The 121,896-nt window shown below is 40.2% G+C and overlaps 9 protein-coding genes across 12 annotated transcripts in view; 6 read left to right on the top strand and 3 right to left on the bottom strand.

Moving 5' to 3' along the window:
* Positions 1 to 597: 597 nt before the first annotated feature.
* hap1 (huntingtin associated protein 1) lies at positions 598 to 36,469 on the top strand. Its single transcript, XM_028018775.1, has 16 exons — positions 598 to 712; positions 14,015 to 14,305; positions 15,422 to 15,610; positions 26,107 to 26,183; positions 26,331 to 26,447; positions 26,538 to 26,632; positions 28,528 to 28,636; positions 28,752 to 28,830; positions 28,919 to 29,049; positions 29,220 to 29,294; positions 29,841 to 30,052; positions 30,599 to 30,808; positions 30,892 to 31,229; positions 32,314 to 32,502; positions 32,633 to 32,735; positions 35,158 to 36,469. The coding sequence occupies exons 1-16, from the start codon at positions 598 to 600 to the stop codon at positions 35,555 to 35,557; spliced, it is 2,730 nt and encodes a 909-aa protein (XP_027874576.1). The 3' UTR covers positions 35,558 to 36,469.
* LOC114145008 (cholecystokinin) lies at positions 35,907 to 37,490 on the bottom strand. Its single transcript, XM_028018318.1, has 3 exons — positions 37,178 to 37,490; positions 36,854 to 37,093; positions 35,907 to 36,722 (listed from the first exon to the last, which is right to left on the bottom strand). The coding sequence occupies exons 2-3, from the start codon at positions 37,089 to 37,091 to the stop codon at positions 36,643 to 36,645; spliced, it is 318 nt and encodes a 105-aa protein (XP_027874119.1). The 5' UTR covers positions 37,092 to 37,093; positions 37,178 to 37,490; the 3' UTR covers positions 35,907 to 36,642.
* A 3,548-nt stretch (positions 37,491 to 41,038) lies between these two features.
* Positions 41,039 to 46,667, top strand: LOC114145005 (keratin, type I cytoskeletal 20-like). The gene is given in 10 exon segments (XM_028018314.1): positions 41,039 to 41,305; positions 41,755 to 41,880; positions 42,955 to 43,037; positions 43,159 to 43,315; positions 43,400 to 43,418; positions 43,421 to 43,560; positions 43,653 to 43,778; positions 45,176 to 45,405; positions 45,493 to 45,530; positions 45,637 to 46,667. Coding segments are annotated over 10 exon segments (1,278 nt in total). The 5' UTR covers positions 41,039 to 41,053; the 3' UTR covers positions 45,744 to 46,667.
* A 6,986-nt stretch (positions 46,668 to 53,653) lies between these two features.
* On the top strand, positions 53,654 to 55,796 carry LOC114145004 (keratin, type I cytoskeletal 13-like). Its single transcript, XM_028018313.1, has 7 exons — positions 53,654 to 54,177; positions 54,286 to 54,368; positions 54,455 to 54,611; positions 54,715 to 54,876; positions 55,046 to 55,171; positions 55,269 to 55,486; positions 55,589 to 55,796. Exons 1-7 carry the CDS (start codon positions 53,719 to 53,721, stop codon positions 55,680 to 55,682), a joined length of 1,299 nt encoding a protein of 432 aa, XP_027874114.1. The 5' UTR covers positions 53,654 to 53,718; the 3' UTR covers positions 55,683 to 55,796.
* Positions 55,797 to 58,593: 2,797 nt separating this feature from the next.
* LOC114145007 (keratin, type I cytoskeletal 13-like) lies at positions 58,594 to 61,229 on the bottom strand. Of its 2 annotated transcripts, none has more exons than XM_028018316.1 (8): positions 60,807 to 61,229; positions 60,312 to 60,394; positions 60,014 to 60,170; positions 59,461 to 59,622; positions 59,261 to 59,386; positions 58,928 to 59,148; positions 58,824 to 58,837; positions 58,594 to 58,732 (listed from the first exon to the last, which is right to left on the bottom strand). In XM_028018316.1, exons 1-8 carry the CDS (start codon positions 61,155 to 61,157, stop codon positions 58,647 to 58,649), a joined length of 1,200 nt encoding a protein of 399 aa, XP_027874117.1. In that variant the 5' UTR covers positions 61,158 to 61,229; the 3' UTR covers positions 58,594 to 58,646. The 2 variants fall into 2 exon arrangements, with proteins under 2 accessions (XP_027874117.1, XP_027874118.1); XM_028018317.1 differs by having other exon boundaries at positions 58,824 to 58,834; positions 60,807 to 61,157.
* A 7,120-nt stretch (positions 61,230 to 68,349) lies between these two features.
* LOC114145006 (keratin, type I cytoskeletal 50 kDa-like) lies at positions 68,350 to 71,516 on the top strand. Its single transcript, XM_028018315.1, has 8 exons — positions 68,350 to 68,823; positions 68,946 to 69,028; positions 69,304 to 69,460; positions 70,013 to 70,174; positions 70,264 to 70,389; positions 70,984 to 71,204; positions 71,317 to 71,330; positions 71,425 to 71,516. Exons 1-8 carry the CDS (start codon positions 68,365 to 68,367, stop codon positions 71,472 to 71,474), a joined length of 1,272 nt encoding a protein of 423 aa, XP_027874116.1. The 5' UTR covers positions 68,350 to 68,364; the 3' UTR covers positions 71,475 to 71,516.
* Positions 71,517 to 75,877: 4,361 nt separating this feature from the next.
* On the top strand, positions 75,878 to 78,219 carry LOC114145001 (keratin, type I cytoskeletal 13-like). Of its 2 annotated transcripts, none has more exons than XM_028018309.1 (8): positions 75,878 to 76,257; positions 76,388 to 76,470; positions 76,628 to 76,784; positions 77,138 to 77,299; positions 77,374 to 77,499; positions 77,612 to 77,832; positions 77,954 to 77,970; positions 78,081 to 78,219. In XM_028018309.1, the coding sequence occupies exons 1-8, from the start codon at positions 75,907 to 75,909 to the stop codon at positions 78,143 to 78,145; spliced, it is 1,182 nt and encodes a 393-aa protein (XP_027874110.1). In that variant the 5' UTR covers positions 75,878 to 75,906; the 3' UTR covers positions 78,146 to 78,219. The 2 variants fall into 2 exon arrangements, with proteins under 2 accessions (XP_027874110.1, XP_027874109.1); XM_028018308.1 differs by having other exon boundaries at positions 77,948 to 77,970.
* Positions 78,220 to 96,943: 18,724 nt separating this feature from the next.
* Positions 96,944 to 99,919, top strand: LOC114145002 (keratin, type I cytoskeletal 13-like). Of its 2 annotated transcripts, none has more exons than XM_028018311.1 (8): positions 96,944 to 97,452; positions 97,754 to 97,836; positions 97,930 to 98,086; positions 98,170 to 98,331; positions 98,460 to 98,585; positions 99,190 to 99,420; positions 99,543 to 99,556; positions 99,635 to 99,919. In XM_028018311.1, exons 1-6 carry the CDS (start codon positions 97,039 to 97,041, stop codon positions 99,412 to 99,414), a joined length of 1,167 nt encoding a protein of 388 aa, XP_027874112.1. In that variant the 5' UTR covers positions 96,944 to 97,038; the 3' UTR covers positions 99,415 to 99,420; positions 99,543 to 99,556; positions 99,635 to 99,919. The 2 variants fall into 2 exon arrangements, with proteins under 2 accessions (XP_027874112.1, XP_027874111.1); XM_028018310.1 differs by having other exon boundaries at positions 99,190 to 99,429.
* Positions 99,920 to 114,305: 14,386 nt separating this feature from the next.
* LOC114145075 (stromal membrane-associated protein 1-like) overlaps positions 114,306 to 121,896 on the bottom strand; it is an 11,808-nt gene continuing 4,217 nt past the window's right edge. The window contains exons 5-10 of the mRNA XM_028018451.1: positions 121,804 to 121,866; positions 121,634 to 121,709; positions 118,843 to 118,973; positions 117,698 to 117,914; positions 116,581 to 116,918; positions 114,306 to 114,971 (exon numbers count right to left, since the gene is read on the bottom strand). Of these exons, the coding sequence (XP_027874252.1) occupies positions 114,834 to 114,971; positions 116,581 to 116,918; positions 117,698 to 117,914; positions 118,843 to 118,973; positions 121,634 to 121,709; positions 121,804 to 121,866 (963 nt within the window). The 3' untranslated portion in view covers positions 114,306 to 114,833. The remainder of the gene's footprint in view (positions 114,972 to 116,580; positions 116,919 to 117,697; positions 117,915 to 118,842; positions 118,974 to 121,633; positions 121,710 to 121,803; positions 121,867 to 121,896) is intronic.

The raw sequence follows: 121,896 nt of genomic DNA, 5'->3' as shown, positions 1-121,896 counted from the left end.
GAGAGATGTTTCTGATGCTTTTTATTATTTACTACTCACTATGAAACTATTCATTTTCTAATCTTGTTAGTGTGAATACGAAACTAATACAACAGGATCACAGCTCAATTTTTTTTTTCTTCTGTAAAACATTATTTTGTTTCTGTCGATGGTTTGCCACTAGAGGGAGACAGAACCTAAAGTAGAGGAGGCTATCCTGCAGCCAGTGTTTTGTGTTCATATCCTGAGTGTTGGCTTTCAAATGGGTTAAAATAGTCTTGCAGCATTTGCTACAGTCTCACATGGGAACCCTTATTAGCTTGGTGCTGGTTAAGTCAGAGAGGCAGCTAAAATTAACATCCACTCCAGATGCTTTTAAAGGCACATCCAGGGAAACGCTATTTGAAGAGATTCAGTCTGAGGTGATTGTTTTAAATTTTATTTTCATCTGAAGTCCACCACAAACAGATTTGTTTGTAAACTTAAAAACAACAGTGTTAGATTCGACATTTTAGAAAAATTACCAACAGAAAAACCTTTCATTGTGTGTCTTTTGCCGTCTTCAAAGCCTCGTAGCGTTAATTTGCGATGTTTGGGGGCCAAAAGACTACATTACCCATGACACCCCGCTTCCTAGCGGACCAGCCGTTTGTGACAGTTGAGCTCCAACAAGTTCACGGTGGAAACTTCAGAGGAGAACACGACCTTGAACTGCAGAGAACCGAGTTAACATGTGAGTTTGGAGTTTTTCTCTTTTGTTTATGCGCACCTCGGCCGCCACCGGCCGCTCTGGTTTTTGTTCTGACGCTTTGAGGTCTGTTTGTAGTTGAACCGTCCAAACTTAGCGAGAGGAGAGCGTCCACAGCGCCTCAGGAAGGAGAAGGTGGTGGGATGATGACATTACTCTGTGGGAGGATGAGTGGATGCTGTCATCTTTCTAACATCTTTCTAACTGTGTGTGCAGAAATGTGGCTTAACTTGAGTCATTCTGTCGTTGAATATTAGATTAAACACAAAATTAATAATTTTATGTTCTAGGTACATTGGGAATGATCTGGCTTGCCAACCTTTGAGGCTCAGCTTTTCTTGGTTTCCTAATCTTTTAATTTATTTAAAGCTTTATCGATTAGCTTTCTTAGCAAGACGGTGGCAGCTGCTAAAACCATTAAAGGTCGGACTCATATTGAGAATATTTACATAAACAATAAATTTATCATTATACCCAGACTTCAAATTTCAATGCAGCGTTGGCAGGGCTGATCAATTTATTGCATTTGCAATTTAATGTTTGCATGTCTAAGATATATATTTTTAAATGTCATATGTTGATTGTTGGTCAGTTTGTCCTTTCATCAATTTATAAGCCCTTCTCCAGCCCATGTGTGATGCCATTTTGTGTATTTTGTACATATGCAAAGTTTCAGCAAGGTACTGGAAAGCATAGAAATAAACAATTCAAATTGTAGGCTTTAAAAAAATGTTAAATATATCCACAAAATAGTACAAGTCATCTTTGGTCATTAAAATAAACATAAAAATATGTTGTTGTTTTTTTTTACCTGCGTCTATTAATGCTCTACTCTTTGTTTGCTCTCCAGTGCTCTTTGCTCTGCTTTGAATTTTCTTTCTCACCTTATAAATCACGACACACACTGATATGTGTAGCATCCCATCTGTAAATATACATCGTATTCTTCACATGTAAGTCAGTTCAGAGGTGTACACTGAGGTTGGATGGCATTTGCATTAAAATTTGAATGTGAATAACCAAGCAAAACAACAGGGACTTTAACCCAAGATCTCGGACTTGAGCCTTTAGTGTTCATAACTCACAGTAATGAAATGGTATATGAAGAGATCGCATGCATCTGATGAGACAGTGTAGGTTTCAGCCTTTTGAAAGTTGACATGGGAACAATTAATGATTTTTTTTCCACATCATTTTTATTTACTTATTTACTCAGGGCTTTTTCCACCAACTCAGTCAGGAGCCCATTTCGGTTCCTAAATGTGATTTTTGAGCCAGTATTGTGTGTTTCCAATTGAAGAACGAAGTTCCCGAACGTTAAATCTGGTTCCAGTCGAATACCGTGGAATACCTGGTTCTTAGAACAGACCATGATATCACCTTGTGGACCGAGGAAACAACAATCACGGTAATGAACAAGGGCTGCAGAAGCGTGCAGATGTCCACCACCTTGCCACTACACTCTTTTTCTGTGTTGTGTAGCATTCACAACACCTTTGCTGCTTGGTTTGGAAAACAAAACAACGTTCGTAGGGACACGAACTGAACCTGTTCTAGAACAAGAGTTTGTGCTATATGAGAACCAGAAATATTTAGATTTTGTACTTACAATGTTTCTGTTTGCAAAAGCTCTTGGATGCTTTATTTTTTCCATTTATACTCATGTTAACTTTGTAATTGTTTTCTTTTCTACTTCAAGATTGTGCTAAAGAAATGATTTAGTTGGGCTTTACAGAAGCCATTTTTACTTTAACTAGACATTGTGAACACATGCGAGGTTTGCTGCCTGGTCTAACCGCTGTGACTCACGAAGGGTTTCAAATGCTTCTCCGTACACAACTTGGTGGAATATGAATAGCACCTTTGTGTGTTATCCGCTTTTTAATTCCCTGTGTATTCAACAGTGTTGAATGAGCTGTCAAATGGAGGTATTATCCAGAGGCAGAATGGAATGAAATACCCGTGTCCAGGCGTGGTTTATGAAGTAACGCTCAAGGTTAAGCAGGGCAGTGTTCAGAAAGAACAGCTACTCACTTTCAGTCTCTTTCAGTTCTTTGTTTGTTTTGTTACAATCCTCCAGCACCTCTTCATGTCAATAGTTATCAGTTTAGAAAAACACAGACCAGAAGAAGAAGTGTGGCAGAATTGAAAAACATGTACTGTAACTTCATAGCTAATTTTATATAGAGTGACTTTACCCAATATGACAAACTATTCCTTGTGGAAAGTTTGGAGTAATTATGTGCAGCTAATGATTAATCAAACACATCACGTTTTTAAAAACAGGTCAAAGAGGAGGCTGACGGCACTTCCTACATGATGATGTCATTTAATTGCACTCTGTCAGCTTGAAAAAACTGCTTTCATTTTAAGACTATTCTGATGCTGAGCTTGTATTTGGTTACTATTGATTGCTTGCAAACAATGTAGGAAGGTAACTGGTAAAACTGTCAAAACAACTTAAAGCTTGACTATCAGTAATTTTTCATTGGCATTGGTTCTTTTCTTTGTGCTTTTCCTAATTAAAATAAGATCTAGTGTTGCATCCCAAGAAATCAGTCGCCAACAAGTCAACCCAAACACGGTAATGAAATGTAAGCATTTATTTCTGTCAATCTTCATGATTGGCTCACAGCAAATAGAAACAAAATTCAAGTTCTTAAAAAGATTGAAAATTGCACCAGACAAATAAAACTGTATTTAATTTAAAAATGTCAGCCTGCTGAAAAGTAAGTTCATTTACAGTACTCTATCTGCACTCAGTACTTAGTTTGGGCTCTTTTGGCATGAATTACTGCACAGATGCAGCGTGGCACAAAATAAATCAGCATGTGTTTCTGCTGAGGAAGCCCAGATTGCTTTAATAGCAACCTTCATTGTGCAGCATTGGCTCTGCTGTCTCTTGTCTTCCTTTTTAGAATACTTCATTGTTTCTCAGTGGGATTCAGATCAGGAGAAACCACGGCCATTTGAGTAGAAATGATACCTAACTCCAGATAAAAATATAATCAGCATCACCTTAAAGCTTGTCTGTAGCGGGAAGAACGATGTGGTCTAAAATTGTTCTGGTTGCAGTGACTTTGGACTTGATGAAACACTATTGATTTTCAAATGAAGTATAATGAGTGAGAATCCAGTCCTTTTTCATATTAGCCTGGAAAAAGTCGCATTCAGCTGTTTCTCTGGTTCAGGTGCTCGTAGCTCATCTCCTTCATACATCTGTCTGTAGTGATTCTTCCAGATTACAGTCATCCCCTCTAGGCCTGTCACAATAAGGAATACCGGTAAATCAATTAATCACATGATAAATTTAAACAAACCCAATAATTTCCATTAGAATGATTTATCGTTTTTCTCTCTTTCCACCAAAAACTGGATGACAGTTTGGTGTTTTGGTCTCAACTTGCCCTTTTTTGAAGGACAGTTTTGTTAATGGAGACTTCATAATTCGCTTTATTTCTTGTTTTTGTCTATTTATTTTGGATATTTTTCCATCTCCAGTGATAAAAGTTAATCAGAATGTAAAGTTTATCTTTTAGAATGCACTCTTGCATTATTATTATTATGCCTTTACAGTATATAACTTGAAAATGGTCTAAAAAAAACCTATATTATCATTTATCATCATAATTTCTGTGGACAATTTATTGTCCAGCAAAATTAGTTATTGTGACAGGCCTGATCCGCGGCGATTATGTGTTTTTGTTTTTCTACTGATCCCTTTCCTTCCACTCAACTTTCTATGAATATGCTTGCATATGGTACTTTGTGAAATGCACAGACATCTTTTGGCTTATCCACCAGGTGTTTCCTATAGTTTTTAACAATATTTCTGACTTGCTACATTTTGGGTTTTTAACATCTGTAAGCAATAATAAGGCTTGAAACAAATCACAGTTTGAATGGAATTAGTGAAAAAAATCATATTTTGATCAGTCTATTGAGCTGCACCTGCAGTTGAATCAGTAAAAGTGTATTTTATGTGTCTCATTTTTTAACAGCATATTTGTTTGTTTACTGAACAGCCTAGCTTTCTCCTGCAGCACCATGACTGTGGCCGTCCAAATGCTCTTTTGTGTTTTTTAGGAAAAATCTTTTTCGTTTTGAGAGAGAGCGATACACTGAATCAATCAGAGAAATGCGCATTTGTCTTTAAATATTTTATTTAGAAAATCAAAGTAAATATCAGCATCTGAGAAAAGAAAACCAAGAGAGAAGAAGGACGAAGAAGAAGTGCAACTTAACACATACAATTCTCCTTTTATATCTTATCAGTCACGTACACGATGCCTTCCACCTATCTCTCTCCTGTAGGGAGTTTCTCTCAGTTTCTCTCATCTCTGGTTAATTGGAATCTCTGTCCCTAAATCAAACCTGGTTGAAAGGAGTTTAAGTTGGATAAAGAAGAAAAAACATCTTCACTGAAAACTCTGTTATCAGTTCCATAAGTATAACACTTGCTCAGAAACTTTCATTATCAGTTCATTCTTTCCAGTAAATAAGCAAAAGTTTAATTTTCCAAGACGGTGTCTAAATAAAAAATAGGAAGTAAATACTGTGTACTTTTTTGTTGCTCACAACTGACTTAAAACTTCAGTCAGGCTGGAATAACCTTTAAAAATAAAAAAATTCAACTAGATTTGACAAACATTCCCCACTTTGTCCTTCAAAGATGTGTTTTTAGTGCAACGTTATGTGAAGGTCCAACATGGTAATAGTAGATTTCTATCCCCTTTTTAATATAGTCTATTACTATATTTGGGCAAATAAAACTCAACAGCAGTAGCTGCCAGAGTGATTCATCTGCAGAATACTATTGGTCTGCTTTAGGACGTCTGTAATTAATCAGAGATAGAACTCTGTAAATCAGTGACCAGCAGTGCTGGGAAACGGACTCAGGCTTTGGCTCAGTGATAAAGGTTGAACAACAGGAATATATATGATTTGAATAACAACAGCTGGGAGCAGAGCTCAGCTTTTGGATGGATGCAAATAAAACGTGCACACGAGGAAGCCGGAAGTTGTGACTTTTATCACAGTTTCTGACCATTGCAGACTTCCAGCTTCTTCTGGTCTTCAGTAGCTTCACTTTGTCCATTGTGTCTCCGCCCCACGGCGAGATAAAGCAGCACGCCTTTTCCCACCCCAGCCTCCCTTCCTCCTCCTCCTCCTCCTCTTGTCTCGTTCCCATGCCGGCCCCACCTCCACCCTGCCTCACTGTTGCTTCCTCTCTTTCTGGCAGGACACAGTCGGTGCAGGGAAGAAGCCGGCCGGTAAAGCAACACTAGCTGTAGAGAGCTTTTGTTTTGATGGGAATACGCTGAAGGAAGCCGCACCACTCCTACACAGAACAACAAATGCAAAGATAACTACTTTGGCAGCACGGTAAGTCTTTTTTATTTTATTTTTTTGTCTTTTGCATTATCAGCACAAGCTGGTGCAGTGTTCGCACTTTTCTTCTCTCGTGCTGCTGCTGTGATCATTGTGTACTTATTGCAGTTAGCTCCAAATCATTTCCTTGCTGGGTTTCTCACTCTTGGCAGTTGTCGACACAATAAAACTATTGAAACCGTTGTAGTTCTATTAAATTGTTGCTCAAGGTTAGCTGGTTGTTCAAAAGTAATTTGATTTATGCAAAAATTTGTGTTTTAACCAATATTTACAATTCTAAAAGGCACTTCATGAGTTGTATGATTGGTTCTTTGAATAAATGTTTGTCCATAACTGGAAATGTGTAAATGCATGTGAGAAAATATAAAAACCAGGCGATAAGTATCACATTTTTCCTGTTGTTCCCAAGAGTTGTTTTAAGTTGAATTTATTGCAAGCTTCTTTGAAGTCTTGTTTTGCTTTCTCAGTGTAAAAATTGTGTTCTAGAGATTAAATGTTATATACTAAATTTATATACTGTATGTTAGTGATTGTTTGGTAAACTGTCATTTAGTCACAGTTCAGAGACCTTTGTACTTTACCACTATAGTGCCCAAATTGACATTGAAACTGTAAACCCTGCTTACCTTTTGAGCCTGGACTTTGGACAGCTTAGATGAAAATTCAACTTAAGATAAAAATTAATTATTTAAGTTACATCTTTTGAGCTGGCAGTTTCATTTTGTGGTTAAAAGGTCAGTAACTTGGTTAAGAGAAGTTTTATTTTCTTTGGCCAGATCTCATGGATCAGCATGGTGAAGCTGTAGGGTTTTTTAAAACTATAAATAGGATTTACCCCCTGCAGGTTGAGTGTATTTCTCTTTAGAAGGGTGAACGTCTTGGTATTTAGGTTTTTGAGACCACTTTCCTTTCACGTGGAGTCGCTGTCCAGATTTAGCTCTGCCAGTTGTCAGGGTGACATTCCTGCTCTCAGTAAACTCTTCTGTTGTTTCCCATGCTCTTTTTTCAGTTTTATCCCTGTTTAACCTCTCTGTTAATTTTAGATAAACTAAAGAATAAACATTGACAATTGCTATATTGCATTAGAATACACAGAATTTAATCATTTCTTAATTACTTAAACCTATTGTATTTAGGCTCTTTTTTAATTGATGCTTTTTGTTTGACAAGTTTCATTTTTAAACAGATACATTATTAATAATGCATCAGATTGTTGTGGATATTATTTTACAACTCGCCTATGTTGCATGACATTGATCTATAGCCACGTGATGAGATGATTCAGCCTCTATTTCCTCTTCCTGCCAACTTGAAAACGCCACCAGACCTTTGCTCTCATTGGAGTATGGTTAGGAGGAATATCAATGTAACGACTTCCTTCTGGAAACCTTGTAGGAAGCGTAGGTAACAAATGATTAACCAAACGGTTCTTGTAATTTAAAGGTGGCTACAGAGGAGATTGGTCCCTCAGATATGATGATGTCAGCTTGAATACGCCAGTTTCATTTTGACCCATCTGACTTATACTTTTATTTATTTGTTTGTTTATTTATTTATTTATTATGTTTTTGATAAAAACATCATAAATGAATATTTAACTGAAGCCTAAAATTTTGTAGTTTGGCTTGTTCCTGTTAACTTTATTTTTTATTTGTGTCTCATTATATGGTTGAGGTGCAGTTAAATTCTGAGATGTTCTTCATAATCGGAGCAATGAAGCGTTCGGGTTTCTTGGCAACACAGATACAGCTTCAACTCTTGTCAAACAATATTCTGCACTTCAATTGCACTATAAACGTCTTGTGATCTGTGTCTAATCAGGCTGCCGTGTGGGGATTTTTTTGTGGTGCACTGCAGTCGTGAGCTTATGCACGTCTTATCTGGTCACTAAAGCATATTGCAGACGAACTGTTGGATCATTGTTACTGACTGATAAGGAACAAATATTTATTTCAGGATCATTTGAGGATATTGGTTGATTTTTAAAGGTTGGTTAAATAAGGGTAATTAAAAAAACAGCAGAAAGTTTAGAATTATTTATTAAAGATTTTGTCTGTCTTTCACACTTTAAGCTAAAAAGATCAAATAAACATAGATATATACAAGCATATATATTGTGTGTGTATATGTGTATTTATTTATCTGTGGTATTATGTATTTCATTTTATGGCACATTCAAGTAACGGTGTTACCTTCAGTTATTATACAAATTCTGTATATATCAAACACGACTTAAAAGAAATTTCACTTTGCAATTTGACACCTTGAAATTGAACCTGTCTTTAAGAAGCTCCTGCTGTTTCCATCACTCTGCCTTCACGTCATCACAACAATGTTCCTCCAGTATGCCTTTAACATAAATCTTATGAGCATTGGACTGAGAAGTAATTTGTATGATAAGCTCAGCACACTGTCAGTTTCACCAGGTATTCGCTAATTGCTGCTGCCGCTAGTCTGAAGGGACTGAGTAGAGGAAGGTGCTCTGTGAAGCAGACTGTGTGGAAATAGGTGAGGTTTTGTGGGAGCAAGCGTTTAGGCATGCCTGTATGGTTCCTAAGGGAGATTAAAGGAGTTCTCAAACATGCTTGAAATAATCAAAGCAACACTCCAAGTATAATTATGATGAGAGAATAACATTATAACATGCTATAAATCTCAAAAAGGTTGATTGTACACCAACCTGCCCCTTAAATGGGTGGGTGTAATGGGCTACCTAAGATGCACTGTTACTGTTAATAACTTCACCAACTCAAATTACTGATTTTCCAATCTAACTATGGTTAAAAGTTTCTTTTTTGTTGTTTCATGAGTATTTTCTTGTCTCACCTTTCAGACTTCAGAAGTAATGAAGCTCCTCAGTTGCACTGAACATGTTTGTTGTTGTTTCAAGGCGTACAGGTTCAGCCGCGGCTCATGCTGGAGTTTGTTTGGATTCCAAAGGATTTAAAGCAGAAAAACTGTAACTGCTGCTGTTAATCCTGTTCAGGGTTTTTCCCCATTTTGTTTTTTGAATACAGTGGAGTGAAAAACATTTGCTGCCTTGAGGCGTTACCATCAATTAGATGACTCGTATCATAAAACAAATTTTAATAGTAGAAAAACTCAAAAAGCAGTTTTCAAATAATCAATGGTTAAAACCAACATGGCCCTACAATGTAAAAGAGGAACCTAAAGAACCAAGAACATCTCAGGTGCTTCAGGCCTCACTGCTGCAGAAGTTAAGATTAAGATTTAACAATAAGAGACTAGACAAAAATCTGGTTTCTTCACCAAGGAGGAGAGTTGATCTATATCAGTTCTTTGCTGACTCAATTTCTTGTATTTTTCAGTTTGGTTTGAAGTCTTTTTATTGTGTGGAGGAAGATCACCTGTTGCCTTTACTGCATTTTAATTTTCTGATAGCATTTTACTTGTGATGACAGGTGAAGCATTGTCTCACCTGCCTCCCCCCGACTGCAAGTCACTGAGAAATTAGTATTTCACCTTTCACCTTCACCTTTCGTTGAATTCTGTTCAATGACAATAAATGCTATCTAGAAGACGGATCTGCAGATTTCAATTTTAAAAAATCAAGGAGAATTTATTAGTGAGTCAAGCCAACAGCTACTTCTTGAATATTTTTAAAGCAGGGAACCACTGGTATGAAAATCAGAGCCGATATCAAGATCAGATATCAATCTTGCTGTTATGGCTTCAGGTAAACGGCCCATAATCCTCCACTGCTGAACTATCAGCATCACATGCCCAAAAAAACACCACATGGCCAACATCCTACCGAAACACATACAGATGACAATAAGATGGAGATAAACATCGGTTATTTATATTGGGCCAGTTTTACTTGTCAGGTTGTTATGAATATGTTAAAAAGTGACCAAATTGTTAGTGTCAGTATAGCATTCATCACTGTTTAAAAGTTTGTTTGGGCTTAATCTTGCTAAATGGAGAATCACAATTTTCTCAGAGTAAAGTGAGATTCTGCATGTTAATCTAGTATCACTGGTGGAAAAAAAAGTATCCTGTTTGTTTTAGAAATCCTAAATAGCTTAAAATCTGTTCTATATGAATATACTACACTATCTATGAGATATACCATCATCAGCTGCATATTATATCTCAACACCTCTGTGTGCAATATGCATATTCTGACAAATTGCTTAGACTGCAATTAATGTTAACGAATTATTCAGGTAGCATGGATTCAGGATATCCGTCCCTGAAATACATTTTGTTTTATTCAGCATGAAAATGTTTTGAAAAGGTGAAGAGGCGGTAAAGTGGTGAATGTATTTGGAAACTACAAGTTGTTTAAATCCCACAACGTCAACCTAAAGCGACTTTTTCAATAGAACCTCGTTGTTCAGATGGAAACTGGGCTTCACCTTTAAAAACCAGCTCAAGCCTTCTTACTGCAGGAGCTGTTCGGTTTCAATCTGTTGATCAGATGCTATATCTGTCCTAAATTGTGATTTTATCATTCTTATTAAAGTGTAACAGTGCTAATTATGTGCTAAACAGACTTGTTTGATAAGTGTTAGTCTTGGTTGGAAGATGAGAATCTACAATGTGTGACAGCTTTGCCAAGTGTTTCTTGTTACTTTGTTAAACATTAAGTCAATGGTTCTCAACCTTTTTGGCTTGTGACCCTCAGCAAACAAAGCACAGGTGGCAGAATCTTTTGATGGGACATGTTCCCATTCACTCCACCCACTTGGTCTTTTTGGAAAAGTGGGAAGATTTATTAAATTAAATAAAATTAAATTAAATTCATCATTAACTTAAAGGAAGACTTGTCCAGGACACTGGGCTGTAAGGTTTGACTCACTGGAGTAACATGTCCACAGTAGTCAAGGGAAGGTCAAGAGAGTGTAAACATGTTCAAAGGTTATCAGCTACAGGGCAGATGAGATAAATGAGTTTGCTAATTTACTTATTTATATGAAGTTAAATGTTGAAATACAGTAATAAAATTAACATTTATAGTTTTTTAGTACTCTGAAGATAAACCACCTCAATTTTCCACAAACTGAAGATCATTTTGATTTAGTTTTAAGATGAATCACCTTTTGTTGTTGTCAGAGTTTGACGACCTTTCTGTCTCTAAGAGGTTGAAGTAAATTGATTTCTTAGCATGCAGACTTTGTAAATTTCCAGTAAGAACGGTGAATTAAAAAGTCCTTAATGGCACCTGACAGTCCTTGAATGCATGCGTCCTGGCCTCCCTCCCCCCCATGGTTGCGTCTCTGTCTGTGTGCCTGGGCTCACGTACACACCCTCCTAGAAGGGCATTGTTTGCTCAGAGAACCAGTGCAGAGCTCTACAGCGCCGCTGCTCCGGTTCACACTCCAAGGTCAGCGGCAGGCTTTGCTGCTTGTTTTTCACAGGTTCAGCTCTGATATGACTTCAGACCAACTCCATGAACCACTCCATCCTGCAACTGATGCATTAATTAATATTATGTAAAAAAATTAAAGCCTTATTGTGGGACATGCTTTTCTCCTTGTTGGCATTTTAAGCTTCCACATTTTGAGGTTGCTGCACTAATCTTCTCTGGAGCTCTTTTGTTTTCTGCGTCCTACATGATTACTCCACTGACTTTTTCTTCTGGTGTCCTGCCTAGAAGGGTAAAAAAACAGGATTGCAAAGAATTGCTAAATGTCTAATAACTTATATATTGCAAACACACAATTTTGTGTATTTTTTGTCTTGTTTCTAGTATAAATATCTTAGTTTTGTCTTATTTCAAGCATATTAACGTACATGTAACTTTTCAGAAAGAAATATGAGCTTAATAGTGATGATATTCATTCAAATGGTACTATTTCACTTACATCTAGTACTTTTTAAAAATCAGTATCAAGGTATTATTGACCTAAAACAAGCTCTGATGTCATGCTGAACTTGTTAGTTTTGTCATACTTCAGGTGCATTAAGATACTTGATCTAGAAACTAGACCAAAAATACTTGGTAAGATTTTGTGTTTTTTGTAGCGTATCCCTTCTTCTCACCCTTAAGGGACTGATAGTTTAACTTCTCATTTGGCTGCGTTTTTATTGAATCATCCTCAATGGTTACCAATCACTAAATCAAAGCTGACTTTGTGCTGCTGACCTGAAAGGATTAGGCATTTTCCACTTTTGGGGTTAATCGCATGATATGAATTTGGAAGTTATTTACCCAGAGTCATTTCAGACTTCCATACAGAAAGATCAGAGTGATGCAAGAGCCTAAATCTGTGTGGTGTCGGTTGTCAGACCTCGCTTGGGGGAGACAGGATTAATGGGGATGTGTTGGCCACAAGCAGGAACACTCAGCTGATTGAAAGTATTTAAGACGGAGGCCAGGAGTGACGAAGCAAAAAGAGCCTCTGCACGACTGATATTGATACGTAGAGATAGTGGGGAATTAAATACAGTTAAAATGAATCTTGACAGCTGTATTTCAATTGTCATGTGCCTATGCATGTGTATGTATGTACCCTGATAGCCTTACGGCAGCTGCTGTAATTAGGCCTTTACCCTCCGGTCAGCATGTTTTATTGACTGCAATAACTGGGTCGAGCTATCAAGTGTCCTTTTGTTACTGGCCTGGGCAGAGCTTCAAGCCTTTATGTAACTTTGGTTAATATGAGGCATCGTTTTAATAATAAAACACGGCTGAGTTCTCAGCTGTTTAAACTGGGTGAGAACAGAGGGGTCCAAAAGGTGGGCACGGCTTCTTAATGCGCCGGTGGGAGAAAGAATTTGAGTGAAAACACCACGGTTTAAAAAAAACAGCAAAAACATTTTCAAAGCCTTCATAAAAAACTAAAAAATCTAATTAACATCTTAAAATCCTTGGTTCCAAAGGCTTTAGCTTCAGTTTTGGACCCCTAGAGAAGATCTTCACTGTTGTAACAATGGCTGTAGCTCCAGGCAGCAAATGTTTTGTGTATAATTATTGTTCGCCTGTCTTTGCATTGTGTTTATAGTGGTGAAATGTTCTCCTGAAGAACCTGATCTCTGTGGCTCCAGGCTGTTGTAACTCTATCTTTGTGACCCAAAAACTTAGACCTTTAACAGTAAACGACACTGTAAGGAAACATTGGAGTAAAAACACACATTCACTCAAAGTGAAAACACTTGTTTTATTATTAAAACGATGCCTCATATTAATAAAAGTTCCATAAATATCCGGAGTGGCTTGGACCAGAATCACAGCAAGAACTTGTTTTATAATGCCTGGTGCAAGTCGAATAAGTTATAGTTGGTTACAGTTCATATCTCATGAGAAGTATAATAGAAAAAATAACAGAAATAAAGAACAAGTTATATTCAGTTATCCAGAATTGTATTTTTATAACAACTAAAATACAGTAATTTTTCTCCAGAAGAATCGGAGACTGCGCTGTTCTGTAATTAAACTTTTAGTCACTAAGAATATATTTTTTAATATAATCATTGTTAATGCTGTTTGATTATTTAAATATGAAATGTTAGAATGAGCTGTAAGAAAGGAGAAAAAAGCAATTTATCAACTCAACTGTAGTGACTGCAGGCGTGTATCATACTTTGCTTTTTCTCCTTTAGTGAGTTTATTAAACGGTTTAAATTGAAAGCAAATAAAAGACAATATATACTTATGCCAGTGGTCTATTTTCTGTAATACAGGGTCTTGGGTCTTAATGTTTAACGAGTGTTTGATTTTTTTTTATTTTTCTTCTTTTTGTTTGACGTTATGCAAAATTGAAACTAGAAAGTTATTCTCAAAAGTAGAAGAGTCCAGTATCTACATTCATGTGTTCTAATCACTCGTCTTTGTTTGGTCTCTTTCTTCTCTTGGCCTTTCCTGCTTAGGCTTCACCTGCAGGTTCACAGAGGCTCCAATGACCTTCATGTCTCTGTTTGGCCCCTAAGCCACCAACAGGACGCCCAGCTTTAAGCTCCTGTTCACCCTGAACCCTCCACCCCGAGGCAAGCTGTCCCACCCTGCGTCCTCTCCTTCCTCACCTCCTCTGGCTCGTCTTTCTCCTCCCTCCTGGCATCCACAGGCCCATCTGGACTCCCAGTCAGCCCTCTACCCCAATGAGGGGCAGAGAGAGGCACCGGTCGCCCTGGATGGTGACTCCCAGCCTCTGCAGCATTCTACACCCAGGAACGTCTGTGGCTCGGCGCAGCAGTCCCACCACGATGCGTCCACTATAACAGGTACACTGTTTTATTTTAAAAGGCAGTAATGGCCAAACATTTGTATGTTTAGGTTTTTGTACTTGTCTTTACTGGATACCTAAGAAGAAATTAATAAATTTAAAGGCTACAATTGGTGAATATATGTCAAATTTATGCCAAAGGTCAATATTTACAGTGTAATCCTTCATAGCTTCTTCAGTTCACTTTGACATTCTGGAGATAAACAAAAACATCACTGATATTGATTCATTCTTGTCTCAGTTCTTGAAGTTTATCAACACTTTCTTGACTTCATTCATTGTTGTGTTTTCCTGGTTTTACTGTAAGTCAAGTGTCTTTGATGGGAAGTAACTCGTGGATATGATCATCCTCATAATCTGAGTGAGAGTGAGGTTATTTTATACCAGAATGTTGGGCTGTGTGATGAAAAGCCATACTGTTTATAACTAGCAGGAAAATTCAACTGCTTAGGCAGCGGTCAACCTCTGGAAGCCAGCACTCTTTAGGTTGGTTTTTATGCAAAATGATGCGGGACTAAACGAACTTACACAAAAATGTCAAAATTCATACAGAAACATAAAGATCGAGCCCAAAATAACTTATTTAGATAGTTTATCAGCAAAACAAGAAATTGATTTAGGGTTTGTTACACTTTTAAAAGAAGATCCTGGAGCTTGTTGTATGTTCTGAATTTTCTCCAGTCCATCAATCCTGTTTAAATAATGTGTTAAAAAATTTTTCTCCTGTAAGGTAACCTTAACTTTACATGTAAGGCCATTTTTAATGTTGACACTGATTCATTGCTAATCTTTCACTCTTGTCTGCTGATGATACTGAAATGAAGTGACAAACAAAAACAATATGCATTTTGCACAGAAAGCTAAGAACCATGTGGACTGCAAGGACAAAAAGATGCAACATTTGCATCATTTCTCACTTCCAAACCTCAAACCATGACTCTACAAACAATAACAATGGAGTGCAATAAATCTATACGTTAACCACTAGAGGGCAGTGCAGCTGCATGGCTGACACATCAACTCTGTTGTTAATTTTAATGTCGCTTTCTTTTTCTTCTTCCCACATTCCTGAACCTGCACATTCATGAATCCCCCAAACCCTCGGCGCGCTCAGACCTTTGCTCAAACCTGCCGGAGCTGGAGATAGTGAGTCTGCTGTCAGAAGGTCAGCCCAAGTACACCCTAAGAGCAGACACCGTGTTTGGATATGACAGTGACGACTGGCTGCACACCCCTCTGGTGCCACCAGTGGTCGTACTGGGACTCACTTATGAACAGATTGAAGAGACCTTCAAATATTTCTGTGAGTACTGCTGGTTTTCTACATGTTGTGTGATGTGAGGCAGATGAGGTCTCGGGATTAAGAAAATAATATCCTTTTAAGATCTAATGTCAAACATTCATATATTTTTATTTTCAGATCATATTTTCTTTCAAAGCATTTTACTGCAGAGCTGGGTAAATCACTCCTATTTAATTCACTAAAAACTTTTGCACAAGGTCTGGTTCAATCTTCAGCTGGCTTGCTTTATGCAGCAGGACAATGAGCTGATTAGTGAAAGATTTTGGAATGACCTAGTCAAAGTCTGACCTTAAATGAAACTGAGATCCAACTTAATGAACTTAAACACACAATTTTTGCTTAAAAACTCTTCTATGTGACTTAATTAATTGAAACTAATAATTAACTGTTTAACTACAGAATGAAGCTTGGCATCAACACACAGATCACAAATATCTGATCGGCATCTTCAGATGGCATCTTCACACTAAATAATGATTTAATTTAAATTGATCATGTTGCATCATTGAATAACATACATGAATGAACATCTCACATGACGAAATAGAATTTAATGATTGTTTTTTTTTTTTTTTTTTTAGAAAGATTTGCTCTAAAACAAGCGTCCCTCCCATTTCTTAATTAAGTCTTAGGTGATTTAGTTTGAAATAAAAAACAAACTTCCATGTTTTGTTTTGAGCTCTTTTCCGATCTCACACCTCCAGGATAAGTGCTTCATTTTGAAGTCATTGATGTCAAATGCCATCAAGCCAATTACCCTACTGTTCCTTGCCGCTCTAAGCAGTTTATGCTGAAGGCGAGCAGACTGCGGATCCCGATGGCCGCTCTGACATCATGATGACAGGGTTGGCATGACGACTGCTGCAGCCACCCTGAGATGGTTTATTTTTAGATTCATTGGTTGTCTAGACTTTGTAGGGTGATGAACGGATGTGTGGCAAAAGGTCAGGTGCTCTTTATGTACATTTTAGCAATCCGATGTCCATTATGTAAAAAATGCTTTAGTAAAAGACTCTTTTCTTTAAAATAAAGGGGCTTGATTTATACAGAGTGAAATGTACAAATACAGCAACTCATATTTGTTGTTTTTACCTGCAGATTGTAGTTAATCCATAACTTTTAAGACCATTTTCAGTGACCTGACCCTTCTTTGTTGGGCTTTTCACAGTTTGTTAAATCAGATTTTATCAAGACCTTTAGGAAATCTGAATAGATTTACTAAAGGCCTGAATCACTTGTTTTTGTGGAAAATAGTCCACTAAGGAAATGGGCTTATAGTGAGGATTTAGTGAGATTGTAGGGGTATGTCCTTTTAACACCCAATAGATTGTCCCAACCACATGTTGCTATCAGAACCAGGACAGACTAATCTGATTGATGCACATTGCACCACACTGTGCTTCTGTTTGAATTATTTAGCCAAGGGACATATGGTGGTGTTTGTCAGTGCGACTGAATCCTCTGGTATCCTGTTTCCCTGTTGTTGTTTGTGCTTTGCATTTTATTTTTACCACTAGGCACTGAAATGAGTCTTGTCACACTTGTTTTGTGTAACTGATGGTTTACTGAGAACCTGAGGCATCAGGCTCATGTATGACAAAATTTCCACAATTTTTAATATTTTGCATGAGAACAAACTTCTAGGTTAGTAACTAAAAGTACGATAGAGTAAGTAAGTCCTTAAAAAAGTTGACAGGAAAAGATTTTACAAATGTTTTAAAAGTAGAAGAGACTAATGCATTCTGAAATGCATGCCTAAATTTAACATCTTTTATTTAAAAAAAGTGTTTTCTGTAAAAACTAAAAGCACATGTCTTAAATTTTACAACCTAAATTAAAGCACTTTCTCTCTAAACTTTCTTCAATGCAGAAAATTCAGCATATTAAAATTAGAAAAGGCCTTTTTGAGATTTATCTTCATAATAGTAGCTGTCGCACAACAGTGGACAGTCAGCTTGTTGTTCAAGAGGACAATGTGTTATCCATTTATGGTAGTGGATTTCCTTTTTAGAGTGACATGGCCTTTAAGTGTTTTTTCTTATTGTGTGTCCTTGAGGTTGTTTGACAGCGCTAAGACCCTCCTCCTGGCTCTGATTGGTTGTGTGTGACTGGGGGCGGTGAATTGCTGCAGATGGCAGCAGGTCTACAAGGAGAAACAGAGGCACTAGATTGTTTTTCCACACATTATCTGTCTTATATTATGCTGACAGGACATATGGCAGATTTAGCAAATATGTAAAAAAAAATAAAAAATGTTATACTTTACCTACAGCAGCTTTAGTAAATGAACTTGTGCATTAGTTTTGCTAGAGCAAATTTAGTTGGCAACTGGAATTCAGCAACATCTTAGGGCTAGAATAATTGGAATAATTTTACTGTTTAAAGTAAAATTGCATCTATCACAATTAATTTGCAAATTTTTAAAGTGTAGTATTATATTTAGAGCTTACCTCTGCTGGTGAATTAGGTTGTTTTAGTTCATCATGTGGACCATTGTAATCCAAAGCCATTTAATTAATGTCTGCATATTTTACACCTGCAGTAGACAACTTGAAACTTTTGATTGCAGCAACACAACTTTGTTATAAACCTTACTGAGAAATGAGCTAAAGCCAGTCATTTGTGGTCAAATTTAACATTTTAGATAATTTAATTAGATTTTTTGAAATTTAAGACCTACTGTATTGTCACACAAGAGCACTGAGTGAATCTGAATACAATATGTTGTATGTAAAGGAAGAAGGCATTAGACAAGATTTTTTTCAGTGACATAAAATCAACAGCTATCTCTTTAATTGTGGGAGTATGCAGTGCAGCTAAAGGAGCTCTGTCTTTATCATGCTGCATGTTTTGATTGTTCACTTGGGAGTTGACTGTAAATGAAGCGTCTGATCTTTACCACGTAATCCCTGGTTATGTATTAAGTTTATTAAAGGCACGTACAGGGTGTTTTTATTCGGATGCTGTGAATAAAAGCACCTTCCTGGTTTTCATCTCACAAAGAATCTTATTGATTTCAGCGTTGTTGCTTGGACTTGCAGCAGTGAAGCAGATTAAAGTAAATATTAATAAATCACTAAGTGATTTGTAAGAATGTGTTGAGTGAATGTTTAATGGTAACATCATTAAACATGAGGATATAGCTCCACTTCTTAATGATTTGATTTCTGAAGAAAGTTCAACAGAAAGCAGAGCAATAAACCATGCTAAAGTATTTCACTTCTCTCTTTACAACCATACACCAACATAAAACGTATCAGACAACTGAAGTAGAAGGAAATTGTCACATGGGTTTCGAAATGTTTTGTAGATAAATATCTAAAAGGGTTTTGCATTTGTTTGTGAATCATTTTAACTCAAGTCATACTTCTGTATAAATGGATCTATTGTGGCTCTGGTCAGACTTCAGGGTTGTTGTCCTCCAGTCCTTCTCACAGGTTTTCACTGGTTATATATTAAGTTTATTAAAGGCACGTAAGCCACTCACGGTGGTTGTATATGGATGCCTTGAACAAGGAAGTAAAGCTCATTCCTACTTTCCCTCTTACAAAGAAACCTTGTTGATATCAGTGTTGATGTTTGAAGAGTGAAACAGATGAAATTTATTGATAAATTGCCAAATGATTTGTAAAAGTTTGGCTTAATTGCTGCAACAAACAGATGGGGGACAACACAAGGTGACAATATTTTAAGGAAATAATTTACTTATATAAACCCAAACTGAAAAACGCAAAATCTTATCAATTATGTTTGGTTTGTAGGGCAAATATCTTTTGTCTTATTTCAAGTATACTGACTTACAGCACAACATGGGAGCTTAGTTAAAAGTTAAATAACATTTAAGGCATTTTTCCCATATTTAAGGTTGTAAGGTCTTGTTCCAAGTTAATTTTGTCTTATTTGAAGTGTACTAAGATATTTACACTAGAAACTAAACCAAAAACTGAGTGAGATTTTGTTTTGCAGTACAAAAGTAACATGTGTCACTTTTCAGTAATGTTTGAAAGCCTGGAGATGCAAAAATAACTAAAACCAAATATTAGAGGTGGCCAGAGACAACTCCACTCTGAGCAGAGGAGCACCACTGAAGAGTAGGCAGGAGGACAACAGGTCCATGAGTATCTCTTACTACTAATGGCAGGTTCCCCTAAAAAGCAAAAAAGAAAGAGACCCCCTAGTGGTGGGTTTACACAGACACCCTCCACCCTCTTAGAGAAATTGGTTCCACTAATAATCCAGTTAACTCTACAAACTTGTTACATTTTAAAACAGACATGCTGGCAATCCCCAGTACCTAGAGAAATCACTTAGAGATTAACATTTAGGGAAGGTGAGGTTTGATCAAAGGGCTTAATGTGATGACACACCCGAAGATCAAGGGACAAAGCATCTGCCACATGGTTGTCAGAGTCATTATGTGGCAAGTATGTAAATGAAAAGACTGTAAAAACAAAATCTGTCGCATTAAGCTGTGATTTGGACAATGGAAGGAGTTCAAGATAGTGGTGGGATTATGGGCCACATGAGGAGCAGCGAACTCTTCATCACAGCAAAATGTTGAAGTGCCCAGACAAGAGCCATTGTTTCTTCATTGATGACAGAAAAGCTTAAGAATAAAAAAGAGTTTCTTCCTGTCTTGACTTCCCAAGACTGTTCCTTCATAGCTGGGTTCATATTGAGAATAAGTTACTCACAGGTGGATTCTTAAGTGTCTATTAGAGACAATTTACTGCACTGGCTTTTATTTAAGGGTATTTGAGCAAAGACTGAATGCAAATGCATTCTTCCAATTTTCATTTTTCATCTTTTTCTCAAGTGTTTGTGTTGGCCTCTCATAACTTTCCAAAGAAATACATTAAAGTTTGCGGTTGTAACATAAAAAATATGAAAAAGCTTAAGAGGAATGAATACTTTTGGAAGGAACTGTAGTTTTTAGTTTTTTATGAAGCATCTGACTCCTGTTGTTTTGATATTGAGATCAGAGTCCTCAGTCCATTACTTCCTTATAACCATTTGTTTCTCTGGAACTTCAGTTATCTTGCTTTAGTAATCAGTTTCACAGCCCCAAGGTATCAGGAACGTATAACCTGGAATAAACAATCGTATTCTGGCAAAGACGCGGCACGGCGTCCCACCAGTGACGGTGAAAGTGGTGTCTGTGACCGTGCAGGCTGCAGGTTGATACCCTGCATGGTCACTGAAATGTTTATGAGGAGGTTAATATTTGATCGTTAGACACTCCTGTGTCTGGTCTAGGTTTTTTTCTTCTTTTTTCTTTTTTTTTTGACAGACTGGCAAATGTGTTTGCAATTCTGTGGAAGCAATTCTGAGATTCACCAAAAATACTTGTAAATCCTGACTAGAAAAGAAACTCAGGACGGAAAATGTGAAAATCTCTGCAAATGTATATAAAAAACAACAACCCTCCATTCTCTTGAGGCTCTCACTCACCTAAGAACCATTTTTATTAATAACTTGGCACATTTATTGAGACATATTCTTAGTAAAATTCTTATTTTCTTCCATATAGGATTTCTAATACCTCTGCTCCATTGGGTGTTTCTGAGCTGCTTTATCTTTATTCGTGAACTCTCATTGAAGTCAGCAGATCAGATACTTAAATTGTATAGAAAATGTTAAATTAGGATTGGTAGGTTAATATCAGTAAAATTTCTGTGCAGGCTGCTGCCTCCACCAGAACGCTGTGGGTGTGTCTCTGTCTGCAGCAGAGTTACGCAGAGCCTCTCCTCTGTTACATATGAAAGGAGAGAAGAGCAGCTGCAGGAATTCTGGGAGCATACCATCTTCCTCAAATCATGGGGTAGAGCAGGATTTGTGCAGCATCCTTTTTCAAATGCACCATCTTCCAAAGTATTCCTTCACCTGCATATGCATCTTCCTCATCTTCCTGTGACTGCTCCAGGTCAGAACGATTAAAATCCTCCTTTGTGTCTAAAGGTCCAGAGCTCGATTGGTCCTTCGCTCCCTCCTCAGCTTCTCCCTCTCCTTTCCTACCCGGTAGTCCAACGTGGCCAGGTGAATGGAGGCAGGCATGACGACAGATGGCACGCACTCTCTGAGGGATTATATATTAACTCCCAGCAGCTCAGATTCTCTCACACAAAACGCCTCGCACAGACTCACACAGAACCCAGCAGAATCATGCAGCAGACACAGCCAGCGCGTCGCAGCACCGCCAGCGTGCAGTAAAACGGGAAAACCAGAGGATTTAACTCATGGACAAAGTGACAGAGGGGAGTTTTTCTGCAGTCACCATGGAGGTGTGGAGCTCCTCGGCATCCGAGGAGGAGGAAGACGACAAGAGCACGTCCAGCTGTGTGGAGGAAATACTTGAAGAGGATAAAATCAGCCACAACAGCAATAATAGCAATAACAACAACAACAATAACAACAACGAGAGCCTTTGCAAGGAGGTAACACAAGGTGAGCTGTCGCAGTGGGCGACGTGACAGCGGCTTGCAGAGAAGTGATGTGCAGAGATCATATCACTGCAGGACAGGAGGCTCAGAACATGCAGGATTATAAAAAGCAGTTCAATGTATTTAAACAGCACTGGGGTAAATAATGTACCTTGAGGTTCACAGTGAGCTGCAGTTTTGAGGTCTGTTATCTAAGGGCTTTAATGCTTAATAGTGCATGTAGTTCAGCGTGCAGAGATCTCATTGGGAGCGCATCATTCATAGTGATTAAAAAGCTCAAAATAAGCTGGTAGTGCTGATCTTTGTAGCTTTAAATATATGAGTACTAAAACTTATTGGTAGCTTTGAAAATAAATTCAGCTTTAAAATGCTTCCATGTAGTCTGATGAAGGTCACTGAGATAAATACGTGTGTGTGGGGGTGTGTGTGTGTGTACAGTCTGCTGCTGCACAGAGAAGTCCGAAGCTGTGTGTGTCAGCAGTTATTATCATTACTGTAAAGCTGTTCTCAACAAATGCTGTTTGTAAATTTGGCACATCATCTTTTGATTGCTGCAGCTTTCATTCAAAAATCCCAACGTAGTTCAGAATGAAAAAAAAAGTAAAACAACCTACTCAGTGTTTTAATAGTTGTGCTTCAGTAATTACAGTTTTGATAATCGAGGAGCGAAGGTTATTTTATATAGCTTTCTTTTTAATACCAAGGTAGGTCTTTGCTTTATTTAAATTTTATATCTAAATATATTTATTGAACTTCTTTTGTGATCTTCAATAGTTGGTGTTGACCGCCTCTCTGAGGGAGTTAATGCACATGTTTTTGGTTTAAAATGGGCTCTCATCATTATTTAGGTGTAATACAGCCGAGTCTCCTCTGTCCTTCTCTCTGTGGTGTCCTTTGTCTGAATAGACATGTGGAGGGTAAAAATACTGCAACCTGCTGGCAGCTCTCCAAAAACCAAGACATGATGAACATCCTTCTGTCTTTATTTGTAAAGCACATTTCAGCAACCAGGCAGCTCAAAGTGATTTAAAAACATCATATAGTCACCAATTATGAAACAAGCAATAGACATTATATTTTGTCAAATGCCATCATCAGAATAAAGCAAATACACATGATCAATGTCCCATTAACTACTAACCAAAGGCAGCTCTAAACAAATGGGCATTTAGCCCAGATATAGAGGTTTTTTGAAAGTTTGTTCCAGATTAGAGGAGCGCAAATAATTTCAGAATTTGTCTTGGTGCTCATATTTATATAAGAGAGTTTTAAAAAAAAAATCATTATTAACGTTTTATTTTTAAGGAAATGGATCAGTTTCGCCATAGTGATACTCTTCTTTTTGCAACGGCTCTCATCCTCGCCTGTCTGATCCCCTCAATATAACAGACGTCATAAGCACACCTAAGTCAACGAGGTTTATCTGCAGGGACAGTATTAGGGTAACAGTTTTGATAACCACCTGCTTGGATTTAGCTTCACCCACACTGTAAAACCTGTAGCTTTATCTCTGCTGCGTGGCAGCCTGGTCAGCAGGTCAGAGGTCAGGGATTTCACCTGGTGGAACCTGAAGGGGTGTTTAGTCTGCATCAAACCTAATGGGATCCCGAACTAAACAAATTTTACTTGTAAAAATGCAACCCAGTGTGTAATAATATAAATGTGATGAATATAAACATTTATTTATTTGTTTGGTGGCTTTGGAAGATAATTTGAATGGATTTTCTGTAACTTAATGGATTTTATTTTGGGTGTGTGTGAATAGATGTGTATGCCAGCCAAGTGTCCCACTGCAGGCTGCCTTGTTAGCACAGGAAATGCTGGAATCCACTTTGAGAACAATAGGATTAGTGGAACAGTTATCTCATTAGGCTTTTCTTAATTTATAGACTCTGTCTCGGTTCAGAGTTTGGACCTCAGGAAGACTTGTGTTTGTGATCTTAATCCTGCATAATTTAGGATCTACCTTTATAATACATTAGAGTTGTTTTTGTTAGTGCACCCCTGAAAAGGACAAACATGTCTACCCTCTGTCTTTTTTAGTGGGATAATAGAGATACTTTAATCAGTAGGATTTTGAATATTTTTCATGAAATTTTCAATGTTTCATTTTTAGGGGTTTTCTTCTTGTGATATTTAAGTGTTTAGTGTATAAGTCAAAAAGCAAGTGTAAACAGACTTTAAATGAAAGATGAATCCAGTTAAATCTATTGTTTTGGATATTGAGCGTCTTTGTACGTTTTTTTCTTGCTGCAGCATAAGAGGGAACCGTCTCGTCCGATCAGCAGAACAATTTTAAGGGTGTAAAGAAGGCTTACAGTATTGTTTGTCCAACTGTCCTACAACGTTTTATTGTTGCTGACTGAAAATGATAATCTAAAATTGACACTGAATCATCTTGACTATTGATGTATTTTAATCATTGACGGTGTACTTAGTGCAGCTGTAGCCGGGACGCTCTCCATTAGGCTGATTGAATATGGCTGCAGTATCAAATCACTATTTCCAGGCCAAATCAAACCTCAATCTAATCACTTTACCTTGTAGAAAGCCTGTTAGTTCATCTGAGCTTTGTAAATGAAGGAAAATGTTTCTGATTTAAGTAAAGGAACCATCAGAGATACATTCAGGTCTGTTCTATACTAAACACAAAGTCATAAACTCGATGTTTAAATGTTGCTCAAGTTCTGTCTGCTTTCAAAGGATTGTTGTTGATGCGACTTCATGGTTTTGCTTTGTTTTTTTTGTTTTTTTACAACAATGTGTTTTTTATTTTTTACAAACCAGTTACAGCAAGATGTTTCACACGTCCAGTTGTTTTAAAAAATAATGTGCTTTTTTTTTTACATGCTTAGGTTCAATAGTCTCATTATAGTGGGAAAATATATTTTGAGTACTTCATAAACTATCGCAAACAGCAAAACAGCACCTGAGAAGAGTAAGCTTCCTGCTCTCACTTAAAGTCCAGTTTTACATTTAAATTGATGAAAATTTGGACGCTTTTTGCCCAGTTTTTGACAAATGTTGTTCAGCTTGATGTCATGTTCAGACCTTATGTTTAAGGCAAACATTTAAACAAACCTGAGCTTGATTTCCATGCAAGCTGCATAAAAGTGGAAAAGTTTAAGGGGAAAGAGACTCATTTTCTGTAGAGATGACAGGAAAAACATCAAGCAAACAAAAAGGAGAACAATAATCAAACATCCAAACTGTACATTTAAATCACTTCTCAATCAAAAATAACTAGATCCTTTACTCAAAAACATATATTTCTGCCTCATAAGGTTTATTAAGTTATTATTGTAATGAACTCCTTTGCTCAATACTTTAGTTTTAAAGTAAGATAATGTCCCTCTTTGTAAAAATAGATGTGACTTTAAAAACTTTCAGTGGGTTTAATTCTTTCTTGTTTCATAACCAGAAATATTGAAGAAATACCTTAAATTTTTAATTGGAAAATGAGCTACACTTTCGTGGAATTAAGTGGGTTGCAGGACGTTCAGCACCAATAAAATTTAATCAATATTTAAATTAACTGTGAATACTTACGAATAATAGGGACCTGAATGGCTTTACTCCAAACCCTGTCCACGTCAATGCTAAATCCCTACCAACTAATTGATTAATCCTTTTGTTCTTGTTCCGCTGTAATGCCTTTAAAGTGAATAAAGACAAACCATTGTTCAGGATGTAAACAGATTTTCACGTCAGTAGCCAGTTATCGTCTTTCCCTGCGTCTCCGGGTGAAATGGACACCATCAGGTTTTCCCTGTGGTCGGCTGAATGAAGCTATTTTGGTGTCCAGGGGAGCGATGTCTTTACTGGCATCTTAACTGGGCTCAGAGGGATCAGGCTAAGAGGATCAGTTGATGGTGGGCCACATGGAGATGTTTTGGTATAGCTCCTAAAACATCAGTGGGACAGGACATATTAAATACCCTTTAGCTATAAAATGTTCATTCTGTTAATTTTTTAGTTTCTGCTATTTCCTCAGTCAGAAATGCGTCATTTTCTACCACCATTCATTAAATTCCCCTCCTCTCCTTCATTCCTCAGTGCTGTGCTCAGACAGAGTGGGCCAGGTCACCAAGACGTATCATGACATCAAGGCGGTGACCCACCTGCTGGAGGAGGTAAGAGAGACACACAGCAGATGAACTGGATTAACAGAGGATTAGACATATGGTCCTCTCTGCCCAGCCTCTGTTTTGCACAATTTTTGGCTCACATGTCCCAATCAACCTCATTCAAAATATACGCGTTTGTGAATCCCTGTGCAGAAAGAGCGGGATCTGGAGTTAGCGGCTCGAATCGGACAGTCCCTCCTGAAGCAGAACCAAGAGCTAACATCTCGCAATGAGACGCTGGACGAACAGCTGGAAATCGCAACGGAAGAGGTAGTGAGCCTCATCATGCACAAATGTAGACAAAAAACTCCCATCCTGCTGAGCTTCAGCGATCAACAACACTTTTTAAAATTTCTTTAGATCGCTCAACTTCGCCATGAGCTGTCGATGCGAGACGACCTGCTGCAGTTCTACGCCAGCACAGAGGAGACGGAGAACGCTCAGGGCCTGTCACCGTGAGTACAGAAACACACAAGAACACACACATCCACTCATGCTCTACACACACGCTGACGATTAGTCTACAATACCTGTTGGTCAATTAAAGGCACCCATGAGCAGCCAAAATGTTTTCTTTTTGTTTTTTTAATCCAAAAATAATTTTATTGGGATTTTCATTTTAACAGATCAGCAATAATCCAAACATGCAATATTTTACTTAAGAGAATAAAGTATTTTCCAGGCATATAGTGTCGTTTCATTTCACAAACAAGTAACTGTTAACCTAAGTTATGAAGTGCTGTAAATTTTAAACATAAAAAGAAACGTAATAGATTAAGTGATTTCTCGGTGTACGTTTTGGATGAGAGACTAACGTAATATGATGTAAAACTATAAAAAAAAATTGTTTTGTTTAGAAATATTTTTATCTGGCAACAAAACAGCAAAACACGACGTGCGAAGTTTAAAGAATGGATGTGCTTTGAAGTAATTGTAGCTGAAAGTTTGTGGCTCCATGTAACCAAAGAGCATGACTGATACAAGACAAACTTTGTGTTATACCAACATTTTTTTACTTTTTATTAAAAGGTTGTATGGCCTGCAGCAAAGGTGACATTGTTGGTGAGCCAAATTAGCATCATTCTTGAATCAAGCAAAAACAGGCCAAAGACTTCAAAAAGTTGCCTTTCGAAACAGCAACTTTTGCAGCAACAACATCTTAGTCATGTTGTTGCTGCAGTTTTAATGAGATGCCAAAGTGTTGCTGTAACCAGTGTTTTCTCTGGTTATTTAAAGCATTGAGTAGCAAAGCGTCGCCCCTCCCTGACTTGTTGCTGCTCATCAGCTGGCTCAAAGGAGGCTGCTACACGTTTCCCTCATTTAGAAAAAAAAATAGGGAAAGAAATAGAAAGACAGAGTGTCAAGTGTGGAAACTAAAGGTGTACCACCAATCCGTCTTATTAAGGTGACACAGTTTAAAAACTACAGTTAATGAGGTACAAGTGACATGTAGGTTAAGTAGTCGGCTCCAGGCTGGCTACCGGTGCAGACAGCAGGACTAATTAGCTCACAGTTGTGATTAGAGCTGTAAACTAATAAGATTTGAAGTTCTGCACAAAAATCCCTTGAAACATACAACTAATTTTAATATTTGTTGTGTTAAAATCGACATTGCAAATGTCAGTAGTGCCACTATAAGATGTCATATATTTTAATATCTTTATTTTAAAAACATACTCTAAGAGTCTCAAGCTGGCTCAGACCTAGCTGCAGAACAAGAACAAAACATGCATCTAATATTTCATTTCTAGAACATTTTGAGATAATTTTTCTTACTAAACCTGTAGTTTAGTGCAAGTTTAGATTTATGCAGGTTTATGTTTGAGTGTTTCACACAAGACATGACATAGAACGTAGCACAACTCTCCTGCTTTATTAAAATTAATTGAATTGCTCCATATATCAAGCTTGATTGTGAGTAAACACACGTCAGAGCAGCACTTCTGATCCTCTTAATGATTCCAGCTTAGCTTTCTAGAAACTTACTTCCTATCTGGAGTTAATCCAAGTTGATTTTTTTCTCTGAGAAATGCGTATGTGTAATAGCAAGTGATGTTTTATTGATTATCAGAGTTACTACAGCGGGTTTCATAATCTGAGCATGTCGACTTCTAATATCATTTTGCTTTCTGGAGCCCATAGGAGGCAGTAAATGAACTTTTGGCTGTAAGAACTTAAAGCTGGTTCTTTACCATCAAACCAAATCGACACATCTTTATTTTTCACACATCAGCATCTGTTTCTCAGTTAAATGTCTTCTTTCATGCTATGTAAAGCAACACATTAATTTGCCATGGTGTAAAGTGATGTTCTTGAAAGTTAAAATATTTTTTCTTTTTGTTTTCTGCAGAATTAAAAGAAATGAATCCAGCAGTTCTCTCAGCAACTTTGTCCATTATGACTTTCTGAATCAGAAACTGAAGGGTTTGGAGGAAGAGAACCGCAAACTGAGATTGGAGGTATGCACAATGAAATTCCAACTCAATATAAGATAAAAAAAGGAAAATCTAGGTTTTCTGTTTTTCATAGTGACCATTGTGTTGTTTTATTGATATGAGAATGTTGTTTTCTCAGGCCACTGAGCTCTCCACAGAAACGACCAACTATGAGGAGCAGGAGCAGGAGCTGATGATGGTGTGTGTGGAGGAGCTCTGTAAGTTTTTCTCCCTGGTTTACTTGTAAACGATGGAGCAATCATTCTCTCACTCTCCAGTTGTATTTATGAAGCCGGTGTGTTTCAGCGTCTGCAAATAAACAGGTGGTGGACCTGTCGGAAGAGCTGGCCAGAAAAGTGGAGGACACCGTCAGACAGCAGGAGGAGATCAGCTCACTGCTCGCTCAGCTCGTCGACCTGCAGGCCCGCTGCAAAGGGGTGAGGCGCAAAAACACAAACTCACAGTCCACCTCTGTGAAATTATTGTTTCCTGGCAGCTCCAAAGCTTTCCTATTCTTTTATTTTCTTATTTTGGTTCCAAAAAGTGAAGTAAATTAACTTTCTGTTCTGTGATGTTAAACTTTTTAAAACCTGCTTCTGTTCCTTAGCTTGGCCATGAGAACGAAGCGCTGAACCACCAGCTGAGTGCCTCCAGAGAGAAGGAGGCAAAATTTACGTCTGAGGTAATTAATCACAGCAGTCTTTTTCAAAGTGTTTGGCCACCAGGGGGCACTAGAGGAACCTCAGACAGCTGGAGGGAAGATAATACATTTTTTAATTATAGCTTTTAATGTAATCTGTTTTTCAGTCATTATTATAAAATATAGGCTAAAATAATTATTTAATGTTATTTGCCATGCAGTCAAATTTATCACATAAAATCAGAAAGTACAAGGCAGAATTCATGCTAAATGAATGTAATAATTATTGAATAGCAAATAAATGTGAGAGAACATTCAAATAGTTGATGTTTTACATTTTTGTAGCATTGTCTGTCGTTTTGCAAAGGGGGTCCCTGTCCAGAAGCTAATGCTGTTTGGGGGACATGGCATGGAGACGTTTGGGAAACTCGGGACTATAACATCACATTCAGAGTTGTGAATGTGATAAAATGAGATAAAATGCAAATTTTAGCTTTTTATTTCTCACTAGTTTTGTAGTCATTGCAATGTCAGCTTAACAACTCATCTTAGTTATTTAATGTGTGTCTTTATTTTTGTATTTTGCAGCTCAAGGACTTGCAAGACAAGTACTCTGAGTGTGAGGACATGCTGCACGAGGCACAGAAGGACATAAAGAACCTGCGAAACAAGAGTCTGCCCAACAGCACGGTGCAGCGGTACACCGCGCTGGCCTCGGTCCTCCCCATGGACTCTCTGGCTGCAGAGATAGAAGGCACCTTCCGGAAAGGTCTGGACTCTCCTGCTCCGTCAGAGTACAAGTGAGTCTGTCATCAGAAACAACAACCACTCTCACCGCTTGTGATTGTCCAAGAGTACAAAATATGATCGGGGTTAATATTGGTAAAGATGATAGATCCGAATTTGATTATTTTTGATGGATTCATTTGGGTAATCAAATTTTTTACAACATTTTGTTGGGCAAATAAAAGTGCAAAAGTCACAAAATGACACAAATTATTTTGTTAAGTGTGTTTTAATGGCAAGGGATTTGTCATTTGACCTTGAAAGAAGAAAGTTCTGCAAATAAGTGACGTGACTTAGTGACGATTGTAGAGAATAAGGAGGAAGAAGGCAATTTCTGATAGAAAACCAGAAGAAGTTGCATTTAGCAGCAGTGGCGCCTCCAAGTGTGGGATGAAGGGCGGCCCAGAGAATTATGTAAATAAAGTATCTTTTTTTGTGTTGTAATAACGATTGTATTATTTAGTTTTACTCCTAATTTTCCAGGAAATGGTTTGTATAGTTCAGTGATAAGTATTAGTTGGCTGCAGGTTATGCGTGACGATGTTGGTCTCTCCTGGCAGGAACCACCCATATCGCGTGTTTGAAACAGTGAAGGTGGCGAACAAAGCAGGGAGGATGCGGTCCCAGTGTCACTCACCAGGACTACCGGGCTCCAGCCCCGTGTCCAGTTGCACCAGCACCCCTCGGACCAGCTTCTACGGTTCCGACAATGCCAGCTTAATCCTGGAGGACAAGCCCGGCTCCAGCTCCACTCAGAGAGAGGACAGCAAGTGAGCTTCCAGAGTGGCAGGAAGTGGCTGAAACTCACTTTGTTTTACTTCATGTAAGTCATCGTTGTTTTTCTCCCCCACAGTGTTAGTGGGCCAAAACGCCTGGGTCAGCCAGGCACACCCGGAGGTCAGGACCTAGAAACCGCTTTGCGCAACTTGTCGGCTCGCCAGCAGAGCCACGCCTCTGACCGGCCTTTCTTCGACGTGGAGAGAGAACGGAAACTCCGCGCTTTGGCGGCAAACTGCGAGGAGGGCGACGGCTCCAGCGGCTTCCTGACACCAAACGACAGCCTGGCCTCCAGCTCAGCTGCATCGACCGGCACCAATTACTCCAACGGGAGCTCACGGCACTCCTGCGGCTCCTCAGGAGGGTCTAGGTCCTACCTGCCAGACCGCCTGCAGATCGTTAAACCTCTAGAAGGTAAAAAAGGTTAAACTTTCAAGCATGGTTTACAGGTGTTTTCACACCTGATAGTCTGTTAGACTCAGTTTGATTGGCAACTAAAGTTGCAACATTTGGTCCGGTTCGGTGCTGTCAAAAGATCCAAATTTATTGAAAAGCCTGCTGTACCTCCTCGCCTGTGGTGGCGCTGCACCAAGAACTACTCAAGGAAATGACTTGAAAATCTCAGATGAAGACATGAGCTCAATTTCTTTCTTCACAAAATGTAAACAAAAGTGAAGTGGCATCAGATTTTAGGATTTGTAGGATTTCTCTTTTGTTTTTGATCTAAGACCACAAGCCATTTTTCTCGCTACCACTAGAGACGTATGTTTGTTTAGGCTGTATTTACTCAGAATGCTCCGCGCTGTAGTTCGCTTCCCACTTTTAGAGAAGTCTTCAATCCGCTTGGCATCCACATACGCATTCAAACCACACAAGAGTTCACTTTAAACGCGAGGGGAAGTCAATTAACATTTTAATCTTTAGACAAATAAAATAAACTGTTTGGAAGTCTGCCTTTAAAATATTTGGACTGAAAGTTTAAAATTATTCATTTACCTTCTTAACCTCAGTCAGGAACGTATACTGAAAAAAGGAAGCAAAAAACAAACTGAATGCAGACTTATGTGTAATTAGCTCACGGCCCGCATGTTTTAAATACTTACAGACAGTTTTGTCTAAGAATGCAAACTATGCTACGGTGTTGTCATTGAAAAGAAACGTTGCCCAAAACCTGCCACTGTTGCAAACATGGCTGTTAGTTTCCACTAAGTTTGGATTTAATCCTAAGGTCGTCCAAAAAAAGAAAAAATCAAAGAAACGCTACATATTTTGTGTCATCAGAAAAAGTCAACAACTAGCCTGTGCTTCTCAACATGAACTTCAATTGGAGAGGTACTATTGTGGTGCTTTATTACTACAAACCATCCAGAAAGTGACAAATCCAGAAAACAAAACCATAGAAAAATGTTTGAGCCAAGCGAGGATCTGCTCAGTAATCTGTGTTTTTGTTTAAGACGGTTTGGAGACAGTCCTGTCTGTCTGTCTGTCTCTCCATCAGGCTCAGTGACTCTGCACCACTGGCAGCAGCTGGCTAAACCAAACCTGGGGGGCATCCTCCACCCTCGTCCTGGAGTCCTGACCAAGGACTTCAAGGAGCTGGAGGTGGACGTGCAGCACGTCTACAGCCTGAACGACCTGGAGGAGGATGAGCCTGACCTCTCGCAGTTTTCTGCAGCTCATGGTTTGGGTAAGACGTATGATTATTTAAAATATCTTCCAATTTCTCAATCCTCTTCAGCTTATTAAAAGCCTAAAAGATGTGTGGGTTTTCCTCCATGTGAGGTTTAATATTTGTGTCTCCTCCCTTAACCGGTCAGCGTCCTCATCGGGTCCCAACCTCCCTCAGACCTTCCCCACACATCCCAAAACCACCTGCAAAGTCCTCCAACCCTCCCCTCTCGTCCCCTCTTTCTCCAATCGGTAAGAGCCCTGCAGGTTACGCTGCTGATGTCTGTTGATTTTCACACCTCTGACCGAATTCACTCTCATATTCGATAAAGTTGAACAATTTCAAGCCAGCTGATCAAATGTTTCTTTTTTTTTCTCTTTATATCAAATCAAAATTTCCAGATTTCCTGTCTTGTTTCCTGCCGTTTTCCCCCTCCTGACTTTGTCCTCTTTGCCCCTCCCCTGGTAGAAAACGTCTATCGAGGGTCATTCTGAAACTTTAGAAGCAGCCTGCAGGGAAAAGTAAGAGCCCAGCGGATGCCTGCATATTAACTGATTCATATACTAAATGTTTGCTGGCATCCTAACTATTAACCACGGAGGCAGAGTCACATGTTTATGTGGCTAAACTACAGCTTAATGTGAAGTTACAGCTGCAGAAACACTAACAGTTAACTGCATTTGAGGATAAATTGTTCATATATGTTTGTTTGACAGACACCCAAGTCTCAAATGCAAAGAAAAACTGATGAGACGGAGATATAATGAATAATATCTTTTGAAGGGAAATTTAGCTGGGAGACTCCATTATTTATTTTATACACAGTTTCTGTTGTGTGTTGTTTTTATTTCCCTTTTATTCATTGTTTTTTTTTTGTTGTGTTTTATTTTGGAAAATATCTTCCAGTTCCATGGGTTCATTATACAATTAAAGTTTAAAAGTGTTTGAGAGGGCTGAGTTTTTACCATATTATGCCGTTATTAATATATTACCTGTAGATTATCTCAAAACAACAATATTATTGCTTATCAAAATAATTTCTGGGACAATTTATTGTTCAGCAAAATGTGTTATTGTGAAAGGTTTGATAATGTTAAGGACTGAAGATTAAATCTAACCCCATAACTCGAAGTAATTGTTTAAAACCCCTGATCAGATGTTTACTCCATTATGTAATTACAATGAATGTGCACAGATTTAGTGGATAAATCAGTGAGTTATTAATCAGCCCTCTGTAATTCCTGAAGCAGCATCTGAACCCATTTGCAGTTCAGACGCTTTTCTTCATTTCAAGCCACTTCAGATCGATTCTCCTTGCTGTCTTGAAGCTTCATCTCATGTTTGGCATCAGTTCTGCAGTTTCTCCTGTTAAATTTCATCAGACAAACTTGTTTAATTTATACAAGTTAAATCATACATCAGACTTTGATATAAAAACTCCCCCACTAGAGACTTTCTCAACCTGATTGTGCTAATGTACACAAGCTGCGTTTTTTTGTGAGCTCCTTGTTCTCAGGTTTCTCTCTTCAATAAATAACATAATAACAATAGATCACATTTTACCCATTAAAAAAAACAACTTTTAACTGTAGTTCAGTATTTTTCCTCTGCCTCTGTGTTAAACACAGTGTACTAATGTTTTTTATTTACTGCTGATGTTAAAGTCGTCTAAGCTGACTGAAGTCTCGGCTGTCATTTTGCATTAATCGGCTTTTTCTTTCTTTAAGTTTTCATTAAACAAACAGATGCTGCCTTATTATTTTTAACAAACTAACACGCTTCTCCATTTTTTAGAGATGAATCACCAAAATAACCAAAACTTGTTTTGTCACCAGTTTTGCAGAAGTTTGTTTTGTGACTCATGTTTTCCTTTGAAGGAGCCAGGCTTTGATTTTAGCCCTCAAATTTATTTCTTCTTTTTATCTGGACTTTGTTTACATTTTTTAACGCTGTTATTATTATTATGAATAATTTATATGTTTGTTATTGTTATATTGCTATTTTTCATAATATGCAACATATCTTTGATATAATCACATCAATATTCTTACAGATATTTTTAAGATTTGTTTTTATTATCTTAACATTGTTTTTAAGAAAGGCAATGTTTTCTAATATAAAATAGAACATAACAAAATAAAAAATGTTTCTGTTATATGTCATCAACAAGTATTACTTAATAATTTGTTATTAATGTTTTGGATTTGTATACAAATATTTTATATTTTTAATAAATCATTGTTTTTGGCTATTTCAATTTTATATTTTTCATATATATTTTTTTGTTATTTTATTACAAGTTTACTATAGATTTATGTATGAAATGAAATTACTATTTTTTCTATCTTAATTTAATAATATGTCCAGCTGTAATAATATGTAGGACGATCAGTTTTAAATTTGATCTTTCAGCACATTAATACTAGCAACCATGAACAAAACACATTTGGTTGTAATTACTTTAATGTATTTTCTGATTACAAACAGCTAAATTATAGTTAGCTGTACATTAAAATTTAAGAATGTTAAAGGTGTGGCTCCTTGGAAGTAAGATATTGAGAATATGAATAAAACTTTTGCACGCTGCTGTTTGTGAATGGATACATGCACGTACATAAAGCTTATATTTAATGTTGCATTCATGTTTTCTTTTTTTAATGTTTTGGTTTGCAGCCTTCGCTCTTTCAGCCTGCCACCTCATCGGGACGGTGAGGACGTGAGCGCCTCGTCTTCCTCCGTCCTCCAGCACTTTCACCAGAGTAGCCTCGCCTCCACCGCCGGCGCCACCGCATCCCTGGGACTGCTGGAGCTGCTGCAGCAACACGGCATCTCCGCCTCCACCGACCCCTACAGCAACCTGCACTACGCGCCTCCGCCGCCGCCGCCTCCTCCGACCTCCGCCGTGACACAGACGGGAGGACTCAGCTCGTCCTCGGACCAAAGCCCCGGGTCGAGCCTCTTCAGCCTGAACCTGGTGGAGAAGCTCCAGAGCCTCGGGCTGCACCGGGTGGCGGCCTGGGGAATGATGGGCCGGCGTGGGACCGATGGACACAATCATCCCACCAAACTGTGACACGCTCACCCCGACTCCCCCTCTTCACCAGCGTGACTTCACATTAAGCCATGAGATTCCCCCACCGTGCAATTCACAGCCCACCACAGCACCCCGTGTCTTAAAAAACAGAACGCCATCGAATGTGTAGGAGCCACGCTTGAGACGTTAACCGGGTAGAGCGATGAACTCAGCCAGTGTTCATGTCAGGAGCCGATTACCGCTTCTCATCACACACACAAAACAGCAAACAGAATCTTTTTATATTGTGTTGGTGAATGTCATTTTACTGTTGTCTCCATCGCTGGTTTTAAATAATGTAATCACTTGTTGTTTTTTTAGTTTCCAAAGTGTAAATAGTAGTATTCTTGTTTGCTATTTAAGGAAAAAAAAAGACTACATGCAGTATAAACTGACGTTGTGGCACTGAAGAACATTCAGATGCACCAAAGCACTGGTTTTCCTGTAACTTAGAGCTGCTACACTGAGAGAAACTGATACAGGAGCGCTGCGATGACATCCTTCATCCTCCCACATATCTTTTCATCTCCGATTTGTTTTGTGTGTCGATCTGAGCCACGCCCGAGCGAACGGGTTGGACTTCCAGCGTACAAAGGAACAGATCATGTCGATTCTGCTGTATTTCACACCGTCAGGAGTCTGTTAAACCGCTGGGATTTCTGTCTGATCAGGATCATTTTTCTGGGCATTAAGAGTGATTTCTCAATCTTTTAATGTTTGAACATTCAGAGCAATCAAATGTAGCAAAAAATGGCATAGGATACTGTGGCTTTAAAAGGGAAGAAATCATGAACACAACATTGTAATTAGTTTTTGACCTAAATATGCCAAATTCCTGTTTCTCTGCACTGCTTTCCACTGTAGTCTGCCAGCTCTCTGTCGGTGAGTCTTTTACCACTTGAGAATAAAAAACCCCCCCAAAAAACGTACATTTTCATCCATTTCGGCTTTGAATGTCTTTCAGTGAAGATGAAATCAGTCCGGACTGCAGAGATCATTCTGCAAAGATCTTTATTTATACATTTTCAAGCCTCAACTTTTCTGTACATGGTGAAGAAAAACCAGGACAGAGTCGCTGTCCTTCCTCACTCCGCTGCGTCCCTGCGTCCGAAGTCCACCCAGCCCTGGTAGTCGCGGCCCAACATGCAGTCAGAGTTCATCACCTCTGTGAACAAACCATTCCTACGTTGAACCACACACACACAACACCTCAGTGCACAGATCTGATCACTTTCCGCACATTCACCCATCTGATCAGATAATCAGAAGGGAACATTCTCAGCCGCCCCGGCGTACCTGCGATGGCCTGCATGACCTGCTTGGTCATTATCTCCCGCTCGTCTTCAGACAGGTGCGCCCGTCTCTCCGCCCGGGGCGCCGACGCCTCCCTCGCTTTCTCCCTCTTGGCCAGGAGCCGCTGCAGGACGTCCGCCCCCTTCGCCTGTCCGGCCGCGGCGCTCTGAGGCGCGGCCGCAGAGTCAGAGGCGATCAACGCCACCAACAGCGCAAAGACCAAAATAACTTTTCTGGACATTTCTGCACCAAGAAGATATATAAAAAAAAGAGAAAAAATCAGTTAGAAATGCACACGAGATATTGCATACCAAAAATAAAAAGTACCTGTGAGGATGGGATGGGACGTTCACTCCGAAGAAAGATGCTGCCTCGGCTGCAGACCTGAGAGTCGGTCAGCTCTTTTATACCACCTAAAATCAAAGACTGATAAGAACCTTCATCGGGGGCATTTGATGGATTGGGAGACAGATGCTCGGGAAGGAAGTGCGTAAAGGAAACAACGCGCCTTAAAACCCGTAATTATGCTTTTCGCACTGCAATAACAATAAAACAAGTCGATGAGTTTAAAGAAGAAATTCAATAAAGTTTTAGAGCTGCTTGTAGCCAATACAAGTATAATGGTTCAGCCTCAAGGGAGCTGCAGAAGCCCTGCAGATCATAAACACAGAAATGTCAACCAAAGCAATAAAAAAAAAAAGCTAAAAAAACCCCGAAAAGCTTTCAATGTTTGAAATTTAAATTTGTATAGAGGAAGACCCTGATAAAAAACACATTTATTAGTTTGTTTTTTATAATTGCAGTATAAATGCAATATTTCTTTACTGAAATGTTGCATTTCTCTTTATTGGCTAAGCTTAAAATAAAGTGATTTTTGACTTCTACCAGTTGTTTCCTCTGACCAGAGGTAATGCATTAGGGTGATGGCAATGAGCCCCTTCGCCGTCTTAAGATCTGCAGCTCAGCACCAAAGACAAACCATCAAATTTCCACCTGAATCGTGCAAAAAGCTGCTCAGGAGCTATAACAAGGGTTTGACTACTGTGACAAAAACAAATATATATTTTAAGATGATCATTAACAGGGGCATGAATTATTTTCAAGTTCTGTTAAAATGTTGATCATTTGAGTTGAGTGGATTTAAAAAAAAAGTTCCTTTTTTTACTAATGTTATTGTCCTTTTTCTCGTTTCTGTAAATCTGGTTCCACTATGAATCTTTTTGGGCTTCACAGTCCTTTTGCAGTTTGGTTTGTTTTCACCCGAGATTTTGTGGTCGTATTAAAAAAGCTCCTGTCGATGGACGTTTCTTACCAACCATGTTCTTTGGAATAGTTTCTCTAAATTGGCAATTTAAAGTGATTCCTATAGCCGACTCTCACTCTACAGGAAGGTAGTTATGTGACTCTAATATTTACCCTCAGGAGGAAAGTGATTTTGGTTTCATCAGGGCTTCTGGTTCATGTGGATCAACTGGTCCAAACGGGGATCGGAAATGGAGATATTGCGATGCAAGACATATGGAAGATATTATTTGTGGGATTTTGAGCTTTGTCTATGAGTATTTATCCAACTAATTGATCAAAATGGTAATGACTACAAATTAGCGATGGGTCAAATTGACCCGGAGACGTCCCACTTTGCGATTTTGAACTTCTGTGACATTGAGGCGAAAACTTGTTTCCGTTTGTGTGGAAAATGACCAGCAGGCCTCCGCTGCTCCCTCTAAATACTCACAGTGGAAGTTTAAAAACTCGGATGTGTTTTTCCTTTCTCTCTGTGGGGAAAGTTTTTTCGTTATCTTTACCCCGGGTCCAGCAGGATGGCGACGAGCCTCAGCAGGAAGTGAGCTGCTGCTGGACTTCCTGGGTGACGAATTGCTATCCTGTTAGTGACGCCACCTCAGAGATTAGAAGGCGTTAATGGTGTTTACACTCAGTATAGATTTTCTTTCACGAGTGGCTCGTTTCCGCCGTGGGTCAGTGTGATTTAGATCCTCGTAAAGCAGCAGGAACTCAGGACCTTCAGACGTGAACGGTCTCCAGCCTGTCACCTGTCTGACGGTGAAGTTGCACAACTGCTCCGTGCGTTTGGCCCCCCTCTGCAAGTCAGATTCCTTTAGTTCATTTACCTGCAGAAGCTACACCAAGACCAAACAAAACTTTCCATTTTTAAATTCTGCGTTGCTGAAATAATCATTGCATCTATTCGTGCAGCATCACACGCATCAAGGCCCACAGTCAGTCAGCTTTCTCGCAGGACCAGATTCCCAGATCAGACTCGTACATTCAGAAAATGCACACACGCCCTCTTTATCAGTGAAGACGGCAGGAAGTTTTCTCTGTTGCTTTTAGATTGTTTTCACGGATAAAATATCCAGATGGTCGTCTCAGAAATGTGTCAGCCAGGCGTATGTCTGGCCAAAAGCGGATCTGTGACCTCGACCGTACGGATGAGCAGGTGCTGCCTCGCTCTCACGTCCACCTGCTCACTTTTCAGTTCTCACCAGGAACAAAACCAAAAAAGAAACTTAAGAAGACAAGATGTCTGACTGGCCTTGTTTTGGTGCGAGCTGGACTTACTGCAGAGATGAATGAAACATTACATTTTTTTGTCTTGGTTGCTAAGAGGATTACATGAAAAAACAATGAAAAAGGTGTCAAACAAATAACTACTCTTGTTGTTTTGTTTTTCCCCCCCCCCAATTAATTTAATTATATTCACCAATAAATTAATAATTTTATTTCTATTTTAGCTACAATCCTACTAATACTAACCGGTTCTGGACCCTGTGACGATGCTTTTTGCACACTTGCTGAATGTCAGCCTAGCAGCCCTTCAGTTTGCGGCTGGATTTTTCCCTAAAGGAGAGCTGTCCAAACATTCAGCCTTTCACTAACAGGTTATTTGAGAACTCTCTAATGAGATCTCAGGTGAAAGACAGCACAAGTTTGAGTTAATAGCACTTTGTCATATGGCAACTATAGATTATATGATGGACCAACACAAGGTTGTTTATAACTACGAGTCAAAATCTGATTAGTGTGGTGCGCATTTGTATTCAGTAATTTGTAGAACCATCTATTGCTGCAATTAAAGACGCAGCTCTTTTGGAGTGAATAGCTCTACATCAGATTTGCACGCTTAGAGACAGAAATGTTTATCTGGCATTAGCATTAGCCAATCATGCCTCATGATTTCATTTTAATGTCTGTTAAATATGCAACTCTTCCCTGGCTGTTGACAGACTGAGTATGAGATGCTTTATATTTAGAAGTCTTCACTTTTTTGTTTTTATTTATTTATTTGGGGGTTTTTTTCACAGCCGTTAATGTGAAAAATGCCTGTTTTTTAGAAAGCTAATAGCAAATTGCTGGTGTAACTGTGAAGCCATTTGGTCAACCTTTGTGAACATTGAACATGTTCAAAGATCAGGATTTTGTTTTATATCCGGACTTAAAACTTTTCTCCAGTTTTCTCCCTGACCGGCTTGCTGTGTTTCTGGATCTTCATGATGCTCTTCGTTCTCTAATGTTCACTGACAAACATCTGAGTCGTCCACACAACACTTGAATTTATACTGAGGTGAAGTCACACACATGAGGAGTCTACTGAGGTGAGCTGTTTGCACTGGATTTTATTGAATAATCATGTCAAAGTGAAGGGGTCTCAGTGCAATTAGTCCTTCCACTTTCACAGTCTTTCACCTAAAATTGATTTTCACATAAAATTGCATTGAAATGCACAGGGGTTTGTTCCTATATTCAGAAGTAAGTCGTATTGATATGCAGAGAAAAATGATCCACAATGATAGTACTGGGTGTTTTGCTTAAAACGCCCTGGGTATCAGCTTTCTTCATCTGATATGATCTCCTACTACATTTCAGGAATTACAGGATTTAAACCACCCAGAGCCCTGCATGTTTGCCCCATGCACCAGCAAACAGCCGGATATCAGTGTAATTGTCAGTTTTGAGTTGCAGAACAAGATGATTGAACCTTTTTGACACAAATGCGCCCCCCCACCCCTCACGCCCATTTACTTGTAAATCTCTATTATGCTATGTGCATACCTCAGGTTGTCATGCTGTGGGCCCTGACGCTGTCTCGTCTCTATAAAGGGCCCAGCTGTCCACAGCAGAGTCAGTCCAGTCCTTCCTGCAGGCCTGCACCTCCTCCACCGCCTCCTCCAGCTCAGCAGCATAATGTCTATGCCTGTCAACCAGCAGGGCTTCAGCTCCAGCTCCCTGGGAGGCTGGATGCTGGAGTCCTCCTGCATCGGCCCCCAGAGATACTCACACAGCGTGTATGGAGGAGCCGGCTGCTTCGGGACGCGCATCTCCCAGGGGTCGCACCTCAACTCCTCGTGCTCTGCAGGCGGCAACTGGCCTGTGTTTAACGGAGGCAAGCTCACCATGCAGAACCTCAACGACCGTCTGGCCCGCTACCTGGAGAAGGTGAGACCCATTCGCTCCGAAGCGTGGGATGCAACATTTCTCAAGATTTAACAGCGTAGCCGAAGCTCATTCATACATTTGAGATGGTTGTTTAAACAGCATAAGTCGACTTTCAAAGGGAAAAAAAAAAACAAAATCTCAATCATTAAAGAAAAGCTTGAAATTCATCATTTTATGTTGACATTTCAGAAGAAAATTGCTGTTTTTTTGTAAGATTTGAAAGTTGCTCTGTTGCCTAATCTTTCCTCACAACAGAAATCAGAGTAGATCTTCACTAAGGAACAGACCAAATTGTGTTAATTATTGTCATTGATTGAACAGTCTAATTAAATGATGGCACTCTGTATTTCGTGATAAACTGACTGACCCGGTTTGTGTGTGTGTGTGTGTGTGTGTGTGTGTGTGTGTGTGTGTGTGTGTGTGTGTGTGCGTGTGGGTGTGTGTTATAGGTGCGCTCTCTGGAGAACAAGAACAGGGAGCTGCAGATTAACATTGACGAGTTTCGTGTGAAGACCTCATACATCACTAAGGACTATGCAAACTACTTTTCCATCATCCGTGACCTGAAAGCAGAGGTGCCGCTCACACTTCGCTTTGCTGCACACAAGAATGAAGAAGAGAAAGCATCATGGTTTTAAATGTAGAAGACACACAGCACATAATGTTAGTTTGTGTAAAGTATTAAAAATAAATAGGAAAACAGCCCAGCATGTCATATAAACACCACATTTAGTTTAGTAACCAGATTAAAAATATAACTTTGTTTACAACAATCTGTAGTAGAAAGGCTCAAGTCTGGTAATGCTGAAGTTTTCATGTTTATCTTCATCTAAAACTTTGCTAATGGCTAAACAAGCCCTGAAAACGCACCTTTTATGTTTTCTCAAATAAAAAATTAATCAGACCAAAATTTGATAAGTCTCTGTATAATAAAAATACACACACATGATCAAATTGAGTTCAGATTTCTTGAAGAAAAAAAATAAAAATCAGTGAAATAGCCACTTAGTTTCCACACTAGGACACTATAAATCAGAAGCTGACTTCAGGGTTGTTTTCCATTAACACCCTCAGCAGAAACTGCCACAAATATCATATTTTTGTCTGTGTTTTCCTATTGGGAAGCTAAAGATACAGGTTTAAAACTGATGTTGACTTCGCTGCTTCACTATAAACATAGAGGCTTAAAGCTCTCATCTTCTGGACAGCCAGCCAACTTCCCTTCGACAAGAATTACTGTGAAGTTGTGATATTGTAATGCCTTAAAATCCAGTAAGGAGCATTTCAGGAGCCAAATCGCCAACCGTTTTCTGCACAGAATTTTCACCGTTTTTGTAATAAATTACAGCTGAGAGCATCTTTCCACTGATATTATCCCCTGTTTGTGTTACATATAACACCAGGCAATTTACCATTTGTTTCCAGCCCAGATCCAGAGTTCCAGTTTTAGTGCAAAGATGACAGATTTCATGTTTTAGCTTCAGCTTTGTTTAATAAGAGGCTGAATTGTCTATGAGGCTGATTTGAATCCAAACCAGTACATTTCCTTCATGTCAGAAACTTTGCCAGTTGATCGTGCTGCGTGAAGAGAATCGGCCCAATCATGGGTTGATCCCGGGACATAAAGGTCTTGTTTTCCTTCCTTTCAGATTACAAGAAGCTGTTCAGAGAACCAGAACGTGCTACTGCAGATTGACAGCTCCAAACTGGCAGCAGAAGATTTCAAATTGAAGTATGTTGGAGCTTAAAAAAATTTTTTTTTAAAAATGTGTTCAATAAATCAATTAAAGTCCAGATGAGTGAGATTCTGGGATGCCAGAAGGCCTGACAGGAGGATTTAATGTGGCGCGTAGGGATGAGATGGAGATGAACATGCGGAAGATGGTGGAGGCCGACGTGTTTCGCCTGCGGGGGATCCGGGACGGGATGACCCTCACCATGAGCTCCATGGAGTTGACCGTGGAGGAGCTGAAGGAGGAGCTGATCCGCATGAAAAGCGAACACAAAAAGGTGAGATCCACAGGCCGTCAAACCAAAGAGCGTCTGGAAAGGAGGACGTGGAGAATCAATAAAGCATTCGTTCTCCTGCTGCAGGAGATGGAGGAGCTGCGACGCCGGGCGCCGGGAAAGTGAAGGTGGATGTGGACAACGCCGGCTCCTGCGACTTGGAGAGGGTCCTGGCGGAGATGAGGGAGCGGTACGAAATCGTGATAAAGAACAACAAGCAGGAGATCGAGAAGTGGTACCAGGAGAAGGTGAGTCGCTGGGGGAATACCAGATAGCTTCAGATGCATGAAAACAAAACGAAACACTGTTTATTTTGTTCTTATTCGCTTGTTTAAAAAAGATAAAAGCTCTTCAAGAACAAATCCGCATCTACACGACGGAGGTGGAGACGCACCGCTCTCAGACCTCAGTCCTGAAGAGGAGCTACCAGTCTCTGGAGATCACCCGCCAGGCTCTGTACACCGAGGTGAGCCGCAGATGATTAGAGAAACACGCCCCGCTCTAAAAGATAAAACTTTTGTGTTGTTTTGTTTTTTACATCTGAAATCGACAGAAACGCACCCCGATGGAAAATGTGACAAGTTAAACTCGTGGGGGTAATTTCTCTCGATTAAAAAAAATATGGGAGGATATTAAAGTTCAACAAGATTTCTGCTCAGGATGAAACTTTCTGTTTAAAACATGTCATCTTGGTCAGGAAACACGAACATCTGTGTATTTTTCTTACCCTAAAAACTGTAAAATTACAAACACACACCCCCCCCCACACACACACACACCTCCAGTAAACATAATTCTGGCTAGTATTGTTTTGGTATAGCTCTGTCTAAAAGCTTCACTTTGACACCTCCAAACGTTCATTTAGTCATTTTGACCAAACAGGTCAATCTTAGTCTTCCTGACTAAAACACTTTTCGACTACATGAGGTTAAGATCGACTTTAAAGGGGTCTGATTTGGAGCGCGGGCTTCTTTCTTGCTCAGCACTCGCTTATTTCAGGGAATGTGAAACTTGCTTCACTGGTAGACTTCAGCCTAGTGGTTCCCATGTTGATCCCAAACAATTTCATTTCACCCGAGAGTGAAGGTTTGGTAACCAGAAGAGAACTGCGTGCCCCAACAGGATAACGATCCCAAAACCATCAAAACCGGTTTGAAATAAACAAAACAAACCATCATTAAGCTTCTGGAGTAATCCTCCTAAAGCCCCATCAACTGTTGCGATGTAAAGACGATGCTGAAAAGCAAAATCCGTGCCAAAAACATCAAACAGTTTAAAGGAGGTCTATTTCTGCTGCTATTTATGCCAAGAGAATAAACTTTGGGTTTTTGAGCTTGTTTGTGTCATTTTGACTGTGTGTGGATCAATTTAAGTTCAAACTTGTGCTCCTTATTCTTGTTTTTAGCAGTCATGCTGTGAAATTATTCCACACTGGAAGAAATACAGTTTTTTAAAAAAAGCCTCAAATCTACACAACAGTTTTGCTCATGATGGGTCGATGTAAACTTCAGTTTTGGTCAAAGATCTAAACCAAATTGTGACGGCAAGATTAATCAGCAAACTATCAAACAGCAGTCCTGAATGAAAACACTTCTTGTGTGAGATATCCCCAGGAGGAAAAAACATGTTTCTGTCATAAAAATACCAAGATTTTTATGAGGGCTGACATGTTGACTAGAACTACACATGTAGTTGGGAAGAATGAGCTTGTGGCCAATACTCCATCAGATGTATCGCTAGTATTTCAGCAACAATAATCAGCCAAAAAGAAAATAAAAGTCTGTTGAAATCTGCAACACATCACAAGTCTCCAGCCTGCAGCGAAGCCCTTTCTCACATCTACTCCTCCTGCCTGTCCTGCAGATTCAGTGCTGGCAGAAGAACATCTGTGTGTGGAACAACCAGACTTCTGCTCAGCTCAGCTGCCATCAGTCGGTCGTCGCCGCTCTGGAGGTGGAGCTGCAGAAGATGAAGACGCGTGTGACCGAGCACCGGATCAAGCACGACACAGTGCTGGAGATAAAGGCCAGGCTGGAGAGCGAGATCGCCGAGTACAGGAAGCTGCTGGAGGGAGGGGGATATGAACAGAAGAAGTGAGACATTTTTACCCAAACTTGATCAGAGAACCTGTTCACGGGAGTATTTATACTTTACCATTACTTATTTAACTTATTTCACAGGGCTCTGATCATCAAGCAAGTGACAGAGGAAGTTGAAGGTAAGAATCTCAACCCTTCACCCTTTTAATCCTGATGCGTCTGTATCAAAATCCCTGACATTTTCTCATCTTCTTGCGTCTTATTGACTTTTTATTCCCTTTGCAGAGCAAAAACCCCACATTGAGAAGAGAGTGAAAACCATCGTGGAGGAAATTGTTAATGGACAAGTTGTGTCCTCCTGTGTTGACACTCAAGTGCACACTGTTCAGTAGTCTGCCTGCCTCCTCCAAAACCTGCCGAGTTAGTGATTAACCTGTGTTTTTTAGCTGACCACATGTTCTTTTTGGTGTTTTGAATTTGTCTTGACATATGCAGCAAACTTGATTTATGTGCTGGTCTTTATGCGGGCTCTACTTTTGGAAAAATAGTAAATAAACGACTTCAAAAATCCAGTTGTAAACTAACAGATTGTGAATCTGGGATCATATAAATGTCCGTCATTTTGATCATAGTTGGAACTCATGCCTCTCTGTAAGTTAGTCGTAGTCACTAAAGATAAAATATATAATAATACTGCAAAGGTTTTATAAACCCAAAGTAGATATCTTCAGAGAACATAAATTTCACTTTGATGTAATGTAAGTTGTGACCACCAGGTGTCTCTGTTGTCTCTGAGAACACTGTCTGGCACAGCTTCGTGTTGCATAACCTGAATTTGCTAAAATGGAAACAGATTATTTTTGCTGCAAAAGAGACTTTTCCAAATATGATTAGCTTGGTTTACTGGCAGTAAGTTAATTATCTGCTGGATGTATAAAACTGAAGCTTTATTACACATCCAAAAGTCCCGGAGGAAACGAAGCTAATGCTGGAAATGATTTGACAGAAGCACGCAGGGAGGGATTTTTTTTTTTTTTTGCTTTATTAAATAGATCGTACAAAGAGATTTATAATGCTCTAAGAGCTAAAATTATGGGTTGCTGGTCATTCTGGAGGCATCAAAGATTTCTTGTCAAAGCGGAGTTGAATGAAGCAGAGCGCTGGGATTAATGCAGTGGTTTCAGGTCCGCCTCCCCTTCGCTGCGTTTGTGCGGTTGCTTTCTGTCAACATGCTGGAATCAGCGCTGTCATCTATAATCCTCTGTCAAAATGTCAAGTTTGCGTAACAATAAAGGTGAAACTCATTCCCATCGACAGTTCAGTTGTGAAACAACCTGTGCTGAAGCAGAGGAACTCATCTTTATTTTGCGTGCAAAAGAAGGATGTTTTTAAAGTGTTAGGTTGACTACGGCGATCACTGGCGCAGGTAGGGGTGGGCTGGTGGTGCTGCAGCCCCATAGGGCAGCTAAAGTAATGAGCACTTTACACAAAACATGACATTATTCACGAAAACAGACGCCATCAAATCAATCAAGTTGCAGGAAAAAGGCAGAACCCCACAATTTAACTTGTTTAAATAGACCACAGCCCAGAGTTAGTAGCACAGGAAGTTTGAACAGCATTTAGCTCACTTCAGCTTTATTTGTTAAGGGCAAATCCAGAATAAACACCATTTCAAGTATGCAATCAAATACACCCTTCATGATAAGGTGTTCTCGGTTTCTAAAGTGATTCAACTTCACTTGTGCAAGAACACACACTAGATATTTCACCATGCCCTGAAAACTGGGAAAAAGTAAATAAATACTAAGTAGACTAGAAACCCTAAAAGTATTTGAACGGGGTTTACTTCCTTTGCTATTTTTACCACATGCGTATAATTAAGTGAAATCCAGATTTATTCAATTAAATTCAAGTGCAGGCAGATTTAAATTCCGTATAACCGCATGCGGTCCCATTTAATCCAGTTACTAATTATAAAAGTGCAGGTCAGTGAAAAACATTATCTAAAGCAAACCTGCATGCTACATTAAATCTTCTCTAGAGTTCGCAGCTCAACAATCTGCCTCTCAAGCTTCTTTTACGTACACAAGTAGCAAAAAGCAACTTAAATTTGCTGAAACTCATTGGAATCCATCTACCTCCTCCAGACAGCCTCTGCACCGCTGCTTTGGTCTCCATTTTAGCTGCTTGCTGCAAACTGCACAAAACTGACTAGCAACCTCAGGTGCAAAAAAAAAAAAAAACTCCCTCAAACACAAAACTCTGGTTGGAGCATCTCTAATTTCAGTGTTTCCTCCTGATGTGAAAAATGTAAAAACAAATGGCTGCCTGAAGAAATGTTTTTTATTCTTTTGCTATAGAGGATTTACAATCAAGCTAACCAGAACGCTGCGTTTCACATTTGTGTTCAGGTCCTCGGGAGATAAAATCTCTCCATCAGTTTACTCGCAGCTACCTCTACCATTACCACGACACCACACAAGCACAAGCTTTATGGCTTTTTTAAAATTTATTGAAAATAATCAACTTTAATTTGCATCAATGGGAGCTGTAAATTTCCAGACTTGTGAAATCTCTGCAGCCTTTGCATGGAAACCTGTGTGAGGTGTGGTCACTGCAGGGCATCAGAACAAACCCGTACAGGAAGCAGAGCGTGCAACAGAACACAAAGACACCAGATTACTGCCAATAAATAAGTAAAAAGTGCCTGACTGGGCTGTGAGTCATCTTGGCACTAACACTCACCTTCACAATGAGTAGAGAGATACTGTGTAGTATTGGCCCACACAGAAGGGATCCACACCCAGGTAAAGGCCGATGGGCATATCTATCATTCTTCTGCACATTACAGACGTACTGTTTTTCATTTTATGACAAGCAGGGTTGGCTAGGGGGGAGGCTTTCTATATGCCAGGATAGGACTTTCTACTCAGACTCGAATCTGCTTTTTGCATCCTGAGAAGTCACTGGAGCGTGCAGCGCAGGCAAATGTGTGACAAGGAATTACGCTTGATCTTCTTGCCTCAACCGCAAACTGATCTCCAACTTATGCGCAATAATAACCCACTTAAGAAATCATAAATCAGGTTGAATCTGTGGTGAGGCTTGGATTGTTCCAGCAAGCGAAACGCTGATTACTTCATTCAGCAAAACGGAGCAAGCAAATACAAAGCTTCCAAACAAAAACCACAACCACACCTTGGCTTATCCCCACACATACCGACACCATCAATCATTCAGCGACAAATGAAACAATGGCTTCACTGTGGCTGTAGGGAAGGTGAGAGTAGTGCAGGAATGAACAGCTTTAAAATGAGTTGTACATTTAAGATAAAACAAAGAACAAGACAAACAGAGAGCAGGTGAATACGGTGTTATTAACTCTTACTTACATTCGTATTTTACTCTGTTTGCTGGTTTGTAGTTCTATAAATCTCAGGGATTAACCAGACCTTAAAGAGTTCATGTTGCACGGTGGGAAAGGTTTGTACTGCTTGAACTTTGAAGGTTGTTTTGTTCTTGTATAAGAAATAATGTGCATTGTTGATTTTGACTTATCTTATTTGCATGAATCAATCATAGGCAAGGGTGGGGCCTCAGAGGTTAACGGAATAAAGCAAATTCAACAAAAGCAGCATACATTCTGGTTTCTTGAGTTGGTTTGAATGTTTTCGTTGTTTGTCTTTGGCAGAGGTTGCAGCAAAAGGTGGTTCTACAAAGTTTTTGTTATGCTTTTATATTTAAAATTTTTGTGAAAACATTGCGGCTTGTGGTTGTAATTTGAGAAAATATGACATAGCTGAGCGGGTAGGAATGCAACACAATGCAGTGGATACTAACAAGGAATGTAAATCATCATTTGTCCCTGTTATAAATAGCCTTGCCAACAATTCAGGTTTGGTCATCCATTGTCCATACAGGCTCCTGCTTGCAGGGGGAGTGGGTTTCTATCTTGAGCTGTCATTGGGTGCAAAGTGAAACACATCCAGGTTGGTCGTAACTCTGTTGATCTCAGACCGATGAAACCACAGAAACTAATTTCTGTGCACTGCGTCCTGCATGTTCTGTTCGGTGCTTTGTCTTCCCTTCTGGCTGCTGATGCTCATGTTTAATTACGGGACAGAGAGATCCTCTCACGTTACCTTGTTATGATTACTTACCCAGGGCAACAAAGCAACCACAAGCTGCAAACATTTCCGGATTGTCGTTTTGCCCTGCAGCAGCGATGTGAGCTGTTCACTTTGGGTAGTTTCTGCAGGTCACATCATGCCAAAATGCCAGCGCTTTCTCAAACAGAGCTGTCCTGTAGCAACACATTTACAATTTCTCTCCCTGATCTGCCAACAAGACAAGTTGTGAAGTAACTCACAATGTCACCAGCAAAATATGGAGACCAAATGCAAACTTATTGTTCTTAAACATAAGCTTTTTGTCTCAGAATGTGAGAGATCGTGGAAGCTAAACGCAGTTGATCTTTGAGAAACCCATCATTTTTCCAATTGTGACAGCTCACCAATTATCCTTTTTATGATAAAACAAAGCAGCCAGAGTTTGTGAAACGTTTTGAGCTGAGTGCCAAAGTGTGAGTCTCACATTGGACACTTTTGAAACAGGACAATTCACCTGCATGCCTCAGATTTGAATCTGTTTGACTGAGAGTATTAGTGAAATCTGGCAGGTGTTTAGTTTACAGTGAGCTTGAAATGGTAGATAAGAATTTGATACATACAATAAATTACAGCTGCTGATGTTTTGATTATGGCTTTTGAAGAAAACAATGATATGGCTGATAAGTATCGCTACAATGATGTTTTGGAATAATTTGAAGGAAAAAAAGGACATCAATGAGGTTTTTTATTTATTTTTATTGCTAAGCATTTTTTGTTTGGACAGTCACTCTGATTAGACAAATATACTAAACCAGCTCAGATTAGGTCTGAGCTACTAAACCCCCTGATGGCAAAGTCTCACCTGGATAATATGTTTTGATTAACAATAAATAAAAAAATAAGATAAATAGCTTTAATTAAAATTATATTTGTCTTTTTATGTATATATGTTCATATCAATTTTGATTTTCAAGTTGTGCGTCTGGTAGCCCCTCCAGCTGGGGGGGCAATTGCCTATTCCAGGGGGGTAACAGTAAACAGGCTTCTAATGTAACATAAATACAAATACAAGCACTTATGTAATCTTTCAAATGAAATAACCATGTTGTATGTATGTACAATAAACCGTGTTTATTAATACACAATAAACAACAACGATGCAAACAGTGACACATAGAAAATGCAGAGTAGTGACGTTCAGATTCACATGAACATTTGCTCATACTTTGCAGAAAGAATCTAATGTCTGCGATCTCTGAAGTCTGTTTCTTTAAATGCAAAATCGATCTACTCCAATAAGAGTAGCAATAGTTCATATTAGTCAAGTAAAAGGAAAAAGTGCAGTGAAACTCCCACAAGTACTTTTGCTACCAAAAAGTTACTGAAGTAAATGTGGCCAGTACGAGAAACCTCTGAACTTCATGACAAAATTAGTAGCTTCTTGTTATAAGATACAGGCGTAGATTAATTCAACACATTATTAGAGTCCACCAGCGTCACTCAGAGTATTTGGCTTGTTTGGAAAAGTTCTTTGCCTTTTGCCGTCTTGCTGCCATGAGGCGAGCCGCTCTGCACAGCAGCAGCTCTCTGTCGCTGCACACATAGGCGTAAAACCCGGCGTGAGCATTTTAACGCTCATGATTTGCATTAAGGCGGCTCAGAAAACCCCGTTATGACACGTCAACGGATTAGATGGGGGGTAGGGGGGTGTTATTTCAGTGATGCCCCACCTCAACAGTGTCCCCCCTTCACTCCTCTTTAAAAACTTATTGGATAGGCCTATGCCCCTGCTCAGCAGTCTGAAGGAGGCATTTAATATAGATGTAAATGTTAATAAGCCTTGATAACCTTTAAATATTTTGAATCTGACAAACTAAATTAAGATTCACTGAAGGGTTAACAGAGAGGGCAACACAAATTAGCGCACATTAATATATATATAGTTATTAATCTAAGCTTTCTCGAGGAGTTTCTGTTTCTTATGTTCTCTCTTTTGTTCCGCCCTGAATAATCTCCGTAGCTTGAAGTCCATCAGCCTGTTCAGCGTCGCACAGAGCATTGACTGTATTAATGTGATCAGGACCGGTTTGCTTCCCCCCTCATCGGACCTGAACCTGCTGCACTGAGCTGAGATGTGTTCAATACGATGAGCGCAGCAGCGGCTCGTTCTGCTTCCCTTCCACCTCTGTGCCACACCAAAGTGCGCTGTGATGTGAAGTCGTGCAGCCGATGGAAATACGGAGACATGTTGAGGAAAGCTGTCACCATGGAAACAAATTTAAATCCTAAGCGATTCAGCTCCCGTCTGTCCCCTAATGCCTCTGCTGCAAGATCGACACAACTACTGAAGATTTGGTCACAAAGTTGTGGGATACGTGTGACATCAGCACGTTTACAGGTTGTTTTTTTAATTTGTATTTTTTTTATTGCAAATGTGATAAAAAACACAATCAGAGGACTGTATCAAGAGATATTCATCTCTAGTCTGTACGTGTTAAGAGGGGCAGAGGGACAGATTGTCATCACAGGAATCATGCGTGCAATGCACACACTCATGCCTAAGAACAATTCAGAGAGACTAATTAATGTGTGTTTTTGGACTGTGTGAGAAAGCTGGCGTACCGAACAGAGCCTCCGTGAATGTATGGGGAGCACATGCAAACTTGATGCTTTTAAATCGATCACGTCATTTCTGTTTTCAAGGTAGCAAACCAACCAAACACTCTGACAAAACTTTCTCCAGAAGGAATATTCCGATCATGAACCCACTGCCTCCAAATTCAGGTCTCTCTGACATTTACCTCTGCCACGGGCGATTAAACTGGACCTTAAATCCTTCCACGAGGCAATTCCAACAGACATTAGTGAACTTTGTGAAGTTCTGGAAAGGCTGTTTAGTTGGTCTTTGAAGCACATGTGGTGATGTCACCAGTTTTCCCCTCTGCTGCCTGTTCAAGCTCCTTTTACATCTAATCATTTTCAAGTTCTGCCAATCCTTCAAAGGGATAAAAATTTTATTTTGCCAGTGGCGTAGTAATGAAGATATAATGAATAGCAACTTTGTTGTGCATATTTTGTCTTCCCTTCAGTCTGAAACTGCCCAGAGTCCCTGACATCTGTTTCTTGTTTAGCTCTGAGGAGTCGAGTTTGGACCCTCAAAGTGATAAGTTGCAGCTTGAGGGAAGCTCTGGTTTGCGTTTTCCCGCACTGTGTGCATGCACCGTCAGCAACAGGCATCCATCGGTTGGAGGTAATAAAAACCATAAATCACAGACACACACACAAAAAAAGGGGGTGTTGCTAAAACTCAGTGTTACCAACATGATCTGGACTCAAATGGTTAAAACTATGCAATTATTTCCAAAGGTTTTCTGTGAGACAGTTTGGTTAAATCTTCGGGGGGATATTATGAAACCCTTCAGGATGTAAAGAAGCAAACAAGCGAGAGCTTGTTCTCTTTCGGGTTATGACGGGCATGCCAGGACTTCAGTCCAAGAAAATAACAGGCAGTTAAATCCATGGTGAGCCAAGTATTGAATAAAGCCAGAGAGAGTTGCAGGAGGAAAAAACCCTGCAGGCTGCTGCAGAACAAAAGGAGACTGAAATGTAAGATGTGCAACTTATCCTAGACGATTTTAAAAGAAAGTTTTTCTGAATGTAACGTGAAAATGTATCGGACAGAAGCCAAGCTCATCCATTTTCTTGTGTTTGTTCTGATTAGCGTCTTGGCAACAAAGCTGGTTTGGGCTGCGCTGTGTGTTTGTTTGTCCGGCTGCATGTTAGCTATTGCAGAAAATCAAAGGAAGTTGCTTTTACCTGAGAGGATCTTAGCAGGACTTAAAAACCTCTCCGAGGTGAAAGCAAACACACAATGATGGGTGTGGCTCTTTTACTCAACCTGTTGCAGACACAAGAAATGTTGACATATGAGCATTGTTTTAATAAAAACAAACACTGTCTCATGAAATTAGTGTGTCTTGGGTTAGTTTTTAAAACTAATTTTCAGCTTGTAAATTTTTCTTTAAAAATATCTAGTTCTGTACTGTGGCATAAATAAAACAGAGTCTGAAGTTGGTGCATGAAGGGTTGGACTCTGCACCCATTTTAGATAATGTTCTTGCCATCAGTCATCCTGTGGGCTCCACCCATGTTGGCAGTAGGGGCGTACAGCATAAAAAGGAGGCAGCAGCAGCGTTGTGCATCTCAGCCACCTCCTTCCCTCTCGAGCAGGCAGACCTCCTGAGCAGCTTCAACAATGAGCAGCGTATCAAGAATTAGCATGTCCAGCGGCTACTCTGGACGCAACTTAGGTGGTGGAAGCTTGGGTGGAGCCCGAATGCAGAGGCAGTACGCTTCCAGTGTTTATGGGGGAGCAGGTGGGAGTGGAGCGAAGATCTCCATCTCCTCTGGTGGGTTTGGGGGTGGAAGCTATGGGATGGGAGGGGGGTCAGGTTTCGGCGGTGGAGCGGGCTTCGGGGGTGGTGCAGGCTTCGGGGCCGGCGGAGGAATGGACATCAACGTTGGAGCCAACGAGAAAGCCACCATGCAGAACCTGAATGACCGTCTGGCCTCTTACCTCGAGAAGGTGCGCAAACTGGAGAGCGCCAACGCCGAGCTGGAGCTGAAGATCCGACAGTACTTGGACAAAAAGACCGGCCCCGCTTCCCGGGACTACTCTGCTTACTTGGCCACCATCGCTGACCTGCAGGGAAAGGTACGTTGCATGACTTTCTAGTTCTAATTAAAAACAGGATTTTCCATCCTGAATGTGTCAAATAGATCACTGGCAGTCAATATTGGGAGTTGCTTCTTCATCCTGCAGATCCAGAAAGCTATTTGTGATAATGGAACCGTCTTCTTGGCCCACGAGAATGCAAAGTTGGCAGCAGACGACTTCAGAACCAAGTAAGAACAGGAGCTTAAGCCTGGGTGTGTTCGTACAATTGGAAGAAGTCCCTAGAAGATGATGTGTGTTTTTTACTGCCCCGCAGGTATGAAAACGAGCTAAGCATGCGTACATCAGTGGAGGCAGACATTGCTGAGTTGAAGAGAGTGCTGGATCAGCTCACGTTAGCCAGATCTGACCTGGAGATGCAGATAGAGGGTCTCAAGGAAGAACTGATCTTCCTCAAAAAGAACCATTTGGAGGTGCGTCCAGAACAGGAGCAAGTCTACATCCGCATGCTGTCTGAAAGGTAGCATAAAATCCACAGAAACCCAACTCAACAGCACATGCGTTGTGATTATGCAGGAAATGGAGGCTCTGAGGAACCAGATGAGTGGCCAGATCAATGTGGAGGTGGATGCAAAGCCGCAGGTAGACCTGACCAAGATCATGGCTGAGATCCGTGAGCAGTATGAAGGCGTGGCCGCCAAGAACCAGAGGGAACTCCAGTCCTGGTTCGACTCGAAGGTGAGACTTGGTTCTTCTCTCTGAGAAGTTCAGCGGACACCAGTCTATTTACGGTTCGGTATTTGCAGATTCTTGATTTCAAGGTGGCCATGGTCACTGAACCCAATGGTCAACAGAAGTTTAAAAGTGTGATATGATTCATGACTCTGATGTTTTCCCATATCTGCAGACAGAGACGCTCAACAAAGAGATGGTGGTGAGCACAGAAACTCTGCAGACAACCAAGACAGAGATCTCTGAGCTCCGGCGCACATTACAAGGCCTGGAAATTGAGCTCCAGTCACAATACAGCATGGTAAGTTACCCTGACCTGGCTTTGCTTCTGTTCCCATGAACAAAATGCTATTGTTCTGCTTTTGGCAAATGTATGTATCCTCCTCTCTCCTCATCAGAAAGCGGGTCTGGAGGGCACGTTAGCTGAAACAGAGTCCCGGTACTCTATGAAGCTCCAAGGGCTCCAGATGCAGGTGACATCTCTGGAGACACAGCTGACACAGCTGCGTGCCGACATGGAACGACAAAGCCAAGAGTACCAGATGCTGCTCGACATCAAGACGAGGCTGGAGATGGAGATCGCAGAATACAGGAGGCTGCTGGATGGAGAGGGCAGGTTAGTGGGGAAAAAAAAGACAATCTGACATTTAATCAAAAACTAAACAAAAGCCTCACATTTATCTTTATACAAGCGCTGATTGTCTTTGTGTCCTTGTAGCATTGGCAGTAAAGAAAGCAGCACGGTGAAGAAGGTCATCGTGGTCACAGAGGAGATTAAGGACGGCAAGGTGGTTTCCTCAACAACCTCCTGATGACTTGAGACACACGGAAGACACGAGGAACCGCAGCTGAAGGTCACGTCACCATCTGGATCAGAACTGCTTCCTTCATATAACACCAACGCAATAAAAGCCTCTATCACTCTATCCTGTCTGCGTCTTTGTAATTCTTGATAATGTAATTTATGTTTTCATTAATATACTATCACCAGGCAGCTTTATAGCGCTGTAACATGGGAATTGTGTCTTGTATTCTGTCACAACATCTTCAGACTTAAAGGATCAGCCTCTAATAAAAAAAAAAGTAGATCAACTTGAAATTTATCTGCTTGAAAACATAGATATTAGTTTATAAAAACCTCCTTGAGTAACAATTTCTTATGAGTTGCCCTGTTCAGTGTCCTGAAGTAAAATATATATATATATATATTTTGCAGTACTCCAGTATAATCATAATCGCTCACCGCAAAGCTTCCAGGCTCAATTAAATCATATGTTGGAAGAAAAATAAATCCTATAATAACACATTTAAAAAGAAAGTTATTGAGTCTTTAAACACATTTATCCCTCTTCTCGAGATGATGAGTCTGTACAAAAACACCCGTCAGGGATGAGTTTAAAATCAACAAGGTGATAGAAAACAGTAATTTTCTTTGTTGCTTTGCCAGTGACTTTATCCTTTTAGTGTTTTAAAATTGACAGAAAATTACAGGAAACGTATGTCTCTGTCAATTTCTGTCGATCCAGATTGATTTCAGTCTCTCTTTGTTATTGTTTATATTCAGTACCAAATAATACAGGCATTATGTTCTGACCTTCTGCAGAGGACGCAGGAATGTGAGCGGTCGAGCTGTAGTTTGATTGTAGGTTGTACCTGAATGACATTTTTATGAACAAATATGTTCTTTCACATTTTTATTAAAACTGTCACTGTCATAACTCTATAACTCTATGCCCTCTCCCTGTGGACCTGCTGCCATCTGAAGAAATACACTGCTCCTGCTCACATCATCCATGTGTATGCGCTTCTCCCAACCTCCTCCTTGCTATTCCTCCTGCTACTCTACAATGAAGCCTGCTGTGAATGCTGAAGCTAGTTAGCATAGCCACAGAAAATAGCGGATAAACTGTTTTCCTGGAACATTGTTTCTCCACTATTAGCAGAATGAGCATCTCATAAAAGAGGGGTATTGACAGCGCTAAGATATTCCTCCTGGCACTGCTTGGTTGTTTTTGACAGGGACGGTGCATTTCTCAGGGGAGGTCAGAAGAGCTCAATCTTTTCACAGATTATTTGTCTCATATCATACTGTCACAGTGACAGTTATAACAATAGAATAGTGTTTTTTTAAAAATAAGTTACATACTCTATCTTTGGGCGTTTTTCAATGTGACACTGAATGCCTTCAGATATAGTTCACAAGATCTGTGCTTTAGTTTTTCAAACATGACGTTTCTGAATTTAATCAAATTAATAGAACCCCACAGCACTATTTATTGAGTCGCACACAGAATCACAGTTCCTCTAAGTCTAAGAAAGCCTATAGACAATATGTGAAAAGAAAACGTTCACTGCTATATTCTCGTTAGGAATTTAGATGGGAGGAGGAAATATTTATGACAAATGACGAAACACGTAAATCTGACACTTTGACGCAGAGAACATTCCAAGGGAGAGAAAATGATAAATTAGACAAACCTTTGTTGTAACCTTGGGCATATAACCATGTCTTATTGCTGTATAGTTTATCTATAAGAACTAAACAACCAAAAAAGACATTTGAAACAATTCATCAAGACACAAGCAGGCTGGGTTCACTCCTTGGGGTTGCGCCTGATTTCTCCCTATCAGATTGTGGCGCAACACCGAGCTGCGTAATTACTTTATAGCCAGAAAGCAGCAGCCAAAACATTTCTATAAGACATACCTCTACTATTAGACTTGCTTTTGCCTCTACTATTAGACTTGCTTTTGCTGCCCTCTGCTGTCACCGTGTCTCGGTTGTGCAAATTGTTTCTGACTGATGTTTGTCTAACAGATGCAGTCTTTTAGGCTCCCAAACTCTGGAACTCTTTTACCACTGAGCTAAAGCTAAAGACACACATTAGCATCTGTAATAGTGCCCAAAAGCAATAGCTTAAGCCTGGGCAAAGCTGCTTACATGGGAAAACGTAATGAATGTCCTTTTAGTACTGGTCATTCTGCTTTTTTTTAATTTTTCTTCATTTTATCCCCCTTTCTTTTCTTATTCTTCAAAAACCTCCTATAGTCAGGTGTTGATAATTAGCAAAGCCGCTATAACACAAAAAACATCGCATCTCGTATTCTAGTGTATAATTGTCTATAATTAAATGAATAAAATAAGATGGAAAAGAATTTTGGTTTTGTAAATTTATAGTTCTACTTCTAATTTCTTAGGGTGTCTAAGAACTGCAAGTGAAAAATTGCATTTAAATTAACTGGCATTTTGACAGAAATGTTATCAATATCCACTGTCCCTATAATAAATAAATTCAAATGATCAATTTTAATTTAAAAGTTGTTTAAGTGTTTTGGGGGTTTTACAATAGAAATGTGAAGTTCTTAATGTGGTAATATTTGTGCAAATCTGGGGTGGCATTTTGCTAATTGGCTTGGTTTTTACTTGAATGTTTTAGCAATCATAAAAAACTGTGTTATAACAATAATAATCTTTTTTAAAGAAACCCAAAACTACTGTCTGTAGCAAATACAGAAGCATGCGTCTTTAGCTAGTGAATCTTTGTGGTTTTAATCATGAAAAGATAAATACCAAGGCTAGGTGTGGAAAAGGAAGCAGATCTAAATAGTCTTTTCTAATATAACTATGATATTTTGTCCCAGTTTGTATGAAAAGAAAACTGCTAAAACTGCTGTTTAAATGTGTATATATATATATATATATAACAAAAACACACAAGAAAATGTAATTTAACTGCAAGACCTTTATTAAATTTTGCTTGAGCTTTATAATATTTTTAATCCACCACTTTAGAGGAAGACGAGGAAGACACCACCTTTCCATCCACAATTGTCTCCTCCACAACGATGGTCTTTGTGACCACTGCAAAAAGACAAGCAGGATTTATAAACAAATTGATGTTCTTAAAGATTAGAATACTTAAATGGCAAATTTAGAAGAAAATTCATCTTACCTTGTCTAGAGCTGCTATTTGAAAAGGAAAAAAAAAATGAAATGATTACTTCATGTTTATTTAATCTTACTCATAAAGTTCTCTTTATCTTGCCCGGCTCTCACCCGACGTCCTCCCCATCAAGCAGCCTCCTGTACTCTGAAATCTCCAACTCCAGACGGGTCTTGATGTCCAGAAGATTGCCGTACTTCAGTTCCATTTCTCTGATGTTTTCGCTCAGACTTGACAACTGAGCTTCCAGGCCTGTGACGACATCCTGCAGACCTGATAGCTGGGCAGCGTAGCGTTGCTGAGTCTCTAGCAGAGTTGCCTCTAGAGATGATTTCTGTTGGGGAAGGAGAAAAAATTTTTGTTTAGTTTTTTCATAGTTTGGTTCAACTGCATGGGGAGGTAAACTGAATGGAGCGAAAATGTGACAAGGAAAAGTTGAGGCTTACCATACTCTGATGTGACTGCAGTTCAATCTGATATTTCTGCAGGGTGTTCTTCAGTTCTTTAATCTCAGTGTGGGATGTCTGAAGATTGGTTGTTTGTTCTGCTACACCCTTCTCCACCACTGTAATCTGGACATAATCACATGTTGTTGGAGTCCAGTGAAGCTCTGTTGGACTGAAAGGACTGCAGCTTTGTGTCTCACCTTGCTCTGGTGCCACTGCTCAAGTTCCTTGCGGTTCTTGGCAATAAGAGCCTCATAGTGCTCCCTGATCTCCGTCATGATCCGGTTCAGGTCAACTTGAGAACCAGCGTCGACCTCCACGTTAACCTGGCCGCTCATCTGCTTCCTCAGCTGAGCCAAGTCCTGTAGGAGAATTAAATAATCTTACAGGAAGAGAACAACATATGGGTATGTGAAGAGAGCAAAGGGCAGACCCAGGAACAACATAAATGCCGCCAGTTCTTTCATTTAAATGCAGCCTAAAGTAATATTCCATCTGTTTTATCTGGGGCGAGGAAGAAGTAATGTGTTTTATCTTTAGCACACAACAGATATATGAGTCAAACTAAGGTTACTAGTAAAGTAAATAGGTGCGGATAGATGATTTGCAACCAGCATTAATTAATCATAGTCGGATCGGGCCAGTCCAGCTTCTGTTTAGGCCTGGTGTGGACAGACATGTTGACTTATCAGGCACCCCAAAGTCGTCGAACTTGTTTCTTTGTCACAGGCTCTGTTTTCTCTGCAGCTTTACCTCCTCGTGGTTCCTCTTCAGCATGATGAGCTCCTCCTTCAGAGACTCCTGCTGACTCTCCAGATCCATTTTGCACATAGTGAGATCATCCACAACTCTCTTCAGCCCAGCGATGTCGGCCTCTACAGCCTGCCTCATGCTGAGCTCGGTCTCATATCTGATAAGGAAGGGCAGAACAGGTCAGAGAGGTTTCAGGCAGAAGACATTTTCTGTATGGCATGAGTTCACGTTACGTTGTGATGCATTAGCAAAATGTCACAGCAGGAGCTGGAAGTAAACACTTAGAGAAAACACTCACTTCATTTTAAAGTCATCAGCAGCCAGTTTTGAATTGTCAATCTCCAAGTAGGTACTTCCGTTGACCATGGTGGCTTCTCGGATCTGAGGATGGAAAAAAAAAATCAGGAATGCTGTTCAATAAAGGTGAGCATATCTTTTTTTTTGTTTCTTAGTGTTACCTGATGACAAAGAGCAGAAGGAGTATTGTGCTTCATCCACAAATATGGTTTGATTATATTGACTTAACTTTTAAAATAAAGTTTAAGTTAATTTAATCATGAATTTAGAATGTAACTCATGATTAAAATTAGCCATTAAACAAGGACTGATAAATGAGTCACTGTGAACATCAACCCTCCATTGAGGCCTGAATTTGTTATGATAGTAATTAAAATTTCTTAACCGCACACTTTGAAAGACAACTAAAAATCTTATAACGTGGCACCTTCACAGAGACAACATGTGGTTCCATCAGACCTACAAGGGTTGCAGCCTTCTGGGTGTTTTCTCTTACCTTGTTCTGTAGATCTTCGATGGTGGCCATGTAGGCACTGTAATCATGTCTGATCACAGTTTTGCTTGTGTACCACTCTGCGATCTGCTTTTCCAGCCGTTCGTTCTCCTTCTCCAGCTTGTGCACCTTCTCCAGGTAGGAGGCCAGACGGTCGTTCAGGTTCTGAAGCGTGGCCTTCTCGTTGGCATCAACGTGGAGATCGAGATTATTGGTGTTGATGGCTCCTGAACGGGACAAGTAGTCAATCTGGCCTACGGAGATGCGGGTGCCAGAACCTCCTGCTCCGCCGTAGACACTCATGGTCTTCTGACCAGTGGACCTCTGGCCAAAGGATCTGGAGGAGAGAGACATCTTGGAGAGTTTGGATCTGAACCAGCAAGAACAACTGGAGATGATCTGCAGTACAAAACACCATAGGGACTCCCTGGTTATATAGCAGCAAAGTGGGAAGGGCCTGGAGCTTCACATGAAAGGAGGAATGCATTTGGCAGATTACCCCTCTTCTATCTAATCCCTTCTTTGCCATGGGTGTGGCGATCACGGGGTAGGGGTTCATTTGTCCACCATCAAGTCAAACTTGTAAATCCACATTTTCTTGTTCCTAAAGGGCATGGTAAAGGTACAAACATGTATGTTTTTCTCATCAGTGGCAAACTCAAGTCAGTACTTTACAATAAATATATATTAAAAATATTTTGGTCTTCCAGCTGCTCGTATAGTGACAGAATTGACACATGCCAGTGACAGTTTCTGTCATGAAGCGGTGTGGTGTAAGGTGGTGAGGCAGATGCAGCGGACCCAGGTATGATGAATATGAAGATTTAATGAGAAAACTTAATCCAAACAACGAGCAGCAGGCACATGGAAACACTGACGACACAGAAGCTAACATTGACGAGGACCCGACGAGGAACAAAGAACACAGGTGGAGTTAAATACATGGAAGGGTAATCATAGAAACGAGACACACCTGGGAACAATCAAGGGGAGGACAGGACAACGAAGAGACTTAAGGACACAGAAAACTCTAAATAAACACAGAAAAACACAGATCATGACAGTACCCCCCCCTCAAGGGCGGCTACCAAGACGCCCAAGAAAAAAAAAAAACCCAAAAAACCCAACAAGGGTGGGTGGAGGGGTGCCGGACGGTGGGCCAGAGTCCAAACCAACAAAAAACAACCCACCATCGTGGGCGGAAAAACAAGGGCCAAGAGTCCATAAACAACAAAAAACAACCCACAGGGTGGGCGGAGGCAAAGGAGGCGGGAACCACGGAGGTGGTCTGGCGGTCGTCCGCGGCGGCGGGAACCACGGAGGTGGTCCGGCGGTCGTCCGCGGCGGCGGGAACCACGGAGGTGGTCCGGCGGTCGTCCGCGGCGCTGGAGGCGGGAACCACGGAGGCGGTCCGGCGGCCGTCCGTGGTGCTGGAGGCGGGAACCGCAGAGGCGGTCCGGCGGCCGTCCGCGGCGCTGGAGGCGGGGACCCCGGAGGCGGGAACCACGGAGGCGGTCCGGCGGCCGTCCGTGGCGCTGGAGGCTGGAACCCCGGAGGCGGGACCCCAGGAGGCGGGACCCCAGGAGGCGGTCCAGCGGCCGTCCGCGGCCCTGGAGGTGGCGATGATGAGCCCCGGGGGCCGCCCACAGACGGCGACGACGAGCCCCCCGAGGCAGGGTCTCTGGTGGAGAACATGGGGTCTCGGTCGGAGCACAGGGGGTCTCGGTCGGAGCACAGGGGGTCTCGGTCTCGGGTGGAACGCAGAGGGTCAGGGTCTCGGGTGGAACGCAGAGGGTCAGGGTCTCGGGTGGAACGCAGAGGGTCAGGGTCTCGGGTGGAACGCAGAAGGTCAGGGTAGGAACGCAGGAGGTCAGGGTCTCTGGAGGAACACTGGGAGTCTCGGAAGGAACACTGGGGGTCTCGGGAGTCGGGGTCTCGGAGGGAACGTAGTGGGTCTCGGTTGGAACGCTGGGAGTCTGGGTCTCGGAAGGAACGCTGGGAGTCTGGGTCTCGGAAGGAACACTGGGAGTCTGGGTCTCGGAAGGAACACTGGGAGTCTGGGTCTCGGAAGGAACACTGGGAGTCTGGGTCTCGGAAGGAACACTGGGAGTCTCGGAAGTAACATCGGCTGGAACGCCGGCTGATTCTGCCTCCGGTGCGCCGGCTGGAACGCCGGCTGATTCGGCCTCCGGTGCGCCGGCTGGAGGTGAGCCGCAGCGAAGCCTCGGGGCCGGCTGCGGGGGCGAGCCGCAGCGAAGCCTCGGAAGCGGCTGCGGGGACGAGCCGGGACGAAGCCTGGGAACCGGCTGCGGCGGGGGTAGCTCCGGAAAGCGACGAGGGGCCGGATCCACCGGCGGCTCACGTCGCTGTCTCCGAGCTGGTCGCGGAGGTGGCTGCTCCGGAAAATGACGAGGGGCCGGATCCACCGGCGGCTCACGTCGCTGTCTCCGAGCCGACCATGGAGGTGGCTGCTCCGGAAAGCGACGAGGGGCCGGGTCCACCGGCGGCTCACGTCGCTGACGTCCCGGACAGAGGAATCGACGGGGGCCGTATCCGGGGGGTGCCAACACCAGTCTTGTCCCCCGGAAAAGCTCCCGCTGCAAGTCGGCAAGGGCTTCAGCCAGCTCCCTGTCCTCCCTGCCAGACCTCCGCCTCGGGCCGCTCTGCCCTTTAGGAGGAAATCTCCTTAATCCAGCTGAGTCCATAATAGCTGCTTCCTCACCGTTCGGTCTGGTCGGGTCCTACTGTCATGAAGCGGTGTGGTGTGAGGTGGTGAGGCAGATGCAGCGGACCCAGGTATGATGAATATGAAGATTTAATGAGAAAACTTAATCCAAACAACGAGCAGCAGGCACATGGAAACACTGACGACACAGAAGCTAACATTGACGAGGACCCGACGAGGAACAAAGAACACAGGTGGAGTTAAATACATGGAAGGGTAATCATAGAAACGAGACACACCTGGGAACAATCAAGGGGAGGACAGGACAACGAAGAGACTTAAGGACACAGAAAACTCTAAATAAACACAGAAAAACACAGATCATGACAGTTTCACCTCTGTGAAAAGTGGACCCAGGGGTGGAGGACATGGCAGCTGCAGTTATTTTGGACACGCAGGCTTTGAGAAACATCTTTAAGAAAGTCTTTAGAACTATACCAAAATCTAATCTGGTGATAACAGAATGAAAATGGCGCTTTCAAGTTTTAAGTTGCTCATCGGATGTAATATTCTCACCTACCACACTTTTTGCTTCCACTGCTTATTATCAAAGGGTAACACACAAGCTTTAGCAGCTTTAGCAAAAAAAAAAAGTTCAATATAAATTACATTTATTGGTGTGTGAACAGCTTAGACTGCAGATATTAACATTTATATGAAAGGTAGTTATAAAAACTATTACACACATTTTGCGGTGACACAGACATAGACTTTTTTTTTTAAAGTATAGCAACATTTTTACTAAACGGATGAAATGAAATCTTTCTAAAATGGAAATCTTTTAATATTGATGGCTTTTGCTTTCATTGTAAAAAGTAGTACAAATATCCAGCTAAATATTCACCTAAAGCTGTCTGACAACAAGCTTTCACTGCAACAACTGCTGCAGTTGCTGCCGTCGATGTGTTAGTTTGCTGTCGTTAAGTGACATTTGCTCAAGAATTTCAAAAAGGTTTCTTCAGGGCAATATGCGCCTGTGATCTTTGCAGTAATTATTCTTGGCAATGCTGTAAAACATTTCTTCACAAGCAAAGTGGAGGTATTTTTGTCAGTACAACCTGTTTGTGTTCGTAAACGATAAAAATTTTTGCGAATGTATTTTTACTTATCAAAATAACAAACTGTTTTTAGTTGGAATAAACGCACCGCCAAATTTAAAAACCCTCTAAACCAAAAGTATATTTCATTTATGTGTTTTTATGGGTTTACACTCAATGTAGCTCCTTTTTTTGCGGTGCCTGTGATGTGTTTTTTCATATCGTTGAAAGCATATCGTTACAATGCTTAGTTGCCTTTCACTGTCAGAAGCTATTTGTTCAGCCGTCAAACTGATAAGCAGGGTGAGGCCAGATACAGTGAGGAGTGAAGGCTTTATTTGCCCTTAAAGAATGCTGGTCAGGCAGTTCCTTCTTGTGCAACTGTGATACAAAATGTATCAAAGGCAGAACATTAAAAAATATATTTTTACCTTCTGTGCTTCTGTAGTTTTTAAGATTTTAGACTGGGATTAAATTTATATTAAAGGATTGCAAATTTTCTTTGACTTTCCTTTTACATTAAAAAAAATGAGGAGACATGCCATTAATTTCACAAATGATTTAGTTGCTTTAAGTGGAGCTGATTCCTCATGAATGAATTATACCATCTAAATATGGATTTAAATTGATAGTGCCTTGCAACCTATGAATTCATGTTTTGTTTTAATTGATAAGGTATGCGTTCACACACTCACCTCTCCATGAACCGTGAGCGCTTCTCAATAATCCAGTGATGTGGAAATTTGATCGCCATGTCAGCAGGAGGGACTCGTAGCACAACTTTCTCCTTTTTATCTGTTATTTTAAACGTTTTGTTTTCCCCGCTCAACTTAGCTGAGGCTGCTATTTTTGCACAGATGAGCAAAAATGTTGTTGGTTAAAGTACCTCAACACCCTGGAGTACTACTGCAGATTCCCCACCAGATAAGTAAAATTCATGTTTGCACTAAGTGACTTGTCAGATGTTGCACAAACCTTTTATGTAAGCACTTCTCTCTATAGTAACTCTAAAAGACGATGATGACAGAAACCAAAGCAATGAGATGATCTCTCCAAGCAGAACCGTGACATCTACTGCGCTCCTCCTGAGCGTCGGGCTAAGACCGCGGGAGGGCTAGGATATAGCTAATTATAATTTTTAAAAATCAAAACCTATCTTTTGGTGTATAGTATTTTCACATTATTTTATATGTGTTTATGTAAAGTTAATTGCAATGGACCAAGCGCTGAGCCCTGTGATACACCCTACTTGATTTACATTAAAGATTTATCATTAACATGTATGACCTGAAATAAAATAATCTAAAACAGCCTAAAATGTCCATTTGATACCTACAACATATTGACCCTGTGTAAAAGAGCAATGTGGTCAACAGTTTGAAAAGCAAATCTGAAATGTGACTGGCCAGTTTAATGTCCTTACTCTTCAATATTCTTGTTATACATAAATTTTTTAAAACCTAGCAAAGTTATTTCTTTGTGGATTATTGTGCGATCTTCACACGTCAGGAAATAGCTCTGCTTAAATTAGCTGATTTGAACAGTCAGAGGGATGTTAAATTTATCTTCTCACTGCAAACAGTGAACAGGAAGTGTCATGGTTACCTAGAGACGGACACTACGCAGCTGCAGTGAGCTGCTATCAACCAGTGTCTTTTTAAAAAGTTCACCAGATACTAAACCATCCTTAGAAATAAAACCTCTGACAAAAATACAGATGGTAGTGGGAAGACAGGCTAACAATCACAGTGAAGTTTAATAGGTAGTGATGGGTAAATGAGGCGTCATGTATAGTTTCAACCCATAGCAAAACTATATTGATGCTGCGTCACTGAATACTGACACCTGCTGGACATTAAAAATCCCTACAGGCAACGTAGTTGACAGACTGATTTGATGACTTAGTCTATATGTGCTGACTCCATCATTATGTTTTGTTTGGTTGGTAAATTTTAAGTTAAACTATGGACCCTTACTGACACCTAGTGGACATTGTTTACAAATTTAATTTGGTCAGTGAAGCAGAACTCGTCCAGCTGTACGCTTGGTGTCTTCGTCTGTCCTTCAGACACGTTTGTTCCTTGGACACTATTTGTCTGTAAGTTCATTTTATTAATCGTTATTCCAGCATTGTGTAATATTTTGTAGAAAAGATTTATGTTTCCCAACCAATATTTAAAGCTACATCGTTAGCTAATTGGAGAGAATTGGGAGTCACATGTTTGCCTAATTGTTTTCTGTATCTGTAGCTGATGTATACTTTTGTGTTTTGTTACAGTTTTACAAAAAAAAACTAAAAGAAAAGAAAAACAAACCAACAAAGAGTTGCAAAATAAAACAAGAAAACTATCAAGGACTGGATTATTTCCAACTCAAGTGTTAGCTAGCTGTCTAGCTTTGTAAGAGCAACACATTGTGAGGGCAGCATACTATACAATAAGATTTAAGTCATTGTATTTTGTTGTATATTATATATTGTATTATGTCATATCTTCAGTTAAATTTAAAATGTATTTGAAATTCTTTGATACAGTCAATAAATAATGTGAACATGTACCAAGTGATGAAAATGAAAGTGAACGTGTTTGGAATGAGGATGCTTGTGGACTGGGGTTTTTTTTCTTTTCTTTTTTTTCACAAATTTTCATTCAAAAAAATAAGTTTTTCCAACATTTTGAAATTTAGCCTGTTCCGTTTTTTTTGACACAACTTCTCCTGCTGTAGAAAAAAATGAAGTAAACAATACATTTATATGAAATAGTTTATAAAAAGCAACTGAGTAATTTGTAGAATGGCTGTATACCTGAGTTTATCCAGGTGTATCTGCGACTTCATTCTGATGCCCTATAATGCCTCAGCATTGAGGTGAATTTAATTAAATGAAACAGATTTTAGTGACACTGCATATTGTTCATATAAATGTATTTTTTCTTTTATATTTATTTTGTACGCAGATCTTTATGGATGTGTTTTGCTGGAAATGTCTTTTTTATTTATTTACAGTGGGGTTGTCTTTATTTTCCTTTTTTCTGTCTAAAGATTTTTTATTTATTGAGGGTAATTTAAGAATAAAATTATGAAATGTATGATTTAAAAGGAGAAACATATGCAACACTTAACCTGCAGAACATAATATAAAAGTAATCTAAGTCAATTTATATCTGAATCTATGAGATAGAAATCTATCTGAATTTGGATTCAGATAGAACGAGTAGAAACAGAAAAGAACCGGATGAAACAACTACGAAGTGACAACCAATAATTTATTTTCTGACGTAAGATCAAAATGGTCCCAAACTACAAAACCTGTCGTTTGCCTTGAGGCTCCATAGTTGACGCTGTACCGTAAAAGATCAAGAATTATTTTTGGCAAATGCATCCCGTTGACAGATTCACTTCCTTATATACACAGCTTGGCGCGTCAGCGTCATTTCGAAACAGTTCCTGTATCGGTCACGTGACTTGCTGAAAGCAATACGCGCACAGACGCGGGTTTTTGTCTATGGGTTTGACACATGCGCCGACGCATCGGTGTTGCCGGACCCATCACTACCCAATACCTGCTACAGAGCCGAGCCGGCCGGTGGAAGTGCGGTCACTTAGAGATAGAGCTAAGCCAGTGCTAAAAATAGATAAAGCATGATGTCTTTCCGCCTTTTCATTAAGAAACCGAACAAAATGTGGATCCACAAGTTTGACTTGAAAAGATAAGAATCAGCCCCCCCACTATTGTTGATGAAAACGTCGCATAGCAAAGTGCAGAATATTATCTGTGAGCAGCATTCCTCCTTTCACCTGAATGTCCAGGCCCTTCCCACTTTGCTATATAACCAGGGAGTCCCGATGGTGTTTTGTACTGCAGATCATCTCCAGTTGTTCTTGCTGGTTCCGATCCAAACTCTCCAAGATGTCTCTCTCCTCCAGATCCTATGGCCAGAGGTCCACTGGTCAGAAGACCATGAGTGTCTACGGCGGAGCAGGAGGTTCTGGCACCCGCATCTCCGTAGGCCAGATTGACTACTTGTCCCGTTCAGGAGCCATCAACACCAGTAATCTCGATCTCCACGTTGATGCCAACGAGAAGGCCACGCTTCAGAACCTGAACGACCGTCTGGCCTCCTACCTGGAGAAGGTGCACAAGCTGGAGAAGGAGAACGAACGGCTGGAAAAGCAGATTGCAGAGTGGTACACAAGCAAAACTGTGATCAGCCATGATTACAGTGCCTACATGGCCACCATCGAAGATCTGCAGAACAAGGTAAGAGAAAACACCCAGAAGGCTGCAACCCTTGTAGGTCTGAAATTTATGAGCTTTTCAGTATAACTCTGTCAAATTGTAAAAAGGTGTATATTACCCTGATGTTTCCTTTTCATCCTTAGATCCGACATGCCACCACACTCAACGCTAGGACCAACTTGGAGATTGAAGGTTCAGAACTGGCTGCTGATGACTTTAAAATGAAGTGAGTGTTTTGTCTAAGTGTTTACGTCCATCTTCTGTTCTAACATTTCACTCATGCATCACAATCAGAAAACCTCTGCCCATAAGTATGTCTTGAAACCTCTCTGACCTGTTCTGCCCTTCCTTGTTTTTTCTGAGTGTTTTCTCCCTAGCAACTCTTGTAATATTTCACTCATTCATCATAACGTGAACCCATGCCTACATAAAACATCTGCTCGTATCTGGGCCATGAAGCCTCTCTGACCTGTTCTGTCCTTCCTTCTGAAATTTTCTCAGATATGAGACCGAGCTCAGCATGAGGCAGGCTGTAGAAGGCGACATCGCTGGACTGAAGCGAGTTGTGGATGATCTCACTCTGTGCAAAATGGATCTGGAGAGTCAGCAGGAGACTCTGAAGGAGGAGCTCATCATGCTGAAGAGGAACCATGAGGAGGTAAAGCTGCAGAGAAAATTATGTCCCTTGCAGAGCAGCTTTAAGGTTTACTGATGTGTCAGCGTGTCCATGTTTGTGGCCAACACACATAAAATCAGTAGGATGGCTCATTTCCAGGCCTCTGCAAAACTTGATGGCTTCATTTATTGATGAGGTTATTGAACTTTTTGATTTGGGTGTTCTTCATCTAGAAGCTACATGATTTAGACTCTGAAGGAGAGTCGGGTACGTCTGGTCTACACCATGTTTAAAGACAACAGAAAAAAACTAGTAATTTAATTAATTTGTGTTAAATTAATTGAGTTCTCAGTTATCCATTGTCTCGGCAGCAGCGGTTTACTGAAGGAAAACTTTGTTTCACTCTAACTTCTCTCTTCATGGTGTGCCAACCCAATCGTACATAATTTATACCCCTGATAAAAGAGAGGAAATTTTGCTTTAGATTTCTCTTTAAGTAAGCCACTCTACTGCATTTGGGTTCACCCCTCTCCTCACATTTAATTCTTGTCTTCTTCCATTTACTCAACCCTGTTATTTGTTGAACACCTGCAGGACATTTCTCTGCTGAGGAAGCAGATGAGCGGCCAGGTTAACGTGGAGGTCGACGCTCCTTCTCCAGTAGATCTGAGCCAGATCATGACGGAGATCAGGGAGCACTACGAGGCTCTTATCACCAAGAACCGCAAGGAACTTGAGATGTGGTACCACAAAAAAGTGAGACATAAAATCATATTCAACATAGAAAGAACTAATGAAGAGGCGCCTGGAGTAGTAATAATAGTTAATGTTGATTTTCTGCCCAGATGACTTCAGAGGGGAAGGTTGTAGAAGAACAAACAACCAGTCTGGAGGGATTCCGCTTGGAGATGAAAGACCTGAAGATCACCATGCAGAGGCTTCAGATTGAACTGGAGTCCAATTTCAGTATGGTATGTCCTACCGCTAACCGAGACATTTACGTGTCCCATATTGGTCCATGGAGATAGAAAAACTGACATTCAGCATGTATAATGTCTTCATTAATTCACTTTATGATTTCCTTTATATGACCAAGTTTGTTCCATTTATATCACAAATTACTTTTACATGTAATTGAAGTTAATGCATTTAATTTTCCAAGAAAAATGCAAACTTTATTCTAAAATCCTACTAAGAATACAAAGTAGAGATATCTATTTTACTGTTTTTTTTTTTTTTTACAAAAGCCTAATCAGTACAGTCAGAGAACTGTACATTTTGCTATATAGTGATGCGGTTGTTGGCTTGTACATGATGTTTGAAGTTGTTTTTACCAGCTACATTTGGAAACTTTTCCATGCAGTAATGTCAACTCATTGTAAACAGGACAGATACAGAATACAACGTCTTTGCACAATATATAAAACTTGCACAGTTCTTTTAACAGAGCAAGTTGATGCAGGTTTCCATGAGGGAACGTTGCATTTCATTGTTACCAGAAGATGATACATCATTTACCAAGACACAACTTAACGTATCTATTCATTATCCATCCTTTCCATCAGAAATCATCTCTCGAGGCATCTCTGCAAGAGACTCAGCAACGCTACGCTGCCCAGCTGGCAGGTTTCCAGGTTGTGGTCACGGGCCTGGAAACTCAGATATCAGATGTAAATGCTGCGTTAGAGGAGAAGAGACAGATGTACAGCACTCTTCTGGACCTCACAACCCGTCTGGAGGCAGAGATTGTAGAGTACAGGAGGCTGCTTGATGGGGAGGACAACAGGTGAGAGCTAGGAAGATGCATGTAAACTAATATTACAGATAATGAACTAAAAGTGGATAAAGTAAAAATTTAACAAAACATGAACTGATGTTTTCTTTTTATTCTTCAACAGCAGCTCTAAACAAGGTAAGAGATTTTTTTACTTTTCAGTGTTTTTAAATTATCATCATTTTGCAGAATATAAAGTGTCAATAAATCTTGTTTCTTCCCTTTTTTCCAGTGATAACAAAGACCACCACTGTGCAGGAGACATATGTGGATGGAAAATAGGTCGACTCCTCCAAGACTTGATGCGGATGTGGATCAGATCAAGTAAAAAGAAATGGAAAGAAACCCCAAAATACAGCTGCAGCTGAACTATTTTTAATGTATTTTTGTCAAACACATATAGACCAAAACATGATTGTTTCCTCTATTATTATCATTCACTTCTCTTTCTTTCCAAATTAAATCAATCTCACAGTACCACCACTAATCTGAACCAATCTGAGCGCGGTGAACCAGGGATTTATGGAGGCCCATTCAGAACTGGTCAGATCTCTAACTTTGTCTTCTTTCAAGTGACCGTGGATCCACTAACTAGTTATTGTCAGAAATTATTTTGTCCACTGCAATTCCCTTATAAAATCCAAAATTATGCATCTTATAATAACTAATGTGTTTTAATAATTGATCCTAAAAAACAAAACAGGAAGACCTTCAAAATAATGATATACTGGGTCCAGTATACACTCCATTGTGTGCTGGACCCAATGTTGTTTGTTCATATTAACATGCACTCATTGAAATTAATGGAATCAAACATTGCATGAAAATCACAAAATAACACCAGGTAGCAACCACAGATGAAGATGGAATAAGTAGAAATGGATAATTTAAATGTATATAAAATATAATTCTAATCTGCCACCACTCTCCTCACTCATACCACCAATGTGTGACCTGTCCACTCTTCCATGTTTCCAGCTCTGACCCAGACCACATTCGACCTCCATCTCCATCTACAACTGACACATGGCTAATCGTCAGTGTGACTCGCCTCAGATAGCAATGCTTTTGCAAATCCTCCAAGCCAACCAAGCCCAATCTCTTCCAGCAGAGGGTCCCAGAGCTCCACCAGTCTGTCAAACCTCTTGCCACGTCACAATTACTTCCCCTGATAGGTTCTTGGGGTACTTGGCCCATGCTGGGGGATTTCTTCTAGTTTTCAACCTGCCCCGTCCGTCTCTGTTGTTGTGTTCTTGAACAAGATGCCTGCCGGTGGTGTTCAGAGGCCGATGACGCGGTACAGCAGCCTCGCTTCTGTCAGACAGGCCCAGGGCAGCTGTGGCTACTGTCCAGTAGTTTGAATTAGTGTGTGAATCAGATAGATAGATATATGTGTAATTACATCCACTGATACATCTGGACAAATTGTCAGTGATGTTCCTGGAGTCATTGGGTGTTTCGGATCTTTCAGCATCATACACCCTCTCCAAAGACTTCTTCCAAGTGATCTTTCCATGGGACTGTCAGCTCCAGCAGCACAGCTTGCTTTTTGACCTTGGACACAAGGATGTAGGTCTGATGTCATTTAATTTCATTATAGAACAAACAAGATATAACTGTAGTCATAGATATTTCTTCTGTCATGCAAGTGGTGTTAGAAAAAATATTGTGTTTGAGAAGCTGGATATTCTCGCGACTAATTTTCTCCAATAAATGAATGTGATTTTTAAAATTTAGATTCCAAACTGTTCCAACATAAATTGCTTAACATGCAGAAGCTAATAAGAGAGTAAAAATGTGCTCTCATTGCACAATGTGGGTGATGCACACTGAGGAATCTCTGAGTGCAGCACTAAAGGCGAGAGGAGTGTCAATGATCTGTGAAGAAGGAAGAGAGAAGAAAGGTTAATGTTGCAATCAAGTGCAGTCTGCAAAGCAAAGGATAAAATCAGCCCTTTACTAATAGTAGTTCTCTCTGATGATATATCAATTTGCACATTTGTACAGACTATGCGTTATGACTTTACAAGCTGATACCTTTCTAAATTCAATCAATGGTTTTTGTGTTTTCATGAATTAGTTAAAACGGTAAACGGACTGAACTTATGTAACACTTTTTCAGTCATACTGGACACTCAGAGCACTTTACACTAGAGCTGCATTCACCCATTCACACTCACACATGCATACATGTTTATATATTGGTACATAGATTGGTATGGAAGTTGGGTTTAAGTGCCTTGCCCAGGGGCACATCAACGTGTGACAGGAGGAAGCTGGAATAAAACCTAGAAACTCTCCAACTGGAGGAAAACTGCCCACTGAGCCACAGCTGCCCCTTCAAATGGACAACACAGACTATTATCACTTCAATACGCAGTGAGGCACTAAAACACCTCCCTTACTGATCTAAAAAGCATCGGCCCAAATATGTTTCCTCAAAGAAACTCTCTATTGAATGTTGCTCTAGGAGTGTCTCCTCAGATCAGAGCACATATCAAGAGGACAACCGATACCTGTAGCAAAGAAAAGTTCAGTTTGATTGTATTTTATTGGTGTGTTTGCATTAGTATGATTAGAGTATGATGCATTGTTAAGCTGGTGCAGACAAAAAAACATTTTTTATGACATACATTGGTCAAGAAATGTATTGCACTATTATTGAAAACAACATTTATTTCAGAAACTTAATTTGCAAACTGAAAACATTAGATGAATTACTCAGAAGCCTTTATTTCTGCCAACTATACAATGACTATTTATCTGCTAAAGCTCATGGAAATACTACATTGTACTTTCAATATTCCATCAGATCAATTAAAAAAATTTCAAACACATAAATGTGGCTGAATAAAAAATGTGTGTAATGCATGCATAAAGATTGTTGTTCTCTAAAGGTTCCTTTTATCTGAAACAACAAGCCTCATTGGAAAGCATAGGTCTGATTTATTAGATGTGTTCATATGTCCCCTAGAGGAGCTGCAGTAAACCCTGAGAGTATTTTTTTTTACTTTGGAGGATTCAGGTTGAGCAACATTTTATGGCGTCACAGTTAAAACAAAGATCAACAAAAAAATGAACGGCAGGAAGTTGTGTCGCAAGCTTGTCCTGATAATAAAATTTGATGATTGAAGGGCCCTTGAGGCGAGTGTGTTTGTGAAACTCTGCTTTAATTTAAATGTAAATTAAATCTGAATGGTTTCTGCCATTTTGCATAAAAAGGCTGGTTTGGAGGGACTAACTGCCTTTTATTTCTGTATTATCTTAATTTAATCAAAATGCTCGTTCTATTAAGGCACGTCCTCTGCTGAGTGGAAGGAGCTGAACATTTCTGGAATGAAAAGAAACATTCTTGGAGCTTCTCTTTTTGGCCTCACCCTGTTCATCAGTTTGACAGCTTTCTGAAGTTGTGAAATGATTGATTACAGAAAGAAAACAGCAAAGAATCCTTGACATGTTGTGCTAAGGGGTAGCGCCAAACTGGGGAGAAAAATTGGCCCAGGAGTTCCTTACAGACCGCTCGGTTTAAATTTTCAATGTAAATATATATTTCTATGTGTATAATAAATTCATGCTGAGCAGTTGAAGGTGGGACAGTCTGTCAGGAGCTGCTGGGCCAATTTTTTCTCCCCGGTCCGCCCCTGGTTGTGCCACAACACAAATATGATTGGTTCTTGCAAAGGACTTAGTCTATACCGATAAGTATCTATAGCAATCATGCATTATTAGGATAACCTCAAACAAAGTGCATTGTGAGTTGAGTTAAAGAAAATGCATATTTGACTCCTTCTTACCACAAGCGTCTTGAATAACAAAACACCCCTCGGGTTCAGAGTGGGGGTAACCACACCCCTCCAGGTCTCATCTTCATTGCCCACCTGAGAGTTGAAGGCCCCCAACAGGACAAGGTTGTCCCCAGGTGAAGCCCTCTCCAGCAGCAACTCTACTGACTCCAAAAAGGGTGGATACTCTGACCTACCATTTGGCTCATAAGCACAGACGACAGTCAGAACCTGACCCCTCCACATATAGGCGGAGAGAGACTACCCTCTTGTTCACTAAGGTGAACCCCAACATTCAGGGGTTCACCTCTGCTGTTGTTGAGGTTTCCACCTCAACATCTGCTTGAACAGCCTCTGCACAACTACCTAGTGGCTCAGTGACTCAAGGAGGTACAATTTTTTTTCCGTAAAACAGTGATTTCATGGTTCAAACCCCCTCTATATCCATCTCAGTTATTGTGTCCATGGGTAAAGCACTTCACCCAGCTGGCCTGGTGGTGGTCAGAGGAGCGACTGGCATCTGTTTTATGGCAATAAGTCACCAAGTTGCATGCATTTTCAACATTATGCTAAATGGCTCCTGCAATGTTACATAAATTAATCCAATCTTTATCTATTTTCAGATATGCACACAAGAAAATGATAAAGGGTTTCATCTAATGACAGTCCTTTGGTGATAAAAACAACAATGTGGATCCACAAGTTTGACTCGAAAAGATAGGAATCAGCCCCCTAAGCACTTGTCTCCACACCCAAGGTGATGAAAACTTCGCATAGCAAAGTGAACGGTATTATCTGTGAGCAGCATTCCTCCTTTCACCTGAAGCTCCAGGCCCTTCCCACTTTGCTATATAACCAGGGAGTCCCGATGGTATTTTGTACTGCAGATCATCTCCAGTTGTTCTTGCTGGTTCCGATCCAAACTCTCCAAGATGTCTCTCTCCTCCAGATCCTTTGGCCAGAGGTCCACTGGTCAGAAGACCATGAGTGTCTACGGCGGAGCAGGAGGTTCTGGTACTCGCATCTCCATAGGCCAGATTGACTACTTGTCCCGTTCAGGAGCCATCAACACCAATAATCTCGATCTCCACGTTGATGCCAACGAGAAGGCCACGCTTCAGAACCTGAACGACCGTCTGGCCTCCTACCTGGAGAAGGTGCACAAGCTGGAGAAGGAGAACGAACGGCTGGAAAAGCAGATCGCAGAGTGGTACACAAGCAAAACTGTGATCAGCCATGATTACAGTGCCTACATGGCCACCATCGAAGATCTGCAGAACAAGGTAAGAGAAAACACCCAGAAGTGTGATCGGTTTTAGAAGTTTACAAGTTTTGGAGTATAACTCAATGTCAAATTGTAAAAACTAAAAGAAAGGTGTATTTTCCCCTGATGTTTCTCTTTTTTATCCTCAGATCCGAGAAGCCATCATGGTCAACTCAAGGATCTACTTGGAAATTGACAATTCAAAACTGGCTGCTGACGACTTTAAAATGAAGTGAGTGGTTTTTTCTGAGTGTTTTCTCCCTAGCAACTCTTGTAATATTTCACTCATTCATCATAACGTGAACCCATGCCTACATAAAACATCTGCTCGTATCTGGGCCATGAAGCCTCTCTGACCTGTTCTGTCCTTCCTTCTGAAATTTTCTCAGATATGAGACCGAGCTCAGCATGAGGCAGGCTGTAGAGGCCGACATCGCTGGACTGAAGCGAGTTGTGGATGATCTCACTCTGTGCAAAATGGATCTGGAGAGTCAGCAGGAGACTCTGAAGGAGGAGCTCATCATGCTGAAGAGGAACCACGAGGAGGTAAAGCTGTAGAGAAAACCGAGAGCTGTAGGAAAAAACCCGTTTGTCTATACCAATTCTACACAGAACAAGAAACTACTCTTCTGTGATTGATAAAACTGTGTTTCACATCAACTATTAGTAGCAGAAATTTACAGTAGATAGCTAAAGTGTAATCCCTTCTCTAGTTGCATGTAACAAATGAAGAAATCTTATCTTCGGAAGCAAATCAACAGCTCAGTAACTCTATGGATTTTCCACTGCTGCCACATTGTCTCTTTAAATTTCTGTGCATTGCTGTCATCTCCTGTTAGCAGTTGTCTGTTATTTGTCCAACAGTGTAGGTGATAAACACCACGCTTATCCCCCTACAGGACTTGGCTCAGCTGAGGAAGCAGATGAGCGGCCAGGTTAACGTGGAGGTCGACGCTGGTTCTCAAGTTGACCTGAACCGGATCATGACGGAGATCAGGGAGCACTATGAGGCTCTTATTGCCAAGAACCGCAAGGATCTTGAGCAGTGGCACCAGAGCAAGGTGAGACACAAAGCTGCAGTCCTTTCAGTCCAACAGAGCTTCACTGGACTCCAACAACATGTGATTATGTCCAGATTACAGTGGTGGAGAAGGGTGTAGCAGAACAAACAACCAATCTTCAGACATCCCACACTGAGATTAAAGAACTGAAGAACACCCTGCAGAAATATCAGATTGAACTGCAGTCACATCAGAGTATGGTAAGCCTCAACTTTTCCTTGTCACATTTTCGCTCCATTCAGTTTACCTCCCCATGCAGTTGAACCAAACTATGAAAAAACTAAACAAAAACCTTTTCTCCTTCCCCAACAGAAATCATCTCTAGAGGCAACTCTGCTAGAGACTCAGCAACGCTACGCTGCCCAGCTATCAGGTCTGCAGGATGTCGTCACAGGCCTGGAAGCTCAGTTGTCAAGTCTGAGCGAAAACATCAGAGAAATGGAACTGAAGTACGGCAATCTTCTGGACATCAAGACCCGTCTGGAGTTGGAGATTTCAGAGTACAGGAGGCTGCTTGATGGGGAGGACGTCGGGTGAGAGCCGGGCAAGATGCATGTACACTAATATTACAGATAAAAATAAAATAAAAAGAGTGAGTAAATGTAAAATTTAATTAAGTGTTAATTGTTGTCTTTCCATTTTTTTAAGCTCCAGTTCGAGCTCAAAAAAAGGTAAGAAACATCTATTAGATTTCAACATGAATAAAGTATGAGGGTTTGTAAAAAAAATAAAATAAAATAAAATCAAGTAAAAATTAATCTTATTTCTCCACTTTTTTCAGTGATTACAAAGACCATCGTTATGGAGGAGACATTTGTGAATGGAGTCAAGGTTGAGTCCAAGTAAAAAGTAAAAAGAAATCAAAAGAATTTAATTAAAAGAAACAAGTCAGCAAAATTCAATAAAGATTCTGCAGTGAAGCTAAAGTTTTCTGTCATTTGTTATCTATTTATGTATCTATCAGTTCTCTGTACCCCCCTGTACTCTGTATTCCCTGCAGGCGTTTAGGGGTGGTGTGTGGTGCCTACAGTTATGAGAATTAATTAAGAACTAATTCTTATCAGAGAAATGCACCAAAGCAATTGAGAAAAACCCCGTGACTTTCCTTAGTGTTTTGATCCAATTGTGCCCAACTCTGTAAAAAGTTTAAACTTGAAAATGGAAACTCTTCTGCTGCTTTGACAGTACAAGTAAAGTCAACCAGAAACTAGTTTTTGTTTTAACCCAGAAATTAAAGTTCATTGAGTTGATTTAACACATTTTCTAAATGTTTTCTTTTAAGTTCAGTTATCATGAATTGTGAGTTGCTTTAACTTACAGTAAGCATCACAGCTCCGATGCTCTTTTGAACATCAAAAAAGCACGGTTAATTTTTGATTCATCATCAAAAATCAACCACAAACTTAGTGAGTAGTTCTGTGAGCTCAAACCACCACCACCCACAGATGTGGTTCAAACAAGAATTTTCGTTATCGTACTGTGAGGAAATTTGTGGCTGATTCAGAACAAAGATGGGTTTGTACTGATAAAGGCATAATGAAGAAGGTTTCTGTTAGACAAATTCATCGGATTCAGAGAGCAGCTGTTAAAATGCCCTTACAAGCAGCAAACAGTTATTTGAAGCTGCTGGTGCCTCTGGAACCTCAAGGTGGAGGATCCTCCAGAGGCTTGCGGTGCATCAACCTACTATTGGGCCCCTAACCAGAGCTCACAAGCAGAAACGGTCGCAGTGGGCCCAGCCCACTTTTTAAACTTTTTTAAAAGTCATCACTGATGACTGCTGTGCAACCCTGGATGGTCCAGATGGACGCAGTAGTGGATTGGTGGTGGATGGCCACCACGTCCCAACACGGCTGTGACGTCAGCAAGGAGGTGGTGGAGTCATGCTTTGGGCTGAAATCATAGGGAGAGAATCATTGGTCGGCCCCTTCAGAGTCCCTGATGGTGTGAAAATGACCTCATCAAAGTATATGGACTTTCTGACTGATCACTTTCTTTCATGGTTCAAAAAGAAGAGCCGTACCTTCAGTAGCAAAATCATCCTCATGCATGACAATGAATGCTGCAAGGAATACCACTGTGTCATTGGCTGCTACAGGCATAAAATGGGAGAAACTCATGGTGTGGTCACCATCCTCCTCTGACCTCTGACCTCAACCCTATTGAGAACCTTTGGAGTTTCCTCAAGCAGAAGATCTGAATGCAGTTCATATCAAACCAGCAGCTCTGGGAAGGTTTTCTGACATCCTGCAAAGAAATTCAAGCAGAAACTTTCCACAAACTCACAAGTTCAATGGATCAAGAATTGTGCTGTGATATCAAAGAAGGTCCTATGTTAACATGTAACTCGGTCTGTTAAAATGTTTTTGATTGAAATAGCTTTTGATTTTAGTACATGTGATGCTGCGCATTCAAAGAATGACTGTTTGCAGTTCTTTATGATCCATAAAGTGTTTAGAAAGTCTGCTGTGCATAATAATTTGGAACAGTACATTTTGAGTTTTTTATTTTTGAAAAAAAAAACTGTTCTCATGGGGAGCTTTGTTCAGGAAAAGTTGATTTATACTGTAATAGTTAATGACTTGAAAATTATACTGACCATCATTTACTTTGACCATTTAAGAAAATCAGAAAAAATATGACTTGCATAATAATTTGGAACACGGTGTAAAATGATATCTATAACTCTAGGTCTATACCTCTAGATCTAAAAATCTAGATCTATAACGCCACATCGTTCCTCTTTAGGTCCAAAGATAACTCTGAGCACTTCCTGTTGAGTCATCCTACAGCAGGTGTGTCAAACTCCAGTCCTGCAGGCCCCTGTCCTGCAGTTTTTAGATGTGCCACAGGTACAAAACACTGGAATGAAATGGCTTAATTACCTCCTCCTTGTGTAGATCAGTTCTCCAGAACCTTAATGACCTAATTATTATTTCAGGTGTGATGCAGCAGAGGCACATCTAAAAGTTTCAGGGCAGTGGCCCTCCAGGCCTGGAGTTTGACACCCCTGCTTTGAACAAAGAAAAACTGAAGCAGCATTAGAACCTGATGCTGCTTCAGTCTGAGAGGAGAATCATATCAGGCGCCGCCTCACTTCCTGTTTCTCACTTTGACCAGATCAAGATCTCATCATCATCATCATCATCATCATCAACGTCATTTCAAACCTGCTGGAAATTAAGACAGGAAGCAGTTCTGCTTCAACAGGAAGTACTTTATTGTGGCGTTGAGACGGTAAGTTATTGACGAGTTAATTTGGAGTTCTGGTTCTGATCCAATGGACCGAGCCGTTACAGAACCCAGAACATCATTACAGAATAAAGCAGCAGAAACTTGTTCTCTCACTGCTGAGGGATTCTGGGTAATAAAACGCCAGGATGTGAAGACATCAGCAGTGCTGCTCCTGAGATCTGGAGGGGTCATCAGCCCATAAAGGTCAGAGGTTATGCACTGTGGTGACACCATCAATGATGTTCTCATAGTCCTCATCAGATCCCAGATCCGGGTCAGCAGGCAGGGAGGCGGTCACAGTGCTGGTTGGATCAAAACCTGCAGGTATTAGTTTAGTTTAGAATTAGTTTAGCTTAGCTTAGTTTAGCTTAGATCAGTTTAGCTTAGTTTAGCTTAGATCAGTTTAACTTAGTTTAGCTTAGCTCAGTTTATCATAGCTTAGTTTAGTTTAGCTTAGATTAGTTTAGTTTATCTTATCTTAGACTAGATTTAGGATTATGGTAATTATGGTAAGGGTTAAGCTGTAGAAATTAATGGAAGTTTATGTGAAGTCCCCACAAGTGATGAAAACACGATTGGGTGTGTGTGGGTGTGCGTGTGGGTGTGTGTGCGTGTGTGTGTGTAGGGGTGTGTGTGCATGTTAACCATGACTAAGTAGGGCCTGCACCTTGGTTCAAGGCCAGGTTCCCACACCCTCCTAAATCCTGCCCTGGTTACAGGTGAGGAGAGAGAGAGAGAATGGCATCGGGGGCGAGGGAGAGTAAACAAGCAGGAACTGGGACAAAAAATCTAGCAAATAGAGAGCGACATGAGGAATAAATAATGGATGTAATGGAACTAGGCCAACTCAGATCGAAAAAAGCAGAATGATTCAAAATAACTAAGAACTCAGAACAAGTGAACAGAACTATGGACCAAGAAAAACCCAGAAAAACCCAAGATCCGGACAGAGCCAGACCGACATCAGCAGCTTCTGGCAGCTGATTTAGCTCTGAATGAGGCGAGACTTTAAATGCTTGAGCTGAAGCTATTGGATCAGAACTGGATCATGTTTTGGACCGCTCCCTGTCCGCATGTTGAGGTTCTGCTGCTAACCTGAGTTCAGTCAGGTTCTCACCTGGAATCATGTTTTTGAGGAGAACCAACATCCTGAAGGTGGAAAGGAAGAACGGGATGATGATCAGCAGCTGGACCAGAGTCCGGCTTAGAGTAAATGGAGCGATGGTGTGATAAACTGGATCAGAACCAAACAGTGACCAACTGGATCAGAACCAAACAGTGACCAACTGGATCAGAACAAGTAATATGGCAAGCCGTTTTAACATAAATTCGGTTTCGTCTGACTATCCGTGATTACATTCTAGATATCTAAAAATGCATCTTGACTAGACCAAACTACAGTTTGACTATCCGGAATGGTAATTTAAGAAATCTGCATTTACATTCTGACTAGTAAGAATAATAATTCAAGATATCTCTAATTAACTTAGAGATATCTTAAAAGGAATTTTGACTAGTCACAATTACAATTCAAGATATCTATAATTTAGTTTTCACTAGTCAAAACTACATTTCTCCTATCCAAAAATAAATTTAAGATATATTGAATTATGTTGTCATTTGAGATATCTTTAGTTAGAATTATGACTAGTCAAAACTAAAATCGAGATAATTGAATTTATTTTATGACTAGTCGTAATTTAATTGTAGATATCTGAAATGTGTATTTCAGATAGTCAGTAATTCATTGTAGATATCTTGAATTGAAGTCTCCATACAACTCAATGGTAAATCTGACGTCATTTCGACTAGTCAGAATATAATTAGAGATATCTTAAATTGCTAAAACGTCTAGTCATAAAACAATTTGAGATATCTGGAATGTAAGGGCAGCAAAACCAAATTTATGTTCAAACGGCTTGCCATACAGGTAAAGGTTTCAGCTGAGTCGCTGAAGAACCAGAGAACCAAAGACTGACCTGTGAACACAACTCCATGGATCAGAACCAGCAGAATTCCCAGACCTGAAATAGGAGGAGATAGGGGTATTACTGCAGGTAGAACCAGGACCAGAACCAGCAGCTTTTAAAGGGTTGGAGAAGTTCAGGACTCACCAAGCAGCACAAAGTCGAGCTTCATCATATCTGAACCCAGATCAGTCTGAGCTTCACCACTTCCCTTTGACCAGAACCAGAATTAGACTGCAGCAGGAAGTTGCTGAAATAAAGGTGTGAAAAACGAAATTTTCTCTAATCATTCAGATGTTTCATTTTCAAACGTCTTCAGTTCTCATAAACAAAATGTGATTAACTGAACATAAAAATAAAACAATGAAAAGCGGTTTATTCAACATCAGACTCTCCTTAAACACTTTTCTAGTTAATGATTTGATCTGTGAGAATAATCCTCTCCATGGGCTGCCACCTTATCGTGGTGGAGAGGTTTGAATGTCCCAGTGATCCTAGGAGCTATGCTGTCGGGGGCTTCATGGGATGGTAAGGTCTGCCTGGTATTCTAGGTGAGGAACCAGACAAATCGCAGCCCAAAGACCTCTTATGATGAGCAAGATTGTTGGATTCAGAATTCCCTCACCCAGACGTGGGTCACCGGGGCCCCATCCTGGAGCCAGGCCTGGAGATTGCAGGGATGGACCACATGGCAGTCTCACACCTATTTAGAAGTGGAACCATTGCACTCCGGAAGTGAAGGGGGCGCTATTTCCTATATTATCTGCGGTCTCCTGTTTTTGTTTTCTTTTGAAATCTGTGCTATATCTTCATCTTTAGGAAGGAGCAGCTCTCAGCTTGTATTTGAATTTCTCTCTTTTATTTATTTCAGCGCAGTTTACAGTTCTTAGCTTTCTTAGCTAAGTTTGCAGCTTTCGGTGTATTGTATTTTTCTAAATCTGCTCCTTGCATCTTTTCGGGCTTGCTACTGCCTCTAGTGGCGTTAAAATGTATTAATTTTACACATTTGCACCAACCCCTGCATCTACTTTTAACATAGATACTGTTCCGGTCAATTTGACCCAGCAGTCAAGTTGAAGGACAAAAAAAAGATAAAAACATTTCCAATTCCATATTTTTCCTTGCAGCTATGAACCATATTTCACCGCACACACACAAACACACCCTACCACACGCCTACATGCACACGCCGACACACACAAGCCCACTTTCTCACTATTCTCTTTACTAGGAAACTGCGAGAAAGCAGGTGTTCATACAACTTTTGACGGAAATCTTTTCTGTTCCCGTGGGCAAACTCCACCCACACTGAGTGACATTCAGCAGAAGTGGAGGAAAACATAAATACTCTCTGCATGACTCATGTATCTTGATTTTAATCAGCGGATCAATTTGACCCTGAACTGTATGTGGGTCTCAAGTTCAATTATAAAGATCACCCATTGAAAAAAAAAATCTAAATGTTATATAGATTTTTTTTTTTTTTTACCAAAGATCAATTTCAAGGAAATTATATGTTTTTTGTGTCTAGGTTTTTTTCAGTGGACATTAAAAATGTAAATTCCATTTTTTATGTCCAAATGAATAAATGAGTAGGTTGTCATTGATCTTTAATTTCTGAGAAATAAAAAAACATCATTGCACAAATATTGATTCAAATGGTTAGTATTGGAGTTAATAATCAGATACAAAAATGTTTTGGAGGAATTTTTTGGTTTCTGACACTATTGCATGATTAAACACTCCCCGGGTCAAATTGACCCACGAACATTATTGCTGTACCTCAGAAACGAACATAACAGGAGGGTTAAGCTTGTTAACTAGTAGCATGTTGTTACTAGTGATGTTATTATGTTCAAAAGTATGTAGTACTTTTACACTGAGTAACTTTTTTGGAAAAAAGGTACTTATATGAGTAGTTTTACTGCACTGTACTTTTTTCTTTTACTTGAGTAATATTATTATTGCTATGTATTCATTTTGCCCCAAAATTAGCTGATGCCCCCTCTGCTAAACTCGTCTGGAGCCGGGGCTGCTTCCTGAAAGGATCAGAGTGAAGGCTTTTTGGTTCTACAGATTACTGGATAAAAGAAATTTCTAGTTGCTAATTTTTGGTGGCTCAACATACCATCAACAGCCATTGAGAATTTGGAAACGGTTGCTCTTTATTTGCCAAAGTTATGAGGGGAAGAAGAGTTCTTATGCATACAGGCTGCGTGCGGCGGGTCAGCGTCGGCCCCATCGTAACTATGGAGACAAGGGCAGTAGGTAGAAACTCTGATACATACTAACCAACATTGTGAATTATCGTGATCAGCTAATGTATCACTAGATGGCGCACTTTAGCTAAATAAAACCCTCCAGAACTCCCTTTGTAAGTAGGATTGAGGCTCTATGAGAGCCTGTTGCATTTGTAGAGTTCTGTGCACTTTTAATGCAGAAACTATAAACGCCCTTTTTTAGTTTTGCACACTGGTTCTTTGTACATTTAACACAAACTTGTGCAATAGATGCTGAGCTCCAACAAATGAGATTCTTGAAGAAATAAAAAGATTTAAACACAGAAGCCAGCCTTTCTGTGGATGCTACGGTCAGACCCAAAAAGAGAGACGTTTAAGTAGCAAGCCTCAGAGGCATGAAGATTTCTTTTGCTGTCTTGACCAAATGAAGTTTGGGAATGGACCGACGTATGTCAACATGGTTTTATTTACTCGTGCTACAGTGCGTGGAAGAATATAAAGTGTGTCAATATGCAAAGGCGGTAATTTGTTGAGAGTGAATGTTTAACTTTACAGAAACTGGCTTAGAGGGAGCACACAAGTGGGATCCAGCTATCCTTCTAGCTCATAATAACCTCTTCCCCTCCCAGGTCGCAGCACATTTTAGTGTGTGTGTCGAGTCAGTAATTCAGTGCAGGATATTTGTTTGAAATGTTGCACCCTGGGAAGGTGCCGCTGAGCGCTGAGTGAGTAGTTGAGCAGGACGTGATAATGTCTGTGGAGGGGTGTGGTGTATTCACAGGAGGCTCTGAAGGATCGTGTTGCTACAAATAGGTTCACATCTGTGAGTCAGAGTTTCTACTTTGGTGTGTTTGTCCATCCGTTGGTATGATTTTTGTGGGGGGGGTTTTCATGAAGGAAGGCCATTAAACATAAATCTGCTCAAATGGCCCCACAGGATGAATGTGGTGCTTAGCTAAAAGTCAAACATTGAAACTGATTGACAGGAAACTCAGAGACGTTTCCCACACTGCAGGTGTGGTCAAATACCCCAGGTGACAGAGGTCAGGCCTGGTTTGCTGCTTCTTACCGAAGGTGAAGAGGGTCCTCAAAAAACGCTCAGAGCACAAGTTACAAAGAGCTGTTCAGTAAATACGACTCGAAAAGAAGAAATACAAGATGTAAAAACATTAATAAACTAATTTTACTTACCCGGTGTGTTGAGGGCAAAACTAAATGCTAATGTATTTGTAGCTGCATTATGATAACATCCTATTAACTGATAAAATGCAAAGACAACCTATCAAGTTTTACTAGAACATTTTACAGTAAAGTTCAGCATGAAACTGCACTGAGTTTACTGGGGATCTGAGTACGGTGTAGTTGGTTGTTAAGACACCTTGATTAAGGTAAGATGTCTAAAGTAAGATCTTTATGGCAGCCAGAGATTTCTTGGGGTTTTGTAATGTCTGACTTACAAAATAACTAGATCTGCTCAGAAATACCCACATTTCCAACATGAGGCCACTGCAAAATCCAACAACTGCAGGTTGAGTCGTTGCTTTTGATTCGCCCCATCAAGCATGTTGAGCTCAATTAAAAATTATTATGAGTTGGGTGTGTGGTTTGTGGCGTCAGAAACAACCCAGTGGGAACCCATAAAGACCAACAGATGAGAAGCTAGCAATGTCTCAGTACTTAGAGCTTTGGGCACAAGATTAAACCCATGTTGTGAATTAAACAAAAAAGCTGAGATCTGCTAAACAAACCCCAAGAAGTAATATTACTCTTAGTAAACTATCGAGTCTCAAGTTTTTGGCATTCTTTAGCTGTTAGTCACTGACTCTATACATTGGTCAACACACACCGGTACACGCATATATTCTTCAATGTGTGTAAGGTCAGTCGCCTATAAGGCAGCTGAAACTTTAACTTGTTGGAGTTTGGCTGCTCCATTAAACAGTTCTTCAATCAAAGCCTGGTGTCTCCTGGTTGTTTCGAAAGTGTCTCAAAGACTCATCATTAGTCTGACTTTGTGCACACTACTCATGCTCTTCTCATCTGTCAAATGAAAGCAATAAATGTTCCTTCCTATCTGAATGTAAAGCTTCTAAGATATTTTCTCGGTGCATGGTGACTTTCACTCACTGCTTAGCCTGTCTGTTGGTTGTTCTTGACTCCCTTTGACTCTTTTGATGTATCTCCAATTCAGACAGTTTCTCCAGAAATGTATTTTCAAACACTGGATGAACAATATAAATCATTAGCTAGAGGAACTTTAAGGTGGCCACGACCGCTACTATAAAAGCAACATATTCAGCAAAACCAGTTTTGAAACCTACCGAATCCACACACAACAATGTTTATCTCCCTAAATGTTTGCCAAATGGTAAATATAAACCCAATCAATCCCACAACTTTGAAGCAACAAGTCGTGAGAGTTTTTAGCTTTCCTTCCTGAAGCAGCTAGCTATATTGCAGTGCAAACACTAGCTTGAACAAAAACCAGACAAAAAGAAGTGAAAACCAGGCTTCAGCTGAAATATTTCATCTCCTGTTAGCCATTCTAATGGTTAGCAGGAGACCATTATATAGAATGGCTAATGAACAAAAATCTGCTGCTCCTTGTGTAAACTAACTATGTGGTTATGTTGTTCTGACTGTAAACCACCAGAAGTGGCAGCTGACTGTGGAAAATCAATTCAACACTGGGTCAATGTTCATCTAAGCTTCTTTTCCTTTGCCTTTATGACAATGTATTAATTACATTTTATATAAGAGTTGAGAAATTTGAGCCCTTCGGATTGAGTTTACCTGGAAAGTTGGTGAAATCAAAGCTAAGAGCAGAAAAAGATCTAGTTCAGGAGAACAGGGCAGTAACTGTTTTACATTTATTCAACATGGATAAAATAGCAAATAGCTATAAACAAAGAAGAGAACAAAAAAAATGTAAATGTTAGTTGGTCTATGATAACAAAACTAATGGAAATCGTGCCACCAACAATGAGCTGCTTTTGTTGGCAACATATGTGCAAGAAGCCGTAACAGACCTCAAAGCCAGAACTAAGTGCTCTGACACAACGTACGACAAATTAGGCAACAACTCGATTGTGAAAGACAGTCCACTGTTTTTTTTCCCACCGCAAGATGAAACTGATGGCAGTTTAACACCACGTGCATTTGGGCTACGTTTATGCTCAGGTGCAAGAATCCAGACTGTCAGGAAGTCAAAGACAATAGAAGAGATTCATTCGGAAGTAGTGACACATGTAATACTACTCATTACTGTAAACAAATACAGGAATATTTTGATGTATCCATGGGAACTATTGATTTTTTGTAGCCTGGAGACCACTGTAGCAGTACAGACTGGAATAATATCATTATTAAAGCACAGGGAAGCCACTTTAGATGTTCTAATTTACTCTTTTAAGTAATTTTAAAATCTAACTCTAGTCTGATTGCCTGTATTTATTTTTTTTCTATGAGATGTCATCAATTGACTGTTCTGGTTTTATTTGTATTCCTTAATGATTTAACCTGAGGGTATTTTCACCCTTATTTATTTTATAAATAAAAATCCCTCTCACGTCCTGTTTCAATGTACACCTTATACCACTGAAACCAGAAACATGGCTGATGCCGTGGGAAGTGAGACCTGCAGAACTTCAGATGTTGTTCTGGGATGTGGAGGTCAGGGAAGGGGGTCTGATATGTCTGCAGTATGGCCGTTTTCCTATGTCTACTTCCTGCAGGACAAAGAACCAGGCCACAAAGCTGAATTTGTCTTCAACTGGTTTCCTGAACATGACAATGAGTTCACTGGTCCCCACTGGCAGCTACTGGTCTCCACAGTCACCAGAACAGTGTTGACTGTGGATCAATCCCACAGCACTGGACCGGACGAGTGTCCGGTCCAGTGCTAAACTGGTTTGAATCCTACATAAAGAACAGGGATTTCTTTGTTTCAATTGAAAACTTTTCATCAAAGAGGTCAAAGGTCACATGTGGGGTACCCCAAGGTTCAATCCTAGGACCCCTTTTATTCAATATTTATATGCTCCCACTAGCTCAGGTTATAACAGGAAATAATATTAGCTACCATAACTATGCAGATGACACACAGCTCTACATTACGATGTCACCAGGTGACCTTTGACCCCATCCAATCACTGAACAGATGCTTAGAACAGATAAATGTGTGGATGTGCCAAAACTTTCTCCAGCTGAACAGAAACAAAACTGAAGTTAGTATTTTTGGACCTAAAGAGGAACGATCTAGAGTCAATGCACAGCTTCAGTTATTACAACTGAAAACCAGCGATCAGGCCCGAAACCTGGGAGTAGTGATGGACTCTGACCTGAACCTCCAGAGCCACATAAAGACAGTTACAAAGTCGGCCTTCTATCACCTGCAGAACATTTCCAGGATTAAAGGACTAATGTCTCAGCCAGATCTAGAGAAACTCATCCATGCATTCATCTTCAGTCGTATTGATTATTGCAACAGCGTCTTCACAGGTCTGTCCAACAAATCAATCAAACAGCTGCAGCTGATCCAGAATGCTGCTGCTCGCGTTCTCACTAAAACCAGGAAGATAGAGCACATAACACCAGTTTTAAAGTCCCTCCACTGGCTCCCTGTAGCTCAAAGAATAGACTTTAAAATACTGTTGTTAGTTTATAAATCACTGAACGGCTCAGCACCACAATACATTAAAGATCTGCTGTTGTTGTATCAACCTTCTAGACCTCTCAGGTCTTCCGGTTCTGGCCTGCTCTGCATCCCCAGAACCAGAACCAAACGAGGAGAAGCAGCTTTCAGCATCTATGCACCACAAATTTGGAACAAACTTCCAGAAAACTGTAAAACAGCTGAAACACTGACTTCTTTTAAATCTCAACTGAAAACCGACCTGTTTAGAATTGCATTTGAAATGTAATCGATTACAAATTTATTGATGTAACTTGACTTAATGATTGATTCTATATTGCATTGTGATTCTGTGTTTGTAATGATGTAAAGCACTTTGAAATGTCTTGCTGCTGAAATGTGCTATACAAATAAAATTTGATTTGATTTGATTTGAATCTGTGCCACAATAATTTAAGGTAGCTCTGAAGGCTGAAGGGAGATTGACCAGGTAATTGCAAGATGGACCAAATAAGCTGCCCAGGAAGAGTAGATTATTTTAGTTTAAGGAGGTTAACTTGTGTAGGGATCTATAATATGTGGCTCTGGAGCCGCCAGTGGCTCTTTGGACCTTCTACAATGGTTCTTGGTAACTTTGAATTAAAGTGATGATGAAACTAATGCTTTTAAACATAAGTAATTAAACTTATGTTTAAGTTTAATCTGTAACAATGTACAGATTGTTTTTTGTACATTGATAACTGGATTGAACTTTCACAATGATGCTAAAAGTACCAGTAATTGTTTTTTTTAGATGTTAATTTATTTTTTGAAAGCTGGAAACTACAAATATTTTTTTCCACAATATTAACATCTTTAACAAAAAAATGCATCCATCTTCTTTTTGCAAAAGGTTTTCTGTTTTTATTATTTTTATTTAAAATCTCAAAATAGAAATAAAGTGGCAGTTCCTTAGCTATCAGAAATGTAAGTTGTCTTTTCTCAAAGGTTTACGTAAAAGTTTCTGACTCTAAACTTTATTTAGCACAAAAGGCATAAACGGCTCTTTTTACTGGAAAAGTTTTAGACTCCTGAGCAAGAGAAATAGGACAGCAGAGCTTCCTTCGTGTATCGCATCGACCTCACGGCTCGACTCTGAGTTTTACGAGTTAACAGAAACTTTCCCTACACACCTTAAAGCGTGAATGGGCGAGTTAACTCTCATTGTCCTCAATAATCTCCATGATATAATCAGAAGTCTGCTTCATAGTGCCACCCTCCTGCACTCAGTCATTAATCACAATTTACTTCCTTTTCAACTGTTCGTGTATAAAAGAAAGTTTTTCTTTCTCCACACAATGATAGTTACAGCACCGTGAACTGCAATTAAGGTTAATTTACACCATTATGTCATTCACATGATAAACCTTGCACTACGAAAATTGGTCCTCCTGGTTTTACTTTCTCCATCTTTTCAGATTAAATAACTTTTTATAAAATACATCTCATCTATTGCATCTCTAGAGCAGGACATTAATCTCAGAGAGCAAATCTTGAAACATGACAGCATTTTATTCAACATCCTGAATAAGATTTTATTCAGGATGGAGCAAAAGCTTAATATGATTTATTAAACTGTCACCACTGTTTATTTAACGTTAGGGCCATAATCCACAGATATTTCTGCTGAGATAGACAAGGAAAGAGTCCAAATCTCTGAAAATGTTTGCAGTGATAGTGGAGAGTTGGTGTGGGTGTCTTCTGTGGCTGAGATTTTACTCCACAGTGACTCATGAGGTTGTTTCAGGTGAAAACGCCCATCTACACTGACTGGCCCAAGAAGACATTAGCTTCTCCACTTCATTAAGATCAGTCATTTTCAGGTCATTACATATGACTGTGTCTCTACCTGCCGGTTTCTCAGCACTTGTGTCAACGGCGGTTCTCACAGTGACTCAGTTACAGCTTTGGTATAATACAAATAACTTTGTCTGCAGACTCTGAGGAAGCCAGAAAAAGTCTTCTCTGCCTCAGCAACACCCAGTAGACACAACTGCACCTCCCTTCATTTGTGTATTTCTGTTTACCTCTAAGCTACTAGTGGGAGGTCTTTTGTTCTTCACGGGGATCCTAGAGGAGTCCTGCTTTTCATAATGTGAGTTCTGACAGGCCAGTCGAGATTAAACGTATCAACGGTGATTAGGAGCTACACAAATAAAATGTTTTCTTTTCTCTCTCTCTAGTCTAGTCAAGGCCGTCCAGAGACTCTCAAGCTGAACATTTTGGTTTGTAAATTATGAAAGGTTTCAACTCCTCAAACCACAAACAACAATATTTCACTTTGTTTATAGAGAGGGGCCTAAACAAAGGAAACTAAAACACTGAAAGGAATGGTTTGAAATAATCAGACATGATCAGATGTGTGGATCTTACTGACATGGAATAGTTTTCAATTCGATTTACACAACACAAAATAACACAGTTGCCTGACAGTATATATTTCTCACTTCTTATATTATTATTTTTTCCTCCCCCTCCAGGGGGTCTTTTGTGGGCTCTAGTGTCCCTTATATGAAAGGAGGCTGACAGGAAACGGGGAAGAAGAGGCGGAAGACATACTGCAAATATCGTCGGGTCTGGGAGTCGAACCAGCGACGGCCGCGTCGAGGACTCAAAGCCTCCAAACATGGGTCGCGCTAACCACTACGCCACCACAGCACGCCCACTTATATTACTATAGCATTAATCAAAGAATCAGCCAAACAGGCAGAAGGAAAATGACCCAACATGCAACCAGAGCTGCCACAATGGTCCAGTCAAAGTCCAGTCCTAAATACAATTGAGAATCTGCGGCCAGGCTGTTCATAAGTGCAATCAACCCAATCTGACTCAGCTAAATCCTTTTTGCAAAGAAAAATAAAATAAATCCCAAAAGTTCAAAGCAGGTTGAACAATCACAAAAAGCTTCAGCATAAGATTGTTTAAGATCTTATGCTGATCTTTGGCTTTTCTTTAAAAAAACACGTGTCCATTTTCTCTTACGTCACATTCAGGCATTACTTAGGATTGATCTCTCACATAAAATCCCACTGAATTGATAAATTGTGAAAAAATTCAAGATCTTTTTTTTTACTCAAAACGTCTGCACCCATTCCTCAGATGACGCTGCAGAAAAGAAATTGTGTGTTTGCTGCAGAGTGCGGTTAAAGGAACCGCAGCACAAAGATCAAGGACATCAGAGCCGAAACAAAGGTCTGATTATGGTTGTAAAATGTTTATAAACAAAGTGAGATTCATTTCAGAGCAGTGGTCTTTGGAAATTCAGTGAGTGTTTATAGAGAAACAATCATCCTAGCAACAGTAAAATAATGGTTGAGACTCAATCTTCATAAAGTGAAACATGAAATCCAGTGTCAGTGGAAGTGGTTTAAGAAAAATGCTCTTCAGAAACACAGAACACATTGATAGTGGAGTTTACATACCTGAATATTGGTCTGACTTTCAATAAGTCTTGGAAATTCTGCCATCCTTACAGAGTTTTCACAAAATAAAATCTGTTTCAGAATCTTCCATAAGACCCACTATTGGCAGCAAGAAGTTTCTAGATGAACTTAAAGACACTTTGAGAAGAAGAAGTGTTCTTCTTCTTCGAACTTTATTAAACCAGGATAAAACTCCTTCAGATTAAAGGTCATTTTTACAAGAGTATCCTGACAGCCATACAGTTCAAAGAGTTAGTTAGAAAAACACAGCAACACAATATCATTAACATCATTGTTGTTGTTCATCTTTCATATTTCATCATCAAACAGAAGGTTTTTTTCAGTGAAGTATCTGGACGTCACAAAATTTACATATTTAGGACAGAAATGTCCAGGCAGAGAAAGAAAGAGAAAAAGGGATTTTAGTTGGTCTTAGACCAAAGCTTTCAGTGTAAGAAAAAAGATTTTAACATTAAACCTAAACGTAACAGGTTGCCAATGCAGAGGAGCTGATACCGGTCCAGTATGTTCTGGTGATCCGGAGAATTTTAAACTCTAAATTTCTTTAGCAGTGCTGATGTTTCTGGAACTGCTTGAGTTTGAAATTGTCATTAATTTGCAGCATTTATAAGACTAAATAATGGCATTTTGACAAACCCCTTCATATGGAGTGTACATAAGAAGTAGCAGAGTCTAAGTAAATTGATGTAGATGACAAAATTAAAAAGACAATAATTTCGTAGAGGTCACAGGAAGATGCATATAATCCCTTGATTTTTTTGCTTATTTTAAATGGTTGGTTTTTAGTTTCTACTCTAATTAAAATTGTAAATTAGTTTTCTCCTGAAACATAAACGTCCCATTAAAAAAATAAATTTTATTTGCCTCACGTGAATTAAACAACCTTTGTATGCGTCTAAAATGTAGATCCTAAAATAGATTTTAGAATTGTTTATTCATTTAGCATTAAGAAATGCAGAATATATTGCACTAAAGCACCGTTCATGTCACCTGCATGTGCCACACTTTGCATAGAATGCCTTTTCATGCTGCCTCAAAATTTGACTAACATATTCAGACGGTGCTGCATGTGAGAACTCAACTGTCTGCAACAGTCACCTCTGACTCGTTGCGGACTCGTTATCTGGCCACACCGTTTAGTGAGTATTACTGCGGCAGCAAGCTGCTGTTTTGTTCGGCTTTTCTACTAAAGTCAACTCTCAATGTTATTGTGGAAACAGCAATCCACATTTCTAGTTTGTCATCCATCATATTGGCGAGTACGTTTATGCTTTTAGTTGTCCTTACTGTTGATCAGTCAGCAAAGAGTAAATTATTCAGATATTAGGCCTGTGGCACAACAAATAAAGAAGCCCGTTTGTTTTGTTTGGTTAACTTGAGAAAATGGACAACCATAAAATTATGGATAGATCAGCAAATAAAATGTTTTTTTATGGATGATAAGCGTCACATAAAGCTGTTCCCGTAAAGTGTTGGAAGAAAGTGTTGCAGTTCGGTGTGTTGGTCACATCACCCCTAAATTTGGGTGGACCTGCTTAAGGCTTAAGTGGCTTAAGTGCTTGGTGAAAGGATTCACACCCACCAAACCTTTTGCAGAATTTGTCACACAGCAAACACAGACATTGCTGTCATTTACTTGGACTTTTTGCAACAGGCCAGCAGAAAGTGGTTCATAATTGTAAGGTGGAAGGAAAATTTATAATTTTCTAATTGGTGTAAAAAATAAAATTGGAAACATGTCCTGTTCACTTGTATCCACCCCCCTTTGTTTAGATACTCCTAAATCAAATCCAGTACCACCACCTACGTTCACTGGTAAGAATCCACCGGTTTGTGATGTAAGTTAAATCTAAATCCAGTTGTGAAGCCCTCAGAGGCCTGGCAGAGGAAATTGGTGAACAAATGGCATCAGGAAGACCAGGAAACTTAGAAAACAGGTCAGGAAAAAGGTAAAAAAGTATAAAAACAGTGTCCCAAGCTTTCAAAAGAGAGCTGTTCAGTTCAACATTCAAAACCGAAAACATACCAAGACTTGAATGTCCATCTAAACTGACAGGCTGAGTAGCCTAGCATTACTTAGATAAGCAGCCAAGAGGTCTATAGTGACTCTGGAGGGGCTGCAGAGATCCACAACTCAAGTGGAAAACTCTGTTTACAAGACAACTATCATCCTTGCACTATACAAATCTGACATTTCTAAAAGAAAGAGAAGAAAGAGAGATCGCCATAAGGTAAAGAAAACAGAGAAAAGATGGAAGAATGTGTTCTTGTCAGATGTGAACAAATCAAAATTTCTGACTTGAGCATGTCAAAAAACTACGTGTCAAAAACCTAACAGCGCCAATCACTCTGAACGCACCATCCACATCACAAAACATGGCGGTGGCAGCATTGTACTGAAGGGATTTCTTTCTTTTGCAGAGACAAGCAAGCTGGTCAGAGGAGATGAGAAGGTGGGTACAGCACAGACTCATCCAGGGAAATGACTAAAGGTTTGAGGGTTATGAATCCTGTACAGGGCAATGTACATCCATCCATCCATTCATTTTCTGTTCACCCTGTGTCCCTAATGGGGTCGGGAGGGTTGCCGGTGCCTATCTCCAGCTACGTTCCGGGCGAGAGGCGGGGTTCACCCTGGACAGGTCGCCAGTCTGTCGCAGGGGCAACGTACAGTTTAGAGCTAAATGCCTCATTTATTTGGTGTAAATGCAAATATTATCATCACAGGATTTGAGCTTTAAAACCTACATGAAAAAGCTGCTGCTCTCTAAAGCACAGTAGGTCATTTGTTTAAAGAGTGAACTCTGTCTTAAAAAGTTTATTTTTTGGGTCGGAGTAAGTCAACACATACCAGAAACAAACCTTTGTCCCAAACTATCAGTGGGTCTTTAGGTGGCCTAGATAGAGCAAGTTAAGAAAGATTGATGAAACTTTGCTGACTGTACAGGAGAAAAATATGTCTCTTCTCCTCATGACCCCGGGTTGACCCCAGGCATCATCCCACCCCCTGCCTGACGCCAGATGTTTCTCCGCAACAGAAACTGGCCAGAGCCCAACATGGAGATAAAGATACATCTCTCTCTCTCTTTCTCTTCCTCTATCTCTTTCTTTCTCTTCCTCTATCTCTTTCTTTCTCACACACGCATTCACATACCCAAACACAAACAGAACTGCAGACGCTCACAACTCAAGCCAAAACCATTGAAAATGGACGGTGAATATATGGAAATGCACACATAGGATGCACTGGGCTGAGAGGGGGATGTTGTGTTTGATACAGCGAACAATGAGGAGCTGAAGAGCAGCCTTGACTGAAAGCACAAACAAACAATGTAGGCCGGTGGTTCAAGGCTGGAAAAACTTTATTCAGGCCACAATCAATCAAAAGCTCATTAACTGCCTGCTCCTTTTATCAGACACACTGAGGTCAGACTAAGATAAAACAAGCATCTTATCAAACATCAATGGTTTGTAAAGCTGTGCTCCACGCCCATTTATATGTCTTTTGTGACAGAAACTTTACAGTATATTGCTGGCATGTTTGTATCACTTTCATAAATTATAGATGCACACAAGAGATTGATCAAAACTTTATGTCTTGAAAAACTGCAGTGAGACTCGCTGTTTAACTTTAGATTTCCTGAGCTGTCTCTGGAGTTCATCATCATTATGATGGCTTCATAAAACCCAAGAGACATTTTGCATTCTGCTTAGCGTTAATGTTGACTAACGGCGGGCCACTAAGACAGTAAATCTATACCTCGTCTATTTGCACAGAGATGCCAAATGACTGGCATGTTCAAGTCGAAGCCTGCAGGTATTTAGGAATGCCTCATACATGCATAGAGACAGCAGCACATGCAGAAATCCTAGATGAGATCCAAACCAGCAGAACCCTCTCACACATTCCACAACGGTTTCCTCACAGGAGTGGAAAGAAACCAAACCCTGGCCTTTAAAAGAAAACAAATGGTGATTCTGCCAAGCCCAGGGATAAAGTAGTGAGGAAACCTCCCTCTTTCCTCCCTCCCCACCTCTTTGCTCCAGTCCAGTCCCGCCTCCAGCCTGCACTATATCAACAGCCTGCCTCCCACTATCAAACTCCACAGAGCCACTCAGTTCACAGCTGCCTAACGGTCCTCTCTCCTCGCGTCGTCTCCTGACCAGCAGATATCCAGCCATCATGTTTTACCAGCAGAGCTTCGGCAGCGGCCCCTCGGTCATCACCAAACAGACCCGCAGCTACACTTCCAGCGCTGCCCCCCACAAGGCCCACAGCGTGTCCGGCCTCAGCTTCAGGAGTGGGCCCCGCATCTCCTCGTCCAGCGCCCGGATGGTCTCCTCTGGGTTTGGCGGCATGGGAGGGGGTTTTGATCTGTCCAAAGGCCTGGACCAGAGCACCGTCCACCTGAACGAGAAGGCCACCATGCAGAACCTGAACGACCGTCTGGCCAACTACCTGGAGAAGGTGCGCTCCCTGGAGGCGGCCAATGCCAAGCTGGAGAAGCAGATCAGAGAGTACTACGAGAAGAAGGGCCCAGCAGCAGTGAAGGACTACAGCAACTACTGGGCCATCATCAACGATCTGAAAGACAAGGTATGGAGTGTTGCGGCTTTTGCAAGTCAAATATTTGCATGGTTGTTAATGATTATGAGGTGGAGCTTTGATAGGATGCAGAACCTGATGTCCTGCAGAAGTTTTAGGAGTCTTAAAGACATGTTTTACATGTTATGGGTCTACAAAAGTTCACTCAGCACATAAGAAGTCAGAGTAGATAAAATATCTTTCTAACTCTGCAGTTTCACTTGTAGATCAAAATCAAAACCAGTCCAAGGCATGTGACTTTTAATGAACAGTTCAAAGAATCCTAAGTATTCATTTGTTTCTTTCTCTCCAGATCAACGCTGCCACCATTGAAAATGCCAACATCCTGCTTCAGATTGATAACTCCAAACTGGCAGCAGATGACTTCAAAACCAAGTAAGACAAAGCTTTCAAATGAGGTCCAACAAGCACTCTTTACTGGTACCAATTGCTCCATGTTGCTGATCTGGATTTCTACGACCTGATTAGATTCGAACACGAGTTGATAATGCGTCAGTCCGTCGAGGCTGACATCGCCAACCTCCGCCGCCTGCTGGACCAGACCACCCTGACCAAGGCCGACCTGGAGATGCAGATCGAAGGCCTGCAGGATGAGCTCGCCTACCTGAAGAAGAACCACGCAGAGGTGGCTTACACGGAACATCTCTTCTACAGCCCTACACGGGGAAGCAGAACAGATCTAATCCATGCCGTCCCTAACTCTTTCAGGAACTCGCAGCAATGCGCTCTCAGCTCACCGGCACAGTCAACGTAGAGGTGGACGCCGCACCTCAGCAAGACCTGAACAAAGTCATGGAGGAGATTCGCGCCCAGTATGAAGCCATCACAGATAAACACCGTCGGGACCAGGAGGCCTGGTTTAATGAGAAGGTGAGGAGAAGTTCCCACAAACAAACAAGTTCATGTAAATGTTTGGAGGCTCGTTCCCTCTGCAGTCTGTATTTAAACTTCACAATCATAGAGACTTACAAATGTGAGTGTGTTTTTTTTCTATCCAGTCGGCAGCCCTGAATAAGGAGGTGGCCATAAGCACAGAAACCATCCAGACGTCCAAGACAGAGATCAGTGACTTGCGGCGCACACTTCAGGGTCTGGAGATCGAGCTACAGTCCCAACTCAGCATGGTGAGCAAAAACCAGCCCCTGAAACCCTCAAACCACTGCCTTATCTAAACAAAACTTCCCAGATCCATGCCTGGTCAGGGCAAAATGAGGGAAGAGACAGAAAGTAATGAAGGGAGGATAAGCTAGAGCGGAGGCTTTCCTGGAGGAATGAATTTAGCAGTGGGGAAGGGAGGAGTTCCTTCGCAGGAAGACATTTCACAGACATCTGTTCAAATTTTGAAAGTTGTTAAAAAAAAAGAACGTTTGAGGAAAGCTGAAGGAATGCTGAAAAAATTGTAATCCTGTGGGTTATCTGTGCCCAGATGGTGTTAGTCACTCGCCACTCCCTGAAACAAACCTCCCTGCTGCAAACACATAAATACATGCAGAATCCCATTTAAACCCAGCTGCTCTTTATCCTCTCATAAAGACAGAGGAGCTGCAAAGCAAACAGCCATGCCTTTGTGTAGGAACCTGCCGCATCCAGGGTGTGGCTGCAGCAGAAGATAACTCAAAACAGCCAGAAAACCCAATGAAAAGACTTTAATACCCCAAGACTTTATCGCAAGAAGAAATAATAACGAATACCTTTCTGTTTTTTTTCTCTTCTTCTGTCCTGTGACAGAAAGGGGCTCTGGAACATACGTTAGCAGAAACAGAGGCCCGCTACAGCTCCATGCTCTGCGGCTACCAGAACACCATCAACATGCTGGAGGCAGAGCTCTCCAACGTGCGTGCTAGCATCGAACAGCAGGGCCAGGAATACAAGATGCTGCTGGACATCAAGACCAGGCTGGAGCAGGAGATCGCCACCTACAGGAAGCTGCTGGATTCGGAAGAGTCCAAGTAAACCAAGGTGAACAAGGTGCGTTGACTTTTTTTTAAAAAAAAATTATTTTTACACCAAATAAAGAAACATGTAATGTGTCCTCAATGGATGTTTTCTTAAACTTCTCTCTCTTCGTGTCATCATTTCAGACCAATTGGCACAGGTAAGAGACACAGACCTGCACAAACACTTTTACGATAGCCTTGAATAAATTCTGTAATAATTATTCTCTTTGTCGCAGGAGGCTCAGTGTCCACAACTACAACTGTGCGTTAGATGGCCCGACTGGCAGGACAAGCTGTTCTCAGACTCACACACACACACACACACACACCCCCACACACACGCCCACACACACTATCCGTTTAGTAAAAGCTGTTACAATGAGATGAAAAACTGTACGAAAGATTCCCAAAAAGAAAACCTTGGTGAAGAAGAAGACTCAATGTACAGTACTGTGTGTGTGTTTGTGTGTGTTCTCATGTAAGACTCGTTTGCCAAATAAAATCTGCTGGTTGAGATAAGAGTTGGTCTATTTTCTTTGACTTCACTTTGACATTGCTTTTCCATGACATAGTTTTGTGTTTATGCAGTCACCATGGCAACAGCTGCACTTTTTGGGAGGTGGGATGTGGAGTTTTTTCTTTTTCTTTTCTTTTTTCTTTTTAGGAAATCTGTCTTACGTAATCAGGCTGCTGTCAGGAAAAGGGTGAACAATAGTCAAGAGTCGGAGTCTGGAAAGTATTAGGATCTGGAGGAAAGGCCATTCAGCTGCTTCAAATTTTAGTAAAAAAGTTACATGGCTTTACATATATTCACTCTCTCCATACTATATCGCATTTAATCAAATTAGAACAAGATATTTCAAAGTGTTGTCTTGGATTTTTATGTGATAGACGGACACAAAGTTGGTCATAATGTCTTGTAAAGCCCCTGTTTCATTGTTTAAGTTAGAAAAAGCTATCCACAACAGCTTAACCCATGTGTGGAAGTAATATTACCAAGATAAATTATCATTTAAATGTCATTAATTGCACTTATTGAAAAGCTGGGGAAAACCTTACCAGCAACATGCAATCACAAACTGTAGAATTTATTTATCCCTTAATTAAAACCTTTCTGATAACATGAAGTATTGTAAAAGATCTCAAGAAGCAGTTTATCATGCATCAATCCGAAGAGCAGATAAGAAACAAAGTCATTGATATCTATCTCTATAATAAAGGTCTATTAGGCCATTTCTTAAGATTTGGGACATCAGCAAACCATAGTTAGAGCCATTATCCACAAAGGGCAAAAACATGGAAAAGTGATGAATCCCAGTCCAAGAATGCATCCATGACTCATCCGGAGGGTCACAAGAAAACCCAGAACCAGATCTGAAGCACTGTCGGCCTCACATGCTTTAGTTGAGGTCAGAGTTCATGTGTTAATAAAAAGAAAAAGACAGGCCTTCATGGAAGAGCTCCAAGGCTAAAGCCACTACTAAACAAAAGCAGAACAAAACCTTGTGTCATATTTGCCAAAAATAAAAAATAAAACATCTTGCGGATCCTCTTTCATACTTTTGGAACAATATTTTGTGGATTGATTAAGGTGGAGATTTTTAGAATGTGTGTCTCATAACCTGTTGAGTAAAACTAATGCAGCATTTCAGAAAAAGAAACATCAAGGTCGCAGTCAAACATGGTAGTGGTGTGATGGTCTGGTCCAGCTTTGCTGCTTTAGGGTCCAGAGGACTTAATGGATCCATCAACTCTGCTAGACAGAATAAAGGCTCTAACACGTCCACCTTACCATCCTACAAAGCAGAGAAAGTCAAAATTTTTCCACATTGATGCAGATTGATAACCAGTTGTCAAAAACTCAATGGCAGTCTTGGTCGACAAGGGGTAACAGGCTTAGGGGTAGTTAGTTTTTTATGTGGGTTAGGTTTATTTGGGAAACTTTTTTGTCAACTGCTTTATAACTTTGTTCTGAATGTTTTCCTCAGATGATCTGATACATTTGTAGGGGTCAAAAACTTTATATACCCGTCTGTAAAATCCCTTAAAATTAGATTACATTTGTAGTTGTAATGTGTTAACCTGTGGACATCTTTAAGGAGTTGAGAACTTTTGCAAGACATTGTAAATGGCTAAAATAAAATAAAAAATGACCACATAGTTTGCCCTGAGGGTTTTAAAAATTTTTTTTAAGAAAGACACACCCAAATGGTTGACTAATCTTGGCCCCAGCAGCTTCTCAGCACCGTAACATAGAGTTTTTGTAACTCCTGTCACCTAGAAACAAGAACACACACACACAGCTGAGGTCAGAAACCTGCAGGATGACACAATGCAAACAGTGACTAACTAAACAAGAAAGTCATTGTGAAAACAGGTGTTATCTTTGCAGGATTCGGACCACTTTTATTAACTTAGATTGATGCCAAAACACCAGAGAGCCATTCTGGGTGGACAGCCTTGTCTGAAGCTGATGGACTATGTTTCCCTTGTGCAAGCCTGGCCTGAAATTATAGAGAAATCCTTTGAGAGGTTCAAAATTCTCAACTGATGGAGTAATAAAAGACAACAACAGAAGACCTGACTGCAGTTTTTAACTCTCTCAGAGGTGCTTCATGTAATAGTGTTTGGAGCACATCAGCGCCTCTTTCACACTAAATGCAAAGTACTTAAACTTATCTTTCTAATTTTGTAGGTAAATCCAAAGTAAAGGTCATTTTTCCTGAACTGCTGTTTATCAGGCCAAGCCGCCTGCTGAAATATGCCGTGAGTGTTTCCTTTTTACATCAGTTTAACGCTAGACTCACTCAGTTGTTTTACCAGCACTCAAATAGTCAAGGTGAAGCAGTGACCTCTTGACCTGTAACTCTGTGACTGTGGCCTTCTTACACTGTAACAGTACATCCCCCCCAAAAAAGTAACACATTATGTTGGGCGCCATCTTGTGGCTCCGCTTGGCGGCACGACGGGTGGGTCACTAGTGAAGGGGTTGTCTAGTGTTGCGGTCTGGCACGTGGGGCTTTTTGCATGTGCCAGCAAACAGTAAATCGGTGATTTGACCTGTTGGGCGATGAGGTTGAAGTCTTTAGGTGGGCTGTACTCTTTTCCTGGAATTTAAGGTGCGAGGATTGGCAAGTGAGTGAAGGTTGGTGGAACCACAATCAAATTGCCAAACATCCATTTTATGTCCACCTTGTGACTTTACTCACAAAAACTGTGTTTTATAAAGGCTTAATTCCCAAAGCAGTCACTCTTATTGACAAATTATCAGGCTTTCATTATCAGAAAGCAAAACACATCTGGAAATCCTTCCTTTTAGTCTATTTCTTAATCTGACATCACTTTTAACCCTCTGTTTACCATCAAGTTGGCAGAAGACAGAATATAACATGAGTTCATTTATTTCTCAAAACAAACAATAAAAATGCATCGCTTAAGGACAGAATACAATAGAAATACCCTTAGTTGAACAGAAATATTGAAAGTTGAAGATGGCTTTGAAACGAGTCAGAAGCACTAATTTCCTGCATGTCTTAAATGATTTCTTAACTGCAAAAATACATAAATAAAATAAATAGGGGCTACCTTAACATACTTGTGGTCAAAAGAGGGTAAAACGCCGCAACATTCATTCTAAATTAAACCCAGACTCCATTTAATCATATTAAATGACAAAATCTTTAATCACACAAATGGAAAGGCAAAACTTAGCTTGGTAACAGCTCCTCCTGACACTTTGAGTGCAAAATAAACTCAGTTTAATTTGTTTCTATTAAAGGTTGGGGCTGGAGTTCACAGTTACAATGTTTTTTATATAAAAGAAAGTCAAAGGCAGAGTCACATTTAAAGTAAGGACAGATAATAGCCTGCATTACCAGCATTGGTTTCAAGAAAGACGGTAAAAACTGTTCACAGTGTGACTACTGCTTACACACAGCAGTCACTCAGAACCCACCTCAGGGTGAAATATACACATTTTGCTCCTGTAGCCCCTTACTGAATCATTCATTAATGTCATCAAGATATTTATTTAAAAACACTCAAAAAATGTGAGCTCCACTATGCAATGAGTTACTAGACAACACTGGTTAACCATGAAGTGATACGGGATTGTTTCTACTAAGAATACATATATAACGAGAAATAATTTGTACTTCCATTGTTATGTGTGGGCATCAGTGCTAGAACCAAACCTCTTCAACATCTGGGCCACATTACTGACAAGTATGAAATCTTTTTACACTGTTGAATCATTTACATTCAAAATATTTCAACAACTTCACACCACAATCCTCAACAGGAAGCCACAAACACATCTGCCGGCCAGGGACCAAAATCTGACGGGCAGATTCTTTGACGCTCCTGCCCTGGAGACAAAGTTATTTAATTTAATATTTGGGATATTCTGACAAAGTTTAATGTACACTAGAAGGACTATGATGCATCCTTTTTGGAAGAGTAATCTTGTAATGTAATGCCTGCTGTTGTGAGTGACTTTCATCTTATTTTTGAGTCACCATGAACCACAAAGGTCCACTCAGAGAAATCCAAATTTCACTGTAGACTCAAATGTCTGTAAGGTCTATTTGACAGAAAAATGGAAAAGTACTGAACAAAGAACATGCTTACTACTTAGAATATTGTCACAAAAAAACATCTCCTACACTGTATTTCTTTAACTGGGCATCATTATATGCCTTTCTTCTTCTGCTCTTTACTTCTTTTTATGTGAATAATGTTTGGCCCCACCTTTTCTATCTATTGGTAATGCAAAGCTTTTCCTTTTTTAGGCGAATATTTAGGTGCAAATAAGTTAATAAATATTCATCTATTTGTTGCAATCAATTTAGCATAATTTGTGAAATGAGCTAACTTCAAATGATCTGATTTAGTCAAAGCATGCTTAAGGAAGCTGTGATTTGAGTTCAGAGGTATTTAAAAAGTAATGGGAATCAAATACTCAAATAGGTTTTAGCAAAGGAATAAAAGAAATAAAATGCACTTGTCATTTTTTTCACTAGATAATACAATAATGCTGTTGGGATTACATTTATGTTGCAAGTTTTTGTGTGTCATCAAGGGAAAGTAGAAAATGGAAACGCCCAACATGTCAGGAACAAAGGCAGCTTTGAGTGCCAGGTGTTTGCAGGAGGGCAGGTGTGGTCTAATCCACAGACACTGAGTGGTGGCGTAATGCAGAGTACACCCACTTCTCCATCCTTAGTGATCTATCTGAGCTGGTAAAAGTTTGAAAAAGCCAATCCTTTTAGTTTGTAATGGTGAACATTTCAAATGTCTCGTTCCACCCCGTGTCATGTGCCGAAGAATATTATCGTCTTAAGGATTTGGTTATTTTCATTGACCAGAGATTGACTCAGTCATTTAACAAGTCAGGGCGGGTTACTGTGTGGCACGATGACGAGGCAGAGCTTCAGCAAACCAGTATAAGGTGGGTGGGTCAAACTTTCCTCATCTTGCATTCCTTCCCATTTCTTCTCAACACCACAACATATTATCTCTAAATATGTAGTAAAGTAATGATTACTAAGGCTGGGCGAGGCTTGGCAAGTTTGTTTGTCCAACATAATTCATTTACAGGGCACTTCAAAGTGATTAACAGGTAACCATAGAAACAGACATTCAGACATGAGAGAAGTGAAATGATAAAGTATTCTTTAGCCTTTATGGAAAGTAACACTAACCAATAATATCTTCTGCCAACAGTTTCTGCACATCTCAGGCTTTAATGTTGATCATTCCACAGTGAGGAGCAAAGAAAGATTATTCAAATCCTTGAAATAAATTCATTTTTATATCCAATCTCATGATGCTACTCTCAGCTAAGAAAAAAAACTCGTTTGTTGTATTTTGTGCAGTTCTAAGTTTTTCCCACATCTCCTCTCCATCTGATTCTGATCGCATATTCACGTAAACTTGCAAATACTAAGGAACGCATAAATAATACACTGAACAAAAATATAAATGGCCCATGTCAAATATAAGAGTTTTATGAACATTTGAGTTATGCAATATATAGAGAAACTCAAAATATATTTTCAGTAATGACTGATCTTCATGTCGGTATTGATAACATCGTGATATGGCCATTATAGCGGATTGACGGGCCTTTGAACATGATAGGGATCAGGTCGAGGAATTAGTTTTTTCAATATCTTGAGTGTCCGCCAGCAGCATCTCAGAGCAACGCAACGCAACGCATGGAGTTGATCAGATTGTCTATGGTGGCCAGTGGAAGGTTATTCCATTCCTCCTGGAGTGCCACATGGAGCTGACCCACATTGCCCGGAACTGGAACACGGTCCTGGACACGCCTATCCAGAACATCCCAAAGATGGGGACATGTGTGGCAAATATGCAAGCCAGTCCAGAACGTCAATGTCCTCCGTTTGAAGGAATTCCATGCCGATGCGGGCAACATGAGGTCATGCATTGTCATGTTGAAAGGTGATGTCATGCTGGCGCACAAACGGCACAACAATTGGGGTGAGAATCTCGTCCCGATATCTTTGTGCATTAAGGTTCCCTTCAATGAAGTGCAATGGTGTTCTATGCCCGTATGTGATGCCTGATCACATCATAATACCACCACCTCCTTGAGCAATGGTGGGCATAACATTTGCATCTGCAAACCGTTCATCCACTCATCGACACAACTGGAACCTGGATTCATCCCTGAACATCACTCTTCTCCAGTGTGCCAAGGGCCATCGGACATGTGCATTCGCCTAAGTTGGTTCCTACACCGGGCAGCAGTAAGATCCAGACCACCGTGGGGGAGCCGAGCAGGCAAGTTGGCTTCTTGTAAGCGGTTACGAACAAGTCTGGGTGTGATGCATCTGTTGTGCAGACCAATAGTCTCATCAGCTGTGTGTGTCGCTGGTCTGAGCCGATCCCGCAGATGGACGAGCCGGATGTGGCGATCTTGTGCTGGAGTGGTCACACGTGGCCGACGAGGATGAGGTCAATTTGCAGTGGTGCCAGTATGTTGGAAACGAACTCTTAAACAGCCTATGGTCTGATAACGGACATTGAGCCGTGCAGCTACGGCTCTGGTGGACAGCCCTGCATCCAATGTGCCAATGGCACAATCACGCATAACTTGCGACATCCGAGGCTGTATGACTTGTGACAAAATTTGACATTTTGGCGTGGCCTTTTATTCTCCCCTGTCCAAGGATTGTCCAGCTGTTGCTCATTTTGTCTGATCACCCACTGGACATGCACTGGGTAGAAAAAATACTCACTGAGTAAAGCTCACTCACAGCAAGCTGGATTAAAAATTATACACAAATCAATCGAAATATTACTTTTGTACAATAAATTGTCAGCAAATGTTCATTCACAGTTGTTAACTCCACATGGCAGCAATATTTGACATGGGGTGTTTATATTTTTGTTCAGTATAGTTGTTCAGTGAAAATATTTTCCCATACACATAAGCCGTGGATCTCTGCAACTCTTCCAGATTAACCACAGGCCTCTTGACTTCTCATTCATTTTCTCCTCTCCCGCCTGTTTAGGTGGACAGTCGTGTTTTGGTGTGGCTGCACTTGTGCCATGCTCTGCATTTTCAGATGATGGATTGGACGGTTCCACATCTTCCTCCTTGTCCTGTCTGCTGTGTTCATGAATTTTCTCTAACAACCCTCTGACAACTTCCATTTTCCTCCCACTTAACCACTATGCACTGCTTTGTGTTGGTCTGTCCTGATAAAACACATTTGAAGTCTTGTGCTTGCATTGCGATAAAATGAGAAAAAGTTCAAAAGGCGTAGACATTGCAATTGACAATTATAATGAGTAACTATTTTGACATCTGCTGGTAGATATGCCGGGTATGCAAACGACATAGTTTCTGCTGCCTTTTACGACATTCAGTATCACCAGGGGAAGCCAAACCTCAGTTTCACACTTGGCAACAATGTTGTTATGAATACACTGAATGGTTATGAGCTGCAACTTTTTTTTATTTATCTGTACTGTCATTTGATGCTGTATCACTCAGATCTTTGCCTTAAATAGAAAATCTTGAAGACACAGATGGGTGGAGTGCAAAGGTTTATCTCTGAAAAGCCACTAAAATTATCTACAAAACCACTTGGAGCAATTACTAATGCTTTTATTGCCCTTTTAAAGTCGTACTCAGTGCCACGGGGACATTACTTGAACATTCACAAGTTGCTGCGCGAGTAGTAGAGAAAGGATTTAAGGCTCTTTAAAGGGAGCCAGATGATGCTTGTTTCAGAGTGCAGTTGAATAAACAGGCAATATTTTTGGTTTATTTGTAATTAACCCAGGCTGCAGTAACCCCTTATTATTGTATTTTGGAAAATAATCACTGGTAGCATGCAAATTATTTTATTTCATTTTTTTGTTTGTTTTATTGGTTTTCTCAACTGTCAGATGCCACTGTCTTTTCTTTGGATTAAATTGAGGTGTGACATAATAAAAAATAAATAAATAAATAGAGTAACTGCAAACATTTAGCTAACGTCACCCAGCCTATGACAGGGACAAAATGGATAGATTGTTAATACGTAAATCTAAAGTGAGTTAAGGACACGGTGCGGCGGTATGATAAAAAATGTGGCAAGCAAAACGAAAACTTTGAGTAATTAAAAACTCAGCTGACATGCAGTTCTGTCACGATGTGATTACATCTCTCACCATACCAGGATGCCTCATGCCTCCACAGGTATTTTTGAGCATCAATCAACAAACTTTTCTCACAGTAGAGTTCAGCTTAGGTACGCTAATGGAAAACAGCGCCGTTCGATAACAGATTCATTAAAAACACACAGGAAGTGGCACATACATTGATGCATTCACTTCCAACTGTATATCTGACATTTATCCCAGTGAGCACCGGCCTTGATGGCAAGAAACGTATTAAAATTATGCAAGTTATTTAATATTCTGTTTCATGTTGTAACTGAAGAAAATCAAATGTAGGGCAAACTGTAATAATGTATTATGGTTTAAAGTAACAACAATCTAATAAAATGTTTTCTTTTCTAAGTGTCCCAAATGAAAATTACTTTAATATTGCACTTAAATGACCTCATGCCTTTGCGTAGCTAACTATTCCTGAACCCTGACTCGAGGCCATATTTACTTTAACCTCCTACAAGCCAAAAACCACAGCTTCGTGTTTTGTGATTTAATTCAATTTGTGGTTCACTCGATTGGATTAATGACCCGTCATGTCAATTGACTGATGAATAGTAAAAAAAACTGGTTGGACATGGCCCCGTTAGGCAGTGCAACAGAAAACACTGGTATGTTTCGAACATCTATCTTCTCCGCGAGAAGCTTCCTGCTTTTCGAGTCTAGCCCGGGGCCACAAGATGGAGTCATGAGAGTGGAAGAGAATTTGTTTGATGCCAAATATTTGACACATAACCAAAGTTCAGCCACAGTTCCTACATGCAATGTCTGTTTACTGTTGAAAAATTTAGTATTTATGGGTTTCCCTTTCACGTTGCCATGAATCAGTTCTCCAAGTATAATAAAAAAATAAAAAATCATATCTGCAAAGGCAGAGGAAGGAAAGGAGTAGCTCAACAAACCCTTAAAAAACTTGATTTGACAAACTTCAGAGCAGAACCAACAGTATCTGAGGACAATAGCTAAGTTACATTTTCAATCTAAACAGCTGGAATGCTAATGTAGATGATAGGGTTTGTTTTTGATATGAGGGTTGTGACTCGTCGTCCCGGGCTGCATTATGTGACAAGGTGGAGGTGGTTGCTGCTAAGCCTCTTCATTCTGTTTGTAAAATTACACCAACAAGTTCATTCTCTACGTTCTTTTCCCCCCATTTTTCATGAAGACGATCTTAAATGGAGACAATGAGTTGAAATTATTGAGACTCAAAATTTCTCCTGGTCTATTTCTACCCTCTTTTAATTCTTTTATATCTAATATTGTGAATTATCAGGGAAAGATGAAGGCGCTCTGCTCACTAAGAGAGACATTCATGCAAAAATCCCCACTGTTGTTGGAGCTACAGCCCCAACCATTATACTTTTGTTCACAGTCAACACAATTAGCACTGGTTTAACAGAAACCAGCAGGTAACTGATGCCAAATCAAAGTAGCGCTGGCAACAACTGAGCTACTTCGCAAAGTTTCCAAATTGAAACAGAGGGAATGATAGACATCTATAGTGGTTTAGTTAATTAAAAAGATTTGTACTTTTGTGACTACTGTATGTTTCTGTACACGGCAACAGCCTAAATATGATTAAATAGACTCCATAATAATGCATAACTTAAGGCAAATTACAGTCTTGCACAGGTGTGACTCTACAGCAGGACAAAACGCTGAAACACAAACAGGAGTTGAGCTTTAACTGAACCTCATGTTTGAACTTTTATATATTTTTGTATCTGACTTTAAAAAACAAATATTTCATACCCACTGTTAGTCAGTCACTTACATGAATGTTATTAACTTTAAAGTACTGGAAGACAGAAGAAAATAGTTTTCTTTGAAATATTCCCTTAGCAGGCGTGGTAGCCCATTTATCAGTGTGGAATACAATCGGGTCACATTAACCTGTCATATCAGTGAAATGTTTGCTTAAGCTAGTCATGTCTGCAAGAATTAAGCAGGAGGCTGACAGCATGTTCATCCCCAGGAATGTTGATGTCACTGGGTCAAGAAGGAGATTAAACAGCTGGATAAAGAAGAAGCCGTTTTCACTTGGATTGGAGTTGGGGAGGGGGTTTCTATTCTGGAGAAGTGTTAGATTAACTCACATGCTGGGAGGAATGCCTAGCCTCTTTGCTAAAAGGCATTCGGCACCGTATGGCATCGGACCTCGATACGAAACTCCCTGCTGCAGCAAAGAGGAGGAACAAATGAGAGGTAGAGACCGGCGCAAACCCACAATCAGGGCTTTTCAGCCGATGCCAAGCATAAAACAGTTATGGCCTTTCATACATTTTCAAGCCTGCTGATCCTCCCAGCAGTGTATTCAAACCATAAAAATACACTTTTCATTCAGCGCATTGTCTTCCACAGTCAGTTTTCTTTATTACCAGTCATTGTTGTCGGCATCACAGGGCATCAGAAAGAGAGAGAGAGACAGCGGAGGTTAACCGGTAGAGCAGGTTTAAAGAACCACGCCCTTCATAATACTATACTTAACTGCAGTAAACACCTAATGCTGTTGCAAGTCTGAGACAGCAGCTTTTCACAAGGCAAATTATAGTGCAGCAGAGTGACACTAAAACTTCACCAATTACCTGAGCTGATGCTTACCTGGGCACAGCATAAACTGCTTGTGTGTTTTTGTTTTTTGTTTTTTAAAGTGCATCTGCTTAAATCTCTCCCAAGTCACAAAAAAACCTGGAGTGGTACTAACTACTCCATATAAGTACAGAATCAAATCCTCTGTGAGGCCTGGTGAGGCAAACTTTCCCTCACAGAAATGCCACTGACTGTAAACACGTGGCATGACTGTATTTTTCCTCATTTTCTGAGTGTGGCCTAAATGTTGACTATAATGGCATTCACTGTAGCAGTTACATAAATCAAGTTTCATGTTCTCTAAGTATGTTTCCGTAGGTTTTGCATTAAGAGAACAGAATAAACAGATGTTTTACCTCAACACCTAACAGAGAAACTCTCTCCCACCAAGGCAATAACAGCGCCCCCAGCTGATAGTTGGCGGAGACACAGAGCAGAGGCTGACTCTTGCAAGAGATAGAAATCCACATTTGCAGGACTGGAGCCATATTAGAACCACATTCAAACCCTCAAAGAGGCAGATGTTGCTTCCGGCGACATTTTCTTCCCTGTTGGAAACTGTGCTGTGGACGAGCAGCATGCATAGTCAACACGGTTTCTGGGGATTTTTTATTTTTTAGAACTTTTACTTGAAAAATGTGTCACTTTTACAATAAAGTCTATAAGATAAACCTCAGCCCTGCAAGTCCTGCTAAATGAGCAAGAAACCAATGTAAGGTGAGGTGACCACAATCAGGGATTTTAATTGGATGGTGTGCAACAGGAAATCCCCAACACACAATGTTACGCTTTCAGCGTGCATGATTATTATCTGTACTGATCATAGAGCAGTGTGGGGTTGCAGTCTGGATTTATTTCCAGAACAAGCTTAGCTGAATGTTTCTGACATCACAACACTGCCATCTGGAGGCCATTAGCTGAAATGTCAGTCATTTTGAACCCGCTTAGAATTCATTTCACTTTATTCTAAGCTCACTAAATCCCTACAAACAGTAAAACTGAAAAAGCATTAATTTGAGCAAGAATGTTTTGTCAATGAGGAGAAATTATTGTTCAATTTAATACACAAATGTTCCAGTTTATGTGAGGGGGTTTGTTTGCCACGACGTCCAGACAATATGAGACAGAATCTGTGAAAAGAATCTCCTCCTCCTCCCAGTGAAAAGCAACCAATCAAGGTCAGGAGTAGGGTCTTAGTGGTGTCAATCAATTTCATGTACATGCTGCTTAATATTCAAACAGCTGAGAAAAAGCTTACCGTTTCAGGAAAACCATCTATCCGTCGCCATTGGTGACCATGTTAACTAGCCTGAGCATTCATGGTAAGGGAGAAGTTGTAGCCTAGCACAGAAAACCGGGAGCATGTGAGCAGCTGGTACACAAGGGTGATTGATTGTGCCAAGACCCTCCCCCTGACTCTGATTGGTTGTTTCTGACGGAGCAGTGCATTTGTTCAGATAGAGAAGGCAAAAGAGCTTGATTTTTGATTATTTGTCTCTCATTATACTGAGAGACCCAAACTCATTATACTCTGACCCAAATAGTAACATATATTTGTTACTATAGTTTAACAAGAATGTAAAGTAAAATTTTTTGTAACAGTTACTGTAGCTTTAATTTTACGATGGAGAATGATAATCTGGCATCACAGGGCATCAAGGATTTGTCCATGAATTTAAATCATTGTGCAGCTTTGAGTGCTTGACATCAAAGTCGTTAGCACATACTGCCAGGAGTTCAACATCTCTGACAGACAAAAACATCTTGGTTGAAACATTTCCTGGATAAACATGTCATGTGCTTTCTCCCCCCACTGACCTTTTCCCTCAAACAAATACTATCCTGTCCTGAAGCTCCTCAGTCCAGCGACAGGAAATGTTCTAGAGATCACTGACCTTTTCTTTTGACTCTCCAAAAGCTACAATAAATCAGTTTTACACAAGCCAAACATTATCTGAAGAATCCTGCTACTAAATTAGTCAGTTGCAGATTGTTAAAAACAGTCAGTACCAGATACTTTTCATGTGTACGCGATAGATGGGATGGAAAGGAACTTCTGTTACTTCCCACAGATGGTAGATTGACCTGGGAAGTTACAGGGCTTGCCAACGTGTCAAAGTCATTGTTGGTCTCCTTGAACCATCTTTGTATCGGGTGCAGGATACATTGTTTCATGGAAAAGCTCCCTCCCTCTAGTGGATACTGTTTCTATGCTGGGGTATATTTGGCTTTGCAACCATAATAGTGTTTAAACATGAAAACATCCTGGCTTCTTCCAATTGTGCATATTGTGAAAACACTGTTCCATATTAAGCAACTTAGTGCCCCGTTAATTCAAATGAAGAAAGCCGAAAAGTGATTCATCGGACCAAGCCACAGCCTACTTTCCACATTCTAGTGCTAATCAGAAGCACCCTGAAAAGTTAAAAAACACAAATTGAATGATTTTTTTGTCTTTTTTTCCTAACTGCAGCAGACCATTGCTTTTTTCCCCAAATAGAGCAACATATGAACTAATCTTTGCTCCTCAGATGCTTCTAGCTCAGTTTTCAGTCCTTGGATAACATGAGAAGTTCTGCATACCAGGCATTTGGAACAACCCACAAAACGACTCAAATCCTGATTGATGACGATGCCAAACCTTTTCACTGACAGATGCTAAATCCAGTCCAGATTTCTTCATAGTGAAACAGTGCTTCTGTAAAGTGGTGACCTCAGGATGAGTTTGGTAGATGATGCTGGAAACTTCACACAGAATTGATCCATGTGTACCTAAAACAGAGTCTGATAACTCTGAAGTGTATTCATGATATGACCTTAGAACAAACATTTACTGCATGGTTTAAGTTAAAGAAAGCAGAAATGACATGTTGAAGTCTGATGTTACACCTCTGTGAAAAAGCATTCATCTCCTTATGAAATGGGGCCCGTTTTTTTTGACACACTTGCATGTTTTCGATCAAACAAATGTTAATATCAACCAAGAATAACATTTTCAGACAATTTCCTGCTCCTTGCTTTGTTGGAACAGCTGGGGGACTCCGAGAGAGTTTACCAGTGAACAAAGCAAGGTTTATAAAGACATGAATGAGTGTTTGATCTGTGTTTGAAGTGCAGCTCAATTAATTTATGTTCAAAGTTCACCACCTAACCAGACTGAACTAAATACTAAGTTCACAGCTCCAACACTAAAACTACTTGCAAATGATCGCCATGCCCACACACAGTCAGTAAGTGCACATCCTGAAAGAAAATGCCACCACTGTGTCTGCATGATAAAAAATATGCAAGTTCCCCTCATGAACATTTGAATGCATTTATGCACAACGCTGCCAACGTATCCCCTTTGGCATTATTCAGAGCAGAGACCCAGAAGGGAAGTTTCCCCGTCCAACATCAGTGTCTGACCTTACAAATGCATTTGTGGAACAATCCAAAACTTTCCTAAACACTCTCCTAAACATTCTGGAAAATCTTTTCAGAAGGGTTAAAGATATTATAACTGCAAAGGGTGAACCAAAGTTTCATGTTGCATTAAAATGAGTCACTTCTAATAGTTGGACAACTTCTTTAAATAAATTTTTAATTGTTTAGATCAAACCTTTAGTCACAGAAGACACACAAGTGCAATCAGTTTTACCAGTTTAATTTTATAGGGGAACCACAGGTACTTTAAAAGAAGGTTATACAGCGCTGTACATCTGGGAGCCGCACTGGCTGACTCGATAGTCATCTCCTCCCTTTAAATACTAATTATTTAAATGTTCTATAATCTGATATTGATACAGAGATACAATAAAAGCTTGTGTAACTGGTCCTGCAGCTTTACTGATATGTCAATGTTGGGACTGTTTCCTTATATTTTGTTGTTGTCTTTTTTTCCAAAAAAGGAAAATAAAAAGTTAGGAGGCAGAAACTGCCAATCATGTAATCCTGTATTACTCCCAATTCACTCACACAATAGAGAGAAAGAGAGACAGAAAGGGAGAAAGAGGGAAACAAAAAAGAAAGAGATACAATTGTCGTGTTCTGAAGGCTGGTCCGTGATGGAAAGGGGCATCAGTTCATAGCGAGGTCCAGAAAAGCGCAAATGATCATTTGCGCTTTCTGGGACCTTGACTTCAACTCCGCCCGACCCCCCCTGACCCAGTCCAAGGCTCACTTCCATAGCTGCGTGCTCAGAGTCTGACCGGATCCGGCGGCGCCGGCCCAACCGCCCATGGCTGAAGGAGGCTGACCGAAGGCCATCTGGCCCCCGGCGCCGTTCAGAGTCATCCCTGACATCTGCTGGCTCACCTGGGGAAGACACGGATGGCGGTTAGGAGGAACATCAGACAGAACCGGCACCAGTCCAGCTGTGTCCAGGTTCAGCCACATGTTTAATACAGACACAGGCAAGTTTACTGTAACCCCCCGTTAAAGATGTGTAAAAAACTTTCAAATGAGTTCATCCCACACTTTGAGTTTTTTATTTACAGGGTAAAATTCACAATAAAATAACTGCTGGTGAAAATCATTGTTTATACTGAGAGAGGGATGTTTGACATTTTCCCTTTGTGCTAGAATGTGCAGAAACGTCTGTGCTGCATATTTGTGATTTATTATTCTGCCGAACATCTGAACCTCTTCAGTTTTCTGGCACAGACTGACCGACTTTTTTTTTTTCCTTTTTGTACATAAAATGTGTATTTTGTTCAGAGTACATATAGTTTAAAGGGAATGAGATGGAAGGTTTCTACAAATGTCAGCTTATCTAATTTAAGAAATTAAAGAACATTTAATTGCTCACCATCACTATGCTGCTGTGAGCAGAATCTCACACCAAAATGATTTAAATTTAATACCCACATTAAGTCTAAAACATATTGCAATAATTTGCTTCCCCTTACAAATTAAGCAAATTGATTGTAATTTTGTCAACTTAAAATTCATTAAGTACACAAATTCTTAGCCAACTATTAAAATCTCTGAATATTTAGAAAGGTTAGGCTTGAAAGCCCTTTACCCATGATGAAGTAGCTCACTAGTAGCACACCAAATGTTCTGAAAACATATGTTAGAGTAGTCCTTAAAAAAAAAAAAAAAAGAAAACCAAAAACAAAACAAAAAACAGGCCAGGTAATTGATCAAGAAATGCTTTTTCACACATCATTTACTAGGTTGCCAAGAGGGTGTCCATATTTTATTGTTTTCCAACTTTCCGAGTTCCTTTTTTAACCAGAATATATGCTAATCATCTCTAAGGTGTGATGAAAAGCTTTCTTTGCATTTCTATGTGGAGCAGTTTGCCTAAATAATAATAAAATTACAGAAATAATACTAAAAACAATAGGCCTTCGCAGCGCTTAGCAGCTCGGGCCTAATTCTACAGTTGTACAAGTGCTGCCACTTAGTGGTTACTGAGTGGCAGTGTGGGCATATGAGGCGAATTCCACCCGTCATTATCTAATTTGTAATGTTGGTAAGCAATTTTCCCCAAGGTGTGAGTATGATTATCGTTGATTTTCAACTAATACTAATGCTGGAAGAAGACAAATGTCTTCAAGGTAGAAATTTACATTTGGAAATGTAAATTTCCAAATGTAAAGTCATCCAGACTTTACATTTCCAAATGTAAATTTTCATCATCTGTTTTTTACAGCTTTTGTTAAGGAAATTGAACTACATTTGTCCACCATTTCCACCAAATGTTTCTAATTTGTCATGTCTGTAATATCTTCTACTTTTTTTGTTTTTGTACTTGTATATTTACTGTAAAGACCTACAACTCTGACATACTTTTCTCATATTCTATGTTATATTCCTGTGTTTTTATTTGTATTTGTAAACACAGATGTTTTCTCAATAAAAAAAGTTTTAAAAAAGTTAAATTAAACGGACTCCAGCCTTTTAGCGGTCGCCGTACCTGACCCATGTTCCACTGAGCCTGCTGTCCCGGCTGGATGGCGTACATCCCCTGAGCGGGCATCATGCCTGCAGGCATCGGCGCACCCTGAGGTCCCATCATCCTGGGGGCCATTCCCATCATTCCGGTGGCAGGCGCGTTTCCCATGAAGCCGTTCGGCATCGTCATGCCCACCATCATGGCGGGATTGGGCCCCATCATGGCTGCCCCGCTCTGGGCCATCATTGCACCCATGACGGTGGTGGGCGGCACAGCTGCTCCCATGCCAGGAAAGGCCTGATAACCCGGGGTGGCCTGCACAGGAAACTGCATCTGAGAGGGGCCCATAAACATCCCAGCTGACAAGAGAAAAAAAGAGAACAAGACGGTTGAGGAAGTTTAACGGTGAAAGAAAGCTCAGACTTTCATTCAAAATCAAAAGTTTAAAAGTTCATAGCAGGTATGCAAGTCATTGATTAAAAAGTTAATATAAATTTGACTGATCTTCTGATTGCCTAATGATTAATTAGTAAGCGGCCATTTTCTTAAAACCACTTCCTCGACTTTGTAGCTCATCAGTAGTTTTTGGTTGAGAAGTTAACGCTGCTCCATCTTGCACTAATCAGGTGAAACTTAAGGAGTTTTTCCAGTGTTTAAATTTGAAAACAGAATGGCATAAAGTGCAATTTGCATTCCACAACAGACTCTGATTGGACTGTTTCTCTTTCCCGTTCTGCTATGGCTCTGCCATCTCTGTTTCTGTATGAACTGGCTTCGCTTAAGGATGACCGGTGGCGCCCTCTTCTGGATGGAGGTGAAACTAAAACACTGAAAGAAGGTCTAAGCAATGTTATTAGTTAATCGATTGGAACTAATGTTAATCTAATAAACTATTAATTAACAATTAGTTGTAAGTTGATTAATTGTTTGCATCCATAGTTCCCTCTGAGCAAATAAACGTTGACCTGTATTCATCAGATATAACACCTGAAACTGAATTACCAATTTAACCATGATTTTTGTAGGTATAAATTATAAGCCATCACCAATGCATGTCCCCATATGTCCTGGCTACCATTGTTAGAGTAATTTCAGTCGTAAGAAAACAACATGTTTATTTTGGTTTGTTGGTTCTCACCAGCAGGGACTTGCTGGGACATGCTGTTTGTTCCATACAGAGACAGAATCGAGTCCTTGGACAACGGCTTCTTGGTTCCGTCCTCGGCTTTAGTGGCGCTACTGTTGTCGCTGAACAGGTCCAGGTCGGCCTGCCCTGAGCCTGAGCTGGCTCCGCCTCCCACGCATCCCGCAGCCGGAGCTTGTGTCGGAGTGCTGGCCGTGGTACCGGAGCTCCCCTGGAAGGACGACAGGAAGCTAATATAAAAAAACCCTATAAATGTATTTTGTTTTTATTGATAAAAAATAAAAGCATTCCTTCTAAAGAGTTCACTTAAAGCATGCGATGCACTGAAACAAACAAAAACTAAACATTTTTTGTTAAAAAAAAAAGCACCATTCAAAACCAAATATTCATGACATTTGAGCCATAAAATGTCATGAATGTTTGGTTTTTTTCAGACTTTCTTATGGCCAGACTATAGTTTAGAAGAACTGAGCCATATTCTTCATCCTGCTTTATCCATTCCAAAACCAGATGAACACATGAATATTGTTTACTAGTATCTACCTGTCTGAGTTGGAAACCCTGCAAAAAAGTGGTAAACATATAAACCAGAATCATCCCTGAAGCTTATTACTTACTACTAATATTATATGACTGAGTATAACTTTATATGGGGACAATTATGTATATATATGAACATGTGAATTATACTAAATTTACAATTATTTGAAACATCATATGTTCTTTCAAAAACTTCATAAAAGCTGTGTGTTGTATCATCAGTGATTTTAAAAGCCTGAATGTGTCTCTTATAGGAACTGCATGTCTTTTCACTAACATGCTAAATTATCTCATCCATGAGTTTGCATGCAGAAAATATTGCCCCATAACATCTGCATCAAATACATTATAAGATAATAAGTGGAAGAGTTAATGGCATTTTTAAATTGAATTGTTTATCCAAACCTTAACCAAAATGTAGACATCTAATAAGACAATCCACCATTAAAGTCTTCGACTGTTTAATGAAGAGTAAAATTTTGCTCTTTTATTTTTTCAACCAATATCAATAGTTACCATTTTTTTCCAACGCATTTATCTTCAGTTTTACCAGCAGGAAACCACTGCTGCTGAGTCACGACTGAATCGGGTGTTTTTACCTGAGAAAACTGAGCTGCAGATGTGGATGATGGCAGAGGGTTGGACACCATGGGGCCAAATATATCCAGGTCATTGTTCTGGTTTGTGCTTGTGCTACCATTGTTAGCTGATGCTGCAGCGGCGGGCGTGTCTGTGGCAGAACGGAAAACAAACTGGTTTTACAGGAGGAATACGGCCTCGACAGAAGCAGCAGCATTCCTCCTCGTCTCAGTGAAACGCCTTCTGTTTCTTCACTTCATTCGACCTGTATTCATTAGAAATGGAGCATAACAATAAGACTGGAAAGATATCTGACAATATCCCACCACTCAATTGGAAAAACCCTCCCCAAAAAAACCAAGTGAATTCACGTTTACACAGATATCGGCTTGATAGCAGATTGTTTTAGCACAAGCCAGACGCATGAGGAACCTAACACGGACTACTTGTTCCTGTTTGCATTTGATGCTGGTCTGTGTGTGATCGCAGATCTGTAATACACGGCAGGATTAGAGGCTTATTGAGGCAACTTCAGGTTCAGGGATTTTCAGCATGACAAAGCTGGTTTGTTTGTCGCCATGGCAACTTGGGGCTGAAACCTAACCTGATTCACAGCAGTTCGTGTTTGCGGAGAGGTTTAGGAGGTCGACGCACATCGAGATGCCAACCTCGGACCAATCGGTGCAGTTAGAAAAGAAGCACTGAAGAAAAACACTGTGTGGGCTGAGGATGGACTGAAAAATGTAAAAGTTTAATTTTCTGATGTAGCAGAGAAAGTGCTGAAGTCACAGGAATTGTAAGGAGCACAGAGAAGCATGCCATATTCTCTCCCCCACCTGTTGCTGATCAGCTGGCTCGCCAAAGGCTGCTACAGCTACCTTGGCTGTAGGAAAATATTTAGGGACCCTCTCTCCACAAAGGAGAACGGTTGTACAGTATACAGAGCAGGCAATTTCCAGTATACTTCTTAGCGTCGAACTGGCGCATTACATACATTATGGACAAACGTTAGATATACGTAAAATTTAAAACCTCAAAAGAGTCCACGCCTCCAGGAAACAATCATTTCTCAAAAGCAGAGAGCCCAGGCCCTCTGTATGAAGCAAAGTGTAGAATAAGTGGCTGGGTTTTACCAGGCTGTAATTGTTGTTTAATGTAGCAGAAACTGTCTTAGTAGGGCATTTGGATTTTAGTCCCTTAGAGAAACTAAGTTGTTTCATAGCAGCAAGTATTATCCCCAAACAACCGCTTAAATAAAACCATGTTGCTGAGAAAGATATCATTTATAGTTTCACAGTAGCTGTAGTCTATGTTAGCAGTGAACCCAAAGCAAAAAAAATACATGAACACTGTTCAACTAATTATTTTTTTTAACGACAAGTCTTATCATCATTGCCACATTCTTCTACACTGTGGCAATGAGTGTAGAAAACCCCTGCTCTGGGTTTTTTTCTGACCTACAACTAACCCAAGTTTTCCTCATTCTTCTTTTTGTCTTCCACTGTCAGGACTTTAACGCCACGCTGGGTAAACTTTAGCATCCATAAATAGTTTTGGCGTACTGAGTCGTAGTGCACAACACTTATTATGAAATACAACCTATCAAATATTGCATCAAAGCATACTTTTGCTATTACAATGTAGCCCATATTGACATTACCATGGTGACAGTAATTTGATATACTATGCAAATTGCAGCTCAAAATAGCGATATATTGCGGTCTGTTTTAAGCATCTGATTTTACAAAAACATCAGAGAATCTGCTGCTGGTGTTACTGAAAGCCCACTAAATAAAGAACCTATTGGTGAAGCAAGTAACTGAGAACCGGTCACTCAGAGATCTGGTCACTCCGGATGGATTTTAATGCCGGGTGTAAAAAGTCAGACTCAATCCCTCTATTTTTTGGTGATCTCTCTGCAAGCCTATTATTTTTCACAGTTACTCGAGGTTTGCTTCCTTTCAGGGAACACCCCTTTCCTTCTTTAATAGGATTGGTTCCCTCGTTCCACCATGACCATTTTGCATAATTGTGCACATTTATAAAGCTAGAAAGATCTAAGTTAATATTCCCACCTGAGAGCAGGCTTTTCAGACACCCCAAAAACCTATCTTCAATGTTAAATGTTGAACCTTCTTCATGATTCAGGCCTCTTGTATTTTATTTAACCAAGCCTAACCAGGTCACTGCTACCAATCCGTCTTGCTTTTTGTTGCATTTGAAACTGAGCTGCAGATCATGTGAAACTAAACTTGCATCAGGGTTTTTAATCGAAACAAGAAGTTAGAGGTCTGGCGTCAGCAGCTTTTGCACTTCCTTTTCTGAAAACAAACGCACAAAATAGCATTCAGCTCTTTCTCATGTAAAGAAACAGGAATAAAGTTTAGCTGGAAGTTAAAAGTCTTTCGCTGCATCATGGCAGGAATCAGAAGATATCAGCTTAATGCAAATGATGCCGGCTGAAGCAGCGTATCTGTTCTGATCGGGTTTGGCAGAGGAAGTTTTCTCTCCGACTCATTGGCTTGATCAAAACAAAGTGTGAAAAATGAATCTACCACAGATGGGTAAACAGGAACTGTTAGGCAGCACCATGACATGTTCCCCCTTCAATATGACCGGCTACTACGGCCACAACACCAACATTTTTACTAAGCTCAACTGTAAATAAAAGATATTCCTGCAGTAGTTCAACTACAGTCCCAACACATGTATGACAAGCAAAATGAAAATAAGGCAGAAAATAATGCAGATTAGCATTTTTTTAAACCTACATTTCTAACTAATATTTGGGTTTACATATTTTACACTCACCAAGGCCTAGTAGGTTCATAGGGGGCTCTGAAGACTTTGCAGGACTTATTTTGGGAGCTGGCCTGGACTCTTCACTCTGAAAGCAAAATATATATTTAAAGCAAAACTTAAAAGGCAGCAAAAGCAGAAAACAACTCAAAGGGCTTAGTTTATGTGTGCTCCAGACTCACCTTGGTGTAAGAAGACACCTTGCTCCCTCTGTCCGGCTCCTTCTCTTTCTTACTATCTTTTGGCTGACGACAAAGACACAAAAAACCCTGAAC

This window comes from Xiphophorus couchianus, chromosome 5, assembly GCF_001444195.1.
Source record: "Xiphophorus couchianus chromosome 5, X_couchianus-1.0, whole genome shotgun sequence".
NCBI lineage: Eukaryota > Metazoa > Chordata > Actinopteri > Cyprinodontiformes > Poeciliidae > Xiphophorus > Xiphophorus couchianus.
This window is presented reverse-complemented; position numbering and strand designations above follow the sequence as displayed.

What these genes read in the sequence shown, in the direction of transcription:
- LOC114145007 (XM_028018316.1), bottom strand. Translation starts at nt 61,157, where the DNA reads ATGTCTCTCTCCTCCAGATCCTTTGGCCAGAGGTCCACTGGTCAGAAG. An exon ending in TGAAGAGGAACCACGAGGAG is followed by an intron (nt 59,623 to 60,013) that starts GTAAAGCTGCAG and finishes ATTCTCCTACAG; the next exon opens with GACTTGGCTCAGCTGAGGAA. An exon ending in TGCAGTCACATCAGAGTATG is followed by an intron (nt 59,149 to 59,260) that starts GTAAGCCTCAAC and finishes CTTCCCCAACAG; the next exon opens with AAATCATCTCTAGAGGCAAC.
- LOC114145004 (XM_028018313.1), top strand. Translation starts at nt 53,719, where the DNA reads ATGAGCAGCGTATCAAGAATTAGCATGTCCAGCGGCTACTCTGGACGC. An exon ending in TCAAAAAGAACCATTTGGAG is followed by an intron (nt 54,612 to 54,714) that starts GTGCGTCCAGAA and finishes GTGATTATGCAG; the next exon opens with GAAATGGAGGCTCTGAGGAA. An exon ending in CTGCTGGATGGAGAGGGCAG is followed by an intron (nt 55,487 to 55,588) that starts GTTAGTGGGGAA and finishes GTGTCCTTGTAG; the next exon opens with CATTGGCAGTAAAGAAAGCA.
- LOC114145002 (XM_028018311.1), top strand. Translation starts at nt 97,039, where the DNA reads ATGTTTTACCAGCAGAGCTTCGGCAGCGGCCCCTCGGTCATCACCAAA. An exon ending in TCAACGATCTGAAAGACAAG is followed by an intron (nt 97,453 to 97,753) that starts GTATGGAGTGTT and finishes CTTTCTCTCCAG; the next exon opens with ATCAACGCTGCCACCATTGA. An exon ending in GCAGATGACTTCAAAACCAA is followed by an intron (nt 97,837 to 97,929) that starts GTAAGACAAAGC and finishes CGACCTGATTAG; the next exon opens with ATTCGAACACGAGTTGATAA.
- LOC114145008 (XM_028018318.1), bottom strand. Translation starts at nt 37,091, where the DNA reads ATGTCCAGAAAAGTTATTTTGGTCTTTGCGCTGTTGGTGGCGTTGATC. An exon ending in GGTCATGCAGGCCATCGCAG is followed by an intron (nt 36,723 to 36,853) that starts GTACGCCGGGGC and finishes GTTTGTTCACAG; the next exon opens with AGGTGATGAACTCTGACTGC.
- LOC114145001 (XM_028018308.1), top strand. Translation starts at nt 75,907, where the DNA reads ATGTCTCTCTCCTCCAGATCCTTTGGCCAGAGGTCCACTGGTCAGAAG. An exon ending in TGAAGAGGAACCACGAGGAG is followed by an intron (nt 76,785 to 77,137) that starts GTAAAGCTGTAG and finishes ATCCCCCTACAG; the next exon opens with GACTTGGCTCAGCTGAGGAA. An exon ending in TGCAGTCACATCAGAGTATG is followed by an intron (nt 77,500 to 77,611) that starts GTAAGCCTCAAC and finishes CTTCCCCAACAG; the next exon opens with AAATCATCTCTAGAGGCAAC.
- LOC114145006 (XM_028018315.1), top strand. Translation starts at nt 68,365, where the DNA reads ATGTCCAGGCCCTTCCCACTTTGCTATATAACCAGGGAGTCCCGATGG. An exon ending in TCGAAGATCTGCAGAACAAG is followed by an intron (nt 68,824 to 68,945) that starts GTAAGAGAAAAC and finishes TTTCATCCTTAG; the next exon opens with ATCCGACATGCCACCACACT. An exon ending in GCTGATGACTTTAAAATGAA is followed by an intron (nt 69,029 to 69,303) that starts GTGAGTGTTTTG and finishes AAATTTTCTCAG; the next exon opens with ATATGAGACCGAGCTCAGCA.
- hap1 (XM_028018775.1), top strand. Translation starts at nt 598, where the DNA reads ATGACACCCCGCTTCCTAGCGGACCAGCCGTTTGTGACAGTTGAGCTC. An exon ending in GATCGTTAAACCTCTAGAAG is followed by an intron (nt 31,230 to 32,313) that starts GTAAAAAAGGTT and finishes TCTCTCCATCAG; the next exon opens with GCTCAGTGACTCTGCACCAC. An exon ending in GTCCCCTCTTTCTCCAATCG is followed by an intron (nt 32,736 to 35,157) that starts GTAAGAGCCCTG and finishes TTTGGTTTGCAG; the next exon opens with CCTTCGCTCTTTCAGCCTGC.